This window comes from Schistosoma haematobium, chromosome 2 (genome assembly GCF_000699445.3).
Source record: "Schistosoma haematobium chromosome 2, whole genome shotgun sequence".
In the NCBI taxonomy this organism is placed as follows: Eukaryota; Metazoa; Platyhelminthes; class Trematoda; order Strigeidida; family Schistosomatidae; genus Schistosoma; species Schistosoma haematobium.
The window spans coordinates 25217654-25361832 of NC_067197.1; the positions used below are offsets into that span (position 1 = coordinate 25217654).

Below are 144179 nucleotides of genomic sequence, written 5' to 3' on the forward strand. Positions count from 1 at the left end.
AACAGTATGATTATTATATAATCAACTTTTACTTTTTAATATGAAAGTTAATTAACTTTTTTTTCTTTGTACTAATTTATGTTCATCATCAATGAAGCAATGAGTAAATGTTAATTTTACAATTAGATTATATAGGCGAAACATCTTAAGGCTATGAAAAATTAATGAATTTTATACATTATGAATAAAACATCTTAAAAATAATGATTTATAGTTCTGTGTTTCATGTATATCAGATTCTTCTTAAGGCAGATTGAATTCTGTCAAACAAGTTGCTATGTGACTAATAGTCTAGGTTGCTCAACATTACTTACACTCGGTTGAGATTTTAGATAGTGATTAGAGATAGCCAACCTAATACGTTATGCCTAGGTTTTATGGTACTTGCCACTGGTTAACACAAGACATTGGACGCTACGTATCGGTCGATTAATCGTAATTACATATCAGTCCTACAAAAGGTTAGTTGCGGCCCGAATAACTCAATGGTAGAGTCTCTGACTGTGAAACTGCTAGGCACAGCATTGAATTCACCAGTGTATCATCTCCCTTGAGATTACGGATACATTCTGTTAATTAGTGATAAATAGCACGAAAAATATGTCCAGAATTTCTTGTCGACCACTTCCAACCACCATCTTATTTCTGTGATATACATTTTATTGATTTAAAAGTGTAAAGAAAACGACAGGGAACTGTTGAAGTACAGTATATTTGTCTTTAGCAGTATTATATTGGTTTTAATCAATTAAACTTACTTCGATGTGTAAATATGTATGTATTTTTGTTTGTAAATTTAAATATCAGTTTTCAATAGTTAATAATATTATTGTTTAAAGCAATTAGTCCCTTTTAATAATGTAATAAGAAGACGAAGATTATCAGGACTATGTGTTCTCACCTATATGTTTTCACCTTAAACCGACCCTGATAATATTGGCTTATTATCCAGAGTGATTAGGTTTCAAATTGTGTTCACATTATTATTATTAACCTTGTCTCCTCTTACCCCATTTCCAGCCTAGTTGACCTTTTATTTTTAATGTATAAATGCTCTTACCAAGTATATGTGTGATCAGATTGTCCGAAATGTATTGCGCTAATATATCACATAGTTCTGATAGTCTTATTATTATTATACTATCGAAATATTATTGTTATTTGGATGTGTTCCTAAAATAAGTATGTCTGTGTATATATTTTCGGAGGATTTACATCTCTATTTTCCTTATCCATTAATCCATTATAATTACTCTCTCATCGTTTCCTCATAATTATTAATTAGCTATTGTTACGACAGTTAATTATTGTGTTCCTCATATTCACCGAATGAAAGAATATCTTTCCCATCCACATAATATCTTAATCATCATCGTTAGATCTTTACATAACCAAATTTTTTATAAATTGATAATTCTGAACAATTAATCAATGGGTTAGTTATATTCTATTCTAGTTGACAATTAGCGTCCATGTATAATCTATTCGACTTGCTGAATATTTTTTTCTGACACTTGGAAATATTCTCGATTAACGTTTATATGATCTGATAATCAACTTTTTTCATTTTGTATTTTTAATTTAACCTTCTCATTGATGTTTAGGACGGCAATTAATCAGTGTCTTATTGGTGATTACGCTTACTGTTCGGATTGCCTCGATATTTCCTTAAGTCACAAGCATTATAAGCAAAGATGGAGGGCGGCTAGCAGTGAAGTCCAAGACATGAGTTTCGTTTTATTTGGGACTTGCTAGATGGATGTATCTGCATCCACTACTAGCCACCATCCATCTTTGCTTATATACTCCAATTAACTATAAATATAGTTGTACAGCTTAAGTAAATAATGTTATTGAAACAAGAACTTTCTTCAATAAATTATTTACATTTTTTGTTCAATGACTTAAAGTGTTTCTCTTGTTATTAAAAATTTCGAAGTTGAAATTAGACAAGGAACAATACTAATGAGAGGTCAAAGCGGATAATTTTTTTAAAATGATATCACATATATCTATACGACTCTATTTATCATTACCGAACTCATATATTAATGACTGGAATCTAGATTGGTTTTATTTTATAAGCAGATTGTCTGATAAGTTTAAGCATTAAAAGGAAAACAATATGTATTGATTTATAAAGTATTTATTTATTTGAACACATAAATATTGGTACAAAGGAGCGCACAATACATATGCGCCACATAAATCATCCGATTTGTATGAGGGCTGTGATACTGCCCAGGTGCTCAGATAGAAGCAGGTGGTTTTCTTAGGGAGCCTTCAACCTAAAGGTCTGATCCACAACGCAGTGGAGCAACGTCAGGAGACGAAGTCCTATGGGTGCCAGTGACCAACAATAGGTTCATACCTGAAGCCCATGTGCACCATTAGTTTGGAATTAGTGTTTTCCAAATCCGTGTCCACTAACGCAGTTAGAGCGCTGGACGTTTGCTTTTCGTCTTCTCAATTTCGTAAACAACTGCTCACCCCTAGAAGGCAGTAAGTAGAATTTCCGTGGCGGTAGTTGTATGTACGTGGCCATGTAGAAGCATTTCGGGAAGGAGAGTGGACTCTTCTCACCCTCGGTCGTACCAGGGCATTTCTGGGTCAATTTATAAGGCATAGAAAATATTACCTTCTCTTAAAGACTAAAACTGTAGAAGGTAATCGACCCGTAACTGATATTCTTTAGTTTAAATCAGCAGTATTCCGTAATTGCAGAGTTTTATAAAAAACGACACAGATTCATGGCTATAGGTCTTTTGGTGTTTCAGGAAGAACATGTAATGAAAGTTTTAAATACATTCTCCTATAAAGTTTGACAAATATATTTTTCAGTATAGGGGTTGTGGAGATTATTAAGTTTTTGATTGAGATCATGAACCGATTGATGTTAGACCACCGTTGGAAACCTGGAAGCACTGGAAGGCCGTTTCATCCTATTGTGAGACTACTCAGCAGTGCGCATACACGATCCCGCTCGCGGAATTCGAACCCAGTGCCTTCAGTCTCGCGCGCGAACGCTTAACCTACTGGACCACTGAGCTGGTATCCAATGGTGTTAATATCTAACGTCAACCACTCCAAGAACTTGCGCGAACATCTTCCATTGTACTGAGGTAGATACCTGTCTCTACTTGACACGGATTAGCTTCAGGTTTCCAGCGGTGGTCTAACACCAAAAGGTTCATGGTCTCAATCAAAAAATTATATTTTTCATGTATTTAATGAAATTCACTAATTTCACTCACTAAATATGAAACTTTTTAAAAGAAATAGGTTTCTGCAATATAGACAATTTCTAATTCATGTAAACATTTTAATTAAAGGCAATGTATTATGAATCTTAAGTATTATAAAAGATAAATATCGAGGCAGTCCGCACAGGATGCACATATGCCAACAAGAGACTGATCAACTGCAGTACTAAATAACAATGAGAAGTTACAAGTAAACAACACCAAGTGAATATAAATATTGATCTGTTTAGAGTTGATCAAATTCGTAGAAATAGCATAATAATAAATGTTGAAATGAATGATAGTATTAGATATTATTTATACACCGTCAATAGTATAGCATTATTAGTAGTACATTATCATTATAATTGTTAAATAAAACTGACTACATAATAGAATGAAATGAAAATGCTGATGATAATAATAATAATAATGGGAAAAATAATAGCGATAAATGAACCAAGTAACTGTGACATTTACGTAGGTGATTTTAACCATTTGCAAACATAAGAAATAGGGAATATTTGTATGAGATATATTCAGGTGTTTGAACATATGTCGATAGATAAGATGAAATATAAAAATATAGAGAATAATATCTTAACATTGAATCAAAATACAGTTAAATAATTCATTCTATATTTTTATTACAAAAGTTGATAGAGTGTATATTATTCTGGTTAGCATTATCTTTTAATAAGGTTGTTTCCTAAGGGATGAGATTATTAACCCTATGCACAACCCAACTTTTCTTACCTAGGCATAAGACCGGCAGTAACACTAGAAGAACTACAGGTGGAGTATGCATATATATATATATATATAGTGGAAATGTATGACAAAAGATTGTATCGAGATAATTTATCAAAGATGCATATAGGGAAACAGAGAATAACCAACTTCAGTCCTCAAAATCAATAATGGAAATTTAAAAACCCTATTTTTATAGTCATCGAATAGGTTATTGGTCGCTTGAACTCAGTAGCTCTGTAGATAACATATTGGAGATTGAAATGAAAGGTATTTGATTCAATTGTCGATGTAAACATCAAGACATAGATACAAATATATCCGGTTGATGAACTCAAAATAGTGAGAAACATGTGTTCGGTAACTGGACGGATATGAAATATATGGAAAAATCTAAATTATCTTCAACATTGAATAACATGGAAAATTACCGAGTCCTTACGTTTACTTAATACATATCAAAGGGAAAACTATATCGAGATTTCATCTGTTTGACCTGTAGCCAGTTTACACCATATAAAATGGGTAAGTACGAATAGTAAACAACTTCGCTCTTGATAATCTGACATGTGAATTTGATTTCTGATACTTATATTAAGTATACAATATGTACATAAGTAAGGCTAAACAATAAACTATTCATCACTATTCAGTTTGAGCAGAAAGCATTCGAAAGTTATTACATCGATTAATTTTTTTTAGATTAGTGCCATAGTGTTACAGGGGAGTAGTTCTCATTAAAGTATCAAAGTTATCTGTTTTCCATGGAAAACTTGATAGTATTTAAAAGTCGTCAATACAAATTGATCACTATTGGATAGTCGATTGCAAGCGTTATCATATCTTCAATCAATGAATTTTAGCTAATTATCATTTCAGCAGTATAACAATAAAACAAATTGTGCTTGTCAGTTAAGTACTTCATGATACTTGTATTATATCTTCTACAATATTAATAATAAATTAAATAACGCTTTGAATTCATTGTTTCACATGAACGATAAACTACACAAATTCACATTTCTACAAATCTATAAAACTTAACAAAACAAGGTCAAACTTATGGTTAAAAGTGTTCCGTTTTGTAACTCATGTGACTATATCAGTTAAGTAATAGGTCACTTGTTATTTAGTGTAAAACATGAAAAATTTATTAAGAAAATTAAATAACTCATTAATAATTAGCTACTTGTTTATCACTTTCAATCGTACAGTAAATTCAATAATAATTGATCATTGATAAAATCGAGAATCCACTTTAGTTATACAACTATAATCAATGAAAATCAGCCATGTCCGATGTAAAGCAACTACTCAACAGCGGCAGTGAAAGAAAAATTGTTAAATGTTATATGCATACATAAACCATCTGATAGCTGCTTAGTGGTCAAAGTTTTCACGTTCTCTACAAGACTTAATTATCCTTAGTCCGATCGTATATGAATCAATAAATTAGCACTGGTTAGAAATCTCCTACTAGGATCAAATATTTTTCCAACCCTTTCTAGCTCTTAATGATTTTCTAATTAAACCCAGTTGTTGATGTAAATTCTGAAATTTAACAGTGTCCACAAACCTCTTACAATAATAACTAAGCAAAATGTGAACATATAATTAAGATGGAGTTTTGTTATCTAAGCTGGATGGTTTGGTTGTGGAGCTATCATCGTTCTTCTGAACGATATCATCAGCATAAACTTCAGATAGAACTAAGATTATACAAAATACCATGAAATGAAAGCGCAATAATCAGAGACGGGTTTTATGAAATTTATAGTAATTTAATAGTTGAATTCATGAGTCCATTGAAGCTAGACCACCATAAAGAACCTGAGAGCAATGGACGGCCATTTCCTAGTATGAGACTCCTCAGCAGTGTGCGTACATGATCCCGTCTCGCGAGATTCGATCCCAGGATTTATCAGCCCAATAATTACTCACTATGAATAATACAAACTAATTCAACATAAAATTAAATAATCACTGTTCAAGTTAGATGTTTTCATTTTTCTATCATTTAATCTTGACATTTCAGGTAATGTTTAACTAGATTCGTAAAAAAGAAAAGAAGGAATCTCTTGAATTTTAATATCGTATAATTAATGACGACATTTTTATAAAAGTAAATGTATAAACTATTTCGTTTGTATTTGAGAGAACCACAATAAATTTTTTTTAAAGAAAAAGTAGATTGACTTGTACACGAGTTTAGATTTATAATTTGAACTTATTGTGATGTAACATGGTAAAGAAGAATCTTACGTTTATAAGTCTTTGGTATTTCTTTCTTTTAAATCTTCATTTAGTATCAGCAAATGTACTGATCTTATTTAGTTAATTTTTCTTCTTTGTTATAATATACAACTAAATGGTTAAAATAAATGAATATTTCAATAGAATTACACATAAAATACTCACTTCTTTAATGTTGAATATATATCGTATTAGATATGGTGTGAAGTATTGTTTTAAATCCTGGATAGTAAATGAGACAAATCAAACTTAAAGGATGTGAATGATTGACTGTTACAAGCAGCAAATGTTTTAAAGAAAATAAGAACGAATGAATAAGATGTGCTGATCTTTTAGTGGCCTTCGGTATATTTGAATTCATTTGGATAGTACGAATGATTGTCATCGAGTTATTGGAAAATACATACTGACTACCTTCGTGTATATGTGACTCGTAAATGTGCTCCATTGTCTAGCTCGGATCACTATATAATTCGTGTTCTACCTAAAGTATATGGAAAGTATGGGAAGAGTACACTCCTACATTAAACCAAGAAAGTAAAATGTAGGAACTACTCAAAAGAAAATATCCGAAATCTAAAAAAACATGTTTCATACGAATAACTGGGAATTATTTACAGATGAATCACTGGAAATTACTACTGATGTTATCACTTATTACCTTAAATTCTGTTTTGATATTTGTTGTCCCACTGAAACCATCATTGTAAGTTTTGATTGACTTACATCTTCACAACTAAGACGACTACGGAGGGTGAAAGGAAGAATGTACAAGGAAAAGAACTCTAATAAAGTTCGTAAGCTAAATGGTCTGATAAACCTAGAGATTAGACGTCTCAACTCTATGTTTACTAAAAAAAACTCTTGTCTTGCAAAAACTCTTCAAGTATGTGGAAACTCTTTAAAGAACTTACAGGCGACAGACAGATTAGGAGCGATAACCAGCTGAATGTTCGTGATTTAAATAAGTCTTTTGTACGTCAGTCATTTGATGTAGTGCTCCCTATATCCAGAGGTTTAATGAGTAGCTGTGTTCCTAGTTTCACTGAAAGTGATGTCCGAAGATGTCTCCAGTCACTTAATTCATCCCGATGTTTAGGATCTGATGGTATCCTAAACCTCCTTTTTAAAAAATGTGCTGACGTCCTATGTTATCCATTCACGAATATCTTTAACAGATCCTTCTCATCTAATCTCATACCGAAAGTGTGGAGAAAGATGAAGATAATCCCTGTACCCAAGAAAGCATATAGTGATAAGAATGCAAAGTTTAGACCTATTGCAATAACTACACCCTTCCTCAAAACAATGGAAAAATTATCAATACTTCCACTTCAGCCTGCGATAAAAGAGCATATTGATCCGTATCAGTTTGCTTACAGATGCACAGGAAGCACCTTAGATGCTGTCGCTGTTCTGCATCACAATATAGTGTTCAACTTAGAAAAGGGTAAGAAGCATATTCGATGCGCTTTTCTGGACTATACTTCAGCTTTTGACTCTATGCCAAGACAACAGTTACTTAACAAGTTAATCAGCGTCAACAGTGACAGCTCGATAACCAACTGGCTATGTCCTACCTCTCTGGAAGGGAACAGTACACTGTGTTTGGAGGAAAGTGTTCAGAGTCTCTGCTGTCTCATGAAGGTGTACCACAAGGAGCTGTTCTTTCACCTCTTCTCTTCTCATTTTTTCTGCTTGATCTGCCATCTTCCACAGAAAACACTTTTTTGAAATATGCGGATGATCTCACTGTGTGTATGCCTATCTCTTCCTCTTTACATCCCATAGAAATGAATGAGTTTTTGTCTCGTATTGATTGTTGGTCTGTTGTCAATGGTCTCATACTTAATCCATCTAAATGTTAAGCATTTGATTGAGATCATGAACTGATTGATGTTAGACCATCACAATTGAAAACCTGGAAGCACTGGACGGCCGTTTCGTCCTATTGTGGGACTCCTCAACAGTGCTCATCCACGATCCCGCGAGCGGGATTCGAGCTGTTAACTTTAGCATGAGACATGAACAGAATCTAAACATCGCTTTGAAATCCCATAATGCTTGTGCTATTGGAGACTTTTTGATAAATACAATGTTGAAGGTCAATTATCTTGGTGTCACCTTTTCCTCTGATCTCTCTTGGTGTTCCCAAGTTAATTGTTATCGAAGATGGTTTTCTGTCTGACTTATTACATAAAGAGATTGCATGCTCTTGGGATTACTCGTCATTTACTCTTACAATTTGTCAATTCTTGCATATTACCTATTATTCTTTACTGTTCTCCATTATTCTTTCCCGTGCTTTTGAGAAAAAACCTTGCTGTATTGCGGAGAGTGCTGAAGGCAGTTAGCAGGTGTGTGGTGAATCTTTCGAGGTAATAATTAATATAGTTGTGGATAGACATCTAAAGTCATGCAGACTTCTGGCAGGTGTTATTTTATCAAATACTAACCATACCCTTCACTCTTATCTTTCTCCTTGTATATCTTCTAGTAGGACGAGACGTAATTACATTAAAATCCATGCACGCAAGCAAAAGTATAAAAGTTCTATCATACCTTATGTTGCAAATATGCTCTTTGACGAACAAGTTATTAGAGTTAACTTAGTTAATAACCTGCATTCTTAACATGTCTCTAATCTGGAAATTTGTTCAGTCTTTCAGATTTTTTTAACCTTCTTACTGTCTTTTTCGTCTTTGTTTTCTTTTAAAAAATAAACTTGTTGAAATACCTTGTGCTGAGAATTTTATATCGTACCAAAATGCAATATTGAATAAAGCCATTAAAAAAAATATTAATAATCGTCAACTTCAATCACGTTGGTGAATAACGGAATTAAATAAGTCAAATAACGAGAATAGATTTTTGAATACGTATATTTCATACAATAGTTGATCTGAAGGCGAAGCAAAACTAAATGGCACGCGAAGGAGAAGGCGACTGACTTAACTTGATTTAACTAGGTATTAATCGAAATTTACAGTCAGACAAAAATAAGTTACAGATATGTGATGAATAAGATAAAAAAATGTACACACGTGCCCTTAAATAAAAGCAGTCTATATTGATAAACGAATAATTGACGAGATAAAAATGTGGCTTGAGAAGAATGAATAGATTGATTGGTCCAGAGGCTAGAATAACCTATGTGAGCTTGACATTGTTTTAGCTCCTATACTTTTCTGTAGGATCTATGTTCACTTGTCATACTCATGATAACACTATGTTTAAATGATGTATATCTGTTTCATGGAGCACTACAGTCAAAGTCTTTCGTAGGTCATAATTACGATGATTTAACATGGCGTTTCCATGATGCTCCGTTCTCCAAGTTAATTTCTATTAAAAAACTGAAGAAGTCTTGGATCGTTCATGAGTAAACAATGCAGCATAAGGAATACAACAATAATGAAGTCAACTAAATATGATATTAAACTTCTCGTTTGTTTCTACCTACTGAATAAAAACTATCTAGTTTTAGCTTTGGTTGAACTGGATCATGTTAGGTTTGGTACTGTATAGACAACACAAGTTATTATATGTTAGACTGCTGTAAGAAATAAACAAGTAGTTTATAACCCTAAAAATAATCTTAGTTACTATGACATAATATGCAAAGTTTACCTTAAAATTTTTTAAAATTTCAAAACAGTAACTCAGAATTTTCCCTTTAAAATAGAATTCATTTCCTTCTGTTCATGAATGAATAAATCTTATAAATATGTACTTATAATATTAATATAAACTAAAACTGTTATAAATACTATTAATCTACCTATCCAGAACATCTGTCTACCAACACCAAAGTCACAATTTTCAATACAAATATCAACACTGTTCTACTGTATGGGACAGAAACTTGGAGAACTACAAAAGCCATCATCCAAATGATACAACTGTTTATTTACAACTGTCTACGCAAAATACTTCGGATCTGTTGGCCAGACACTATCAGCACCAACCTACTCTGGGAGAGAAGAAATCAGATCCCAGCAGAGGAGAAAAATCAGGAGGAAGTGCTGGAAGTGGATAGGACACATATTGAGGAATGCACCGAACTGTGTCACAAGGCAAGTCCTCACCTGAAACCCTCAAGGCGAAAGGAGATGTGGGAGACCAAAGAACACATTACGTCGAGAAATGGAGACAGACATGAGAAGAATGAGCAACAGTTGTATAGAAGTAGAAATGAAGGCCCATGATAGGATGTGTTGGAGAATGGTGGTCGGCGGCCCATGTCCCGCTGGAGGTAACAGAAGTAAGGCTAAGGCTAATCTTTCTATAAATAAATTAACAATTAAGCTAATATGAAACTTCAGTATAAAAATACATTATTAAGTAAATCCAAGTTTTCTTTTATACTTTATTTTAATAGAAAACCATGAATTAAATTTCCGAAATAAAATTTGAAAGAAACTCTATAAATTTTTAAAATTAAAAAAATTTCATTAGGGGTTAATTGTCCACTGAGTTTTATATCTAGAGTCCAATTGTGATACAAACTTATTTGTGTTTGAATCTTACAGAATAATTTATGTTCTTAAATGTATATAGTATACACCTTGCAGACAGATTCTTAGCTGGGTTAATAATTAGATCTAGGATTTCTTGCTTATCCTCTCTAATTAACTAGTTTCGTAAGTTTCATTAAATCGGTAGTTTCTGTTAGATTAGTAATATTTTAAAAAGCTATTTGTTAAGTACACACACTTGATAAAGAGAAGTAGTAAATCAGTTAACTAAACACGGAACGAAAATTCAGGCTAAGTAACTATTTTCATCAAATATTAATTTAATCATAACAAAACATACTGTGTCGTTAGAGAATTTCTATGCTAATCTTTTTATTGTTAATCACTCTATTTATATAACTGATTATGTACTTAATAATTTCTGTTTATCCTGTCCTTATTCTAAGCCTTTCAGTTATATTCGATCAACTAAAATGTTATCATACGTGAAGTGTTATCTATTTATGAATACGGCCTACACGTAATTTTTATTTTCCGGTTTTTATTCAGTTCATTGACTTAATTAAACCATTGAATCTGAGTCTCGTATTTTCTGCATTTATTATTTAGAGTAGTAAGTAGTAATTTCTGGCTGTTTTTGTTTCTAAATCCAACCATATCAAGTGAATTTTATTGAAAAATTTATTCCTTCCGGGTATAATTTAAATTTACTATGTAGATTCAACCAGAGAATACTGGTGAGCGGTTTATGTTCCTCTATGAGGGGTGACAGGCGTAAGTAAGTAACGTAGATTTGACAGTAATGTTTTCATAAAAAAGTTTACAAATGAACATTGAGTTCTTCTGTAAAAATATTCTGATTCGCTCGAATTGTTTTGTTAAAGTTTTTACTTAAAATAAAAATGTTATTGATGATGAGACCCTGATTTCCCACATATCACCTCAATCGTTGTCTCATTTTCAACAGTTCAAGTCGTTATTACTTTTTTTCCTACAAATAATAAAGGAAAGGATTGAAACCCTTAATAATACCATACAAAGTGACGCAGAATATATTTGAGATATTGGCAACCATCCTTGTATAGTAACAAATAATGAATAACAAAAAAATGTAGGTAATATTTATTCTAGGGAAATCTGGTTGATTTGGTACAGATAAAAATATAATTGTAATTCAAATGTTGAACAGAATATAGTGCTATTGTGATGGCTGGTAGTATGTCAAGTCATATGGACTATTCTAGTTTCTGGGCAGATCAATTTATTCATTCTTCTCAAGCCACATTTTGATCTTGTCAATTATTCACTTATTAACCATGACTGTTTTTATATGATCGTACGTGTATTAATTGCTTACCCTATTTATTACGTGTCTGTAAATTATTTTTGCTTAACTATAAATATTAAGTCACGTTTGATTAAAACGAGTCGACTCACTCACCTTCTTCACCGCGCGTCATTTCTCTTCGTTTCTCTGATCGTCTGTCCGGATCGACAATTGTACGTATTCCAAAATCTATTCTCTTATTTGACTTATTTAATCACATTATTCATCAACGCGATTTAAATCTGTTATTATATGCAAGGGTAGCCGGAATGTATATTTTGATAGCAATCATCATACCATCTAAGTAGAGTCAGATAGAGTATCACTAAACTAGTTCATTTTGTACTTGTTACTTGAGCAACAATGAAATGATCTTCATCTACATAACTCAAGTTCTACTCGTATACTTGAATAAATTCTTGAACATACTACCTAGCAGAAGGTACTTCAAATATTTACATTCAAATACGAATTTATGTCGAAAATGTTTATTACAATACAGCTTTTTTTAGGATACATATGAAGACCAGCTAAGTTGTATGTTTAAATTATCGCCAAAATGTTTACGTGATTTCACCATGGAGGTTAATGAGTTAAATTGTGAAGTTTTTCTATCAATTTTATATTGATCGAAAAGACTAATTTTATATTACAGACGTTCCTCATTGAAACTGTTTAATTAATAAATTAGTGTAGTAAATATTCTTCAATGGTTAGAAAGTAGTCAGATAACCTGACTGGATAAAAATCATGTCATCGTCTGGTAGAATTTTATTTTGTGTGATCAAGATTATTCGTATCAAATCAATAACCAGTGGTATAGGGTGAGAAAAACTGTAAAATTAAACAAGGATTTATTGTGTTAGTTCCAACCAAGATAGAGTTCTGGATAAGCACATGATGAGTCACAAACTTGGACTCATTGGTTTGAGATGGTTCTTCAATTGACGTAACTCCATGACAAATTACTATTTCTTTTCCACAAACTCAATATTAAGCGTAAATTCTATGTGTATTGTAAATCTAAGCTAGTTTAGATTCGTTTTTTATCAAGTGAATTCGTTAAACAATCAAAAACGTGTTATCGGGAATGGGAGATGATAATAAATTCGTCATTGAAGCTGTTATTTTTCTTTGTATAATCAATATATTGTACACAATCATGGTATTTCAGCATTACATCATTGTGCCACCTGAATTAGTTCTATTCATAAAGTATAGTTTTGTAACTAAGTTGTCAATCATACTAAACATGATAACCGAATTCTTAGTATTAATGTAAATAGTTGCACGAAATAACTTTTTGTGTTCTACAGTAAATGATGAAATATGTTAGAAGTATATGTACTATGTTACAAAAAACTCTTCTTATTGAAAAGTACAATAGAATGCTTTTCCTCTCCAATATTCATATCTTTTATTGATAGTTCCTAGTCTAAATTTTTGAATTATTCTTAAAGGCAAATACTAGGTGGTTGTTAATATAATCTTAGGAAATCAAATTAATCTCATTTAGTATTGTTTACTTATATCTTCCCATTGTCGCTTAGGGCAGTGATTGATCAGTCTCTTATTGACATATGTGCATCCCATGCAGATTGTCTCGATATTGCCTTATGCCACAAGTATTATAAACAAAGATAGTTAGTGGCTAGCAGTGGAATCCAGGACGTGCATTTCGTCCCATTTGAAACTCGTTAGCTGGATGTACCCAGAGTTGATGTCCTGAATTCCACTGCTAGCCATCATCCATCTTTGCTTAGACATCAAATTAAGCTTTAGATTCCCTATTACTTAAGGCAACTTAATCAAGGGCAGTAGAATTTATTAAGTTTTTATAAGAGTAATTTGTAAGACATTTGCCAAACACACTAAACAATTTATTAAAATGTCAAAATATATTATTTTCATAAATTTATATGTGAAAATGAATCCAAATATTATAATACTCCTAAACCTTATCCTCTGATTGTTTATAAATGTAATCTAAACAATAACATTATACATTTTCTGAAAATATGCACTGTGGTTCATAATAAAAAGGTTTAACAATCAGATTAGTACTTACACGCTTTCATTATACTTACTTACATACTTACTTACTTACGTATGTTATTCCCGATGGAGCATAGGCCGCCAACCACCATTCTCCAACACATCCTATCATGGGCCTTCATTTCTACTTCTATACAACTGTTGCTCATTCTTCTCATGTCTGTCTCCATTTCTCGACGTAATGTGTTCTTTGGTCTCCCACATCTCCTTTCGCCTTGAGGGTTTCAGGTGAGGACTTGCCTTGTGACACAGTTCGGTGCATTCCTCAATATGTGTCCTATCCACTTCCAGCACTTCCTCCTGATTTTTCTCCTCTGCTGGGATCTGATTTCTTCTCTCCCAGAGTAGGTTGGTGCTGATAGTGTCTGGCCAACAGATCCGAAGTATTTTGCGTAGACAGTTGTAAATAAACAGTTGTATCATTTGGATGATGGCTTTTGTAGTTCTCCAAGTTTCTGTCCCATACAGTAGAACAGTGTTGATATTTGTATTGAAAATTGTGACTTTGGTGTTGGTTGACAGTTGTTTTGAGTTCCAGATGTTCTCCTGTTTTATATATGCTACTCTTGCTTTGCCGGTCAGCGCTTTCATTATATAATGATGAAAATAAAATGAAAACACTTAGGTTCTTGTCAAGACCAAGATTTCGATAGTGTAACTTTAATTAGAATAGTAAATCATTTTCTGAATTCATATATTAATTTACTTATAAAGTTTGCACAATTAAAATTTCATGTTCCTTTAGTTAATATAAAGAGGAATTTGTATTTGTTTATTAGTTTCTAAATTCTATCAAGTATACAAGTTAATTTTGGTTAGATAATCTAATTCACATATTATTAATTGGATTCAGTTAAGGAAACGAATTCGAAAATTATAAAAATCGTAAGAAAATTTAACCTGGATGGTGGTTAGAGGTAGTCGATGGGAAACTCTGGATCCGGGTTTCGTGCTACTTGGTACTCGTCAGAAAGGAGTACCTGTAATCTTGTGGTAACTGGTGATCCCTGGCGGATTCGACCCCGTGTAACACAGCTTCACAGTCAGAGAGCTATCCGAGCCGCGACTGACCTGCTGTAGGACTGAGGTGTAATCACAATTGATTGATCACTGGATGGTGATCAATGTTATGTGTGTCAATTCCTTATTAGTGCAGATCAAATGCTATCGACTAAGTTGCAATGTGACCACTAGTCTATTTGACTCGACACTGCAACTACCTCTAACGACCATCTAATCTCAACATAGTGCACGCAGTGTTGAGTCACAAAGACTGGTGGCTACATTGCAACTTGGTCGATAGCATTCGATTAGCACTAATAAGGAATTGACACACATGACATTGATCACCACCCAGTTATCAATCAATTGTGAAAATTTAACCACATAACTATAAACAAAGTAAGTCATTTACTGCCTACAAAACTTTGATAAAAAAATTATCTTAAGAGTATTTTTCTATAAACAATCGCATGCTGTTCACTCTAGTGAATAATCAGGAAGTCTGTCATACTAGATCGAACTCACACAAACTTCCTTCATCATCAAAGTTCGAGAAGTTAAATTGTCACTTATGGTTGTTCCCAATTCCACTGAATAGAATACAAACTATGCTTATAAGAATAGTGCTTTCTTAGTATCTTTTTTGTTTGAAAAGAACAGTAACCTTTCGATGGTTAGATAAATTTCTTCGTTTCAATACGCCGATTGCTACCGGTATTTTGGCTTTGATTAAGTTCTACTTGGTTACAGTATCATAAAGAGTAAAAAACATTTTGTATTACTTTCATCTGCACTTTTTCGATTATTACAATCATATATATTTGCTGACTGTTTCTTTTCAGGTTAATAGTTTACCCACATTTTATTGCTTAATAAATTCCATACCAACTTTAAGGCAGAATCGGGACCCCTAGAAAATCATTATGCTGCAGAGAAAATATACACTGGGTCAATTGGTTGTTTGGATGATAAGTGCACGTTATTGATCGAAACATGGTTTTCATTTTTAACGTATGAGATATACACCAATAGGGGTTTAATTTTCCAAGGGACAAATATATATATATATATATATATATAAGTATACATACGGTTTATTCGGTACTCACTCACTATCGATCTTTACACTCGAGTAGCCAGTTGAGCTTGTGTGTAGATAGATTTTGTTTTAGTATCAATTCTTGGATGCCCCACATCTCAATATGAATAGCATATCGTACAATGGATTTAAATCTTGATCAGTAAGTTGATTTATACGAATTAGTTGGATGATTATAAAATAAAGATATGAAGATTAATTCCAAAAAGGATGAGGTAATATGTATCAATCACAGGAGTAGTTAACAATACATTACCTAGAAAACATTATTTCCAAGAATAAAAAGACAAAAGATTTGAAAGTAATTTTAAAATTTAGTTTGGAAACAATTACAAACTGTAATCTAGCAGCTGCTAAAGTTTTTAAAGTTATGGCCATTTCACAGAGCTTTGAAATACTTTGATAAACATTTATTTTGTTTACCGTTTCACTATAATACTGAGTTCATGGAAATAAATAGGATCTTGCAAAGAATTCTGGCTACTTGAACACGTGTGGGTAGCAAGTTATTGATAGGCTTCTTTAAACGCTTTCATAACGAGCTAATAAAACACTTGAAATTTTTCTTATCTTGATGATTGTATTCTTAAATTAACTAGTAATTTTGGTGTTGACAGGTCTTATGTTTTTTCCCTCCAAATCTAATTTTCTCCTAGGTCTTCACAAAAGATTCGAAAAATGCAACCGAATAAGCTCTTAATTGGATCATGTTTTTCCCATAGAATCGTTAAAGATCGTAACGTTCTATCCCGAACAATTTGAATCAGCCTCATTAATGAAAACTTTCAAGAGGAGGCTGGAACTTGAATGATACTATTGTGATTAATATGGGTCAACTGATCTACTATGTTTATTTTTTAAAACTATAGACCACCCAGTAATGATATAACTTACAAACGTAGCTAATGAGTATTTACAAGAGAACTTAAATCTATTCATTATATGATTTCTTATAATACACTGATTAATAAACATATTTTTAAAATCTCTTCAGTAATATTACCTGAATAAATAAACAAATTAATAATATTTTAAGCATTATATAACGATGAACGTACCCTTTGAAATGCTGGGATATAAGGTATAAACATAACCGTATGATTAAAGTTCGAGATAAAAAAATGTATTCCAAATATAAGGTTCATTATGAATTTGTTTATATTTAAACCCAATCAAAACACAGTTGAATTAAAATTAAAAGTACTCAGATTTCACTTCTTCATGAGAATCTGTTAATTCTTACCGACGTCCTGAATTAGTTATCGCTGGACTACAACTTAGAGACGCAATGAATGTATACTTGAGCAAACTTCATTTTTCTTGCTGAAAAGTAAGTAAAGTTGATAATCTATTCAGTTTGATCTTGTTTATTCGAAAGAAGAATTTTAAGAAATGGATGAACAGTTGCTGTATAAAAATGTTTATGAAACTGTTGCTAAAGAGAAATTCTCTCAAGTGATAATCGCAAGGCTTTTATGACTTAATAGTTACTATCCTGTCATCTTACTTACTTACGTTTGTTACCCCTCATGGATGAACATTGGCCGCCCACCAGCATCCTCCATCCAACACTGTCCTGGACAATCCTATCCAGTTGCTATTCATCATTTTCATATCTCCTTCTGATTCCCGGCGCAGTGTGTTCTTTGACCCCCTTCTTTTCCGTTTCACTTAAGAATTCCAAGTTAGGGTTTGCCTCGTGATGCAGTTTGATGACTCCTCAATACATATCCTATCCACTCCCAGCATCTTTTCTTAATTTTCTATCCAGCTGAAAGTTGGTTTGTTCTCTCCTACAGTATGTTGTTGTCGATAGTGTCCGATCAACGAATATTGAGTATTTCGCGTAGACAATTGTTTAGAATTTTCTTGACGTTCATATTGAAAATTCTGGCTTTGTTATTGATTGATAGTTGTTTTGAGCTTCACATGTTCTTCAGTGGTAGGAATGCTGTCTATACTTCGCCAATCCTTGCTTTTACGTTTGCATCCGACCCTCCTCCTTCATTAATGCTGCTACTCAGGTATGTGAAAGTCTCCACATCTTCCAGAGTTTCTCCATCAAGTGTGATTGAGCTAGTGTTCTCCCTGTTGTATTTGAGGGCCTTGCGTTTTCCCTAGTGTACGTTGAGGCCTACTGATGCAGAGACTGCTACTACACGGGTTGTTTTGACCTGCATTTGTTGCTGTATATAGGATAGGAGGGCGAAGTCATCTGCGAAGCCTCAATCGTCTAGTCGCATCCAACTTGTCCATTGTATTCTGTGCTTCCCGCCAGATATGGAAGTCTTCATAATTCAGTCAACCACTAGAAGTAAGAGGAAGGGGGAGAGTAATCAGCCTTGTCTGGCTCCAGTCCTTGCTTGGAATACGTACGTCAGCGGTGTAGTTCGTCGTATGAATTCTGTATGATATTGATGACTTTCTCATGTACACCATAGTGTCGAAGAAGATCTTATTTCATGTCATCTACCGTTCAAAAATAAAATTATTTGACTTTATAGATGATAATATGTTTAAAACTGAAACGTTCTTCAAAATTTACTCAGTACGTTTTACAGAATGGAGTAGGTCTCATACACATAGTTCCCTTTATTATCGTAAAGAGAGTAAGAACAAAGATTGGTGCAGAATAATATGAATTTATTTTATTTCTTTGGGTTCTCATCAGCTGCTTACAACCTAAAATATTTGAAAATCAACGTTATTACGGATATTGACATACTTATAGATAAGAGGGTGATTAAGGATGAATAAATGTATCATGGTGTAGCGAAGATTCCGATAGAGTTAATGAAGTCATAAAATTTTGTCTCGAATAAATAAAGTTTGGGAGGGAAAGTTCCAGAGCATTGAAATAGTGATTAGAACTCATGATAATAGATTGATGGTAATACAGAAAAATATGAATTGCAATCAGTCAGTTATGTATGATGTAATTTAAACTTCAGAAAGAGTTTTAATAATGACGCAATAAATAAATAAAAAGAGGGGTTATTGTTACCATGGTAAAGAAAAATTCATTACTTCATTAGGAGTAACAGGCGTAAGTAAGTAAGTAAGTAAGTCGTTGTCCTGCATTTAATTTGTATATCTACATGATCCCTGAATTGAAATAATCGACTAGCGGTGACTATTGACCTTGCATCTCGTTGTCACGACCAGAGATTTGGTCAGAGGGAAATACTTCATGGAATATCGAGTATGTCAAAACTAAATCACAGAGGTAGAGGATTTTCGTCGCTGATAATATAGTGAGGCATATAAATAAAGATTTCCTTACATAGGTCCAGACACTATATCCAAGCAACTATTGTAATATTCTTGTTCTTTCGCGAATAAATTTACATTTGTCACATCTCTACAACTTTGAATAATCCGTTCCCATTTTTTGGAATGATAAATTGTATTATGAAAAAATGTTGACAAAATCAACTGACGCCAGTTTGATCATAAAATCTAATGGTCAAACAAGGGACTTGTGTATGCAAATTTCCTATTCAGTTTCTTATCAATAACTACATATTTTAGCTTGTTTGTTGAACAATTTTTGTAAATTTCCATTTTGGCCACTTTCGGAACATAAAATAAATGGTTGAAAGAAAAGAAAATCAGGAGTGAAGAAAAGACCACTCGAAGTAAAATAACATCAAATACATAAGTGTTGAGTTTTTTTTGCAGAAATCGAATTATTAGAAAACTTTACAACGATTTCTTAATTTCACTAAAATGTTATAAACATTAAGATTTATGTTTTACCATCTTTGTTACCATGCAGATTGTATGTGAATAGAAGATCAAAAGTGACTAAACTTTCTAAAAACAAATTACCCTTGCGGTAGATTGATCATTGCTTTTCACTTTATAAAAAGTTTCTTAGTTTGCATTTGATTACTTGTAATTAAAAAACTGAAACAGCAACCGATCTCTTCAAGCAAATGTATGTATCGGTCAAAAGGATATTGACTAATTTAATTTAATAACAACTAACTAATTACTACGGAATCGAGCTATTGTTGGGACGGCTTTCAAGAACTAAAACGGAGCCTCTAGAGGCCCTTAAAGAGCCAAATAATTACCATTCAATCAGAGGAGCTTTCTGGAATATAAACGTGGCACGCTACTATTGGACAGTAGCATGACATGCCTCTTTGCGGATTGGCTGAATTATAATGTTGATATAACAAACGCTAATATCTATTAATACCCATGATTTTCTGTACATTTTGATTCTTACCCAACAAGCACTTTTCTAGTCATTTGTCTCCTGATTTGCAACTGTGAGGGTTCTATACATTTGAGTGCTATAATTGTATACCGTATTCTGCATTAATCATGTAGCAGAGTTAGCAGTCATCATCGATTGGAAAAAACAATTGATATATTTCCTGTGTAGGATAATCTGTAAATTATCACTAAAACTTTACTTGCAATAAGAAATATGCACTGTCAGTAAGCCATCAAAATTTGGATAGTTAACTACAGTTAGAAGGATCCAGCAACTTTTCTGGATGATTGGTGATAAAAATATTATTGTAACTGTATATATATACCTTGAGTTTCATAAAGTGAGATCAGATTTACTGGTGTTTCAATAAGGTCTAAATTTTCTGGATTTGGTATTTTGTGCTATTATGTTACTTGCTATTAAATGACAATAGTTCGTTTCACTTGAAGTTATCGATGATGAGATTCCTTCTAACTGTTTGTAATCTCGGTTATTTTAAAGTTAGATTCGTATAAAATATATAAACAATTTTCTAGCTTGCAAATATCAAGATGAATAAATTGTCACTATGGTGTGAATAAATTATGTTTAGTAGAATGTATAAAACGTTACCAAATAAACAGATAAATTTGGAGTTATGCTAATTTTGCAATTATATTGTTTAGGATTATCATCTTTCGAGAACAAAACTCATTCTTGGTCATAGATGAATAGTTAGAGTCACATAATAACTAAATGCAAATGATATGAAATGCATGATAATTGTTAGGAATACGCCTACACTAATTGACCTTTGAAACATCGCTGTAACTTCCTCCTACGCAAATAACCTCGAGTGCATTAACGCCTACATAAATTTTATCTGCTTATAGACCAAGAATTTCAATACTCGGAAACCAAATCAAGTACCTTGTAACATCTTACTGACCCATAATTTTTGTGTTATTCTAGCTTCATATATATAATTAGGACAACAGCCCACCATATCTAACATATCTTCATTGCTACAAAACTAGAACATCTATGATACCAACAGACTGATAGTGAACTGTAAGTTCTAAACTTCAAAAGATGTCTAAACGATTAATTAGTCAAATAAAAGCTTACAGTTATGATAATACGAAAGCATCATAAATCAACTTTTTAATAAATTCATATGAGAAATATACAAAGTGATTAACTAAAAATATAGCTTACAAAGTTATAAAATTCATTCCTTTATCCGTGAAGTCGTTTACATGTGATGTTCATGAGACTAATACCTACTTGTTAAACATGGAAAGGAGTATCTGTGAGTCAATTTAAAGCAAAGGAAATGTCCAGATATAATTCATCAGCCACAATGGCTAATGGACTGTTCTTTTGTGTTCTGATAAATTATCTAATGTGAGGTCATCTTTAATCCGAAATCGTTCGAGATTTATGACTACTTACCCAGATTAACAAAACGGTCGTTTCTAATAAACTTTCATACTATAATATCACGAGAATAAAATGTTATATCATGTGGGAGACCGAGAAGTGTCAATTGCTCAAATATCTCTGAAAACAAACGACAATCTTTCACTTTGAAATTTTAAATAAAGCAGATAGTTGTAGTCAATAGGTTTAATTTCAAGAAGGGGTCATCAACTACGACTAAATGATTTACTATTCCTAATTTGTTATGAATTGATTGCTGACAGTCATGATCACTTATAGCCCCTTTTGGTTTGTTCATACATAACTGTTATTTTTAATTTAATGATGCTATGTGATATGCATATATATAAATCACATCTGTTTGAAATAAAGATATCACAGAGGCTGGTTGTTACTTCTGAACCCAAAACACGGCATAGAGAGGACGCTGTGGACAAATTAGAAGCTTAGTGGTCATCTCGGGACCAATGGTCAGATTAGAGACATTATACTACAGAGTAAATAATAGACTAAATTAAAATCAGGATTCCGATTGGTGACTTTGCACATGATGTCGGTCAGCGGTCATTAAGACATAACACCAACAATAAAATGAAGAGATAAATTTTCACATAGAATATTATCGTATTTATTATGGAACACAACATGGTTTAATCATCATAATATAATATAAATGCACAAATAATCTAAAGTGCTTACAATGAGTGGAATAAAAGTCTAACTATTAAAATATTACGGTATCTTAGTGTATTTTGTACATCTATGAATTTATAATTATATTTGATAGTTTCTGTATTTATGATATATTGTGGTAAATATTTTATCCCATTACGTATGATTTAATAACTATAGCCAGTAAAATATATATTATAAACTCGGTTGCCATGGTAACAAAATATTTGTTGCTGAGTGTATCACATCATTAAAAGTAACAGTAATTAACTGTCAATCTAATTCTGAACAAAATACACCTCATTGTAAACTCACATATCTCTTTTTTTAAAACTTCGATATTATTTTTTCATAGTTATTTATTTTAAATTTTACAAAATTATTTCATGCATGAAAATGATGTTTACATTGAAGATATCAATAATCATTACCTGAAACTTTCTAACCCTATTTGCTTTAAAAAGTTTCCAGTTTTTACAGAACAATTCTAAGCTTCTTGAAAAAAGGCGAGAAATAATATTGTCGAGATAAAACAGTGGTTGAAGGTAATCAACGGGAAAGTTTGGACCTATGTTTCGTACTACTTGGCACTTGTCGGCAAGGTGTACCTGTGATCTCTAGGCAACTGATTCTCTCTGACGGATTCGACCCCATGTCACCCAGGTTCACAGTCAGCGTCATTACCGCTGGGCTATCCGAGCCGCGACGGACCTCCTGTAGAACTAAGATGTATTTACAATTGATTGATCACTGGGTGGTGATCAATGTCATAGTGCACGCAATGTCGAGTCACCAAGACTAGTGACCACATTGAAACTTGGTCTATAGGATTTGATTTGCGCTAAGAAGGACCTGACACACATGACATTGATCACCACCTAATGATCAACCAATTGTCTATAATAAAGTCATCATTCTAATCTTGATGATTTCATTTAAAATAAACTTCTGTGATCAATACGAATCTTGGTAATATTCTCTAAATGGTTTACATAAGCCATGGAGTATAAATGCAAACTGTACTATAATGCCTTATGGCAACTGAATAGTCCATAAAATATGAAGGATTTGATTGGAACTTAAATCAATAAATAGTTTTACTTCACTGTACATGTATAAATTAAATTATACAATTCTACATGAACTATTTGGCCTTAAATGAAATGGATTATTTTCAAACAATGTTAAAAAGTTAATCAAATGTTTTTTAAATATGGTGCATGAATATAAATATATAAGGGAAATGACTAAATAATTGGATGCCGGCTAAGTGGCCTAAAGGTTAAGCGTTCGCGCGCGAGACCGATAGGTCCCGGGTTCGAATCTCACGAGGCGGGATCGTGGACGCGCACTGCTGAGGAGTCCCACAATAGGACGAAATGGCCGCCCAGTGTTTCCAGATTTCTCACGGTGGTCTAGCTTCAATTGACTCATGATTTGTGTGTATTGAAATGGCTACCAATGTTTAAGAAAAAATATCTGTTATTTGTGAAACAACAAATTTCGGTGAACGTGAAAAATGCCACATTGTTAAATAAAGAAAGCAAAAATATAACAAAATACATAGATTATCATAGATTGTTAGTATGAACAGATTTATAAACAATGTGACATCCAAATTTACAGTGGTCTTTCATATAGCTTTGAAGTCAGTTAGTGATTATCGGTTTGACATTTGGTCGAACACATTACTAGGTGAAGTTAAATATTCAGGTTAAGTTACGTAGATGTGAATTCGAGTGATCCTTTGATAACTATATATATTTCTAACATCTCATAACCATAGTATAGAAACTAAGAATAACTAAAAGCACCAGTGGACACTGAATCCTAGTTCTATTTTTTCCACTTAACTATCTATTATCTTTTAAAATGTGTTTTGTTAAGTATCGAATATCATAAGCCGAATAACTTTGTTGACATGTTAACTACTTTTGTAGAATCAAACTTCAAGCCCAACCTTTCTGTGTTTTATAAATAGTCACATTTTGAAATAGTTAAATAAATGTTTCTATAATAAAAAAAGATTTAAAATACTACTCACAAAAATTTCCTTTGTATACTGAATTGTTCATTTTAGTTTTCTAAGCACTGTCTTATCTATTTTGGGTGTGTCACTTGGGAGAAAATCTTAAAAAAATCATTTCCTCTATTGAAGAGAAAAAGTTAAACAAAATTTGCCTAGTAAACTTATGTTTGAAACTGGTTATTATCTGTAAAACAAATAGCTTTTAATGAAAAAATAATAATCTTGGCATTCACATGGTAACAATCAATTTTCGCCACAGAAACGTATTATATTATAATTTTAAAAAAAAGAAAAGATCAATATGAGCCAATAAGAAAAGGATTTTACCGAGTTAATAATTCTTCGACAATTGTGATTGTAACATAAAATTTGAACAGTAATTAAAAAAAGTAAACTATTTGACAAAGATTCAATAACCAATTCTGGTTAATTCAATTAAGTTTATTTTATGAATTAGAAATATGAAATAACTGAAGTAAATAGAAATCTCTGGACCAAGATACAGCTTTTTTTATTTTATGTTAATAATGACTGAATAACTTATCGCAGCATTGAAAATGTAACATGAAGTACACTTAAACTAATTTTATAATGTTTTGAACAGGTCATTCTCACATTTATCAATGTAGGAATCCTTTGTGTTAGAGTAACCAACATTCTTTTGACGTGAATTATAGGATTTGTGACTTAGCGTGTACCAATTCATGACACTGCTAGTTACTAAGTAATCAATCAATATGAATATCTCAGCCACACACATAATTTGTTGTGGTCCAAATACTTTACTGATAACGGCTCAAATTGTCAAGCTGGTTGATACAAGTTCAAATCATATGATAAGCAAATGTCTTTCTGACGAATATAAAATTGATCGACACTAAGGCTAAGAGCTTTCTGTTGACTGCCTCTAAACATAAATATGATATCTAGTGAATTAGACCAGTGGACATATTGCAGCTTGGTCGATAGAATTTAACCAAAATTCGCGACTAGGCAATTATAAAATTGGTAACTGCTCAGCGACCAATCAGTATATGTTGTCATTTTATAGTCAGTGATATAGATAGAACAATCAATCCGAAAACAACTCGTCATATTCAAAATGTCTATAGATTAATAAAATATGGTTTTATTATGCTGATTTGTCATTCAAATTCAATTACATTTAGACGTATATATTGACTAATCAAATAAACAGCTACGTAATATACATGTACTGAAGTATAAGCATGTTAACCTAAGATGGATTATATTGTACGTGTACAAATGTAAAGACTAGTTATTGTAGTGATAAATATTGACTGATTTTATCACATATTGTAAAACGTACATGTAAGTATATTAGACAATGTGTACACCTTGAAAAGAAGAAATGAGATCGATAGTGGCATTAATTACTTTCAGTATTCACGCATATGCAAATTAAACAAATTGCTAATTATTCAACTATATTATTTAATATATGCATATTATGATAAGAAAATACATGTGAAAGGTCTCATTTCGTTGAATAGTTAATTTATTTTACTTAATAACGTAAAGATGGGACAAATTAAACTTTTTAGTGTGTGGTAAAAACGAGCATGAAATATTATGTAACCTCGGATGACGTAGAAAAATACAATCATATTTGCAACGAAGAACTACAGAAAACATCATATAATTTAACAATTGTCCCTAAAATACCATTCAAAACGTATTAAAACGAAGTCTGTGACTTTGAATAACATGGATTGATGCTGTAGTTTTACGTTACCGCCATAGTACATCGGGAAAAGTGTAACGAATCACGAAAGGTTACAAAATTAAAACTTTCTACAAAATAACAAATACTTCAAAACATCTTAATTCGAATAAAGTAAAAAACCGTTTTATATATTTACAGAATCGTGTTTAAAGGTTAAGTCCGACTAGAATGCCAGCAAATCCCAGCTCAGCAGTTTGGAAGTCAATTGTGACTGTAATCTCTGGGTTTTTCTTTTCCAATTTTAGGGTCGCTGATGTGCACTGCTGAGGAGTCCTACACTATAATAGAACACCTGTTCAGTGCTTTCAGATTTTCGTAGGTTGTTTTCTTTATATCCATTCGTCATTTCAATAGAATTAGGAAAAGACGATGGAAATGGATAGAACATACAATACGCAAATCATCAAACGAAATCATGAGGCGATCCCTAATTTGGAATCATAAAATGATAAAATAGGAAGACTAAAGAACATATTACGTCGGGAAATAGAAGCAGATATGAAGATAAACAACAACTGGAAAGGATTGCTGAGAACAGGGTTGGATGGAGTGCTGGTGGGCGGCCTATGCTCCCCCATGAGGAGTAACAGGCGTAAGTAATTTAAGTATTACAGATATATCAATATTTTGTTGAAATTATCAAGTCTCACCTTAATAATGATGCTTTTTAGACTAGATTTTTTTTTATAAGTGGTTAAAACATGCGATTAAGCTTGATTTGCAAATCTATGGTCGGAGACAGAGAAAGTGATCTTAGAAAACACCAAAATAATTCTACTTCTCATAATGATTCTTGCTTCATGATAACGTCAAAATATTTTTATAATTCATTTTAATATTATCTTTAAAATGGTGGAAAAAAAATTTACAACTCAGATGGATTTCTTTGGTGATTCCAAGTTCTTGGAGCAAGACGATCTATCTGTCATGATTTCATTATCGATATGGACAGCATGAAATTCATTTTGTAATTAAACATTATCTCAAAGACCTGAATAACACCAAACTAATGTAATATGTAAATTAAATGTACCCGTATATGAAGAAATATCTTTCTCATAAGTGTTAAATATACCACAAGATATATATTTATAATTTTGTTATAAACGATAGAATAATATAAACATCGTAAAACAGTGATTGTTAATACTAAAGAATGAACAGACGAAATCTATCCATTGCATTACATGGGTAATATTTAAAAAAGGTGTAAACGTTTTTGAATTTTAAGAAAAGAACAACTGTGTTTACAAATTTTTGTTAAACAAAAAAAAAGTAGAAAAGAAAATAAGACAAGAAAAACAAACAGAATTAATTATCATAGCGAATAGAAATGAAATCGAAGAAAAAAATAAACAAAATTTAACCTCATGATGATGCTGATGATGATTAGGAGGAGGAGGATGAGGAAGAAGAAGAAGAAGAAGAAGATGAACAAAAGCAATCGTTCAGTAACTGAGACAACTGTCAATTAAAATATAATAATTATGTACAAAGATCATATTGAATAAAAAAAGGAATATTGGTTTTAATGAATTATTTGCAACAATATTTATATTCGTAGAAAGAAAAAAACATACATACAAAATGATTGACAATTCAGAATGAACGATAAAAAACATTTTATAAATACAGAATACTGAATAGATCATTATCTGAGTATGATTTTTCTTTCCTTTTCTTTGGTTCTTTTTACTTTCTTTCCGAATTTTTTGAGATTCATTTTGATGATAAAATACTTCGTTTTGAACGTTGAAGAATAATAATTAATTGTTCTTTGGCTTTATCTAATGCTATGTCATTGAATTGATCTTCAAATCCATTAATTATACGATTAATTTGAGGATTATGTGGAAAGTGGTGAACGCTTATGATAGGAAAACAGAGAAAATACAAACAAAAAGGAATTTTATGGTGTAAATGCTTCTTTTAAAATGAAATCAATATTTTATCGAGGTATTATATATATATATATATATATATATATATATATATATATATATATATGTATATATGTATATATACTATTATATTGAATCAAAGCAAATAAATTAGAAACATACGCATAATTTGTACTCAAATTTAAGTAGACCAAGTTTTATTATTACAATTTATTTATATAATATATCCTTGTGGGCCAGGGTAATTTTACATTGGTTTTCAGGAGAACCAGACACCATCCGGACTTTCACGTAAAAACCCAAACAGTACAGTTCAATCCCGCTTCACATGAGAACCAGACATCGTATAGGCTTTAACGCTACAATCTGAATAGTACAGCTCAATCCTGTGGTGCAACCACACAGGTATCAAGCACTTTGGTGGCCCATTCACACCATTCATATACACATTCACATCACATGTATAATTATTCCGATCAATGATCGCGTGAATCAATTATGCACAGCACGAACAAGCCAAAGTTGACCTATTCCGCTTACACGACAGTCAAACTCGTTAATGTTAGCAATGGCGACATGCCTGACAATGTCCCAATGACAATGGCCCTCGGGAACACTGAAAAGCAACCACTAGTATGAATGAAATCAGTTAACCAGCAAACAAATTTTGTGCATGAACAGTCAGCAAAACTTGCCAAACCATCCACAATAACAATGGCGAACCTCCAGCCTCATATGAGACCTTCAGCTCTATATAGCCATATAGCTTATACTGCATACAACACATGTATAGGGTAGTAAGCGAAATAGCCCAGCCTGAAGCGTTAGGGCTTAAATAACGCTTAAAACCCACTTTCTGACGTCGGAATACTATAATTAAACCGCCAAGATCATTTTTATCGCATTTGCGAAATTTTCATTTTTCCGACTTTTCAAACCCTGGAGTTAGGGGTAGTATCCCTTTTATTATTATCAACTGCTTAATTTGAAGCATAACTTAGAAAGAACTGAGCTTAACTGATCAAATCACATGTTTACCAAATGTAAACTACCCTTTGTTTAGTCGGTGAAACTATTACTGAATTTATTACAACAAGTTACGCTGCTTTAAATTCACCTGGAGATGTTTTAGGGTAACTACCGGTACGAAGCCAAGGTTGAATATAGAGTTAGCAACCTTGTCCCGTAGACAAAAATCATACTAAAAAATGCCAACCGGAAAAAATCCTGTATAGGATTTAAACTCTGTTCAGGGATTTGAAAGATCTCGTATGAATGTGTTATGCTATCTTATGATGTAAGCAGAGATTTTCAGAAACCATAAGGTCGACAGCTCTCCTGGCAGCAAGATAAATAATTAACATAGGTAAGTGGAGTGTCCGCATATTGTGGAACACTGAGAGAGCCATTCAAGTAGCTGCAAGAATATGAAGATACAACCTGCGGATCCTTAAAAATAAATGAATCCCATTAAATCCAAACTGAATAGAAAAGATTGACTTAAAAAGCAATGCTGTAGTAAACCTTGTGACAAAGAAAAAACACAAGGAGTTGCACTAATAATCTCTAAAGAATCATGGAGCACACCTACAGAATTTTAATCTTGTGGCTTCAGTATTATCAAACGAACCTTCGAAACAAAGAAAGGGATTAAAATGAATACCCATCAATGACAGCTGTGGAGACGATAAAGATCGGTTTTATACGAGGCTGCAGTTGATTGTTAAGAGATGTCCTGAAAATGAACTGATTATCCTGTTGGGAGACCTAAACAACAAGACTGGAATGGAAAATACCGAGTATGAAGATATAACTGGATGCAGCAATGACAGCGGAAAAAGCGGCTAGAGAATGAGACAACCATGTGATGGAACACAGCAGCTCTCAGGAAAACATATTAAACCAGATTGACCCATCAAAGATATAGACCGGGACCAGGCAGCATACAAGCTGAAACACTGTAATCAGACATAGAGCTAACTGCAAAGATGCCTCACATTCTCTTCGGAAATATTTAGGAGGTAGAGCAAGTATCGGCAAACTAGAAAAAGGATACCTCATCAAGAAACCAGAGAAAGAAGATCCTATCTAGTGTCAGAATTACAAAGACATCGTACTAGTGTCATTAGTAGGCAAATTATTGCTGAATCATTTTGAACTTTTATTACCCAGTGTAAAATTCACTGAGCTATTCAAATATATAAATGATTTTCTGTTAAATAACGATATTTTCTGCTTTCAGTTCATGGTTAAATAATAATTTCTTCTGCATATTACGCCTTCTTTTAACCACCTGAAACTTATCTTCATGTCATTGACTTACTGTATCACGTCTCCACTAGTCGAAAAGAGTAGATCATTCAAATAACGTAGTATAAATTCTGCTTTATTTTGTATATTTTCATAAGCTACTTACAAAGTTTATCGAACTAATCAAATGTCTGGATTGGATCTGATAATCGTAACAATATATATTATAATGTTTTAAATCACAATATTATCCTTCAATACATTCAAAGAACATGATTAGTTCCTGTGATCTTGTAGGTATGTGATTTTCATTAACAGCTGCTATCTTTGTTTTTTTAATTTTTAAAGAGATTTTAATCCTAATATCCAATACTAATTCGGGATTTGTAATTGTTTCTGGTAGTGATTAGATTCAGTGTGATAACGTTTAGTTTTTACAGATCTGTTAAAATTATTTGTGCTGTGAAAGTTAACTCACCATTTAATCGTCATCTGATTAACAAATTAATTATTTTTCCCTATTGAACAACTAAATACGAGCACGAATTTTTATATTAAATGATTTACTATACTTTCCCTTCTAATATGAAAATCAGACACTTGTATGTGAAATATAAAAGTGAAACTTCTTTGAGAAGTTTTCATAGAAAAAAACTATTTCGTCATACGTATAAAAATTACTTTGAATGATAACTGTAATGTATGTTTTATATTCAAGAAAATACAGTTGAATTCTATCATATGAGAGTCTTTCGGATAATTACGCAACAATCAGTTTAATCGAATTAATCACTCTACATCAACTTCATTTACTACGAAAAGCATTTGATAGCGTAGACAGAACAACACTATGGAAGCTTCTTCGACAATACGGCGTGCCTCAGAAGATAGTCAATATCATACAGAATTCCTATGATGGGTTAAACTGCAAAATTGTGCATGGAGGACAATTGACAAACTCGTTCGAAGTAAAGATCGGTGTTAGGCAAGGTTGCTTACTCTCACCCTTTCTCTTTCTCCTGGTGATCGAATGGATCATGAAGACGAGATACAGTGGACATCTAGGATCCATTTGGACAATTTAGACTTCACAGATGATCTGGCCCTCCTATCGCAAACGCAACAACAAATGCAGGAGATGATCAGTGTAGCAGCAGCCTCAGCAGCAGTAGGTCTCAATATACACGAAGAGAAAAGCAAGATCCTCCTATACAACACAGCATGCACCAATCCAGTCACAATTGACAGAGAAAATTTCGAAGATGTAAAAGCCTTTACATATCTGGACAGCATCATCGACGGACAGGGTGGATCTGATGCAGATGTGAAAGCGCGGGTCGGCAAAGCAAGAGCAGCATATTTACAACTGAAGAACATCTGGAACTCAAAACAACTGTCAACCAACTCCAAAGTCACAATTTTCAATACAAATATCAACACAGTTCTACTGTATGGGACGGAAACTTGGAGAACTACGAAAGCCATCATCCAGATGATAGAGGTGTTTATTAACAGCTGTCTACACAAAATACTTCGGATCCATTGACGAGACGCTATCAGCAACAACCTTGAGGAAAGCACCTAACTGCCTTACAAGGCAGGCTGTCGTTTGAAATCCTCAAGGCCAGAGGAGAAGAGGGAGACCAAAGAACACATTACGTCGAGAAATGCAGACGGACATAAGAATGAACAACAATTGTATAGAAGTAGAAATGCAGGCCCATGACAGAGTGGGTTGGAGAATGCTGGTCGGCGGCATATGCTCCATCGGGAGTAACAGACGTAAGTAAGTAAGTAAACAACTATATGAGTCTTTGCATATTTAAATATCTCAGTTGAACATACGTTATTTTTCAAGAGAATGTTATTCTTGGGATATAGTCTTTCATCAGATGGTGCAATCATCCGGTTGCAAACAGCGAAATGAGTGCTTAGTGTTTTGAGTTATCAATTACATTAAATACTACCCTACTGTTACATTCAAATATATTCTGTGAAGGACACAAATTTCAGCTAACGAAAATATGCACTATCTACTACGAAAGAGTAAAATGATTAATTTTTCTTAAGAATTCGCTTACTTTTCAACAGATCCTTCTTTTCGTTTTATAAAATAACCAAGTACCATATAGTGTTTCCAACACCTCCAAACATTAATCATGTCAGTCGAATTTGCATTCAGTGATGTAGTTATCATTTTAAGTGGTTTAAACACTTGGTGGGAAGAATCATCATGTTCTCTGATAGATTCAATATCATGTTCTATTTTATCATTTTTAGACAAGGTTGTTGTTGGTGAAGTTGACAGGTGAATTGGATTGCCAATATGTAGATGAATTAGTTGTTGAAATATTAATCCTAAATAGGGCAAACACGGTAATGCAGATGTTTCTAAGTCTCGTCGATATTCACCGAAATTCGGAGGTTTCATATAGGATGAAAAACCAGCAACCAACTGAAAATTTTAGAGTTGAAGCAATATGGGGTATTTTTAAGTGAAATCAAAAGTACTACTCTAACCTAATAAGTAGCATGTAAATATAATTCATATATGTGTTTCTTATGCCACTGTAAAGTAATTCACTTTTCCAGATAGTTGAAACACAGTGGTTGGATAAATTCTACTAATTAAATTTGTCTATCAACGTTTCAACAGTACTTAATAAGTTATGGTACTTCATTGTTCGTTATCGCCATACAAATTTATGAGTCAACTATTGTCCCTTATTCAGATTCAAATAGGAACAACCACTTCATATTAGATCCTCTTTTATTTGAAGAGTGAATAATGGTGAAACCAATAGTCGGTTTACCGAGTTCCTAATTACATTTAACATACCATTAATGTTAATTTTTAATACGTTATACCCGGTTCAGGGTTTAAACAAACTCACATAATCTATCCAAGTATATTCGAAAAACAGCTACTGTATTTGCAGAGTTGGTTCATGAAATTATTGGTTGTGATGGTTTACACTACTTCATATTCTGCAAGATTTGAATTTGACTGTATTGTCTTCAAATGCTAAATGCTAATTGTTGTTAATTGATTTGCCTAATTACTATTTGTTAACTAATTATGTATAAAAGATAAATTTATGTCCAAAACTGTTTCTGCCTACGTGTTTAATCTCATGTTTAACAACGTTTACATTTTAAAAATCGGTGAGACCATAATTTATGGACGGACGTTTAGCAATGCTAAAATAACCTTGAGAATACTCACCTACTTACCAGAGTTAAATGATAGTTATAAAAAATTGCAGTTAGACATCAGGCTTAGAAATTGAATTCAATGTTTTGTTCACAAATTAACATCAGCCATAATGCTAAAATGCTATTTAGCCAAATGCATGAATACATTTTGCATTAAAATCTAAGACCTGTTATCTTAAATTTGATTGGTTCTTGCATAAATTTTAGTCTCGCTTAAAAGTCCATTGTAAATTTAAACTCACTTGTTTTGATTTCTTAGAAAGGAGACATTCAGGTAATTCTTGGATAGCCAACAATAATGCAAGGAATGAACTAAAATTGTGTAATTGCTTTAGATGCTAAAAAGTTTAAATAAATTTTAGAAAAAAATGAATTTAAGTGGTATAAGATACTATAGGAAAATCACTTAGTCCGAATTCGAAAAATAGTATCATTAGATATCTTGATGAATGTCTCATCCGATAATGATTGATTGAGGTCCATGATATAAAATGGACAATGATGTATACACTATCGACTGGGAATGCTATTTTCTGTATACAACTTTCAAACACAAGCTAGTTAACTGGTATTGCTTCCCTTATACACTTACAGTTCAGCATGAACTTTGTTTTGAAAATGCCTTATGTAGTTGGGTTGTCACATTTTGGTTAAAATTCATGACGATGATATACAAATAGTATATTCAAATATCGAATTGATAATTTGTTAGTTGGAAAAAACCATTCAAATAGTGTTCGTGATCAATAGCTCTATTAGTTTAATAAAACCATAGGCTTTCTTTAATAAACTGACTTTCACCAAAATTCAGTTAAAAGAAATTCTTTTCTCGATCTACTATTTAAGTAGATTTTGAGATTTTATTATCGTCATGTTAGAACAGTCAGATCATTAAACATTTCTCGGTTAATGATTGCTCGGTCTAATATTTTCCGATTATTCTTTCTGGCATTAAACACATTTATTCTTCAAGAAGTGTAGTGTTGATGAATGAAAAATAAATTATGTTAACAGTTAAATACCCTCTTGAAATACTTTCAGATTATACATAAAACTAGTTCCTTTCAGTAAAAATTAATAAGTGCCTTATTCTCTGTGAAAACACTTCAAACAGTTCATGATGATACATATTTTCGTATTGTCTAGAAACGACATTTCATATTATTCAAGATTTTCCAGCATGGTGTATCTGTTTATACAGGTATTTGAATTCACCACTTATCTCGTAAAATGCTATTAGGTTATCCACTATGATAAGTAGTCAGGATAGCCACCAAATTATTCAACAGTTCTTAGCTTTTCTAGAGGTTTTCATTCTACCACTTGTTAATATTCACTGTTGACAGTTACTAAAAAATATTATAAACTTCCAGTTACAATCTTTATCAAAACATCCACTAGAAAAGTCACTATATCAACAATGGATGACAGGATTCAGCCCTATATACCAACCATAAAAAATTACAAGCTCGGAACAATAATGATAAAGTTCCAACGATTATAGTAACAATCTAAGATGCATTCTGAAAAATAAATCAGTGATCGTAAACTATTGGGCTTTAGTTGCCAAGTGTTTACAATCAAAACTATAACTAACCTTTAAGATTTCGCATAGTTTCTGTAACATAATATTGACAGCAACAATTTTCTTTGTTAAAATACTTTTATGGTGTATTAATGAATTTGATTTTATAAAATCTTCATTTGTAGATTTGACATTGTTTGTTAATTCTACATCAGATTGTGAATCATATTCTCTATTGTTTAATTTGTTTTTATTTTTAATATTTGGAACAATTAGAGAACATGTATGACGACTACGTAAATTATCAAACAATGATTTACCACTTGCACTTTTTATTTGATGATTTGATAAATTTACTAAAGAATATTTTTCAACTATTTTTGGCGCTATGATAAGTAGCATTCCTTTAGCCCAACGTGTTATTTGATTGAAATGTTCAACACATCTACCTAAAGTTTGAGCTTCACCTTTTTCTAAATGTTGAATATCTAGTAGTTCATGAAACTGAAATGTTCAAAAAGAATGTACAAATTCAGTTTTCAGTAACCATGTTAACATTGAACTAAACAAGTTAATAAAAATTTTGAAATAACTCAAATATTTATCGCTTTATGCATGTAAATCAATAACAGAAAACAATACGTGAATACTGAGTAATTTGAAGTTAAAACTTCTTGACCAATATTAAGTTCACTAATGAATGAGATATTAAGCTAGTCTAGTAACTAGGTGTTTATTTCATTTCAGTAACAGATTGTTCGCATAATGTTACAAAACAGTATTGCTGTGGTGTGGATTACTTATATCCACATAAGTAGTATATAATTGTGGTCGGGCATAGAATGTATTTCAGTAGAAGGTCGATGAGGAAAGAACGGGAACGGAACGCAATAGGTATGAAAACACGTGAACAATGAAATCTGAGACAATGGGTTGATGCTTGCAACAGCAACAGTCAAGTTTGGGATGATGGATTGATATTTTGTTGTGGCTTTATGACCCACTAGTTATCACCACCAATATTAATACGACTTATTCGCCTTTGTACTGTACTAAATCTATGATGTTCGTTCGGTCTGATCAGCCTAGCTCCCTATTGGTCCGTTGCTCGTCTAGCCCGTCCAGCTGAGTTCAGAATGCCAACAACAGCCTCCACTATGCGAATCATTTATTTCAGACATACTGGGTTTATTTACCAAACAGATCGCGACGCAGCATAAAATAGGAAATAACACTAGTACAAAATATTAGCTAAAAGTGACTGTGAACGTGGGAGGCATTAATCAATAAACTGAACATAGCTTAGGAACAGTAAATCGTACAATACTAACATATAGGTCAAAATAAAGCTTCAGTCAGTCAGTAACAACGTAGAACTTCGTACGTAGGCACATCAGTTCGAGTTGCCACACCAGATTTGCACAGAGATGCAGTGGTAGAAGTTCAAACCCTGGAAATCTAGACTAGGAAAGTGTTATCTCTAAGAGTACGTCGACCACAAAGTTGAACAAGAATGGAGAGAGTGGACAGCCCTGACGAACACCACTTGAGGTAATCAATTCTGATGACAGTTCGCTATAAGCTCTCACTCTATCAGTTGTGTTCGAGTAGAGAGCCTTTATAAGGTTAATGTACTTCTTTGGTACTCCTTTCAGTGACAAACACTGCCATAGAACCTTAGGAGGAAGCCTGCTGTCCTATTTGGCACAGTGTTCGGACGTTAAACGTTCCTACGTGTAGTTTAGAGCGTGGTTTCAGGAGACCAGAAATAGCGTTCCGTGTACTCCAGTCGTTTGCCCTAGCGGTGCGAGGTGAGAAAAAGGACGTGAAAAGGGTTAGTCGTGGAGATAAGAGAGGTATTAGGTGTAGGGAGGGTTTGAATGTGACCAACTTGGTTTCGTGTGCTGTTACGGGTATGAGGGCTGGTGCCACTTCCGGCTGCCCATACCGTGGAAGGGTATTTCTTGAGGAACCTGAAAAGGAAATTGGATTAGTGTTGGTCTTAATGACCTGGGAGCGTGACCGCAGAGCCCAAAGGACAACTGCTTGAGGCCGGTCGCGCACGGCGTTTTTGTGGGAAGTTTCTGACGTGTTAGCTCCGTTCTTCAAAGGGCCTTACCGCCGGAGACGGAAATCCGTGAGGTGAGGTAAGGTGTGACATTTTTAGGGTCGACCTGTTCTAACCCCACCCCTCCTTGTGGGAAGGCAGAATCGCTGCAGATGCTGGTTGTCTGGAGGAAACACCTTACTGCTGTCACACCCCTCTACAGTCAGCAGTACGACTTCGCCCTCAGACCTTGAGTTGCTGCTTTTAGTATTACTGGTGTGGTTGAACCTACAGGAACATATGTTCCAGCCAATATAGCTTGGTTGGGTCATCACGATAGGCAAGCTTGACCACCACGTCAAGGTGACAGCTTCGGTCGGGCAAAATAAAGCTTATAACAAGGGGAATATAGATATACATATTCTAGTTACTGAATATGTATACCATAAGAATATATAAACAATATTAGTCCATTAATAGGTCTCAGACGTTAATCGTAATGTAATCTTCACTAGGATATAACACATATGGTTCTCAAATTTTATTGAGATGCTCTGTAATTCTGTGCTCAAATACATTCGATTGTCCCTACTGGTGTTCTTGTTCACTACATTACTACATCTCCATCCATTATTTCTATATTCATAATTATATTCGTAATTCATTCCTCAATACACCGATCTAGCTTCTGATTGCGTATAATTAACTCTTCAGTAATGTTTATAAGATTAATATGTACACTTTTCAGCAGATTAAGTTTAAACAAATAAACGGTACCGGTTACGATGAATAATACGATCTTATGAATTGAATGATATGATTATATTTATAAAATAAACGTTAAAAATCTCGTCTTATTATTTATAATTTGGTTTACTAATTATGGAAGACATAAATGATTCATTTTGTGCGTGTGTGTGTGTGTGGAATTAAGCTTAGCCTTGAAATATTTCATTATTTCAAGATATCATGGAGATTCTATCCCTTAAATATACTACTCACATCAATTTGAGCGAATTTTTCTTCTTCAATTTGAGTTATTTCTTCTGCAATTAATCGTGCATCACATTCAAGGAATTCGTTAGCTCTACAAGAATATTGCATAAAAATATTTAAAAAATGCACAACAATTAAAAGATATCAGATGGGGTTTGTGGATATTATAGTAATTTCAATGGCTAAGATCATGAGTCAGTTGAAGCCAGACCACCATAGAATATCTGGAAGTTAAACATTAACACCGTTGGATGTCAGCCGGCTCAGTGGTCTAGTGGTTAAGTGCGCGAAACCAGTAGGTACTGGGTTCGAATCTCGTAGGGTGAGAGGTCGTGGGTGAGCACTGCTGAGGAGTCCCACAATAGGACGGAACGGCCGTCCAGTGCTTCCAGGTTTTCCATGGTGGTCTAGCTTTAACTGACTCATGATATTAACCATTTAAATTAAAAGATACTTAAAAGAAACTTTTGGAGTGACTATAGAATACTTCTTAACACTGTGTTGCTTCATCAGAGGCATAACAAATTTAAACATTAGTTGATATAATGAAAAAAATAGAACAGAATGTCATTACTTCGTTTCATAGTCATTTTGTTAAAAATTCCTCTTCAATACAAGAGCAATTAATAATTTAAATCCAATATGTTGTTTACATGATAATATTGACATATCTGATGGAAAAAAACAATTAAGTACATATGGAATTGATAATTAATTCTGATCTGAACTTACCAAAGAAATGATACTGTAGTGGACATGGCTTGGTGGGGATAACTAATCTACCATCCAATCTAAAATTACAGATTTCCTTTGTAAAATGTGAAAAACTATACATCAAATACTTTATTTGCAAATATTCAGTCGATTGTCCTAAACTCCGTTGTTCCTTCATTGACATTACGATTAGTCTCTGTTAACATTCCCGTTCTCTGCAATTCGATCTTCTCAATCTCCTTTTGGTGTTAAATACTACTTATGTCGATAGACAATAAGTAGCATATACCACAATAAGTTTTGTAAAAACTAGTATACCTAAGGCATTTGAAGTTAAAGTCAATAACGAAACTGACATATGTGATCTGATTTTGAATCAATTGTATGTTATATATATTGTGCACACGAAGAATGTTTTGTCAAAGAATAATACATCGTTTTGTTAACTTTGTAGAACTTTCATGAGAAAGGTTCTCAAAGATTCTAAATATTCCAGTTTTGCATTATTTGGCATCAAATGAAATAATGAGTGTTTAAATTCATTTTATACCCGAATACATTACTTTGTGTTAAAAGAAGCATATAACAATACGTTCATCACAACATACCTAAATGTTCATCTGAATATGAAAAGCTATTTACTTTAATAGAGTTTCAGTAAATCACGCTAAACTCAAGTGAAGGGCTATCGTGAATCAAAGTTTATTTTAAACCAACTAATGTCTCTGTATTGCCTTACTTTCATTCCTTTTGCAATCTTAAGTTATCTTTTGTTTAACCCATTTTTTCTGTATCGATAGTCCTGACTCATCCAATGGGTTACCTGTCAATGAAATGTGTACGATGTAAATATTCTAAATGTTGCCAATTTCATTTTTTGTGAGTTAATGTAAATTGTAAGAACTAGATAGAAAATTTAGTCGTTAATATATTCTATATTTCAGAGACTGAACCTCGAGATCATCGTGACTGTGAATATGATATTAATTTGTTTATTCAGCGATTGTGCTCCACATTAGATCGTTAGATTAACTTAAGTCATTGATATTCAGCCTTTTTGATGTTTTAGTAAGCATTATAGACAAATCAGTACAAAATGACCCGATGACGTGAGTTAAAATGTTCATTTGGAACAAGAGTTAGTGAATATAGAAAATCCAATTTTACAATTTAATGGACGATACAGGTGTAGTCTACTGTCCGGGATGTCATCACACAGCTGGATGGAGATCTGAATGCATAGATTCAATGTCACTTATATTGTTTGTTCTTTTTCAACTGAATAATGGTGGTAAATTTTTATTGCTCTCATAGTCTAATTTTGTTCATTACAAGGAAATCATTCATATATATAACATACCTTACTATGGCATCTTCTTCAGGTTCACAAATGCACATTTTACTATCTGTATTTACCAAAGGTGAATAAAGTACAGAATCATGATTGTTTATTTCATCTAAATTTGTATTATTTTGTCCAGTTAATGAATTATTGATAACTAACGGCTGTTTTGACCATAAATTATTTGACTCAGTTTTATTTAGCGTTGGATTTCTTATCGTCGAAATGTAATCAACACTGTCATTATTTATATTGTTTAATTTGTTTGAATAATTTGTTAATTTATGTTTTGATGATAGAATTGGTAGTTTTTCTAGTAATCGATCAGCAAGAACACGATGTGGTTCATCTGAAATTTGATTATCGTTATGTATTTGTTCATTTGTAATTAGTTGATTATCATACATAAGAAGACGTGCAAATCGATTAAGCTTGAGAATTAATGAAGCAGTCAATTGTTTTGAATGAATATCTTTAGCCTACAATAAATAATCAAGGGAAAAATATGTTAACAGAAATCCAATAACATTTTAATGTGGTTATATCCTAGTTTTAATATTTGCATATGTCTTGAAACCATTGAAGTATTCTGATAATATGTATCATCATTTTTGTATGAACAAGAATGTGGTTTCCAGTATACTAGATCATTCAAAAATTTAACATGACTCGTATGTAAGTTCACAATATATTCATAAAATGTTTTGATTGCGATTTGCAGACCAGGATAAAAAACACAATACAGTAAGAGAAAAGCATAAAATAGGATGGAAAAGAAAGTTAATTGACTAAAACTGGTTACCCCTCAATGAGGGGTAACAGGCGTAAGTAAGTAAATGGGTAATGCAAATCATGTACCAATTATAAAAATTTCATAAAATAAAATGAGTTCATATTATTTAGTGAAATTGTTGTTTCAAGTTTTTGGTTCAGGTTGATGAAGTGAACTAAACGTTCAGTTTGAATCACGCTAAACATAGGGAGACTAATTTGGGATGTTTTAAAGAACATCCTTTCCCAATAGTTTTCTTCAACGAGTCTAACAATATCTTCATTATATTCCAGGTCAACTAGGTCACGTCAACCAAAGATTGGAAAACTTTCTATTAACGCCCTAATATGTTTGGTCCTACCTTTCCCCCTCCTTAGACATACATTTAATTTTGGTAGTTCAAATTACAAACGGGTCTTAGTTTAACTAACACTAAAAACTAGGAGTATCTCCTAATCGTTCGTTATTAAAAATCACCGTAGACGGTCCAAAATCACAGATTCCTAATCGATGAAACTAAACACAAGGTAACTGAAAACAATTAATGTCCCAAAGTTTCTTTATTCAGTGGTAGTTATATTCTAACTGCTCAACTGAGCGAACTTATTTAGAAAAACTATCATTACTTAAATATTACTAACTGACTTATAATTCGAAGCTACACTGTTGTTCAGATAATAAAACAACGTCATCTCTGAACTTCGAAGATCAATTGAAAGACGTGGTCTATCTAACGTCTCTTCATCATGATATGAAATATAAAAGCTGCTCAACATATACATATGATTGATAAAATTTATTAAAAATCAGGAATCATCGGATAACTGTATTTTTCTTTTCATTGGACTTAGCAGCACGTTTCAATGACTTATTCAGGGATCACAAATAAGACTCTCTGATTTCATAGTGTGTTAAAAAAATTTTATCTATAAATTCCAGTTCAATAATATATAGTATCAGGTGCATGTCTTAACAATTAAAAGTCTTGTATTCTATCCTTGAAGGGTTTATCAGTTAACACTTATAAATGATTGTCTAGTGTGTTGAAAAGGCTATTTAATGGAATCTCAATTTATGAAGAAAACCACTTATAAACTAGAAACCTCTCAATCAAAATATCATTAAATGTTCACATCATGTTTAGTTTGCCTAGATCAATTTATTGATTGTTAAATATTTTATTTAATACCATATGTTTTGTAGTAGGGATGAATTCACAGTTAAAACACACATTATGTTTCAATTAATTCTCCACTAATATTTATTTATCAGGTTAGTATCTAAATTGAATGTGAAAAAACATTGTTTTTTTCTGAAGTAGTTAGTTTCTATCTTCGTCAGCTAGGTCTATAAAACTGATCTTGGTTCTTTTTCACAATTTTTTTCATTACATAACATACTTAATGTACGAATACCAATGGAATTTTATTCCATTTCTCGAAAAAGTTCATGAAGAAGAAAATATGTAAAACAACTATGATGTCTCCGTTTGAATTGAACACTAATTATATTTATAAAAGCTCTACAGTTTATCAAGTGGTTTACAAGTGCAATTAATCAGTTAAAATAAATCTAAAACGAAAAAAAAAACTTGGAAAATTTTTGAACTTGAAAAAGCAATGCTCCAGGAATCTTAATAATCTGACTTATTTTATGTATTAGTGTGGCCCTTCATTTTGATGCTAATTAGATCGCACGATGATGTTATCGACGGGTTCATCACTTTTTAGTGGACCTTGTATCTGATTTCAATTGGATCGTATGAATCATTTTTGTTGAAATATATATCACGGCTACCCTCTTATATAGTCATCGACTGTAATTACGTTAGTGAATAACGGAATAAGTCAAATACGAGAATGAAATTTTGAATACGGATATTATGTGCATTTATTAATCTGAACAGATAATCAGGAAAACGAGGCAAATGAAGCGGAGAGGAGAGAGCGAAGAGAAAGAAAATTTCACACATTGAAGAAGGCGAGTGAGTCAACTCGATTTAACCAGGCGTGACTTGACATTTATAGTCAGAGAAGAATAGGTTACAGATGTTGTGAGTAGGGTAAAAGATTAACACATACGCTTATACAAAAACAGTCAAGGTTAATAAGTAAATAATTGACAAGCTCAAAATGTGACTCAAGAAGAATAAAAAACTGGACTATGTGGAAGCTAGAATAACTTATGTGGGCTTGATATAGTGTGGTGTGTGCTACTGATGTCGACAGATATAAGTATTATGTATCACCAATCGAAAGTGGGACGATTGGAAGCAGAAGATTGAGAAAGTCAAAGAGAAGAAAACGAGAATAGGGAGTGATTGGTATGGAAACGAAAGTACAACATAGTCTGAATATTTTGCAAATCAAGTATTTTGATATGGTTCTTAGATTTCACCAAGATATTCTGTAATGTTGTTGGTTGTCCCCATCTATGTTCTTGTTCACTACAATAGTATCAGCCACTACAATGTTATCGAAGTTAATTATTGACAATTCTTGAGATAGGCTAACAAAACGTTTACATTCAAACACCGAATACTATATATATATATACTTATGTATTTATTAAAATAAATCAAAATAAACTTACAATACTAACTAAATAATCTGCAGCAGCTAAAGCGTCAATCCAATCACTACTTTGACAACCCGGTTCAACAGGAGCATATGCAACATAGATTTGGATTAAACGTTCAATTATTTTATCAGGACTTGTAAATGTTGGATAAGTTAAACGAATCACATCAGGAAATAAATAATCTGGATGACTAGCTAAAAGTAAATCATAATTATGAATAATATTTAAATACATGAAAGTTAATATTACGTTTTAAACAATTTAATTATATTAGTTTAATAAATTAAATTGACTAAGAATATAAAGTACAAGGAAGTCTATATTACTGAATGACAATACATATGGCTTTTTAATTTAACTCTTATTTAAAACAATCAATCCTTTTGACAAGTTTCCTTAATACAATTCTGATAATCTTTATCTTTTCATTGCATTATGGAAATTAACCGTTATTAAAGAATGAACATACAATAGCTGAAGGATTTACTAGTAGTTCTGGCTTTAAAAGATAGTGTATGAATTTAGTGGATAGTTATTGACGGTAAATAATTAACACAATCTGTTCATGTGTATGATGAGGATCATGATGATTGTATGTGTGGTATTCACAGCTGAAATCTGAACCGTTCCTTAATTTTATAATATGTATGTTTTAATCTAATAAGTATGTTTTTTTTAAGAGTATTATGAATAAACTGTTTTTTAGGTAGCATACCTAGGGAAAACGGTCTAAATAATAAGCATTACATTTATCTGTTATTGAAGATGTCCGCCGACTTTTATTCCTGATGCCACGAGGAAACCTTGAACTAGACTTAGTACAAGCTGAAACTCATCGGAAAGCCGTACCTGCAGATTTAGGGTTCGAATCCCACATGAAGCTTTAGTTCCCTCAAAGTCACATATGACAGTTGCTGGCGAGTACTAACTAGCACGAAACCTAGGTCTGTAGTTTTCTCCTGACTAGTTAAAGCCACCTGAAATCTAAAAATAGTGTGGTCGATGTCGAGTCATGTAGATTAGAAGACACATTGAGACTTGATGCACAAACTTTGATCAGCACCAATGGACCAGAAAAGGATGACATTAGTCGCTAGTGTGTTGCCAACCAATTTTTTTGTCGATATTTGATTACTTAAATAATTTAATGGACCCAACTTGATTAGATCATAAATTGAAAAACGATTTCGCGAAGCATGTTTAAAATATGCAAGAGTAATTAATCGAACAATTCACCTCAGTGCTAATCAAAAATAGTGAAAATTTAATATTTCCCATGTAAACACTTGTTGGTAATGGTAGTCTTTCCTTAATTGCCACAATTTCATTTTCAGTTTGTAATTATCTATATTTTAAGACATTTATGAAGATCTCTGAATTCTCATACATTTTATCACGCACTGAGCTTGGTTCAGTAACCACTGAAGAATAAGAATCACTGGGAAGCTGTTTCTCCCTAGTTATCTACCGCAGACAATGGAAGATGGTTCAGACACGCACATGAATTTAAAGTATTTGAAAATGCATTTTCTTTCCATACACTGAAGACGCGCATCTATACAGAATTCTAGATACACGATAGATGGTAATGTGTTTAGTACTAATATTAGAGTCATAATGCATTAGTGGAAAACTACAAATCATGAAAAATCCTTTTTAGAAGATAAGTATACAGATTTTTTGGCCTAAAGGCAAGTCCTTAACTCCATATGTAGTTGTTTGATTTTATCTTGTCAATAAGTCTTTTTATTATCTGAACATAACATTCCCGGTCTTCGTCACTAGACGAAATGAAAACACTTGGAAATAGAAAACGACAGTGAATATTAAACTGTAGTTTTAAGTGACATTTTGACTTTTTGCGGAAAAACTAGGTTCTATTATTTTCAATTTTATTTGTTGATGTTCTTCTTTAACTGTGCAAACAAAATATTTATGTTGATTTAAATAACCGTTATTGGTACTTCCTTAAGACCTATATTGTTTATTTTATTTTGCTCACTTCGTTACTGATAGGAGAAAAAGTAGTAAAAACCAAAATGTAATCACGTTAACAGCTATTCGTTTAAACAACATATTACGATGATTCAGTACAATCATTAACTCCGCCTGTAGCTCTTATAGGGTTGCTGCCGGTCCCAAGCCCGGGTAAAGGAGGAGGGTTGGGCATGGGGTTAGCGTCCCCATCCCGTAGAAAACTAACTCGCTAAAAAAAACGCTTACCAGAAAAAATAATCCAAACCATTTTAACTCTGCTCTGGGAGTTAGAAGGTCTTCATTTAGAAGAATTATGACGCTTCATGGTGAAAGCCGAGTTCCTTCGGAAGCCACGAGGCCGATGCTCCTTCTAACAACCAGAACAAAAATTTTTATAGGTACATGGAACGTTCGAACAATGTGGGAAACCGGGAAGACCAGTCAAATATCAATGGAAATGAGGAGATACAACTTAGCAGTACTGGGAATCAGCGAAACCCACTGGACCCAAGCTGGACAGAAAAAGCTAGCTACGGGAGAGATGCTGCTATACTCCGGTCACGAAGAGGACAATGCTCCACACACTCAGGGAGTCGCTCCTATGCTGTCCAAAGTAGCACGAAATGCACTTGTAGGATGGGAATCTCACGGATCCAGAATCATCAAAGCATCATTCAAAACAAAGAAGGAGGGGATCTTAATGAATATTATCCAATGTTATGCACCCACCAATGATAGCAACGACGAAATTAAAGATCAGTTCTACGAGCGGCTGCAGTCAATCATTGAGAAATGCCCAAGAAAGGACCTAACTATTCTGCTGGGAGATCTAAATGCCAAAGTCGGAATAGACAACACTGGATATGAAGATATTATGGGACGACATGGACTGGGAGAAAGAAACGAAAATGGAGAAAGATTTGCAAATCTATGTGCATTCAACAAATTGGTCATAGGAGGCACAATATTTCCACACAAGCGTATACACAAGGCTACATGGATCTCACCGGACCACACTACAGAGAACCAAATAGATCATATTTGCATCAACAAAAAATTCCGAAGGACAATGGAAGATGTGAGAACCAGGAGAGGTGCTGACGTAGCTTCAGATCACCACCTAGTTGTAGCCAATTTGAAACTGAAGCTAAAAAAGAACTGGACAAGTGGACAAACAGCAATACAAAGGTTCAATACAGCCTTCCTTCGAGATACTGTCAAACTCAATGAATTCAAGATAGCTCTCAACAACAGATTCCAAGCCTTACAAGATCTACTGAAGGAAGAAGAAACTACTATGGAGGACAACTGGAAAAGCATCAAGGAAGCATTAACTTCAACGTGTCAAGAGGTTCTCGGTCTAAAGAAATACCATCATAAGGAATGGATCTCTACAGAAACACTGGACAAGATCAAAGAAAGGAAGAACAAGAAGGAAGCAGTAAACAACAGCCGAACACGAGCAGAGAAAGTCCAAGCACAAGCTGAATACATAGAAGCAAACAAACAAGTGGAGAGGAGCATTAGAGCCAACAAGAAGAAATACGTGGAAGAACTAGCAACGACGGCAGAAAAAGCTGCTAGAGAAGGAAATATGAAACAGCTTTACGATACAACGAAGAAACTATCAGGGAAATACAGTAAACCAGAGAGGCCGGTCAAAGACAAAGAAGGCAAGCCAATCACCGAAATTCAACAACAGCGGAACAGATGGGTAGAATACTTCGAGGAACTCCTGAATAGGCCAGCTCCAATGAATCCACCGGACATCGAAGCAGCACACATAGATCTTCCTATAGATGTCAATCCACCAACTACGGAAGAAATTAGAATGGCCGTCAGACAAATCAAAAACGGGAAAGCAACAGGACCCGACAACATACCAGCTGAAGCACTGAAATCAGACATCGAAGCAACCACAAGCATGCTTTATCTTCTATTCAAAAAGATTTGGGAGGAGGAACAAGTGCCGATGGACAGGGAAGAAGGACACCTCGTCAAGATTCCAAAGAAAGGAGATCTGAGCAAATGTGAAAACTACAGAGGCATAACACTACTGTCAATACCAGGGAAAGTCTTCAACAGATTGTTGCTGAACCGGATGAAGTTTGCAGTAGACGCCCAACTTCGAGATCAACAAGCTGGATTCCGTAAGGATCGGTCGTGCACAGACCAAATTGCAACACTACGGATCATCGTCGAACAATCAGTTGAGTGGAACTCATCACTATACATCAAATTCATTGATTATGGAAAGGCATTCGACAGTGTAGATAGGAAGACATTATGGAAACTTCTTCGACACCACGGAGTTCCTGAGAAGATTGTCAATATTATCCGGAACTCATACGACGGACTACAGTGCAAAGTAGTGCATGGAGGACAGCTGACAGATGCATTCCAAGTAAGGACCGGAGTCAGACAAGGCTGTTTACTCTCTCCCTTCCTCTTTCTTCTGGTGGTCGACTGGATTATGAAGACCTCAACATCTGAAGGAAAACACGGAATACAATGGACAGCTCAGAATCAATTAGACGATTTGGACTTCGCAGATGACCTAGCCCTCCTATCACGTACACACGAACAGATGCAGATGAAGACAGCCAGTGTAGCAGCAGTCTCTGCATCAGTAGGCCTCAGCATACACAAAGGGAAAACTAAGGTCCTCAAATTCAAAGCGGAGAACAGCAATCCAATCACACTTGATGGCGAAACTCTGGAAGATGTAGAGTCCTTCACATACCTGGGAAGCATCATCGATGAACAAGGAGGATCCGATGCAGACGTAAAGGCGAGGGTCGGCAAAGCAAGGGTCGCATTCCTACAATTGAAGAACATATGGAACTCAAAACAACTTTCAACCAATATCGAAGTAAGAATCTTCAATACGAACGTCAAGCCAGTTCTACTGTATGGAGCTGAAACTTGGAGAACTACAACAACCACAATCAAGAAAGTACAAGTATTTATAAATAACTGTCTACGCAAGATACTCAACATCCATTGGCCGGATACCATCAGCAATAGCCTTCTGTGGGAGAGAACAAACCAACTTCCAGCTGAAGAGGAAATCAGGAAAAGACGATGGAAATGGATAGGACATACATTATAAAAATCGTCAAACTGCATCACGAGGCAAGCCCTAACTTGGAATCCTGAAGGGAAGCGAAAAAGAGGAAGGCCAAAGAACACATTGCGTCGGATAATAGAAGCAGATATGAAAAGAATGAATTACAACTGGATGGAGCTAGAAAGGATTGCCCAGGACAGGGTTGGATGGAGAATGCTGGTGAGTGGCCTATGCTCCTTCACGAGGAGTAACAGGCGTAAGTAAGTAAGTAAGGTACAATCATTAGATAAAGATCGATTTCTACTGTACCTGGACCCATCTGTAGAGGTTCTGTACTCAGACGTTTGCTAATTTTTGTGGTCATTCTCAGGGGATCTTGGAAACAGATTTGTTAGTTATGCAGATAATAATTTTTTAGTTTGTGATATTACGTTGTTTGAAATAGGTAAATTTTTCGCACATGAGAGTCATAACTTAATCATCTAGTTATTTAGCGAAAACCAAATTAATGTTTCGTGTTGATGTAGCAATGGTACAAAATATGATATCTATTGATTTGCTCTACATTTCATGATAAACTGAAGGATCTATGTATCTAAATACCCCATAATTTGTGCTTAGACCACTCCTGAAACAACATTTTGCAAATAAAGCAACAAAAATGTGCTTTAATTTCTTCATAGATCGATGAAAGCGTTCATAATACTCTGCGTTTAGTGTCTTTATCAAACAGAGTTACATCTCCGGTATGTTTTTAACCGATGACGAAGTCTGAAGAATCATATGAAAGGGAAACTCAGGAAAATCTGTTTGACATGATGGTTTTCTGTGTATATGACAAACGGAATCATGCATACGAGCCTGGATTTTAACAACTCTAAATGATAACGAAGACAAATTCTTTTTTCTAGTATCATTGATATTGAAAATCCCTTTGATTACCCTATTCTTCTATAATTACAGTGAAAAACTGATTTTCTCTCATGAAACAGTCAGTATTACAGTAAACTACCGTGAACCACAGCGTTTTGTGTATGAGATGCAGCGACGATCAATTCTCATATTTCTTTGTACTATAATAATGATCACCATTTTGTCTGTGTAAACGTGTATGCTTGATCACATGACAGTCTATTCATATACCTCTCCAGCCTAAATATCGCTTGATGAATCATTCTCTTTCCCATGGTCTGTATGTACTTAAATCCTATTATTAGCCTTTGCCTTGTCTCGCTGCGCCTTATTCCATTTGACTTAAAATTTGCCTCTGTAACTGTTCGCATACACACACATCCGCCTCTGCTTCAAATTCGCTCGATATACTTATAAATTTGGTGTGTGTTATCGGCTAATAAACTCTAGATGCTACTTCTTGTTGCCTTCTTATTTCAAACACCATTGAGGTTTATATAATAAAGGTTACGAAGGTAATTAATTAAAGGAGCAAAGCCACTACAAAGTCACCAAGATGAATAAACCAATTCCTTTCTAACCTTTGACCTTTCTATTACGAGTATATTTTCGTATGTTAGAGATCATTATTTTATTTCGATTTGAATTAACTGTATCATTCGTGATTTTGAAATTGGAATAGAATCACATTATTTTTTTATTTTGCACGTCTATAAACTTGGAAGCGCTATCCATTAGAACAAATCATGGAAATATATTACTGAGCAGTCAGCTTTCCAATTACCACAATTTACTTTGCATTAATCGGCAATCTATGGATCAAATCTTTATCATTGAAGATTTTGGTAATAAGTTATGAGAACTATTTTTAGATATAAATTGATAATACTCCATTAAAATTTTCCACGCAAATAACAAAATTATTTTTACAGCGAGACTATAATTTATGGACGAACCAATCAGATATAAGATAACGCGTCTTGAGTTTTGGCGCGAAATTCATTTGCCAATTTGGCCAAGTAGCGTTTTGACATCAAAGCTGATGTCAATTCGTGATGAAAACCCTAAATCTAATTTCTAACCTTAATCATCAACTGTAAATCATAATTCTTATTCTACACACTGGTTTATAATCCTCATTTAGTCCTAGTTATTAGGTGGACACTTACATGGTCACTTTGGCGTCGTTCAAAGGCCATCCATAACTTATAGTCTCACCAAAATCTGAATGAAAAAATCCAAGTCTTCGTAAGTTTCAAATTCAATATTAATTCGATAAAAATATGAGCATAAAACACAGTCTAGAACAGTTTTATATCACCAAATCGTTTACATACTTAATTACCATTCGTTTGAAAGATCCCGACATGTAAATTAGTTTGTATAAGTATTCGATATTTTAAAAAAAATTGAATGTGAAACTCAGTAAATCATACATCATCTAAACATAATATAATACATGGTGTTGAATAACGTATCGTTGTCCTTGATAATAAAACCATTCAAGTGTTTTCAAAACAAAAGAAACTAGCCACATGAAAGACCATTAGGAACAGTACTGTTTAGATCGTTTTTTGATTAATGATATAAATTGGCCTCCTTGTTTGACATTGAATTAATTTATGCTGTCTTACGATTATTTTTTGGTTTTGAATAATAATTTTCACAATTAAGTTTTAGTAAAAGTTTTGTCAAATCTGTTTTTTTTGTTTTCCCTTTTTACAATTTAAGCATATGTATTCTGTTAAATAAGCATAGATTATGTGAAGACAAATTTTGTAAAACTAAAGTGTATTGAAACAAACAACAATTGGATAGAACTAGAAAGGTAGGTCCAAGACAGAGTGGGTTGGAGAATGCTGGTCAGTGGCTTATGCTCCATTGGGAGTAACAGGCATAAGTAAGTAATTTATTTAGTAAGTGAAATGTATTGATCCGAATTTATATTGTTTGTAGATATTATACACGATGGTTTATTAATAAGATAAAATACGCTACAATTAGGCAAGCCTATGTTAAGTTGATGACTAATCTTGTTGTAAAGATGGAAGAACTAAGGGAATTACAATAAACATTAAGATGCATTAAATCTACAGTCCTGAATAATATGAAACTGGATGTGATACATACTATTTAATCGTATTAGTATGTTCTTGCATTAGTATCATGGATATTAGAAAGATGTTTGAAGTCATTAACTGAAATGAAGCCTTAAATATCTGACAAAGTATTTATCTGTAATAAACAGTTTATAGCTTTAACATTTAAATGGCCACTAAGTACTTATCGGTACTTATAGTCGATGTTTATTATTTCGTTTACAAAGTATCAATGTTTACATATCATTTGGTACTAAATGCAATAAAATTTAGTAGAAGATTCATTTCTGATGTAAACTTTAGGCTAACGTAATAATCACCTATTCTTTCATATAATTTATTTCAACAGATAGAATAAATAAGCTTTCTAAATCATTATTTGTTGAAACAATGAATAATTTAGATTTGAGAACGTAAAACATACTTGGTATAGGCATCTGTAATAAATTCAATGCATATATAAGCAATCCATCAAGTGTTCCACCGCGTATCGTAGGTTCTGGTACGCTCACAGACTAAAAATATTATGAAAATAGTGAAAATATGTTATTTATTATGAGTTTAGTGTTCTGTTGACGGGAATTAAATCACTTTACACTCAGTGGTATTAGAAAACTATTGAAATTAAGTACATTATTTTAAAGCTTGAAAGTTAATAGAAATTGCGTTGAGTCTATCAAGTTGCGATTGAAACACCTATTTGCTGATAGTAATAGGCGTAAATTGTATTATATTTTATGCACTTTCTTTAACCTTTTAATTTCTATTTAACGATAGACGAATGAACATCGGGTTTTCATGGATTATTGAAACTTAAATATTTTAAGTACATGTTCAACTAAAATTAATTATTCATGTGAAATGTTTCTTCCTGTATGGGTTTTCACATACACAGATAAATTGATAAACATAATAGAAAACGATCTATGTGTCTTCATTCTGTTCGAATTTTTGGTGATGCGTGGATTTCGTTATTTCAAGTTTGATAAACACATAGATCTATATAAGAGGTTTAATCGATCAATTTAAGCTTTTATCTCAAATATATTTCAATCGACGTGGCCGATTCTATTTACTGCGTATTTAGTATTTCTTGTTTTTATTTAATTGGACAGAAATTGTGAAAACTGTGATACTGTTTTGTTCATACAAGCTTACTAGAACAAGAATATATGAACAAACCATTTTCTCTGATGATGATGATGATAAATATACCAAATAAAGAAGGCTGTCTAGTTTATCTGCTCTTCATCTTAAAAGCCTATGTGACTTCGAATTGTATTTCACTTCTTTTGATCTTATTTCCTGATTAATCGCATATTACAATGAAGTGATTCATTTTTCAAATACATTGAATAGAATATATGATTTGATAAGATTGAATTGGATTAATACGGTGCAATTATGCTACTTAAACAGACTATGAAAACTAATTACTTTGTTTAGTAACTACATTTCGTTTAAATACATATTTCATACTTTTGAAGAACTGTTATCCTTTTAGGATTGTTGAAATACTATTTATTATCAAAGTATCCTTAGTACAAAACACTGCGGCTTTGAGTAGAAAAGCAGTTTCATATATAGGTTACTCAACACTAGTCATCTGAACTCATCTATTATTTTGATGTGACTGATGTTCTATGTCATTCGAAACATTATCATTCAGTGTCATAACTAGAAACGTTACCATTAAGCTACAACAGGAAAGATTGACTGAGGTGTTTATAGTAATTAATCATTTAGCAGTTTCCATGATTTTACTATTTAGATCTTAGTGATAAATAAATCTTCATATTTTTCTATTATTAATAATATTATGTCCCAAAACCCTTCATCAACTTTGTATAACTTTGTATGGGTTTTCAGAAATTTAATCGATACTAAGGCTTGGAAAAAATAAGTTACTGATGAGTGCATAATTAATTTCGAAAGTGGTTCACCAATATGAAGATTGTGGATAAACCACCACATTTGCTTAAAAATACATTTCACTTACCGACGGTGAATGTTTTGGTGTATTTGTTTTTGTAGGAGTATTGCTATTATTATCCTTATAAATGGGATTGAATATTAACTGTGATTCAGGATCTTTTGTTCTCAATGACGCTGGGCACCATGAGTTTGCTGTTACCAGAACACGAGTATCATCAAGGTTATTAGATTTAGTCAAAATATTTTGTTTAACATCATCATTATCGTGTGGATCACGTATAGGTTTACCCAACAGAATTGTTGCAGCAGCCGCGGATGGACAAATCGATTGTAACAATTGTAGGCGATCATTTGAACACTGAATAAACTTTGCAGATGTTGACTGAATATTATCGTCTGGTTTCATTTCATATCTGGTAATATTTCATGACACATATATAATGAGTAAATACCATTTTTATGATCGTTAGAAAATGATAGAACAAGCAAAGAATTGTGTTAATTCGGTCAATATTCCACCATGACTGTATGGTAACTTTAAAGATTATTACGAGGTAACGATCAAGTATTGATAATGAGGTAACGAACAATACGTAGATGGTACTATAATTAGTAAATTTAATTTAATGTAGTAAAAAGTCATAAATCCATTTGAAAAATTTCAGCACAAAATCTGAAGTTTTATAACGGTATTGTTTAACAATACACACTTGCATTGCAAACGTTGAAAGATATATGAAAACAATTGTTGCCACAGCGATTATCTCTCACTAATCTGAATCAAAACTAATCTCGACCCATTGTATTATTTACAGAGGTTTTATTCACGAGGTGATCTATTCTGGTTAAGAGAGCCACGTGTACCTGAATTTCTCTTTACATACAAACATTCTAATATACTTGGGTTTTTTCGAACAAAATAGAATGATCGAAAGAAACGTTCCATTTTTGAAGTATACACTTTTAGGTTTCTCAGCGCTTTAAATCCTGATAGATTGTAAGTCTTAAGAATTGTCATGGGAATAAAAAAGCAAGTGATATGTATAGCTAGTCAGTTAATAGAAAACTTAAGTAAGAAACCAAACTGCAATATTTGAAAAGCTGAAAAATAGTCTATCCAGAGAAATAAACTGGTCACAGCATGCTGTAAAAGTCACAGAACACTCAGCAATTTAATATGACTGAACTAAAAAACATTGTTAAAACCACTGATCCTGATATACGTATATACTGCGTTTTGCACACACATACACATGATCAAAATGCTTCGAATTTTAACATAGACATTTCCAATTTTATTTTCACTCATGATTAATTTAGTTCAATCTAACCCGATATGAATAATGTAAAAAATAAAGGCTCTTGTAAACATAAGATGGTGGCTGGAGGTAGTCAACAGGAAACCCTGGATCCAGGTTTCTTGCTATTTGCCACTCGTCAGCTAGGTGTACCTGGAATCTTGAGGGAACTGGTGCTCTCTGATAGATTCGATCCCATGTCACCCAGCTTTACAGTCAGAGACGTTACCACTGGGCTTCTGTAGACAGTAATCTCGTAAACACTCACATAGAGATGAATTATATAATCGTGGACTAGATTTATTCCCAGCAGATAAGGTAAGAAAGTCAGGTAATATCTGTCACCTCAGAAATGAGAGGTTCAATCAACATATCAATACTAATATCGAGAGTATAAAAAGTTCTGGAGCATTAAAAAAAAGAAAATATTGTACCATAATTTTTCCTTTAGTTTCTAAAGAGAAACACTAACAACAAAATGGAATAAATCACCAGTAGGTCATCTAAATCTATAAAACATTTCTCCCCCTAACAACAAACAGGTCACAATAACCCCGTTTTATTTTACTAATTTGTATCATTCAAAAGTATTCAGTTAATGTAATCAATATTGAATTTCTTATATACCAATGTGAAACTGTCATTATTTCACAAAATAAACCCATATAAACAAAATCAATAATTTCGAGTATTATACTTCATGAATGATAAATGAGATATGTTTCTATTTTTAGCATGAAACAATCAATTCTAGTGGTTAATGTTTGTTTCAGTTCAATCGAGCATGTACTATGTTTTTTTTAGAAATTTCACTTGATAAAACCGTGAAGGTATTTGATTGAATTGGGTTGGTCCCTTTTTATTAAAACAATTGATTTTGTTTATTTTTTCAATGAGAATTGAATTTGAGATCATATCAATAATCAATTGTTAGTATCTCTTGAAAATCCTAATGTTTATTGAAGATTATATATTTGTAGTTGATTTAAATAATCCGTAAACCTATTGTCGTTTATTACCAAAAATCACAGTATATTAAAAAGGGTGTTGGAATACAGAACAAGTGTTTTGTTCTGTTTTAGACTCTTCATCTTGATGTTCTTTTTTGTCTTAATAACTAGTGTTCACTGAGGGGCTCGGACCCAGTACTTTGCGCTTCAAATGATAATACCTTGTTCACTTAACTACTGAATTCATATTGTTGATCACCCGTTGTTAGTTATATTTCGCACAGGATTCACATTTTTCAACTAAGATTAACCAAATTTCAACGGGATAATCTAAACCATTAAAAATAGATTAAAAGTCATAGTAGTTCTTGTAATCAGCTTGCTGAATTATCGAAAGATAATGACTTGATTAAATTAAGAGGATAATGTTGTAAAAAGTCATGTGAGTATATTCAAGAGAGTTAGGTTCATCAATAGAGTCTAAAATAAAAGTTTTTTAGTCATAACAACCTTTGACAACAACGTTAAGCGTGTAACATATGTCAGCTCAAAATGTCAAAAAATCGGTAAATTACTTGGTTAACTGTTCACTATCAAATAAAAATGGATCAGTAAGATGTATTGGAGTCGAGCTAAAGGTATGTTCCTCTTGTTCACACCCTTTACCTTGGAGATCTTGATCTAGTCCACTTAGAGTATCTCCTTTCTTCTTTTCGCCGCTTCGATTAAGCTGATTACAAAAAGGAAAGAAGAATATTTTTGATGAAAGTGACGAATAACGGTAATGTTAATATTATTTATTAACTACTATGTACTGTCATAATCTTTCTCACCAGTGACCATAAGAGAAAATTGAATATGATCCAACTGCTATTGAATACCATGGTAAAACAATTTCATTTGAAGAATCTTGGAGATATCAAGTGACAGAATTATTACATATTGACCAAATGGGATGTTATGAATACAGTAGACTAACATGTGGGTTGCTTACATATGATTTAAATCCCGATTTCCTTGAGAAAGACAGATATATTGTCCACTGACTGTTATAACTAATTACTGAATACTTTATATGAATACATATTTCTTATTTATAGTACTTAGATTAATTGCCAATATATAAAACGAATCACTTAATTTTTTATTCAATCCCTATACTATTTTAGTGGCTGTGCTTCGTTAATCAATCACCCTCGTAACCGTTACGATTTAATCCTCAACAGTGTTGGAAATCAGAAGGTAAAGATAAGCAGCGACTACAGTTTTTTAGCACATAACTCAGACCACAAAGCAGAGAGGCAAATGAGTGAGTCAGCGAACCGAGTATAGTGTTAAATGTACATGTATATATATATAGGGAAATGAATGGATCATCGAATCAATTAGGCAGCTAATAAAAAAGCTAGTAGAATGAATATATGCATAGGCGGTAAGCAATGTTCAAGCATACACATTTCATACAAGCACAACAATGATAAATGTACAATAAGTTGTTATAGTAAGGATGACTTTGTCCGCTAAATAAGTTTACAAAATGGCATGACTGAGTTGAATGAGAACAAACTCAATCGCACTTGAGTTGCTATAATAGCTCCACCCTGCAAACAAAGATATATGGTAAAAATGTCTGTGTTTGCACAAAGAATAGTAACCTGAATAGAGTAGTTACAGTCGTTTGAAGCAATGGGATTATACATAATTAGGATGAAGCTAGTGTGTGCTGTGCATTTGGTTCGTGCCTGTCCGTGAGGTTATGTAAAATAAAACTCAGGAACAGAAGGAATATGGTATCGTTTTTTTCTTAAAAAAATTATACATATAAGCGTAAAGGTTCATAAGATATGCTGAGTTTTATAGTGTATAACATGAGCTTAATAATCCATATGTATACAGCGAAGTGGAAGAGTTATGAATAATATTTAAAGTAGCAGAAAATTATCAATAGAAAGTTATAGCGACACAGCGTTGAGGCCATCTTACTCTGCGGCCAGATCTTGTTGTTACCGGCGTTTCGTTTTTTTGCTGCGTTAGCGTCGTTGATTCTTGAGACTCGTGTTTCGTTGGTGTGACCATCTTCGAGGAGTTTGTACTTGTTGATTGAATATCACTATCGATGAGAACTGCTTTCACTCAATCGATGCTGATTACATCTGAGTTCCCAGCTTTTTCTAAGGTAGGCGTTTTATCTGTCCTCGCTATCACTTCAAATGAGCCACCGTAACTCGGTTGTATAGGTAGTTGTACTTTATCTCTTCTAATGAATACGTGAGTGCTGTTATGTAGTCCCTGTGGTCTGGGAGGTGTTATTTTTAAATCGTTCATGTGTTTTCTCGGGCGTTGTACATAGTTGGTTACATCAGCCGGAACACATTTACTTGAAGTGAAGATTTCTCCGGGTAACCGTACAGTACTTCCGTATACCAACTCGGCTGGGCAACATCTCATGTCCTGTTTAATTGTTGCTCTTAGAGCTAACATTACTAGCGTAAGCTTATTGGTCCAATCGTTGTTAACAATGACGGATTTAAGGTACACTTTTAATTGCCTATGTAGGCGTTCGACCATTCCGTTTGACATTGGATGGTAAGACGTCGTACGAATTCGTTTAATACCGAGGAGTTCTGTAAGCTGTTCAGAGAGTCAACTTTCGAATTGTGCTCCTCTATCAGTTGTGATAATCGTTGATAAGCCGTAGTAAGAAATCCAATTTCAACTAGGGTTTTGGCTACCGATTCGGCTGAGGTGTCTTTTTTCAGTACTGCTACCGGCCATCGTGTAAACCTGTCGATGCATGTAAAGACATATTTGTATCCATTCGAAACAGGCAGTGGTCTTACAATATCGATGTGTTTATGTTCAAATCTAGTATCTGGGTGTGAAAATGGACCCACTGCGGAGCTAGTATGACGATGTACTTTGACTTCTTGACACTTCATGCATGCTTGCGTCCAATTACGCACATCGTGATTCATGTTTGTCCATACGAATCGTTCACTGATCAGCTTTATCGTGGCTTTTATTCCTGGATGCGACATGTTGTGCATACTCTCAAATATTTTGTGTCGCAGTGATTTCAGGATAAATGGTTGCGGTCGGCCTGTCGATATATCTCACATTACTTTCGTGTTACCGAACCGCACTTCTTCGAACACTAATGATGTCGTACCATCGGATCTGAGCTTATTTAATTCAATGTCTCTCTATTTAAACTTTGCCAGATCGTTATAATCAATTCCACTTGCAATAAGTGTGTTTATCGTTGCTCTTGACAGTGCGTCAGCCACGTCGTTTTCTTGTCCTTTAGTGTATCGTATATCGGAGGTGAACTGTGAAATGAACTCCAACTGTCGGATCTCCTTCGGGGAATAATTGTCGTGCTTTGCGCTTAATGCTTTCGTAAGTGGTTTGTGGTCTGTGTAAACGGTAAAATGTATGCCTCCCACCATATGACGAAAATGTTTTATTTCTAAGTAAATTGCTAGCAGTTCTCTTCCGAAAGTACTATATATTGTTTGTGTCGGATTCAGTCTTTTCGAAAAAAAATGAGAGCGGTTCCCATGTGCTCTATAGTAATTGTTGTAAAACGGCTCCTACCGCCACATACGATGCGTCCGTCACGATAGCTAATGGTGTTTCGCTCTTTTGTCTAGTAAGTGTCGTTTCTTTGTTTAGTGCTTTTTTGGCGTGCTCGAATGCTTGTATCGCCTCTGGTGACAAGTGGAATGTTCGTGCGTGTCCCCGTAACGCATCCGTTAATGGTTGCAGTATTGCCGCACAATGCGGAATAAATCGTCTGTAATAATTCACTAACCCGGGAAATCGTCGTAACTTCTTCCATGAGTCGGGTAGCGGATAATTTCTGATGGCGTCGACTTCTGTTGCTATTGATGTAATGCCTTGAGAAGTTACAATGTGACCTAGGAACTGTAAAGATTCTCTTCCAAATTCACACTTCTCAATGTTTATGGAAATGCCATGTTCTCGCAGTCGCATGAATCATTGTCGTAGCTGTTGTATATGCTCGTCCATAGTGGCGCTTGCTACTAGTAAATCATCGATATATGCGTATACTCCAGGTAAACCTCTGATGACCTGGTCGATAAACCGTTGAAAGGTTTGCGCTGCGTTTGTCAGCCCGAAAGGCATGCGCAGAAATTCATATAGCCCAAATGGGGTCGTTACCGCTGTCTTTGGTATGTCTTGTGGAGCAACAGGAATGTGATATTATGCTCTAATTAAGTCGATCTTCGAGAAGACAGTAGCTTCCTCTATACTGTAGGTAAAATCGTGGATATGCGGTACAGGATATCTATCAGCTACTGTTTTCTTGTTGAGTGCTCGGTAGTCTCCACATGGCCTAACTTCTCCATTCTTTTTCAGGGCCATACGTAATGGGGATGCCTTACAATGCCCAGCCTCATCAACTTGTCGAATTTTTGTTTTGCAATTGCTAGTCTTTTGGGGTCTAACCTTCTTGGCCTTGCATTAATTGGTGGCCCATTCGTTACGATGTGGTGCCGAATGGAGTGTTTGAGATTCGCCTTATTGTACATTACTTTCACAAGTTCGGGAAATTCCTTTGACATTAATTTATATGGATCACCGCGGCTTTTATCTATCATTAGATTCATGGAAACGGCTTCTGTAAGTGTTCCTCTTATCGAAGTGGTGTGACTACCATTTATAAGTCTGTGACGCCTCGAGTCTACTAGTAGATCGAAGTCACATAGGAAATCGATGCCTATTATGGGCACTGATACATCTTCTATGACAAAGTCCCAGCGGTACGAAGCGCCTCGTCCGAAATCTAAAGACAACTTTCGTTTGCCGTATTTTTTGATATCGGATTTGTTCGCTGCTCCGAGTACTAGTGATGCATTAACGTTTCTTCTCTCTTCGCTTACTGGAGGTACTACGCTGATTTTCGCTCCAGTATCAACTAAGAATTGCGCACCAGTGGTTCGGTCTTGTATATAAAACAGGCGACCATTTGCAGGCATTATGTTCGTTGATGCCGTCGCCATTGACAATCGTGGGTAACGCTTACCTGTTATGCTAAATCTACAAGGTTGTAAACACTTCCTAGCTCTATAGCCGTACATTTGATGATACCAGCATATCAAGGGAACTGTGAGCCGTCTAGAAGCTGATCGATTTCAGTCGCGCGAACGATCTCGTGATGATCTTCGTGGCCTTCCGCTCTGTGTTAATTCTGTGAGCTTGCGGCACAAAACATTTACCTCTTTCTGTAGAGTACTAATTCTATCATCTATCGTCACGCAGTGTAACGGAGGGCTTGTTTGCTTGGTTGTTTCGTATATTCTACCGGCTATTTTTGCTATGTCTGTATCGGCATCCGTATCCCCGAGGGCTAGGGTCTGCTGTACATTTGACGGAAGTCGGTGGAGCCATAGTTGATAAAACAAGTTATTGTCTATTTGCCTGTCGCCCAGCAGACTTTTCATATACGTTTTTAGCTGTTACGGAATTCTATCCCCTAGCTAGGCCTGACTAGGAAGCTGCTCAACAGCTTATTGGTCACTTAGAGAGAGAGAGTTTTAATTGCTGATTGCTTTAGCACGTCGTATGGCTTTTCAGTGTCTGGTTTCACTAACGCCTCTCGTACGCTCTCTGATACTTCATCTGGAAGGAGTTTGCTTGTGAGGCCGAATCTATCTCTTTGTAAGTTAATGCAGTTAGTCTGGAAATAACTTTCAAGTCTAATAAACCAAAGCTTTGGGTCGGTGACTTTAAAAGAGGGGACAGGAAGATTAAGAGACCTCACGGACGGAGCTCGCTGTAAACTTGACACAGTGTTTTCGGAAGACATGTTCATAAAAAATTTAAATAGTACATGAATATAATGTAACTGTCATAAAGAAAAATGGACGGACAAAAACAATGATAGTAACAAATGGTACAATTTATAACATAGAACAGACTTACTAAATTGCACCAATATATCAATTGTTTGTGAATAATCGTTACTTATTATGATTTTTATCGTTACGTTCAATAATGTTTGTGAAATAATGTACGTGTAATTAAAATAGTAATATAGTAAATCCACAGTTATGATTATAGTCTATGTGATAATCCAAATTGAGACGAAGTGCGGTGAATTTTCGGAATTTGACTATATCGTCGAAAGTCGTTTCCTGTTCGCACGTCGAGGTTACGAGTTCTGTAGTGGCTGTGCTTCGTTAATCAATCACCCTCGTAACCGTTACGATTTAATCCTCAACAGTGTTGGAAATCAGAAGGTAAAGATAAGCAGCGACTACAGTTTTTTAGCACATAACTCAGACCACAAAGCAGAGAGGCAAATGAGTGAGTCAGCGAACCGAGTATAGTGTTAAATGTACATGTATATATATATAGGGAAATGAATGGATCATCGAATCAATTAGGCAGCTAATAAAAAAGCTAGTAGAATGAATATATGCATAGGCGGTAAGCAATGTTCAAGCATACACATTTCATACAAGCACAACAATGATAAATGTACAATAAGTTGTTATAGTAAGGATGACTTTGTCCGCTAAATAAGTTTACAAAAAGGGCTTAACCGGGTTAAATGAGAGCAAACTAAGTAGATTATGAATAAGTCGTTTTTCTTCTTCAAGAGTGTGATTAGAACAGATAATTTCGGTTCTTTGGGCCAAGCATTTGAATAATTTTCTCTTATGTTTTAATGAGATAAAGCTCAAAATATGTGTGCATTGACTTTGTGTAGTTAGTTTCTCATTAACACTTTTTGATGTTCCACCAGGTCTTATCATCAATTCAAAATTCATTTATCTTGGTGGTGAAACAGACATCTAGGAAAAGACTAGATAATTTTCAAGCTATAACATGAAGTGGTTGGAGTTGGAAATACGAACTACTAAATTTCCAATCTGTGTTTTAGAGAAGATAATTGCTCTCCGTATGATCTGAAGGTTTAAGATCAGAAATCTGTTAGGTTTGACTTAAGGGACTAAACAACTGTCTATGGATTTCATAATTTTAAGTTCTCCAGATGAAGTTACTCCATGAAATGAATGAAAAATTAAATAAAGTACTAAATATTCCTCTAAAGAAGTTAAATTTTACACTGGAAAAACTAATAAAACTTAACGAATAGAATTAGAATATTTAGCTTACATAAAATATACATACCTGACGAACTAGTCTTGTTTGTTGTACATAAGTACTCCTATGCAATGCTTTACCACTAGCTGAACTATGTTGTGTAAATCTTTGCAAACAAGCAACTGTACGACCACGGACATAAGCTCCTTGAAATTTTTCTATATTTTCTAAACCAACTTCTTCATGATGCCATTCGGGTGCAGTAGGAACAACGGTACCATTTAAATTTGAATTATTCTCAATAGACGAATTCAAAAATACAGGTAAACGTGGATCTAAAACTGGCTGTTGATCATCCCAAACACCAAATTTATACATGTAACCCATTACTAAATTTAAAATATATTAGTATAAAGTAAAGAAAATTGATCATTCTATATTTACTGAGAAATTAGTTTAGTACTTAACGTTTAATTTAACCTATCACTGAATTATAAACTACAATATTACTTGAGTTAAGGTTAACTAATTAGATATGTTCCATTTGTACACTCTAAACTTTAAACATTACGACTACACGGTTACTGCTTCAGTGAACTTATGCTTTGTTTTATATTGGCAAAAAATAATTTGTTCTAAATTAAACTAATAACGTGAGTATATTATGCTTAGGTTAGACTAACCATTAATCGGTAGCTTTCATATATTATTATGTCATATGAGATGCCAAAAGTGTATTTATTTATGTTGTTCATGATCAACGGACATTTATTAGGAGTTACTTAATTTGGCAACTCGATTATTTGTTATTTCTATAATTAATAAGCTGTTATAATTTATATAAAATTGGACATAAGAATAATATACTGTGACCTTGTAGGAGACTTATCAGCCAATGAGGAAACACTCCATAGTTATAAACGAATTATCAATAAATAGTAATAAAATAACAGTGCAAAAACTCCTTTAATCTTAACGTTTACTACTCACATGCCAAGTTATTATTTTTAGTAAGGGTAAAAGGTCAAGTTTACATATCAGGAGTCGGGATAGTATTTTGAGTTAGAGTTATCACACCACTGAGTTCTCGTCACTAATTGACATCGGTTGTGGATTGGACTTACGAATTAGTACTGAGGTTTTCATCACGTACTGATATCAGTTATAATCCAATGTTTTACCATCCTTCTGTTTGCCAACTTAAAAAAAAACTTAGGGTCGAGATTTAGAGGAAGAGTTAGAAAGGAAGAATATTATCTAGCATCACTAAATATTCTTTATAACTCATTGAATCACATTAAGCACTATAACAAACAATTTGCCTTGTGAGCACATGCTTTTTTATTTTAGTTTGAGCACTATCTAAAATTCACGTTCTGGTTGACTGATTCCTACTACTCTAAAAATTAATTCTTGTCAATTTTCATCTAATTAATAATAGTATACAAGTTATCTATTATTACACTTAAAATTTTGCACAAAATGTACAAACGATTATCTTAATTCTGATTGGTTAACTCAAGGCCATCAGAATATCATACTTGTAAATTCATATATTTTGTGCAAGTAAATATTCGTTCAAAAATAAATTTGCTTGTTAATCTCATTTAATGTAAATCTAATTCATAAATTAATTTATATTATTCATGTTGTGAAATGTTCAAAATTTTAATTAAAATTCGTTGCCTACTGTGATATAGGATTACTTATACTAGTACATATACACAAAACATAATTCCAAATGATTGTGATCATTAAGCTAAACAATTTGATGTATGTCCAATAGAAAAAGAGGTGGAATTTAATAATTGAATTCATGAGTCAATTAAAACTAGACCACCATGAAAAACCTGGAAGCGCTAGATGGTTGTTTCGTTCTTGTATAGGACGGTTTATAAATTTAGGCATCAGTTAAAATATTGTTAAAATTTATTTTTAAGCTAATCTGTATGCTGTACTATTTATGTACAATTAACTCCACCTGTAGCTCTTCTAGACTTACTACCGGTCTCAAGCCCGGCTAAAAAAGGAGGGTTGGGCATGGGATTAGCGACCCCATCCCATAGAGAACTAACTCGCTAAAAATACGCCAACCAGGAAAAATAATTTGAACCATTTAAACTCTGACCTGGGAGTTAGAAGGTCTTCATTTAGAAGAACTATGACACCTACTGATGAATGCCAAGTTCCTTTGGAACTCACGAGTCCACCTCATCAAGATTCCAAAGAAAGGAGATCTGAGCAAATGTAAAAACTACAGAGGCATCACACTACTATCAGTAACAGGGAAAGTCTTTAACAGAGTGTCGCTGAACCGGATGAAAGATGCAGTAGACGCCCAACTTCGAGATCAACAAGCTGGATTCCGTAAGGATCGATCGTGCACAGACCAAATTGCAACACTACGGATCATCGTCGAACAATCAGTTGAGTGGAACTCGTCACTATACATCAAATTCATTGATTATGAAAGGGCATTTGACAGTGTGGATAAGAGGACGTTATGGAAACTTCTTCGACACTATGGAGTTCCTGAGAAGATTGTCAATATTATCCGGAACTCATACGACGGACTACAATGCAAAGTCGTGCATGGAGGACAGCTGCCAGATGCATTCCAAGTAAGGACCGGAGTCAGACAAGGCTGTCTACTCTCTCCCTTCCTCTTTCTTCTGGTGGTTGACTGGATTATGAGGACCTCGACATCTGAAGGAAAACAACCACCATCAAGAAGGTACAAGTGTTTATAAATAGCTGTCTACGCAAGATACTTAATATCCGTTGACTGGATACCATCAACAACAGCCTACTGTGGGAGAGAACAAACCAACTTCCAGCTGAAGAGGAAATTAGGAAAAGACGATGGAAATGGATAGGACATACATTACGCAAATCGTCAAACTGCATTACGAGACAAGCCTTAACTTAGAATGCTGAAGGGAAGCGGAAAAGAAGGAAGGCCAAAGAACACATTACGTCGGAAAATAGAAGCAGATATAAAAAGGATGAATAACAACTGGAAGGAGTTGGAAAGGATTGCCCAGGACAGGGTTGGATGGAGAATGCTGGTGAACGGCCTATGTTTCTTCACAAGGAATAACAGGTGTAAGTATGTAGGTAAGTAAGTAAAGTGTTTTCATAGTCAGTTTGTTTTTTTTATTATTGCCATCATATTACAAATTATATTTTATCATGTTATTAGAATAGTTGTAAACGATTTTTTCTATCGATTTCATTTCATACCTCTTTCCAATCTTAACTGCAATCACTTTTTTGCTATGATCCAGGTTTATACCTACCACTTATCGGAATTAATGTGACGACTGATGCAAGTTTTGTCTAAAAAGAAATTTAGATTTAAGCACTTTGGTTAGTTACCATAAACAACAAATTTTGTTTTTCAAAGCCTAAATATAAAATAAAATAAACAACTTCATGTTTGTAAACAAAATTTATTGCATGAAGAAATTTACTTTGCTGTGATTTTAGCTCAATGAGTTCGTGATTGTTTTTAATATCCTTGTCTTGTTTTGAAGTGTCTACTAATAAATCATTATTGATCGATGTACGTAATTTATTGAGTTGATTAGCTGATTCCGTTTCTTTAGACCTTCCTGGTATTGATTTAACCAAACTTCGTGTATTTTGAATGCCAGTAGATAGAGAACGTTTAAGTGAGTTGGATAGACTGCGGACTATTTTTCGTGCTCTGGAACTAGATCTATTTACTTCAGATAGATTTGCATTTAAATGTTCCATATTATCTGTTTGTTGAGTTAAAGCAATTGGATTAATAGTATCAATTAATTTGGATGAAACTTCAGTTGAAGTTGCACATTGTGAACAACTTGAATTTTCAGTGTGCTTATAATTAATCATACTACCATTAAGAGACCTTACAACAATTGCTGGTGAGAGGCATGGTTCATCATTTTGTGTTTTATTTTTTGTATGTAAGACTGTGAGATCTAGACCAGGTCGACTTATTACTTGTCCATTAGGTGAACTAGTTGACTTAGTTGTGGACTGTTCATTTGAAACCATACTTGATACTTGTTCGTCATAATGCGGAGATCTATACTCATATTGATTTTTACTTGGTAGTCGAATTTCTGTATCAGTACTACTTCCAGGAAGAAAAAACACCTACGGAAATAAATAGAGTAAAATCTCTTGGTTATAGGGTTAAATTACACATGAATGATTGAGAAATTTTGATTTTTAAAATCTGTCACATGTGCATAATAATGCTAATTTTCTATGATGCGTAACATTTTGTAATGGTTTGAGTTTTACACTTGATATTGAACACAAAAATTTATCGGTCTTCTTTTGTGTATGTGAATTCGTAGCTGATTGCCTCTATATTGTCGTTAAGTCACATTGTTTTAATGGTAACATAAAGACAGTCAGCTCAGAATGAGGATTCATCAAAAATTTATTGATGAAATGTAGTCCTTAATATCAACGGGAAGAGCTAATCCATTACAAAAATTAATTTATTTCAATCTCACAATGTAGGTGATGTCTGCAGTCAAGCAAAAGATAATGTGGTTTATGTTACTTAGGCTTGCAGATATAGGTCGTATGTAACATCAGCCGGAAGTGGGATGTTTGCGATCGAAATTAAGCGGAGAGAGAAGGAAACTGAAAGTAATCTAGATGAAAACACGAATGAAGGAGCAAGGAAACTTGTAAGAGACAACTTAAAGACGATGTGTAAATGATATATTTAATGTCTGATTTTCACAATTAACTATATCATTATGTGATTGTGCTTCCAGAAAAACTTGATATTCCGCACCTGTGTTCCCGTTCACTATGTACTAGGCTTTGGTGAGAATAAGAATGTAAGCACCAATCAGTAGATACATTTAGTTGATGACTACTATGTGGAACGAAATCAGTTTGCTGGATTTCACTGCCAGCTACAATCTAACTTAAAAAGCAATATTTATGAAAGTATTTGTCATGCAGAAAGGTAATTATAAGATCTGACTTTTTCATATTACAACTGATTTCATATGGATCAAAAATGATTCATTTTATCAAAATATTATTTCTAAAACTCAAAAGCCACCGTATTTGCTAACAATCTGGTGTTTACGGTCATTGTGCAACACAGACTTATTCGTGGTGAGTAAAGTTATTCTACTACATTCCAATTCCTAAGGTATCCCTTTGTCAGATTATCGTAGTAGTAAACTTGAAGCATGTAATAACAAAATGAACTGTATCATTATATCATATATCATTAATTGGTGACGTCATTTGTAAATCTAATTTCAATGTATTATGAGATTAAAATCAGAAAAATACTACTCTCCAGTAACGACAGATTCTCATAAATAAATAAAAAAGAAATTCGTTGTAGCTAAATAATCTGAAAGGTAAATCTAGATATACTGAATTGGTGAATTCGAATTGGAACAAAAAGATAATGTAGAAAATTTGTAGCTCAGGTGGATGATTCACGTAGAGTTTTATTCTGTGAGCTGTATGGTTTAGTTGTGGAGCTTTCTGATAATGTTGTTCAGAAGAACAATGACAACTCCATGACCAAACCATCCACCTCAGAGAATAAAACTCCACGTAAACAAAAAGATAACATTTGTGAATTGAAATCAATCATAAGTTCATGAGGTTAACGAATGTTTGTAAGACAAAAATTTATCATTAACAGAATCTAATCAGTGAAGAGTTAATAAAACTAATGAAAACTATATTACAAACACCATGAAATAAATACTTAGTCTTATCTGAGTCAATATATATTGGTCTCATGATGTGAACCTTTTTATTACTAACAAATTAGTTATGAAACTACGTATTAGTTTAAACAAATAATTCTCCTTTTTAACATCAAATAGTATAAGAGACTATTACAGACCAATACAAGCTGTTTAGTAATTACTGTCTTTCTATTTACTATCAATGAGAGATACAATTTTAATGTATAAAACTATATTAACGTAGATTATACGAAGCAATTAAATAAAGTAACGTAAACAACCCCGTATCCAACGACAAGTAATAACGATAACCATAATAAATAAATAACTCTATCAGTACTGTCAAAATCAAAAGTTAATTTTCCCTAATACAACTTACATCTCTTGTTGTTTTTCTTTCTAAGACAATACGCCTTTGATAAACCTGTCTGTAACGCTTTCCATTAATAATAAATTCTTCAGAAACTTGTTCTTCTCTTGGACAACTTAAACTACTATTAATTGATGGTGAAATAAATTTAGAAAGGGAATTTTCATTCATTTTTTTTCGGTCTATCAACATACTACCAAAACGATTTAATTTAAATTGATCAATTTTATCATTTCCATCAGTTTGTTCATCTATATTATCATCTTCATTATGATAATCATCATCAATGTTCAATGTCGACCATCTGGAGTCGGGTGAATTGTGTTGCTGATACTGATTGTCAGATGGAAGATTTATGCTACCGTATTTTGTATCATAGTTTCTTGTCTATTTTGATGAAAAGTTAGAAAAAAGACAAAATACAAGAACAATAAATATGCACTTTAAAAACTAAACTGAGATTTCTTTTATCTGAAAAGACATGGCTACTTAATAGCTTGATAATATTTAAATCTGATAAATAAATGCGCACAAAATAAACCATCAAGTTGGTAGTTATTACTTTAGACTAACAGTTTGTGTGATGCAAAAATTTGTCCCTCAACCTTTAGGTTAAAGTTAACATCCGCGAATAGAATTCAACATGATTTTAAGATTGTTTATATTAGTAGTCACCGTTCAAGTTCCAATATATGTCCATAAATAGTAAGATTTAAATTCTTGATGTTAGTCAATTATGAAAAGAACAGAAGTTCTTCACCGGATCTCACCAATAGCCATCGTGCAAAGATAATCACTCTGTAGATGCGGACAGTACTATATACTCTGTAAAGTAACTTTTATACCAACAAAGTTTTATCAAATGCTGTCCTGAATATCGGAAGCTTTCCACTCAAAAAGAAATAGATATCCCATTTGTAGATTACGTTTATCACAGATTGATCGCAATAAGGATACCACTGAAAACCAGAGAGTGCTAGACAGCTGTTTTGTCAAAACATAAGAATATTCATCAGCCCCTTATAGCCTATAAATTAAAAACCTACCATACTTCTTCATCTAAAAAGATATCCTATTTATTAGACAAGCGATGACTTTTGTATCAAGTAACTAGTAATAACTTGCTTATTGAACCAATGTTTGCTTTATTCGAATGTCAGTATACATATCACCAATGAACTGAATATATACTTAGCTGATGAACCCACAACAAGATGAAACACATTCCATTGCTAGTCACTACTGAAATATGATATAACAGGTGTATAATTTATTTTAAATCTGTAATCCAAAAATAAGTTTTAAATGTTTTAATCTTTAATAGTTTGTTTAACTTTCAAATTATTTTATTTTTTAAAAGTTAAGAAATTTTTATTCATTTATATAGGTAGATACAAAAAGGATCAAATTTCATAATGAAATTAATCTAATTTTATGATTTAATTTAACAATAGTGTATTTAGAATCATTTATTGATTCGATAACTTGATGAGAAACATATCGATTTTATTATTACTATTCTATTTTTAATGAAATATGATTGAATTAGTTACCATGTTAACAATGTAAATTATCGACTGCATAGAAGTAATAATTTGTTTATTAAAAAAAAGAAGGTAGATTACAAATCTATTCATAATTATAATGTATTAAATGAATTTCAATTTTGTGTAGAATTTGTTGTAATGAATCAATATATTTAATTGGCGCCATGTTAGCAATTAAATGATGATATTTGAAATGGTTGAAAAATGGTATATATAAATTTTGGTATATGATGAATCTTAGTATATAGATGTTGTTTGAACTATTAATGTGAATCATTTAAAGAATGGAATGAAATACATTTATTTGATTGTTTTATTCTATTTAAACAATGATTAACATACTAATAAGGCTTAGTTCTAGTAATAGAATCTTGTAGGATTATGCTAATCGAGAGTTGTTAATCAGTAGATTATAAGCAAAGATGGATAGTGGCTAGCAGTGGAATCTAGGACGCGTGTTTAGTCCTATTTTGGACTCGTCAACTGGATGTACCTGCATTTCAGTGTTGACGTTCACCCTGGGATTCGAACCCAGTACCATTCACTTCAAACGGCAATATCAAAAGGCGATATCGATGCAATACACATAGTATGCACATATGCCAATAAGAGACTGATCAATTTTAGTCCTAAACATCAATGGGAAGATTCAAGTAAACTATATCAAGTGAATTTAATCAGTTAGTTGTTTCTAATACTTAATCTAATTTATAAACTCTCATATCCTGTTTAAGTAATGAATAATACTGTATTTCGAGTCTACGAAATTTGAAATTTTAAAGTATACCAATCACGTTATCGACATGAACATCATATCTCTTATTTTACATGTTGCATTATATGAACAACACTATAATCTTTCATACGAAGTTACAATATGAAATCCATTTACATTTATATAGTTAAAACTACCAGGATTCAAGTGATTTTTAAAAACTAAACTTGTGTCATTTGGAATTGTTATGTCTTTGACTGATATATCATATTGTTAGGTCATGTTTATTAATCATTCAGTATTCTGTTTATAATTAGATGTATATATCATTAGACGTATCTCAAGGAATGAATTATATACAATATAACAGAGGTTAACTATACAAATTCTCATGGTAATAACTCTGCATATATACATCATCGTGTATGGTCGAGAAATTGTAAACAATTATTGTTTAACAAGGACTGTTATAATTGACAAATAGATATATAACTTATAATTGTACTTCATACAAAAGTGCTATCATTCATGGGAATAAAATGATTTACCTTAAAATTCATAGTTGATTTATCATTTACATTAGAATTAATTGAATTTATTTCAGTAGTTGTATTATTATCCAACTGGATTGTATGATAATTTATTGGATTGAAATTATTTACAACAGTAGTAGCAGCAGTAGTAGTAATGGTATCTTGTGATGCATTGGTTGTTGGCAATTCTGATGATGGTAACACAATTGAATTGTCAATATAAACTGATTGCATTTCACATGTAATATTAGCAACTTCACGTTTCATTTCTTCAACTGTTGGCATTTGTACAACTAAACAACATTTGTCAACAGGTACTGACTTTAAACACTCCATAATTTCAGTTTACTTTTTGTTAGCCAGTGAACGTTTAATACAATAAATATTCCTAATCAAATAAAAGAAGAGGAAATTTTAGTGAAAATTATAAGAAATAAGTTACTGTTTTATAAAGTTGGGTTTCTCAAGTAAACATATTTTAATTCACAACTTACCTTCTAATAGGTATGTTATTTGTATTTCCAAAAGGCTATGATAGTATATATTAAATACGCAGGAAAATCAAATGTCTTACATTTACATAATAGACAGCTAATTAGTGCATCATGAATGAAATATATTTAAGTAATTCTCAAAACGAGTAGTATCTTAGATAGTAACTGTTCACAATAATATCCGTTTCAGATTCTATTCATAAATGTTTAACCATAAAAATGTATATGGTACATAAGAGCACTGATAAATCTGTTAGTTTTACACATAATATTCAGTTGAATACGTCTGAAAATTATGAAACTGATATTCTTCATAATTTGAATACCTAAAAGAAAACAGACTATGTGATCATATAAGGTATCAGTGACAGTGTATCTGAATCAATATATATGAGTCATGTATACAAAAATCAACTTTATTGAGTCTTTGCTTTAGATTATGATGAAGATGAATTACATCTTGTATACATATATCACTGTGTAATATGCTTGGTTGTTCAAAGGAAACTATTTCAACATTTAAGAAATGCCATAGTTGATCAATTTTTAAAACCTGGTAGGGTTAAAAAGGGTGCATATAACTTAAATTATATATTGTTAATGGCTTTAGATTCCAGATGTAAATTAATTAGAAACAACTAGATAAATGTTATATGAGACAAAAACATTAAGAGAATGATGGTCAATAAGGATGTATAACTAATGTAAAATAGTGAAAACACCTAGAACAGTGTGAAATTCAACTCTAGTCCCTTTTATACAAACGACACTTATCATATGGAATTTCTATTAATTTTATATATCAGAAGGCTTTTTGCGGATATTATAGAAATTTCAATGTGTCGCTAAATGTAGTGGATTAGTTGAAGTTAGACAATAACACTGTTGGATACCGGCCGGCTCAGTGGTATAATGGTTAACCGCTCACGCGCGAGATTGGTAGGTCCTGGGTTCAAATCTCGTGAGGTGGGGTCGTGGACGTGCACTGCTGAGGAGTCCCGCGATAGGACGAAACGGCCGTCTAGTGCTTCCACGTTTCATATGACGGTCTATCTTCAACTGACTCATGATCTCAACTATTGAAATTTTATATATGTTTAACATATTAAATTATTTAAAGTCCTAATTTCTTCAGTTTATCAAAATCGTCTCAATTTCAGATTAGAGCAAAATTTCTGTATAGTTTATTATGATTATTTGTAATAGAAATTTGGATAATTACCAAATGTACTTCATTTAACACATTATAGGTGAATGTATTGAAAGAAAATGGACCAGTCAATTGACTTAAAATTTGAAATTTTTAGGGGTAACATTTAAATAATTTCTCGGTATATCATGTAACAATATGGTTTTTATTGTGATTTAATTTATGTCTGTGTGTGAATGATAATGACTGGTTGTCTGCTTAGTCAAACTTGTAGATAGTCTGACAGATGTCAGACGAGTTATATATTCCCATATCCTTAATATTATTATTATATATATATATTCTTCGTTTATATAATTATGTTTTAATATAATGAGAATTTGTCAGTGATTACTAGATAAGTATATACGGTGAGACTATAATTTATGGACGACTTTTGAGGGACTCTAAACTCACCTTGAGAGTGTCCACTTAATAGCTAGAACCAAATGTGGGTTATAAACTTGTATGAGGAATACGAATTATCATTTACAGTTGGTGGTTAAGGTTAGGAATTAGATTTCGGGTTTTCATCACAAACTGATATTAGCTATAATGCCAAAACCCTATTTAACCAAATAGATAAGTGAATTTCGCGCCAAAAACCGACACCTGTTATCTTATACCTGATTGGTTCGTCCCTAAATTATAGTCTCGCCGTATCTATCTACATATGTCGCTAATGTATGTAAGCATCTAGTTCGAAGTTATTTATTTAATAAAAATCTGTTATAGTATATTCTATGAATTTATAAGTATATTCATTTTGGATCAGTGTACACTATAGAATTGTCAAATGAGTGGATGCCTGAAATACACATGCAGTATGTATGTATTAATTTTTCTGTTTGAGACACTAGAAATCAATTATGTAATTAAGAGCTAGTTTAGAAGATTCAATTTAAAGTAAAAGAATCATTGTTAAATGATATTATTTTTCTGTTGAATTGAAATAATCAATAATTTCTTAAGATTAAGTTTTTCTTTCAATATCTGTTACCTGTACTATGAGGTATTCAATTAATGTAAGAGATTTCATGAATGTGAATTGATACGGTACAGAATGAAATGTTAATATATCATAAGAGCTATCAATTATACATTTATTTAAAGTAACCAACTATAATGATTACTTGCAAACTATTCTATACAAATATATAATTGTCGTCAAAGTATGATAACGTTTAACAGCTATTTGGTATTATTAATTATTACCTAACTAGATTGCCGACTATAGTAACAATCAATGGTCGAACTGTGACGCTGACAGTCTCTCCCCCAATATATCACGTTGAATAGTTCAAGTTTAAACAGAACCATGATTTGATGAACCAAAGTATAGCATTCAGTAAACGTCTTCATATTGATTTTATTGTTTATATCTATCCATTACAAAAACTTAAAATACACCATAACAGTTTGATATTTTTCTATCCCCAGTAAGATATATACATCGGTTGTCAAACGATGTTTATGAAGCTCTGAATAATACATGTTTTGCGTTCGACCGACGAGATAGATTCCAAGTGTTATGAAGTCATAAATAATCTCGAAATGTTTTCTACTCAACCCAGTAACTGGATTTCTAGCTGACTTCAGTAAGGGGATTAAATTTAATTTTGTGAAGTATTTACTTATCAGAAACTAAAACAAATAAAACATAATAAATCTTTTCATTGTGCTGAGTTTAAATAGCTTAATTGGAGCTACTTGAACTATAAGTCTTGATTGTATTATTATTACTCACAATCGGTTTTTTGGTGAAATATGATGGTTTATAAAGACGAACTGTTAATAAAAGTGATTTTCATGTCGAGTAATATATATACTTAGAATACGACTGGAACAAAATTAGTAATTTTAGTAGTAACAGTTATAATGTATAATTGGTGAACTTACAATATAAAACTTTGAGCAGCTTTTCAATTTCAATCGAACAACTAATAGATCATTTAGCAGGCTTCGGATAACCAAATAGTTTATTGAAAATTTTATGAATTTTCAGGATTACGATTAGCTGAGGAGTGTAAAACTGGCTTTCTATCTTATTCGAATTATTGATTGAGATCATCAGGTTAGACATGAGCACCGTTGGGCGCCAGCTCAGTGATTAAGTAAGTTAAACGTTTGAGCGCGAGACTGAAGACTCTGGGTTCGAATCCCGCGAGCGGGATTGTGGATGCGCACTGCTGAGGAGTCCCATACTAGGTTGAAACGGCCGTTCAGTGTTTTCAGGTTTTCAACGGTGGTCTAACATTCATCTATTCATGATCTCAGTCAAAAGTCAACAATCTCCACAACCCTGTACTGATTATTCTAATTAGTCAACTGAGTATATCTGTATTACAGTTATGTTCATAATGATATGAGAATTTGATATCTATCACTTCAAACACCTAGACTTTGTTCACCAGACCAATCAGTTCAGACAGACAATAATCAGTTTAACGATTATGATATTGTTACCAAGGTTTTACGTTTTCTTGTTGCTGGAGTTCTAGTGAATCCAAGCTGCTCTGAAATATTACTTTTTATATTTTAATCATCATGGGCTGAAAAATGCTTACTGAACTATGAGTTAAATTGGTACATAGACAGGAATCATTTTACTGACTTATTTTCTTACCCTAGTCACTATTGATTATTAGTGTGTTATTTCTGCTCACCGAATACCTGAACTATTTGATGATGAATAATGGGGAAACAAGTAACAGTTACTATTTTTTGTGAAATATTTTATTACCAAATATCAAGTAAACAAAGAAGATTCTGATTATCTGACATCATTCACAGAACCATTAATCTCGTAGCGAAATTTCCACAACAAATTTTAATTATTCTTAAAGTTCATGCTTAATTTTATTAAATTCTCTTGACAATTCAGATGATTTCGATAAATACAATTGATGTTTTCTTTTAATTATATCAATAATTATGGATATGCCAAAATAAATATACTCAATGTCAATATCTTTAAGTGTCTGCTACATTTAATATGTTAGATGTTAAAAGTAACTGAAGTAATTTATAGTTTATATTCAACACAGATAAATCTCATTTATTTGAAAATTTGAAATAAAAAAAGCACTGAAAATCTGTCATCTCATAACATCGAACACCTTAGAAATAGATATCCAAGATCTCTTCAGGTGTCATACCCAATATCTCAAGGTTTCCCATAGAACAATCAACCACTAAAACTACTGACTAAGCGTAATACAAAATGAACTTTGGTCATTTTGAATAAACTTCAATTGATGTCCTAAATTAACATAGACAACCATTCCAAAGAACGGAACATTGGATAAATTTTTGTTCCAGTTCACGACTTCATGAAAGCGCACACTATGAACTAAAGTTAGGATCCAATATAAACCACATAAATCCAATTATTTTAAAGGGTTAACCATGTATGTGTAACAGGAATCATTTGTAAATACCTTTGTTTTATAGTATTTTTAGCGACATTGAGCATTTAATTAATTGATGAAGGCATATAAACTGAAAAAAAACATTGGACACCACTGAAACATAGCACAGGACTTTGTTTCTTGGGGTGATGAAAGATGTTAATTATGAGTGTCATCAAGGAGTTATCACTGATGGCTTGATATTTAATCGAAACATATCTAAGAAAGCGTTATGTTTAGTTACGGCGATGGAAAATTACTAATCGATTGAAGATACTAATATACATTCAAATGATCATTAAGAGTTAAGAAATAAGTAGTTCAGCAAACTACGTTAGTCTCATTTATAGGCTTTAAATATTATTCTGGTTGTATGTTAGTACCTATATCCAGACTAATTTCAAATTCTTTAGCAGATATGATGAAAAATGAACAACCGTTTACCTAATAACTATTAGTGTGTTTTTCAAGTGAATAATTTGATGTTTCTTTCAGGTATACATTCTGGTAACATCAGGATAACATAAAATATGTCACAGTGGAAACGAATATGTAGACTGAAGAAAAACTTTATCACGAACTCATAATAGGCTTCCAAAAATATCTTTCACTTCAATAGTCGCTTTCATTTATTTATTTATTTTTTATTGGTTTTCTTCACGAGTTTAAACGAAGCACAGAGGATACTATCTGTAGAACATAATGATACTGTTTTTCGTTGCTTTCTCTTCAGCTACATAAAAGGTATTTAGTTTAGTTACCACACATAATTGACAAGATTTGAAGATTTTTAATCATGAATTGTCCATCAATGATGAATAAGTTGTTTGGAATGTAAAGTATTCAAGTTTTAACGATGTACTTTGCTAACTCAATTCCTATTTCAAACAGTAAGCAGTTATTATAAGTTTCAAATTATGTTAATAATTTGAAATAATAAGGTACTTAACTTACATGTACCTGAATAGATAGCAATAGAATACAACGAACTCATTGTGTTGTGTTATTAATATTTTGTTTAAACATTAATAATTGTATTTTATGGTGTTCGTTTGCATGATTTTGTGATTTACATATATTTAAGAGCTGTTAACATCAATTGTTATCGTAGTTAACAATATAGGCAGATTTTAATAAGGTATTCTTTTTTAAACCAGAAAACATCGGACATCTGTTTTGTCGCATTGTGACTCTTCATTAGCAGGGTTCCCAAACTGCGACACAGAACAAACACAGGACCTTCCGTCTAGTGGCAAGCGCCTAACCTCATGTCAACTAAATCCTTGCTTCTTGATTTTTAATGACTACTTAAATAAGCTCTGAAAACGATGAAAAATCAAGAATCTCCTCAAAGGTCATATACTAACTAAAGTTTTTATTGAAATTAATACAACATCAAGTTTTGTGAAAAACGATAAATTTCACTACATTTGAATTGCAATATCGAAGGAAAAAATACATTTAATTAATATATTAACTGGGATCATTGAATAACGGATGTGAAATACATATACAGAGAATTCGATATACAGCAAAACAATTGTAACAAACATTGAACACTGATTTTAGTTGTTGGTGTAACATTTATAATTAAAACGAGACAACATACAGCTGTCCTGTTCAAAACAAATACGATAGCTATACTAGCTAAATAGTTAAAATAACCGATTTATTAATTTCTTGTGAACGTCTTAATATATTTTTTAATATATAAATATATAGCAAAAGTTTATAAAAGTCTTGAAATTTGATGAATCAAACATTTATGAGTGTTCATAGACAATCTCAAGATAAAAATTTTGGAGTACCAAGGTGTTCTGAAGATGGTTTCTATATTGTACCAAAATATAACATTGAATAAAGCCATTAATAATAATATACGACGGTTACGCTGTTAAAACTGTGGATGATTCGATATCGACCTACAAGCCTAAGAATAATGTTTTCGTCTTATTCCCTAAAGGATATTGACAAATTTCAGTACATCCTAACAACAGTAACCACAGATAATTTTTGGGCTCAATCATCATGAAATGTATACTTCGTATTGTTTCGTAATAAATTAAACCGAAGTATAGTTACCAACATAACGGCTACTTTCTATTTTAATGTCAGGAATCAACAGTGGTGATATTGCTGTGAATGTCAGAGACAGCTCCAGTCATCTAGGTTGTGAGTGAAGCAGTTACATTAAATGACAATCACTGATTGTCACAAATTGAATGAATTTAAAAAAAAGTACTAAATTTAGATTATAGGGCTCGGTGGTATCTTATCCACAAGTAGATAGGAAGATCTTGGTTCAGTCGTACATGTGATGATACTTGAGGAAGGTTAAACAGTCTGAAACTATTATAAAACAGCTATCTACTGAGTTCTGATTTTTCTATGGTTCTTCAATCATTATGTGAACATTTTGTTTCTTTAGATATATCGTAGTGAACGAGAACACAAGCGTGAACAGTCGAATAAGAATACAAAGATTCAGAACATCTTATTAAAATCCAAGAACCATACTGTGAATACTTCACTTGCAAAATATCAAACAATCGTCTCAGATTTCGTTGTTCTTTCTGCTTCCAAGCATTTCACTTTCGATTGGTGATACTTACTACTTATATCTGTCAACATCAATAGCACACACCACAATATGTCTTCAAATCAACAATGGAAGATTTATGGAGTCCAAAAACACTAGAATAATACCTTCGATAAAGAAATACTCTATAATGTTTATTAAATAGCATTGTTTAAATATACACATATATTTTCCCTGTAAAGTGGGGATTGGAGGTAGTCTATAGGAAGGCCTAGACGTAAGTTTCTTCCATTTTAGCATTCACTAACAACCTGTATCTGTTTTCTCGAGGCGATTAATGCTCTTTGGCTGATTTGATCTAGTGTCATAGTCAGAGATGTTACCACAGAGCGACTGACCTCCATTAGGAATGTGATGTATTTATAATCTATAGATCTGTGATTAATGAGTAGTGTCATGCATGTCAAGTTTTTCTTAATACTGACCAGATTTCTCAAGTCAAGTTGGGTAGAGAAAGTACTTGACATACATAATTTTAGTCACGGCTCAGCAACCAACTAGTTGTACATGTGTATGTACTTTTAAAATAAACATAATTAAACACTATAAAGCATTTATTAATGATTAATCACATAAGAAATCTACGTGCTTTTGCTACCAGTATGGTGTATGTTTAATTTGACATGAATACATTCAAATGCAAACAGTTATTTAGTTTCGAATGAGAGAATAGTGGTTTTTATTACATATCAACTATAGACCAGTTTACATTTCTTAATAATTCAGTAATGATTTGTTCATATTCTTCCTCAAATAATTGACGATTTTGACGAAATACAATATTGTTATTACCATTGTGATTGTACGTATTATTATTATCGTTATTATCATTATTATTGTAAACATTTTCAACTGTAAACGTATTGTAGGAAGCTTAGTTAGTTTTCCCCTAATAAACTGAATTTACTGGAATAATGAAGTGATAAGTACAACAGTGATGACCAACAAGTTTTGAATATAGCTTGAACTTACAGGTAAATCAGTCTCCATTTAAAACTTCACATGTGTGTACATCTACTGAAGTTACTACAACTTATGTCAACAGAGAAAGAGAGAAAATTAATAATGTGGAAACCAAATGATACCGGCTAAGTGGTCTTGTGGTCAAGCGCTCGGGCGCGAAACTGTCAGGTCTTGGGTTCGAACCCCGCAAGGCGGGGCCGTGGGTGCGCACTGCTGAGGAGTCCCACAATAGAACGAAACGGCCATTCAGTGCTTCCAGGTTTTTTATGATGATCTAGCTTTAATCGACTCATGATCTCAACTATTGAAATTACTACTTCCCTTCCGATACTAAAATAAAATCATTTCTAAAGGAAATTTTGAGTTATCTCAAAGACGTTAAGGATACTAGTTAACTAAGCATTTACAAGAAGTTTGAGAATAAATGCACTTATGCTACGGGGATCATTTAACCACAATGTGACTTAACTTCCAAAATAATCTAGTCTAAATAGATGTATATATAAGGATAAATCTTACAGTGAATTCCAGCACAATGTTTACAACGTATCCGACTGTAAATGGATAAATAATAAATCTATTATATGTAGAAGAGAATGATACCGGTAATGTTTACTAAACTATTTTTTACCTACTCATGAATACCATAGATTAGGAAGGAAGAGGCCAATAACATGTAGATAAATATGATTTTCTTTCAACATTAATTATATATCACTTTAATAAGTATTACCATACAACTGGTTAACATGAGATAAGATAACATTACAATATTCGAAATCTTGTAACTTTCAGATTATTAAAATATAAACAATTAAAAAAACACTTTTATAAATGAATGTTGAAATGATCACTTTAAACAATGTGCTTAAGTGGAATTTAAAAACACCCATTATACTTAATTTAGCAACTACATGCTCTAGAATTTTTTTTCACTTAATAGATATATCATTAGTTTATTACTTTTTCTTATTATCCTACTGAATAAAGGGTATATGACTTCCAACTAAAAAAACAATAATGAAAGTTGGTTTAAATTAAAAATAAAAATGTAATATTGATTTAAATTACATTCTAATTAAATGATTAGTTAATGAACCTATAATAATATTTTATTGAGTTTTGTATGTTCACTCTTGAATATTGTACTGTTTTTTATTGAGATCATGAATCGATTGATATTAGATCACCATTGAAATACCTGGAAGCACTGGATGGCCATCTTGTCCTAGTATGGGACTGCAATGCAACCAGGTTTCCAATGTTGATCGATTCATGATCGTGTAGTGTCAGTTATTATGTTAAGCCCATATACCTTATTCTAGCTTTCGGACAGACCATTCTATTCATTCTACTTAAGTCATATTTTGACCTTGTTAATTATTCGCTTATCAGTCTTGACTGTTTTCATATGAGCGTATATGTGTGTACACTTCATATCCCATGTCTCATCACATGTCTGTAGTTTATTTTGTCAGCCTATAAATATTGAATAACGTCTGGCTAGAAATGAGTTGGCTTACCAGCCACCTCCACTGCGCGTTGTTTTGCTTTGCTCTATTTCATTCGCTCCATATGTAAAATATTTGTATTCACAAGTCCATTCTCGTTATTCGACTTATGTAATTCCATTATTGACTAACGCTATTAAAGTCGATGATTATATACGAGGATAGGTGACATATATATTTCAACAACAATCATCATTACGATCTACATGGAGTCAGATCCACGGGCCACTAAATTGGTAAGCCCTCTCGACGAAATCATCCGATCTAAATGATGACAAAATTACGGGCCCCAATAAAATCTCACTTAAAAACTTAACAGTCTCTACAATTCCATACTGATAATAATGTATCTTTAACATGTTTATTTAAAATGATGTGTTGTGTACCCACAGTGACATTGTATTAGTAATAAATATTTTTTTTCAGATTAACATCATTGAACATGGAAACTGAATGTCTATATTTATAAGATTCATAACATGAGTATAAGAAATTCATAATAAATTCTTTAATCTATAGTTAAAAACATTTAAGGGAATGTTAGATAAAACGAACAAAAAATAAGGGGGGGGGAGGGAGGGAGGTAAATAAATATAGTTCTTGAAATGATTGTAAAGTAACTGATGTTATCATGTTTGAATGTTTTGTTTTCCTTTTATAAATTCTAATTCATAGTTTAACTCATAAAAATATCGAATAGTAATAAACACTTAAAAGTAAATGTAGCAAAATATAAAACTCTATCTTGACTAATTACTAATTACTTTATGATAAGTACGTTAAAATGTAAAATTTCATGCCTAAAATTGAAGAATTTTATTACTTCAAGTGAATTCATAATTATATTCATTAATGTTTTCCTTTCAAAATGAATCTATATACATATATAATGATAAATGTCTACAGTTTGCTTAGGTTTGTAATTATATCTGTTGTGAAATATCCTATATCTTGATAATTGTAACTGATATTTACCTATTTATTTTGACAAATAAAACAATATACAGTTAGTGTGAAAACATTTAAAGATATAACCTAGATCTATAAACAAGGTTGGTTCATGGCTAGCAGTGGAATCCAAGACGCGCGTTTCGTTTTATTTGGGACTCTTCTGTTGGATGTACCTGCATCTCAGAGTTGATGTTAACTCCGGGAGTCGAACCTAGTACCTGTTGTGGATGCGGAGGAATAGACCAATAATTATCATGTTAAGTCCAATGGTTTCCTTGGACTTTAAATGGACATTTCCTATTGGTCGATATCTGTTCATTTGTTGGATATTGTACAAAATGTTGTTTTCTATTTTATGGTACGATGTGGTATGCTTGATTGGTATATAAACAAAGTATGTTTGAAATATAATGATTCATATCTCAGAGGTTGTGACTTGTGTTCTGGACTCAACAGGCTGGGCTAGACAGGGAAGTGAGACCAATCGAGACTCTAGGCCGTCCATACATGTTTACGTGTCACTGCAATCGATCGATAAGTACGCTGCTCTAATTTTCCAGTCAAGGACACAACAATTAGCACAGGGTAAAAATCGACCGCAAGTTTAAAGCCATAACAGTACCGTTTACTTAATGACTACTGATTCGTTTCTATAGTCTGATAAGCTTGAAAAAGTCATGCGAAAAATATCAATCAGGTAATTTTATGTGAAAATATTATTTTCCATTGGCATATAAGAAAAGTGATAATAGAAATAATATTTTGTGGACATATTTAGCATTATGATTACTGCCCACTGGATGTATGAAAAAAGCATGTAGTTAATCAACTTTGTGGGATTATTTTGTAATCATTGACTGTAAACAATATCCTAACATTACAATCGCAAGGGATACTACAAATATTGATCATAATCAAACTAAATCATTTTTATTATTAAAATCACATTCAAATGTAATTTTACAGACCTTATCAGTCCGCTAAATTTGAGGTGGAGATAAGATATCGATTAAATAAGAAAGGTTGTCTCAATGTCCCAATGGGTGTATTCCGTTTACTTAGATATCGATTCACAAAATCGTAGACTATTTCTCTTAGCTATTGTGGTAAATGAAAAATACCTAGTTGGGATCCATGTGAATATCTTCATCTGTAGTTTCAAGTGTTAAGTGGTATGGATCTAAATCAGTCATTATGAAGCAGAGTCAATTTATCTTTATCTTTCTATTGATCATGAGTTCCAATATTCTAACATATGTATTTTTTCATTCTGTTTTTCCTAACCATTTTCTCAAAGTTTAGTTATTTTACAATATGAATCTTACTAAAATTATTCTTATTCTTTTGATATTTCCTAAGCTATTTTTAACTTGTTTAGCTGACCCCCTATGACAACTTTAACTACTGGAAATCTATGCCAGGAATTATATTAACTATGATCAAATCACTTGTAACAACTCAGATTTTTCTTAGTTAAAGCAATCATTCAGATATTTTGGTTGACATTCTGCTCAGGTTACCGAATAGTTTTAGTAACAAGATACATTCTACACTCAGTTTTGTAAACAATAAAAATTACAAATCCAAATGTTTCAAACGATTATTTAAAGTGTACTTTTCTCCGCTTTTATGTAGTTGGCATCATACGTCTAATGCGACCATATTTCGAATTATGTAAAAAACGCGATGCAATGTATATAGACATTTTGCCTTTAGCAAATTACATCAATATCTCAAATCTTATGACCAAATCTAAATCTAGAATAAAAAATTTTTTCACTCTGTAATCTATATTGTCATCTATAACAATATTGTTGACGATTTGAAATATACGATAGACCTTAAAGCATGGATTATGTCACAAATCTGTTAGAAATAAACAATTCATTCATTTGAATTTAATAGTTAAGATCATGAGTCAGTTGAAGCTAGACCACCGTAGAAAGCCTGGACGCATTAGATGGCAGTTAGTTTTACCAGGAGATCTGTAGGTGTGACGTGTGCTACATATGGGGAGAGGTATACGTAGTATGTATATAGGATCAAAAGTAGGATTCTTGCTGACCTAAGAAGAAAATGAGAAGAGAAGGAAGAACACATGTGGTTGGGGTAGCGACAGGAATATAAAAAAGATGAAGTTTGTGAAAGACAATTCAAGGAAGTGGTGCAAATGGTGTATTTAATGTATTGTTTGACATTTTACAAATACAGCATATGATTAGTTTACCGAACCTAATTCTTTGATTAGTATAAAGATATTTCAGTTAGCTAATGGATAGAATTGATTCCCACTCAAATTATGTAAACATTTAAATTCTCATTATATAATAATCTAACAATTGCAGTTGTTATGACTTTGCGGCATTTCACACAACTCGTTGACTAATGTACGTTATTTACAAAGCTTGCTTTGACAAATAACATGATTGACTTTGTTTTTAATCAATATGTGAATAGTATTGGATGAAAAATACGATGGATTATAGTATTAATTTTAATGTAAAAAGCATGTGGTATAAATAAAAGATACGATGAACAAACAATATAGATTTAGTGTGTATTCACAGTAATGCTTAGGTAATTACTCAACCTTCTTAAAGTGTACAGGATAATTCATTATTTCAATAACTAATAAGCATATAAATGTTCGCTTAAAGCATGCTGAAAGACTTTTCGGTCTATCAATTTCGACAGTAATATATATGTTGCACATTTGTGATATTATTGAACATCCTGACTAGTAATAACTATGAAATATGATCATAATCACATTAAAGAATTATCTAGTTATGGCATATTCAATTGGTAAAATGCATTAACCGTTGAAAACAAATCATTAACATGTCGTTACAGATTAAAAGATGAAATGGTATCTGTCAAAATTAACTTCTCATCTAATCTTATATATGCCATTTATTAGCCAGTATAGCTACATTTATTACATAATATTATACTAAGTTTGTTTACAATGTTAGAATAAAATAACTGAAATTCCTAATGAAGAAAATAGGATATTTTGTTCCAAGATATATAGTTATCGATTTCAAATAACATTCCATTGTATTACAACAAACGTTATTAGTAATAAACAGAGAAAAAAGTAACAAACTGTTGCAATCATCAATTCGGGTTTATAAGCTATTTCCACTTTTACTTCACAGTTCAAATACATGTAATTATAAGGGCTTGTTGATAAAAAATAAAGTTTCAGAGAGTATCTGGATAGATTTTTTTGTGTTTCATATAAAAAGGGTTCAGTGTTTTTGAAAAATGTTAGTGGGCTATTTAAACCTGGATTCCATTTTGTTTACACTTTGAAATTTTCGGTTCTAGTTAAATAAACAATTTGCAACACCAACAACAACAATTAACAAGTATGCGATGTGAATGCTAGTGTCTATTGATGTGATTATGATTCAGCTACGTATGTATGTATGTAGGTAGGTATGTGTGAAGTATGCATTCGACTGTAGTTCTTTTTGTGTGTGCACACCGCATTTTGTATTTAGAACTGACTCATTTAAACTACTGAATATATATACATATATTCAAGGAAATGTAAGTTTTGGCAAGAACAATTCAAACCGTGATGTGTATAATCCATACTGATTTGCATATTTAAAGGTTTTTTTAGTATTGCACTAGGCTAGACAATTTGGAAACATAAAAATCTCAAGTGAAATGAAATTATAATTTGATACTTTTATGTGATAGTTGTACTGTACTCTGAAATATACACATGATGAAAATTGGTCCGATCATGGTTTATATAAAATAGGACAGTGGTCAAGCTGTGATTAAAATCTGGAATTTCATACAATAAATCTAGTAGTCTGTTGAGATAAGTCAAATGTTTCAGTGAATTAAATATTCACTTCATAATAAACTAAGTGATATGCAACACACTTCATAGGATAACCTAACTATTCCAAGTACTTAACCATAATTATAAATTTATTTATGATATTAATTGATACTTTAAAAGCAAGAAAATGATTCTACATGCGAAATCGTATGATCCACAAGGCAGTGGAGCATCGTAAGGATGTGCAGTCCCATGGTAGCTGATGATCAACAATTGGTTCATACGCCATTTGTTCCTTGAAGATACTGGAGCCCATGTGCACCACTGCTTTGGAATCAGGATTTTCCAACTCTCCTAGGTGGACCCTCCGTTTCCACCAACCCGATTAAAGCGCCGGACATTCGCTTTTCGTCCTCTCAATTTCACAAACAACAGCCTACAACGAGAAGGCAGTGAGTAGGACTTCCCTGGCAGTGGCTGTGTCCCCGTGGCCATGTGAGAGCATTTCGAGAGGGATAGCGGAATCTCCCCACTCTCGGTTGTACCAGGGCATTTGAGGCTGTTGAATTGTAGTCTTAAACATCAATAGGAAGATTCAAACAAACAATACTAAGTGAATTTAGCTCTAAAATACTTTCAGTGAATCGTGTAGATCAAATTTGACCGATAATATAGACAAACATGTGAAATAGTAGTTTAAATAAGATAATTTTATGATTTACTATTCAATAATAAACACAATAAATAACGACTGAGTTCACTTTAATTAGTTGTTTGCATTATCATAATATTTAATTACTTTTCCATACGTTAAACATATAAGAAGACTATTTTTTAAAATCAAATATATATATATCAGTAATTATTATCAATACCTGTTTGTATAATCAAGTTAGAACAAACTTTATAGAAAACTAAAAAAAGAATAGACGAATATAGAGAAAAGTAAGTTTTACATAAAAATAAATGTAAACGAAAAACAAACCCAAATGATGCAATCACTTATCGTATTTTACTTTTAGTACATTGAAAAGATTGTTCATCTTGTCTTACTAATTGATAGACAACTTTTTCGGGTGGTTTCTAGCGATAAAAAAATATTTGACAAAAATAATTATGAAAACAAACTTTATTAGTGATCACATATTAATGAACAAGTAACGACATCTGTAACTCCATCTGGAGCCCCGTTGGGGTTATTGCCGGCCCGAAGCCCAGATAAAGAAGGAGGATCGGTCATGGAATTAGAGACTCCATCCCGTAGAAAACTAACTCGCTAAACAAACGCTAAAAAACGCTAACGACATTTGTATTTAAATCTTTTCCAAGTATTGATATTAGAATATTTCATCAAACGATTCTTATCTTAGAGAAAATAGTTCTTAACATAACAACTCATTTAAAGATGTTACGAATTATCTAAACAAATAAATTAAATAACTAATAAATGAGATGGGTGTTTAACACGAAAATAGTCAAACATGAATTTGGAACGTTTTGTGAATAAAATACAGAAATTTATTGATAATGTACAATATAGTTATGAATTATTCAGAAATTCTTATTGGTATTGAAGCTTAATCAACATAAATTCTGTAGTTAAACGATGATTCCATAATTGGATTATTCTATGATTTATAACACTCAAATAGAGCCAAGATTTGTACTTTCAAATAAGAATATTAGTGTTAGGGATGCTGAGGAATATACCAATCATTATCATGTTAAGTCTAATGATGTTCTTGGACTCTAAATGGGCATTCCCTATTGACCATTATTTATTTCACTCGTTAAATATTGTACAGATGTTGTTTTCTATTTTTATGGCACGATGTGGTCTGTTTGGTTAGTATATAAACAGAGTATGTTTGAAATATAACGATTCATAACTTAGAGGCTGTGAATTGCGTTCTGGACTCGACTGGCTGGGCTAGACAGGGAAGTGGGACCAATCGGGAATCTAGGTCGTCCTTACATGTTTTACGTGTCACTGATTCGATCGAAAAAATACGCTGCGCATCTAACCTGCAGTCCACCGTTACAACAATTAGTCGCCTTTTATATGACAACTAAATTTCATAGATATAATTGTATTTCAAACTAGAAAATACTTTATTTATATAATAAGTTGTAAATGTGGAGATTTCCATGTGTTTTGTATGTCTTCAAACCTAATGATAAGATGTATTGAACTTGTATGTGAATAGATCACCTATTTTGTTATTAATTCGATCTGATGACGAGCAGTAAAGTCCAGGACATGCGTTTCGTCCCGTTTGGGACGTGAACCCAGTAGTATTTGCTTCACACGCCATCGCATTATCACGGAGTAAACATCAACTCTGAGTTTCAGGTACATTCAGCTAACGAGTCCCAAATAAGATGAATCGCGCTTCCTGGATTCCACTGCTAGGCACTAACCATCTTAGATTTATAATGCTTGTAACTTAAAGCAATATCGAAGTAATCTGTATAGGATGCACATATGCCAATAAGTGACTGATCAATTGCAATCCTAATCATCAATGGGAAAATCCAAACAAACACAGCAAAATGAATTTAATGTTCATATTGTTGTATATATGTGATGATGAATAGAATTAGGAATATCGTTTAAATCAACTCATTGGTCAGATATTTTTTTGTGATTCAACGGTCAAGGGATTCATTCGTAAAACATTTTATGTCACGACTAGATTCATAACCTTTATCCTAATTGTATTAAAATAGTATCAATATAAAATATTGTTTATATTAATTTCTGTTTGTTTCAACCAATTAACCTGATTCAAATGTCTTATCTACATTTCAAATGTTTCATTTAGATAAAAAAATATTTTTTTCATTTGTAATGTAGAACAGCTAGTAAACAATTGAGTGAAATATATTACCAAAGAATTATTTTCACTGTATGATACAACAAAAAACTTTTTTCTACAGTTTTTTTCGTCTTTTGTTTCTAATTGGTAGAAAACTTTCAAAATCTTTAGAGTAACTTATATACACTCATATCAGATGGGTTTTGTGGATATTATAGTAATTTCAATGGTAAAGATCATGAGTCAGCTGAAGCTAGACCACCATGGAAAACCTGGAATCACTGGACGGCCGCTTCTTCCTATTGTGGGATTCCTCAGCAGTGCACATCCACGACCTCACCCCCTGCGAGATTCGAACCCAGGACCTACTGGTTTCGCGCGCGAGCACTTAACCATTAGACCACTGAGCCGGCTGGCATCCAGTGGTGTTAATGTCTAACTTCAACTAATCCACGAAGTTGAGCGACACATCCACCATTGTCTTCAGTGAGTTACTATCTCACAACAGACCTGGTTGAACTCCACTGGTCAATACTTCTCACTAGAACTCCAGGATATACGTCTTCAAGCCAGTCACTAGTGAGCATCTGTTGATTAATATCAGGTGGGTTTTGTGGATATTATAGTAATTTCAATGGTTAAGATCATGAGTTAGCTGAAGCTAGACCACCATGGAAAACCTGGAAGCACATTCATCATTTTCCAGGTAATACTCAAAGTGTTATAATGAAGCTCTGAATTATAAGACACAATCAGTGTTGATATAAACTATCATAAATGTTCATTTTGTAAAGACCGTTAATCATTTTGGGAATAAAGGTAATTAGTTTCTCATTAGAATAACTGAAATTTGAAATCATTAAAGTATTAAATAATTGATCTGTAAATATAATTATTTCCATATTATGATTAATATTATCCTACGAATTTATGATCCAATAGTCAATATATTCAGGTAACCAGTTAATTTAAACAGATTTCCAAAGTATTATTCTTTTAATTGGACATTTATTAAACATAAATAAGTAATCAAATAATGATAATATAAAAAGAAAATGCATAAATGATTGTAGGATAGTAACCATACTTGTCATTAACTGGCCTGCTGTGTTGAATTTCTTCACTCCACTCAGTATACACTTAATGACTGTGTTCGAATCCCGCGAGGCGGGGTCGTAGATGCGCGCTGCTGAGGAGTCCCACAATAGGACGAAACGGCCGTCCAGTGCTTCCAGGTTTTCCATGGTGGTCTAGCTTTGAATGACTCATGATCTCAACTGTTTAAATTACTTAATGGCATCTTGAAATGTGAGCAGTAACTATATATACAGAAATATTCATTTGATAATTTACCTAGAGTTGAAAATTCAACTCTGGGTTTTTTTCCTTCAGTACTGTAACCAAATTATTTTGAATTAAGATAGACATTGTTAGCAAACTGTGCTTCAATAAACTATCTCAAGAAACTAATCGTACCCATTATAATTCTGTTTGAGAAAGGTTAGTCAAAATATTGACCGGTATATTTTCTTTGAAAGCTGCCGAGACTTCATCTCGAGAAAGAAAATCTGTCAGTAATATGGGTAACTAAATTAGTGACATAAAAATGAATTCAGCAACATAATTGGTTTAATGGTTATTTATCCAATATGTTGATGACTTTTAACTTACTTTTATTAAGCTGATTTTGCCTAAACCGAAAAGCTAATTTCAAATAATTAATTCAGATAAAGATTTCCTTGAATCAATAGTTCTATCCCCAAGGCTTTTCATCAGGATAATATTGCATAATTGTAGAAACTCCAACTGGTTGATGAATTCTAAACAAATATTCTAACCAAGTATATCTATAGAAATCAAAGTACTTATGGGATGTCACATTGAATAAATGTCTTAACAATAAACAGACGGCGATAAAATGCCGTTAATTTACTTTCAGTAAAATGTTTTACCACAAAACCATGGTTACATAAATAATTACATGATACTGATCTTACCTATTCAACCGATAAATTATGACCTAATTATTTGGTTTCATTCCCCTTCACTAGATCGGTGATAATAATAATATTATTATTGTTATTTCTTTACGTTCGTTTACTCAATTAGATCGGATGAAAGACATTAGTTTATCTAATTTATTATGATACGAACTGTAAAGTTTTACATATGAACAGTTAAAAAAATTATTCACACTACTTATAACCTGGATTCAATAATATACAATTATCATTAAAGTATACAATTATTTATTGTCAGAAGTGGTTTTGTGGAGATTGTAGAAATTTCACCAGTTGAAATCATGAGTCGATTGAAGCTAGACCACTGTGGAAAACCTGAAAGCATTGAACGGCTGTTTCGTCCTAGTATGAAACTCCTCAGCAGTGTGCATCCATGATCTAGCTTCAACTGATTCATTATTTCAACTAGTGAAATTATTTATTGTACGATTATTTTATATCTGAATATAGTTAAAAGTAGAATACTTGTGTTTATCAAAATAATGTTTGGGAATAAAGTGTAATTGTTTCATATGTGTAACATATTATTATATAACATATTTTGTCAGATATTTTTAATATACAAATAAATCTAATGCAAACCAATTTAACTTAGTGACAGTTTCCATTTCCAACAAAAAAACCTCTTATTGTCTAAAATTTATCAATTTTTTTTGTGTAATACACATTGAACAGAATTTTTGGTTTACTATCACTATGTAAATGTTAAAAAAAAGAACAGTAACTGGTATGTGCTTAATAGTAAAAATTTCTCAACCATATGACAGATGGTTGAAATGTCTATGATGGAAGTTTTTGTTGTTGTTGTTATTATAGAAAGTACTTTTCTGTTTACGAGATTTAATTTTATCAAACTATGAAAAAAATTAAATGAAGTTCAATAGTTTTGACAAATTTCATATAATAATAAGCATTAATCAAGCTTTTTAAGCAAAGATGGACAGTGACTAGTAGTGAAATACAGGACGCATGTTTAGTCCTATTCGACACTTGTCAGCTGGATTTATCTGAACTCCAGAGTTGATGTTCAATTCGAGACTCGAACACAGTACCACTCGCTTTAAACACCATTGCGTTATACACTTAGATACTGAGTCCTGATAGCCACCTGCTCGTGCAATGGGGTGGAGTATAAATTTACTTGGTATTGTTTTACTTGTGTCTTCCCACTGTTTTTTAGGGCTCCACTGCTAGCCACTATCCATCTTTGCTAGAAAGCTAGTGATTTAAGGCTATGTCGAGGCAATCCTCCCAGGATGCATATATGCCAATAAGAGACTGATCAATTGCAGTCCTAAATAACAATGAGAAGATACAAGTAAAACAACACCATGTGCAATAATTAAGCCGTTTTTCTGTTACAATTCATAGTATGAGATTTTTTAAAATTTTACACTCAATCTATTGAACGCAGCCTCTTGGAAGATACTAAAAAAATGACATCAAAATTAAGATTATTAAATTTCCACAACTTATTTTAATTAATTAAGATTTTTGATTAATCTACAAGAAAATCTTCAAAATTAAAGTTCTCTAAGCTGATCGATTGGCTACTTGATTAAAACTACTCCAGCCTTATTCTATTTATTACAGAGTTACAATATTTTTCTTTATCAGAGAAATATTGGCTTGAATTAATCTGAGCTTAATCACTCTATCAGATCTAGTTTTTGAATTGTAACTACTGTAATAACGGCTTGTCTCCATTGTCGATTGAATATCAATAATAAATAGTGATCAGTTTAACCACGTGCCTATTATGCCTTATTATCCAATACATGCGCGAAAACCTTATACTACTGTTATTTATTTCATGCTTATACAAAAAAGACTACGTTTTTCGCATTTCACACTCTTTACACTAAATCCATAAAATACCACTTTTGTTTTCATTATTATTCTGTGCGTTTCTTAAAACGTTTTTCAAGGATCTTTCATTTCGGCTGCACAGGCTGTATGAAGTTGGAATAATTTGATTCATCTAATTTTATGCTGACTTAATGAATAAAGTTATATGGAGAAGGATGAATAAAAAGGGATGTGATATAATACGCCCATGTGAGTTACTCATTTATTGTAAATCACTGTTTATATTTAAAGAATAAATAATTAAGAAGTAACAAATGTAAACATATTTTTCAGTGCTAAATCGTCATTGTTATTAAAGTTGTCCAAACACTTTTACAGACCATTAAATAAACTGTTTATTGTCTTTAGAGTTATATTTTTACTCCATGATCTAATCATATCAAATGGTGAACCATTTTTTTTACGAGGACCTAAACATCTGTTAAGTTGCAGTTATGAACTCTTCATTAGTTATTATGTATGAAATCAGTTAGCGTAAAACTCAAGATGCGATATACTGTGGGAAATTTTAATCAGGTTTGGTATTTCACATCTTAAAATTTGGTGAATTTGTGATACTGTACGACCATCATCCAATATCATCAGTTAAAAAATTATGCACAGTTGATTCGTCTGGCTCCAACAATCATTGATTTTGCCAGAACACTATGAAATCTATCTGATGATTAGACGTTAAATACTACCCAGTCATTCTTTATTTATTTGGTTTTTTGATATTTATAAAGTATCAAGATGGTTTTCTTGATAAAATTGTATTGACTGGTAAACTGCTGAGGTATTTCAGTGAATTATGTCTTTTAAATAAAAAATCATATTAAGAAAAGTTGGCGAGACTCTAATTTCTAGACAAGCCAATCAGAAGAGTTTTAGAGATTTCAAGGTTACGGTGCCAACTTCAGTGCTTAATGCTAACGTACGATCGGTTCACAGGGACTATTGTACAAAACGTGGTAATTGAGCGGCTATAACAAATAAAACGGCGAGACTATAATTTGTGGACGAATGAATCAGGTATAAGATAATAGATGTTGGGTTTTAACGCGAAATCCTTTCATCCATTTAGCTAAATAAATTTCTGGCATTATAGCTGATGTCAGTTCATGATGAAAACCCCATATACAATGCCTAACTAAGGCAAATTACGACAATCATTGCGAGCTGGATAATAAAAGCACCAGTAACACTGGCTGCAGCCAGGTGCTACAATATATACAGACTCCTACATAGGCTTGGTTATGTGCATCGTATCGTTATCCACAAGTAGCATTTTGTGCACGCAACAACCAGTGTGCATATTAACAATATTGAAGCTATGTGGTCGAGGCTGAAAGAGTATTTGAGACTTTATCATGACTCCAGAGGCCGACTATTCTGTAGCCGTATGGATGATTTCCTCTACTGTATGCATTACGATTTTAGAACCCCTGAACCTCTTTCTAACCTTGACAAGTTTTTGAACCATGTATAAGAAGTGTATCCACTTTATTTCCTTGGTTTTGTATAACATTTTTACTCTGTACTGACTGTTTGCTGATTAGCTAATATTTCTCAAGGTCACTTACGATTCGTTCAAAGGTCGTCCATAAATTAGAGTCTTGCGGGAAAGTTATTAGAGTTTATCAACCAATGTCTAAATATTGGAGGAATTACGTGTGAGGTCAGTTCATGGTTTGAAGTTAGTATGTTTTTGTATAAAAGCATATCTTCAAAAAAAATTTCAACATTCATTCATAGTTGATAACACACTTTGTACTGAAAAAAGAATATTGTTACGTACACAATACAACATAATAACAAAATGGCTCATTATCTAAGTTGCATATAATTTAAAAATGAAAACCAGTTTTTGGAGAATGGTACTCTTTTTGTAGAATTTCTCAAGAACACAATCTATATTCAAATCTATTAAATTAATGAACAAGATAAATCTATTACAGATTATGTAATACTGAAAAAAAAACACAACATTAATAGATATATGATAGTCTCAAGAGATAAATATTTATTCAGGAATAGTTTTTAACCAGGCTTATGAGATTATTAATGTCTTTTAACTGGATGAAACTTTCCATTTTTGAAACAAAAACACATAAATACTTCCTAACTGAGAATCCAAAATGAGAAACATAGTAACTGTGTTTATTTATGTTTCCGAAATGGGATAAAATGAATGAATAAAGTGAATGAATATGACATTGCTGCCCAAATGACGTGCAAAAATTTTTTTCCTTGTATCAAAATGAAAACCAAAAGAAAAATAATATGAATTGTTGTAGGAAACTTGTTGTTAAAAAATATATGTAACTAAGGAAATTATAAATGAAATGAAAGTATGAAAACAAATAATTAACCAGTTACAACTTTTAAAATAGATAAGATAGTGAAAGGTCAATTTATATAACTATACCATGTTAATATCAACTAATCTATCAAATAATTAACTAAACATAAATGTTGAACTCTGACTAGAACAATTACACATATAGACAAGGTTCTGAACACTATTCTATACTTTTACAGATATGTACCATGTTTTGGTCTGACCATTATTGGTGTTTTCACTGATCGAAATCATGAGTCAATTGAAGCTAGACCACCATGGAAAACCTGGAAGCACTGGACGGCCGTTTCGTCCTAGTACAGGACTCCTCAGGAGTGCGCATCCACGATCTCGTGCCCCGCGAAATTCGAACACAGGACCTATCAGTCTCGCGCCAGGCGCTTAACCAACTAGACCATTGAGCCGGCATCCAACGGTGTTAATGTCTAACTTCTACCAATCCACGAAATCGCGCCACCGTATACGATTGTCTTCAGTGAACTGATATCTCACAACAGACCTGGTTCAACTCCACTGGTCACGGCTTCTCACTAGAACTCCAGGAGTATTTTTTGAAGTTAGTCACTAGTGAGCAGATGATTATTAAGCGCCAGTGTTTGTTTAATTTACTCTTTTAATGATCAACAGTAGAAGTTTAGATAGATAAATGGTATGAATGATGTGATTCATACAAAGTGGTGTTTACAAAATATTAAGATATCTATGAAGTTGTGAAGTATTTAGCACACTAGAAAAATGTGACAGCATGATATTTCAGAAGAAATTCTGGTGAGACTATAATTTATGGACGACCTTTGAGCGACGCTAAAGTGGCCTTGAGGATGTGCACCTAATGACTAGGGCTAAATGAGGGTTTGAAGTCTGTGTGGAGGATGAGAATTGTGATTTACAATTGATGGTTAGGGATAGGGATCCGATTTAGAGACTTGATCACGAACTGACATCAGCTTAAATGCCAAGACGCTATTTATACAAGTGGATGAGTGAAATTCGCGCCAAAACTAAAGACCTGTTATCGTAAATCTGATTGGTTCGCCCATAAATTCTCATTAATTTATTTAAAATCATAAAACGATTCGATTGCTTAGCGAAATATGATATTCCATACTTAAACTTTTACCATAAGTACAAAACACCTATATAAATAAATTAGTTAATTATTTATATACAAATTCCTAGACTTTGTTCAGCTCGTTTCTTAAGAATTTGAAATTTAATAGATAAGTGAGCTTTACATATAAAAAACATAAAATGGAACCCGGTTTCTGGTTAAAGGTCTTCGTTTTTTCGAATTAAATATTTTTTAAAACAATAATATGGCAAACGATCTGCAAAAAATTTTCACCACAAATTATCAAGAACCAGCAAAGCATAGGAATATGAGTATTAAATCAGTTCTTGTCTTAGGTTAGAGAGACTTAGTCATGTTTACGCACTATTCATAACCGTAATGAACCAATGCCATGGGTGATTTCTATTTAGCTCTTGAATCTCGTGAGTTCTGTCGTGTACTCTGAAAAAGATGTACCTGTTAATACAAATTATTTTTGTTGAAATTGAAATTTGCTTTCAAAAAGAAAACTTTTTGAGGATCAGTCTTTGATAGTAAAGAACCAACATATTAGTGTGAACTTAGTCAAATAAAGATGTAGCTAAATAAATTGTCAAACTACTGACTGGCTTCAAGAGGTATTTCCTGCATTTCTAGTGAGAAACAGTGACCAGTTGAGTTCAACCATGTCTTGTAAAATAGTAACTCCCTGAAGACAATGGTGGATGTGTCGCTCAATTTCGTGATTTAGTTGAAGTTAGACATTAATACCGTCAGTGGTCTAGTGGTTATGCGCCTGGCGCGAGACTGATAGGTCCTGGGTTCGAATCTCGTGGGGGCGGAATCGTGGATGCGCACTACTAAAAAGTCTCATACTATGACGAAATGGCCGTCCAGCGCTTCCAGGTTTTCACTGGTGATCTAGACTCAATTTACTTATGAATTCAACTATAAAATTACTAAAATCTCCAAAAGCTCCCTTCTGATAATTCGTCTTCATTCATATCGAGTTATACTATTGCTAATATGTAATTATTATCTCTTGAAAGTACGTGAGAACATATCACTGGCCACTAGGAAAACAATAATGGAATTAGCAAATCTGGTTAAATAAATTTTAGTTTCGTGTTCTTATACTTTTACATTTATTAAAATTAACTCTTAGGGGTTAAGATAAGTAAAGATTAAACCATAGTTACATGTGTTTACTCACGTTCTCAAAACGTTTCGTTAGTCAAAATTTATATGTTAGCAATATTTGCAGAAACATTCGGTATTGCACGCAAGTATTTGTAGTTCATTCTTCTGTTTTATAGTCAGATTAAATTTCGTTCAAATGTAGTTAATTCCGTAAACAAAAAAGTACTTTACAACAAAACGTTCGAGTAATATGTATTTAAGGTTGTAAAGTTAGATTTTCGAGGCTGATATGTTTTATTTGTATAAAAAATTCAAAGCAGACTGTAACCACAAGACTTTTGAATTGAACCAACAAATAGCAAATTTGTCGTAATATTTTATATATTAAAATATTATGCCCTCAAATGCCCTGGTACGGCCGAGAGTGGGGAGATTCCGCTATCCCTCTCGAAATGCTCTCACATGGCCACGGGGACACAGCCACTGCCAGGGAAGTCCTACTCACTGCCTTCTCGTTGTAGGCTGTTGTTTGTGAAATTGAGAGGACGAAAAGCGAATGTCCGGCGCTTTAATCGGGTTGGTGGAAACGGAGGGTCCACCTAGGAGAGTTGGAAAATCCTGATTCCAAAGCAGTGGTGCACATGGGCTTCAGGATCCTGAATGAACAAATGGCATACGAACCTACTCTTGGTGACCAGCTACCATGAGACTACATTTTCTAAAGTTGCTATACTGCCTTGCGGATTAAACCTTTAGGTTGAAAGCTCTGTGTGTGTCCTCCTAAGCAAATCACCTGTTTCGACTTGGGCGCCCGAGTAGTACCCCACTCCTCACACAAATCGAATGATTTATATAGCGCATATGTATTCGGTGCTCCTTCGTACCAATATTTATGCGTTCAAATAAAGAAATAAAATAAAAGTTAGGTAATTATGATCCATTTTCAATCATTAAAATAAATTAATTATTTTCGTTGTTATCATAAGTAAATTCATCTATTGGATTTCTACACTTAATCAAATCAAACTATGATGTCTGTTACCTTAAAGTGCATGTATGAACGTATCTTCATTTATCTATCTTAAGTTTACTAAAGCATTTTCAATGATTTTTCATAGGGTGAGCAACTTAAATTTATTAGTTAATGAAATATTAAGATTGTCATTGTGAAAGTTAGAACAACCAATATAAGCTAGCAATATTAAGTTAATTCGTCATCAGGCTTTACTCTAATATACATGAACATTGATATGAAAATATTAAACCATGTATGTTTGAGCAAAGCCTCATGACGATTTAAATAAAAACAATATTAAATTCACTTGGTATTGTTAATTTGAATCTTCTCATTGATATTTAGGACTGCAACTGATCAGTCTGTTATCGGCATATGTGCATACTATGCGTATTACCTCAATATAGCCCTTATTCACAAGTATTATATGCAAAGATGGACAGTGATTAGTAGTGGAATCCAGGATTCGTATTTCGTCCTATTCGCAGTCTTAAGCACCAATGGGAAGATTCAAACAAACAATACAAAATGAATTCAAACTTCCCCCATTTCACGAGCTAATAATTGTCAGTACTCAGTAGCTAAGTGAATAATGCGATTTCGTTTGAAGCGAATGGTTTTGAGTTTGAGACCCAGAGTGAACATCAACTCTAGGATACAGGTGCATCCAGCTGACGAGTCCCAAATAGGGCGAAACGTGCTTCCTGGATTTCACTACTAGCCACTATCCACCGTACATGTAAAAACAATATTGTTTACCGACCTGTATTGTTCTAACTAATGAATAACGAAACGATGGAAAATACTTCTATTTTTATTTAGTCGAATGTCCTCTGAAATTGTCTTTCATGTGACCTCAAAATAATTGTTATAACTGAAGTTGTCACCAGACCGGAATCGTAGAGTCTTATTCAGTAATCAATATGAAAATTATTCAAAACCTTGTGATGACAAACACAATAGACATCTGATTAAGGAATCTGGTTGAATACCTTAAACAAACAAGAAAGTAAACTTCATAATTTTATCAAAAATGTTAATTTTGATCATAAAAGCTGTTCACACTTTCTAATATAAATAATACATGGTTTTAATATAACGATCTATCTAACTTAAAACAATAATAATTTGAAGTCTTCATAAGTGATTGTCACAAAGTCCATCAAATAATAAACACCACATATTCAAGTGGAAATGATTCTTTGAAACGTTAGACTAAATTACTACTATAATTTACTTATTACCAGAGAACAGAATTTGTTTTGCTACTAGTATACTATTTCTAAACATGGTTTCTTTTATTAATAGTCAATTGATAGAGGTTAAAACAGTAATAAATGATACTAATTAACATTACATAAGATCTGATACCTTAAATATTTTTTTTTCTAAAATCTAGTCACCAATTCCCATTAATTTGTAAAGCTTGAATAGGATTATTTTCCAAGTATATATCACATGAATTTATTTTTTAATTTCATTCTACCCCCCCCCATTTAACTTATGTTTGATATTTTTTACAAAGAAATAAAAACAAGAATTATGATTAGTTACCGCATTTCATTAACAAATACAAGTTTAGTATGTAAGTAACTTTAATATTCAAATTCTATAGTTTATTATAAATTATTTTACGTTTTACATGTTTGTTTTCTAAAGATTTACCATTCAAGGAATTACTAATAAAAGTAGTATTGTGGTGTTAGTTAATTATATCCACAGGTACCAGTGGTGGTGATTAGATTCGGATAGTTGGCGTCGAGTGGAGTGCTCTGGCGGGGTGGCGTTTGTTGTAGCGGATGCTGTCGACAAAGGAGAGCAATGGGACGCAAGGATGCTGGGCGGACATCGGATGTAGATGGCTCAGCAGGCCGCTGGAGCGCAGGCGTTGAACATCCCAGGTGCCGGGAGGATGTCAGATTTTGATGCCCCGGCGGGTCGACGGAGCTATAGAGGTCGGCGCGCCAGAGACTTGACATTTTGACGGAAAGCGTGGCACAGACTTCAGAAAAAATGAAAGTGGAACGGCGATTAGAACCACCGGTAGAACAAAAGCTTTAAAAGGGGGACGAGTGTGGTGTGGGTTACTTATATCCACATAAGTAGTATATAACAGTGGTCAGGCATAGAGTGTATTTCAGTAGAAGATCGATAATGAAAGAACGGAGACGGAGCGCAGTTGGTATGAAAATGCATAAACAATGAAATCTGAGACAATGGACTGATATTTGCAAAAAGAACAGTGAAGTTTGAGATGATGGATTGATATTTTGCAAATTAACTATTTACTATATGGTTACCAGATTTTAGTGAGATGCTCTGTAATTTCGTATCGCATACATTCGATTGTTCCCACTAGTGTTCTGTTCACTACAGTACAATAAGGAGCAATTAATGAAGTAGGCTTAAAAATAATATGAGTAAACAATAGGTTTGTGATCTTTTTTAATCATAGTGGATAATTATATAATGTGCTTTATTCAAAAAACAAATTGTTATGTCATAACGTATATCACATGCATGACAACGTGAGAACCTTCCATAGTTTTTATCAAAATTGACTTTTTCACCATCAGATATATTTTTAATTAATGTTAAGTGAAGTAATCGAAAGTATAAAATTAATTAAATAGATGAATATATTAAGAGAAATTCTTGAAATGTCATTGACCTACTTATTTATTATTATGAATATAAGATTAACTCATAGAATTATTTACCTGGAAGTGAAACGTTCCATAGCTTATCATTAAATTTAAGCGATCTGAAGTTTATACAATAATAATTAATTGTGTTATAAGTTAAGATCATTACTAGTATCTGAGTTGGAATAAATTCATTAATGACAATACAATGATAGGGATTTGTTTTATTTTACCTGAAAATTAACTTGGCAATGATCGAACTCATTCATTTTAGTTCTAATGACACAATAGTTTATTAGTTGTCGAAATAGGGTTTTGTGGAGATTTTAGTAATGTTATAGTTAAATGCATGAGTCAATTGAAGCTAGATCACCATGGGAAAACTGGAAGTACTGGATGGCCTTTTCGTCCTACTAGGGGACTCTTCAGCAGTGTGCACTCGAGAGACAGTTTAGTCCTGGGTTTGAGTCACACGGGGTGGGATCGTGGATGCGCCTTGCTGAGGAGTCCCATACTATGACGAAATGGCCGTCCAGTTCTTCTAGGTTTCCCATTGTGGTCTAGCTTTAATTAACTCATGTATTCAACTATTAAAAAGAAATTTGTTTGGTACGAATGCTTTAACTCCGCCTGTCGTGGAGTTCTATACTGGGACAAAACGTATTTCCAGTACTTCCGGATTTTCAATGGTCGTCTGAGTATGATTAGTTTGTTATTTCAATGAAATTCAACAATCTCCATAATCTAATATTGGCAAATACTTGGTTTTTAAAAAGTCACGATATATTTTAATGTTGAATACGTAATGATCAACCAAGATGTATTAGCATAGCTTAGTTTTGCTTCATGTTTTGAAAAATTGACTTCGATGACTCGACATGTTCTACTAATGTTGTCCCAGAGAATTCCACGCCGTGCATTATTCATCGACACTGGGACTGGTTGAAAAAGCGGAGAGGTAATCAGTGTATGACATGGTCAAAGCCAGCGGTGATCCTACTGTAACTTCCCTTTACTTTCTTGATAAAAAATGGACGTAGCTTCTTTAACTGGAGGAATTCTTTCTGTCTGTACTTTCGCTAACTGAACTACACCTCCCATTATTATTTCACTCTCATACACTAATTTCCGCTCGTTATTATTCTCCACTTTCCTATACGCACTTTACATTCAATATCTCATCAAATTCTCATTGTTATTGTGTGATGCATGTGCTTCAAAATATATTTCTAGTTTTCAATAGGGAGAATTTGTGGGAATAAAACTTGTCAGTCAAACTCACAACAATGAAGAATCACATTCGGTTTAGTGACAAGGGTGTTTCGCTACAACAGCAACTTTATTTTAGGAAACACTAAAAGTATAATATTTATCAAACGAAATATGTCTAGATGCAGATAAATTAAAAATTCACATGTTTCTAGCTATGGTGTATAACTAAGAAAATAATATTCAGATCGTCTGGTTTACTCTTATAACAGGATAGTAACATTTAAATTTACCCTGACGATCCAAGTATTTTATGATAATCTGAAAGTTTCTACATATTCATACGGTTGTGTATCATTATATGTAAATTGATTTAAGTCTATTAACATTCCAAAAGGACTGAATAATTGGCAAAATTGTTTTTTCTACAACTGTACTGGATTTACTGTAGGTGTTATATGTGAAAATTGTAATGAACATTGAATTTGGCTTTTCATTGATCTAATTCAGTCTAAACAAGGAAACAACTGTCAGAAGTAAATAAAATATTTGACAACAGAAAATAACATCACTTTAGGAAATATATAGTTGTAAACTAATACATTATAGGCCTTTTACGATTATTCCTATTACATCACATGTTCAGAAGTGTAATTTATGACATTAAGAATTTTATCATGTGAGACTATATTGATATTTTTTTAACTAGTCTAAACATTACAAACTTATCTGCCTGGTATCAACAGTAGATTACATCATGATAGAAAACAACTATATGTGTCGAGTAATTACAGATGAATATTATAAGGTGTTTTGTGGAAATTATAGTAATTTTAATAGTTGAGATCATGAATCAGTTGAAGCTAGACCGCCATGGAGAACTTGGAAGCACTGGACGGCCTTTTCGTCCTAGTATGGGACTTCTCAGTAGTGCGCATCCAAGATGCCGCGTGAGGAACTCGAACCGAATACCTTAGATATTGCGTGCGGATGCTTAACATCTAAACCACTGAACCGGCAACCAACGATGTTAATGTCTAACTTCGAACAATCCATGAAATTGAGCCATCGTTCACCATTGTCTTCAGTGAGTTACTATCTCATAACAGACCCGGTTGAACTCCATTGGTCATTGATTCTCACTGGAACTCTAGGAAATACCTCTTGAAGCCAATCCCGCAATAGGACGAAACGGTCGTCCAGTGCTTCCGGATTCTTCATGGTAGTCTAGCTTCAATTGACTCATGATCTCAACTATTAAAATTACTATAAATGAATATGTTTATAACAGCTATTTTTCTCAGTTCTCTCTTTTATTCCATTCAACTGCAAAGGAAAAAATAACTATTGAATGTTTCATGTATATTTCAAATATAATAACGAAACTATTTAACATAAATATTAGAAATTCACTTACAAGTAATTATGTTACTTCATTCATGAAATAATAATACAACTAAGAATTTTTAAAATGTCTACTATTATTCAGTAATTCAAATCACATTAACCATTAGTGTATTATTTCTGTTCAATCATATAATCCACCGTTTAATAATACATATTTGTAAAATTATTAGTAATAATATTGATATTAATGAAATTTTTATGTCACAAATGAATCAACCGAAGATTATATTAGTATAATCATTGTTTTAACCAGTTAGTTAGTTCAGATATTTTGATTGGTTTATTGAATACTTTACATCTGATTGGTTATAGTTCCATAACAAATCGGTCCATTACATATATATTACTGATTAATCGAAATACCTTAGATTAACTAATTGACTAAAAATTATTAATACAAATTAGTTTCCATGATTGTTTTTTTTAATCATTAAAATGAAATGAAATATTATTTCAAACAGATGTGGTATAAGTTCACTTGTTATTCATTCAATTAGGTATGTTAAAACAATAATGTATACATTTCAAAGTATGTTCCCTAGTAAACTTACTCAATATACTCACTGTTCGTTGAAGTGTATTGTACTGTCGTTACACTTTTTTTTCAGGCTAAACAATAATTTATTCAACTATACATAATGCAACTACATTTCAATTTAGCCACACAAAAAACAGACGATATTTTAAATTATTGCGAGAACTATGAATTTTTAATAGTTGAATTCATGAGTTGATCAATCTAGACCACCATTGAGAATCTGGAAGCACTGGACGACCGTTTCATCCTAGTATGGAACTTCTCAGCAGTGCGCATCCATGATCCCGGGTGCGAAGCTCGAAACTAGGACATTCGGTCTAATGTGTGAACGCTTAACCTCTAAACCACTGAACTGGCATCCAACGGTGTTGATGTCTAATTTCAATTGATCAGTGATTTTGCGCAACCATACATCCATTGTCTAAGATAGATACCTTTCTTTAACCGACAGTGATTGTAGTCCAATGGTCACCGGTGAGCACATGATGATTATTATCAGAAATTGGATCCGGCTTCAAGATGTATTTCCTAGAGTTCTAGTGGAAAGCCATGACCAGCGGAGTTCATTCAGTGTCGTTTATAGACTGGTATCTACCATCTAGTACTTCCAGATTCTCAATGCTCGTCTGAATTGATGGACTCATGAATTCAATTATTAAAATTGCTACAATCTCCACAAACCCTATTCTGATAACTAGATTTCACATTTATTTCATTGAACATACTGCTCTATTCACTTTTGCATTGGTCAGTAAATTTAACATGAATACTTTGAAACGATCATTTTATTCCATAATTTTAACTACCAATATGACAATCACTAGAAATACTGTATACAAAACCGATTTTTAGATGTTAATACTAATTAAGTATAAAAGTGTAAAATAACTTTGATTAAAGCATTATATCTGAAATACATTTATAACCATAAATTTTATGTAATGGTTCTTAAGTTCCCCAATGTGAAACTTTTTCATCCCATTTTTTAAAACAAACAAATTATCAAATTAAACTACAGAATATCATTTTCAACTTTTAATGAACAATTTTATTGATTTTGCTATAGATACACTAAACTAAAACCATTATATGTACAGTCTCCATAAAGTTTTGATTCCAATGGGTTGAAGTTTGATTAAGTTTTGTAATAACCCTTATGTTTATCACTAAGATTCTACATCCACGACTAATACATGTATTTGAGATCTTGTGTTGTTAAGCAACAATACTTACCTCAGCACGTGGTTGAGGCTCCATCTGTCGACTTTTTCAAAAGAAAGTTGGATCAACTGAGAGACCATCAGTGCCAGGACTAACACAGGCCATCAAGTCTCCTGTCCTTTCCAAACTGAAACAGAATCTTCTTCACTCAAATTACAAGTATAATAAACATCGACTAATTCCAAGTTATGATGTTCAAGTAGGTTAAAAAACATTTTCATTAGAAGAAAATATAACCATCTGTTAACTTAAGAATGAACCTAATAAATAATTTGGTTTGCAAGTTTACTATCACTGTAATAAAATAATTAATACATTTAAACAAGGAGACATACTTATAAAAGTAACAAAATTGAAACATCGTAATTCAGTGTTCTGTTTTTTTTGTGGTTATCGTGTAAAATGGTTGGTAAAAGTAACTATTGGATATATTTACTATTAATTTATTGCTTATTCTGGCTACTATGATGTAAACAAAAAAAGAGAGATAAAATGCAGAACACACTAATTGTAGCAGAGTATCAATGTTGTTATACTTTATTAGTTTAATTGGAGACAACATAGATTTTATTGTATATTTAATCTCTAACTTTATATCACACTGTAAATGTATTTTATCATAATAATTCTAGGAAATTTATTATTATTTATACTAAAACATGGAATTTTACATACTACTGATTTATACTACTATTGAGGACAACAAGCACTTCAAAGAATATAAACTGGGAATTTGTCTAGTGTAATCAGTTACTTCCACAAGAACTATCTCAAATATCTTGTTACTAAAACATAATCTTGAATAAAATCTGTTAATAAGAATTTCGTGAATTGATTCATTAAACTAATTGAAAAAACGACCACTCAAATGGGTTCTACAATCAACTTTAATTATTTTTGTCCTGACAAGTCTTTAATGGAAGAAATGATGCATTATGACATTCCAATCGGTGAAAAAATACACAAGCAATCCATTTTGTAATAGTAATTAGTACACAATGGATAAGCTTGTTCATGAAGAGATTCATTTCCCAGTTGACACAGTTTAATAAATTTAAAACAGAACACTGATTATCGTCTTCGTTGGAATAATTATAATATCAATAGTCAGAATATGATTTATCCTTTGCTGATAAGAGGTGTCAAATAAGGTAATGGACAGACCTATAAAATACTGAGGACAGATATAAGAAACAACAACAATATGAGACCTGGACAGCAACTGTTTGGTGAAAGAACTTGTAAATACACATATATTCACTGTGTATATTTTAAACCGGGTCAGTTGTGAGATAGTAACTCACTAAAGACAATGGTGGATGTGTTGCTCAATTTTGTTGATTAGTTGGAGCTAAACATTAACACCGTTGGATACCAGCTCAGTGGTAGACTGTTTAAACGCCCGCACACGAGACTGATAGGTCCTGAGACCGAATCTCGCTAGGCAGGGTCGTGGATGCGCACTGCTGAGGAGTCCCACAATAGGACGAAACGGACGTCCAGTGCTTCCAGATTTTCTATGGTCGTCTACCTTCAATTAACTCGTGATCTCAACTACTGAAATATTTCTCAAAGTGTTAGCATATTATTGTTCTTTTGTATATTTTTAATTATAGACTAATTTTCCGTTTCCTTAATTAATGTTACTTTGTTTATAAGTACTAAAATTACGATTATTTGCCTATAAAAATGTCACTTGGCTGTGTATTGAAATCACTCTGTTTATGTATCCAAATAACTGATGCATTTTGTAGACGATCTTCAAATGGCAAAATTAATGTGCTCAACATGAGATCAGGATCATTTTACATTGATTCTGTCATAGATGGAGAATTTAAGATAATTGAGCATAAAGGTTATTTTCTTAATAATTTCATTTGCTGTAGCTTTACAATCGTATTCGCGATGAATTAACAAATGTAAAGAAAGGATTATGTAATAAATGGTTCCGGAATCTCTACTAACAGAATGGAAGTTAAAAACATTAATAAGACAGAAGCATAAGTATGAAACATAATTGCCTATTTGAAAAAAAACTAAGGAAGTTAAAGAATAAATATAAAAGGTGGCTGCGATAATAGAAAAGAACACAATTGAAATTCAAAACTTAAGGAGAAAGCATTAACATCTACTTTATTGAGTATAAAAGTCATATGTTAGAGTAATGGTAGAATGATAGCTTGAACGTGTGACCTTTGCAACCAGAGTTCTCGTTTAAAATATCAATTTACAATTGCCTCTACAATCTATAAGTTATTGATTTTTATTCCCTTTGTAACATAACTGTTTGATTTATGTAGTTGATTTTTGAAGGAGTTTATGATGAAGCATGGTGACCAGAATTGACTAGATGTTCTAAAGCTGAACTATCTATTGCTTTATATTCTAATTTTAAAAAGTCATTAAGAGTGATGTTGACAGATGTATTTAAATGATGCGCTCGATTTGTGTAATCAATGTAACTTACTTTATGAGAGCAAGTAGATTTATAGATGCCCATCAGCACTGCTCAAAGTATAAGTTTATTTTCAAAACATTTGCAAAAGATAGGGTGACGAGAGACAACGATACGATGCTGAAAGGATTAAAATATATTTCCTAAATGACTTTCAAGTTATTTTTTGAGTCCCGGACGAAGTATCCACCTTAAACTCAATATTTATTGAAATAATTTTCCTCTGAATTATGGTTAGTCCTTCAGTCCGTAGTTTTCGTTTCATATTTCTCTCATGGAACCTGGAATGATAGTCATTTTTGAAGTGTATTCATCAAACCTTTAGCGATTTTTCGTTTATTGTGTCGTTAAAACTTTAACCTGGCCTTTGTGGAGAAACAGCAAGCCAAGTTTCTATTTATAATCAACAGGAATAAACTTTAAAAATTCATGTACTGTCAGTTCCAAGTTGGTGTTTTTGTATATACTTCGTTGCAATCCTTACTATTATCTTTTTCAGTTATGAGTCTGAAGTCTCTTATTTTACTTCCAAATCATCATTTACTTTGTTACAATGTTCAATTTCTTCCTAATACTTTTATTTGAAATGTTCAATTACATTTACTGAAATTTTGTCATTTGATTTTCAACAGCTTATTATTGCACTATACCGTCAACATGGTAACAAGAAGTTGAAAATTCTAAAAAATATCTATTTCCAGTCTGACTTTTAATATTCTACATAATTTTGTAGATAGTAAGAGCTTAGTTTTAAGAAATATCTAAAACTATTTTATATATTTCAAATACATTTATCAACAATGAAGTTTAATACATAATTTTGTTTTTCTATTATGTCATACAATTTTTCAATTGGTGGTCTCATAAACATCATCATACAATAACTTCACATACTTTGTGTTATTCAGTCCTATTAACTAATCCATAGAAGTGTACATTAAGTTGAATTTCATTATAGACTACATTCATTATCATTATTACATTTTTGTCGAACATCTAACCTGGATATTTTCTAACAGTTCATTCATAGTATTTTAGATAGAAGAAAAGGTTTACATATTTGTTTATTTATTAAATAATATGGGCTTCTTTCATTCATATCATATTCTGACAAGTTACAACTAAACTTCAGTATATAGACATCAGGAATGAAATTATACACCTTTTTTTAAAAAGTATGTCAGTAATCTTATCCACAAATTGAGTTTCTGTGTCGATTCTGTCAGCATGTATTCTGGGGATATATCCCTAAAATGCAAAAAGCTTTATGGTTCACTTTATTGAATACATATAACGTATATTTATATACAAGTCAATTAAGTGGGTTCAAATAAATCGATACATTTTTCAATTACACCTCTAATATATTTGCTATTATTGAGTACAGAAAAAAACACAATAACAAATATACATTGGTCATTCACAGTTCTCTTTACAGTCCGACGTCATTTTTATTACTTTTATGCAGATCTATCATTTATTCTACTCATTCTCTTCAGACTTTTGATCATAAAATGAAGTGTATTTACGGATTCTATTTATATGATAACATATAATAAGTTAATTAATTCAATACTTCCTTCATTGAAATCATGATTCATTTGAAGCTAGACCACCATGGAATACCTGAAAGCACTGGAGGGCCGTTTCGTCCTAGTATGGGACTCTTCAGCAGTGCGCTTCCACGATCCGGCACCCCGTGGGATTCGAACCCAGGACCTGTCAGTCTCGCACCAGGTGCTTAACCAACTAGACCGCTGAGCCGGCCGGCATCCAACGGTGTTAATGTCTAACCTCAACCAATCAATTGACTCATGATCAAAAACTTAACAATCTTCACAGCGCCTGAACGTTTACGTCCTTCATTATTAATACATGGTGATAATGTTGTATAGTTTTTACCGTTAAATTATATGGAATATTATGGTTGTGATCATTTTTTGTTGTTGTCTTGATTATTTGACCTTCATAAACTTGCTTTCTCATTTATTTTATTGCTACAAACGTAAATATTTCGTTTTGATAAAATGTATTTAATACAGAGTAGTAAAATTGTGATAATTATCACTAATAAAAGGATTCCATATGGTTACATGTACTTTTAAATATAGATAAATAGGCATTAGCAGGAAATTATTTTTTGTTATCTTAAATTTAAAATCATAGAAAACAATAAAATACTCATACCATCTAGTTTAATTAAATAAGCTACTGTTTCATTATATTTCACAAGTCAGTGATTTAAATTATCAAACTCTCACTTTAAAACTTTATTACTATTAAGCAAAGATAGATGGTGACTAGCCATAGAATCCACGAGGCTCTTTCCGTCCTATTTGTAATTCGTCAGCTTGGTGAACTAGCATCTCAAAGTTGATGTTCACTTCGAGACCGTGAGATGCAGATACATCCAGCTGACGAGTGCCAAATAGAACGAAACGCACGTCCTGGATTCCATTGCCAGCCGCTATCCGTTTTTGCTTATAATGCTTATAATTTGACTTTAGGTAATATCGAGTCAACCCGCACAGGATAAACAGATATCAATAAGAAACTGCTCAATCGCAGTTCTAAACATCAGTGGGAAGATTCAAATAAACCATACAAAAATGAATTATATTACTATTATTTATCTTTAGATAAATATATTTCAAACACAATTAGTTTATGAAATGAAAAATACAAGTTATATAATGGTATAGTGAATAATCTAGGCCTTAGTAGAATTTAAACTAATCAGTGTTTTCAGTAAAGTTACATGACGGAATTGTGACGAGCATTAAAAATATTGACATAAATGATTTTACTTGATCGTATTCTTATCAGATTCTGTTAACCTTTATTGTACAAATTAGAAAATGTTGTAATAACATTCAATGTATAGTAATACAATCGGTTAAGTCATGAACTTATGTTTGGTATAGTGTAGAAAATATTACTCAAATCTGAATAAAGTCAAGAAGTTTGAATTCGGTGGTACACAGAAAATTCATTTTAAGTCAATAATTAGATGAGTGACAAAAGATCCTTGCGCTTGAAATAAGCAATTATCTTATTGAATAAATAAATCCTGTCGTGTGAATATGATGTTTAAATATGGAAGTCTGAGGCAATGGCAGGCCAGGTCCTTCTGTAGGAGTCTCAGAAACTGCAGAGTGCTTGTCTAATACGTAAACATACTTAAGATAATCAATTTGCATCTTGTTATGTGTTCTGTAATACAAATTGTCTTCTCATCTGATCATCAAGTGTTCTGACTACTTTGTGTTTTTGACACAATATCATTCCGTTTGACGACTGTTACACTTTTGACGCCACGTTCGCCCATGTACTACTTACAAACAACCTAGTGAGTAGCATCCACCAAGACATTTCTATGCTACACTTATTGTCAGATATATATGGAAATGATATGTAAGTTTAATACTCAAAATGTTAACCACTTTAAACTGTTAATAGATTTGAGATATATGACAAAGAGGAATTGAGATTACGCTTAATTATTTTTTATGCGATTACGAAACAACGATAACTGAGAAACATGGGTTATTTTATATTAAGAATGAAAGCTATTTATAAAAAAGTAACAGCTTCTTAAATAAGAAGCAATCAGGTTGTTTCCGGTTCATTTTAATGAAAAATGATTATTCGTATCAAATTTTGTTTCCTATTCAATTCATCATATGTTGGTCAATTCATGTTTGAAAAGATTAATAATATAAATATGTTGAAGATAATATCTAAATCATAACTTTAACCAGTTATACAAAAATTCCCAAGATTAATCCATTAGTAGAGAAACTGATCCTGATCTCTACTGTGTAGATAAGTTACCACTATATTATATGAAATTAATTAGATCAATTTTATGTTTGTCATTCTGTGTTTCTTGATTTTCTATTGATTTTTCTAAAAACAGACATCAGAAAGCCTATAAACTATGCTTTATGTTAGATATCACGTGATTATCATACAAATAACTCAAGTACTAGGACACTAGAATAACAAATATTCTGTAAGATTCAAGGTCTTTATGTGAGCACCTGGTTCTCACAATATCCATACTAATAAACGTTCCTCGAAACTACCTGTTTAAGCATCAACTCCGTCTGTTAAGGTTGTTTACTGATTTGAATTAAAATATTATTTCATCAGTGGTAATGCTATTTGTTCTCTTTTTTTGGAAATATCAAAGACTAGACAGATTATATAATCTTCGTATGGAAGATTCTTAAACATTTACATAAATTTATCTTAAACTTATAGTATTTTGACTATAAAATGTAACCAACATGAATAGAATTATTTTCTGGTTAGCGTTTCTTAGCGAGTTAGTTTTCTACGGGATGGGGTTGCTAAACCCATCCCCAACCCTCCTCCTTTATCCGGGGTTGGAATCGGCAGTAACTCTAGAGAAGCTACAGGCGGAAGGTACAACTATTTATAAATAGCTGTCTACGCAAGATACTCAACATCCATTGACTGGATACCATCATCAGCAGCCTTCTGTGGGAGCGAACAAACCAGTTGAGGAACGAAATTAGGAAAAGACAACGGAAATGGATAAGACATACATTACGAAAATCATCAAACTGCCATAACTTGGAATCCTGAAGAGAAGCGGAAAAGAGAAAGGCCAACTAACACATTAAGTCGAGAAATAGAAGCAAATATGAACAGGATACATGACAACTGGAAAGGATTGCCTAGAATAGGGTTGGATGAAGAATGCTGGTGGGCGGCTTACGCTCCTCCACGAGCAGTAACAGGCGTAAGTAAGTAAGTAAATATGACTAGAATTTATTCGAATCTACTTAGGTGTCAAACACTGATGTCCTAACAGAATGTTAACAAAACTTTTACTACCATACTGAAAAATCATCTTATAAATAAACTGAATTAGTTAAAGTGTATACAATATTCTGTTGGTAAATTCTAATTAAAATGAGTAGGTACATCATTTTCTGTATGTAATCGATGTTTTGTGTGATAATTTAGTCTCGTCTAACTAAACTATCATTTTCGTTTACTAGGAATACATAGTTACGTATGAAAATCAATACATTTATTAACTGAATACTTGTTTTATTCCATCAAACTAAAACTCATATTAAACATTATAACACAACCTTTATTTATTATACTAAATAGTAATCCATTAAGGTGATTACTATAGTTACATATATTGATGAATCAAATTTTATTTTACAGATATTTTAAATTAAAAAAAGCACAATTTGTGATATCCACTTAATCCTTATCTAGAAAAGACAGTTATATGTTACTAAGTTGTATAAAGCCAACATTGTTCATACTTAAAACATTACATCACCACCTTATAACAAGTGACATAGGGACTGAAATTTTTCAAAAATTAGATATCATGAATTTTCATACTAAAATGAAAATTATTCAGTTTACTGGTAATTGAGATTAAAATTACAAATAAAATTAACGTATCATTTATTAAAACGAATGTCTTGAATTTAAGTTTGATGAATAGGTGAAGATATGAACCACTGTCATGCTTATCACTATAAATATTAGATAAATGTTCATGCAACATATTTTCTACGAAAAACAGATTACGTCCCATGGATATATATAATAAATGATTGGACGGTTGTATGTGCATTATAAAAGCAAACAGTTATCATTTTAGTTTATTGACGAGTAATAGAATTTACAAAATAAATAGTCATTACTAGCCACTACCTCTAAGAATTGTGTATCTGTTGAGCTTTTGAATAAAGTATACGAGTATGGATGGAGAAGATTTATAGTTCAGGAGGATGATTTTGGTGGATTTCCATTTACGGAATCGGATAGTTTAATTGTGAAGATTTAATTGACCTTCTAGACAACAATATCAACGTGAAGTACAGAATCCTTATTGAAAATTTTTTTTCAAAAGATTGTTTCGAAAGACAATGCGAGCTACAAGATTAAACTTCGAGTCTCGGAGTAGAGAAATGCACTAACAAACACTTTAGATCTCATAATGATCATCAATTAACATATAGTATTACGCTAAGTTGCATTACATCAGTTTCATCATCTCTTGTAACACGAGCATTTACTACGAGAATTTGATATTCATAATAGACTCCTAATCTTTACATATAACTGTACTCATTAATATATCTTTAATTGCTTTGTGTGTTTAGTGTATTGTAATTACGAATTCTAAAAGCATATGATTTCTTATAACATTGACTAGACAGGTTTGATTTAACTTTAAAACAATATCAATACTGTTATTATTCTGATAATAACTACGATTATTTCAACAGATATTTCAGTAATTACTAGGAATTTCACCATGTCACTGACTACGTCATATGCTACATGTTTAATTCAGTTTGACTTAATGTTCTGGCAAATAAAAAGAGTTTACTTCATTTGACATTATTTTAGGTAAAATCTTTCATTTAAACAAAATATGATATATCAAATAAGCACCCTTCAACGTATTATGATATTCTTTTGAATCTGCTTACTGATGAAGTTGATATACGGTTGTGAAAAACCAAAAATAACTTTATTTTTTTTACCACTCACGTTTTTGAGGATAGCGCTAAAACAAGTTATTCACAAAACAATTAAAGAACATTGGATTCAAAAAAATCGTCTGAATTATCATTTGTTAGGGAATGAGTTTTTCAGACTACATAACCATTGTGATATTAAAAAAAAATTAAGAAAATTGTTTTTTTGTGTTATTTACCCATTTTCGTGTTGAGAATTCATTTACTGAAATTGTACACTAAATTTCGCTGACTATGTATATTATCAGTTTAGGGGTTGTGGAGATTGTTAAGTTTTTGATTGAGATCACGAACCGATTGATGTTAGACCATCATTAAAAACCTAGAAGCACTGAACGGCCACTTCGTACTATTGTGGGACTCCTCAGCAGTGCGCATCCACGATCCAGCTCTCGGGATCTGGTCGCGCAACTTCGTGGATTGGTTGAGTTTAGACATTAACACCATAGGATGCCGGCTCAGTTGTCAAGTAGGTTAAGCGTTCGCGTGCGAGACTGAGGGCCCTGGGTTCGAATCCGCGAGCGGGATGGTGGATACGCACTGCTGAGTAGTCCCACAATAGGACGAAACAGCCGTCCAGCGCTATCAGGTTCGCAATGGTTATCGAACATCAATCGGTACATGATCTCGATAAAAAGATTATATATATATTAAGGTACAAGGAAATCTTTCGTTCAAAACCAAAATACATAGCCTTAATAAACGACAGTTGTTCAGGTTCTTACAGACCAAATATGTGAGTATATTTGAATCATCATCTCAACTAATTTACCTATTATATAACTAGTGCTACTGAGAGAAGCTGACGACAAAAAAGGACTGAAACTTGATATTTTTAGTCAACAGAAAATACATAAATTTGTAGTCTTCTGAATTATTATTAACTTAATAAATATAACTGAAAAGAATATTCATCTAAGCATATCACTTTTCATTTGTAGTCATTCTTTGGAAATAAGTTTTACTTTTATGATATACTGTTGATTGGTAACGATATTAGAACATTGTTGTCCGCGTAATGGGATTTAAAACGAATGCATCATATAGGTTTAGGTGTTTGTGAATACGCTTCAATGAAGTGAATGTTCTATACCGAATAGATCTAACGAAATAAAGTTGAATAGGTTTATGTATTGATCTAGCTTCTATATCAAAATGATAACCAGTATAGAAATGGATTCAATAAATGAATCTGTCGTTTTGATGAAAAACCATGTCAAGTGGAGTTTAGTCATATCGGATGAGGTAAGTGTCCGTTTCGACCAACTGAAAATGATCTACTAATATAAAAAATCGATTACGTTTATGTAGATAAACCATTGGATACAGCCTTGATGGCCTAGAAAATAAGTGCTTGCCGCAAGACCAAATGTACAAGGTTCAAACTCCTGTAGTGATGTTATACATGCACACTGATAAGGATTCGCGCAACGTTATTAAATAGCTTTCAATGATCGTTCAGCATCAAATTGTGGTGTAAACTATGAAAATTTAATAATCTCGACGACAACTCTATATTAATAATAAATGGTAATGTTTTATGATAGATAATAGTTGTAAATTTTCTTTTTCATTGTCTCTGTTCTCCAGTCCATTTGATTGATTTATTCAGTCAATTGCATCATTTATTTGCTATGAGATTTCTTGTTTTCAAAAAATCATATCAATACAGTAATGACTTCAATATACGTATACATTTATTTTTGTGATACTGATTACCTGTCGAGTCAGCAACTTTCGCAATCACCACAAGAATCCTGAATTTCATAGTGTTTTTATCGCAGCTTCAAATAGTTTATAAAAAATTTCTAAATTAACATACACCTAAAAGCTGATGCAGCCACGTATAATTATAGTTTATTAACCATCAGTTCTATAAGTGATCGAGTAAACTGTCATTTTTACATTACAAGTTCAGTGCTAAGGTTATCACATTTCCAGTCTAATCAATCGCATTTCATATATTTTAACGCCTTTATTAATTAATTTTAGAGACCTATTGGAAATGGTACAAATAATTGATATGATATTGTGGGAAACCGGATGTTATGCTGGGGCAATATTAGGACAAACAGTCAAACCATTTGACCGAAATATGTAGTTCATTCAATTAAACCAGTCACCAATGCCTTGTTGCCATATTTTAAAATCTAACTGAGTCCTATTGATCAATCCGTAATGTTATCGCAACCTGAAAAAACAAAGTGTCACGTAGTACTTCCTCTGTATAAATTAGTGACGGTATCTCCAAATCCGGGTCGGCTTGACGCGGCTTTATATCACACGCGAAACATAAACTTCCATGTAAATGCAGTTCATAAGTGCTGATGAAGGTCAGTTCGCTCGAAACATTTGTTCAAAGCTTTGTAATGATGACTTACAAAAAATAATATCACACTATTAGTATAACTATTCTATGAAAAATTGTAAGCAGTAGAGCTGCATGATCTAAAAATACATAACTATAAGACGATCATTTCCACGTGCCATAAACATTCTGACAGTGAATAAGCTCATCAGTATAGGTATTGTGGGGATTATTAAGTTTTTGATTGTGATCATGGACCGATTGATGTTAGACCACTCTTGAAAACCTGGGTGCACTGAACGGCCGTTTCGTCCTATTGTCGGGTAGACAGGTATGTACCTCAGTACAATGGAAGGTGGTTGCGCAATTTCGTGAATTGGTCGAGGTTAGACATTAACACCATAGGATGCCGGCTCAGTGGTCATGTAGGTTAAGCGTTCGCATGCGAGACTGAGGGCCCTGGGTTCAAATCCGCGACCGGGATAGTGGATACGCACTACCGAGTAGTCCCACAATAGGACGAAACAGCCGTCCAGTGCTTCCAGGTTTTCAACAGTGGTCTAAAATCAATCGGTTCATAACCGCAATCAGTAAATAAGCTTGTCGGAAAGCTGATATTCTCCGGCTTTACTAAGAATAATACAAGAAAATAAAACAATACCTATAAAACAAGTAATGAAGTTATCTATTTACCTTTACATCATGTCACTTGAGTACGTTGACGCCAAACCATTTAACTTAAGGCCCAGTCAAAAAATATGCATACAAAATCTCATCAATATAAAGTTCTTATCAAAAAATCATATACGGCATCTGAAAACTTAAATTTAGAATAGGTATCCTTCTGATGTGAATATAATAATAAATATTTTATGATTTATACAAATTAATGCGTTCAATCGGTAAGATGATAGGTGTAACCTGTTAGCAGTTTAATATTCTTTAATAGCAAAATTTTTAATTTGTTCATTTAAGCGTTCTCATAAATGAATATGCTTTAACCTATAAAATATAGTTAAAGGATTCAATTCATTCAACTAGAAAATTAAATTGGCAATCTAACGCTATGAATCAATTAATTTAAATCTGGTTGTTGTTGTTTAGTACGAAAAGCCCGTTTATGTACTAAATTGTTTTAAATACTTTGAATTGATAGTTTGATTTCTATAATTAAAGAGAAAAGTGAAAACTAAGTGACTTGTCTTATAAGCAAAGATAGATAGTGGCTAGCAGTGGAATACAGGACATGTGTGTCGTCCTACTTGAGACTCTTCAGCTGGATGTACCTGAATCTCAGACTTGATGTTTAATCGGGGACTCGAACGTGGTACCACTCGCTTCAGACGCCATCGCGTTGTCCTTTTAGCTACTGGGTCCTGATATCAACTTGCTTGTGCAATGGGGTGAAGTTTAAGTTCGCTTTTCATTATTTACTTGAATCGTCCCATCAATGTTTAGGACGGCAGTTGATCAGTCTCTTATTGGCATATGCACATACTGTGTTTATAATGCTTTTGAATTATGGCAATATCAAGGCAATACGCACAGGATGCACGCATACCAATAAGAGACTGATCGATTGCAGTCCTAAACATCAATGGTAAGATTCAAGTAAGCAATACCAAGTGAATTTAATTAACTTCTAAATTACAACTGTATTAGTTTATATCTAATATGGAATCGAGTTTACTCTGTCAATTGGAAGAAATATGTTAAAGATTACTGTTTAAGCTGACTGTTTTAACGATAATTATTTTTCAATCTCTCTCTCTCTCTCTCTCTCTATATATATATATAGAGAGAGAGAGAGAGAGAGACTGCTTGTTTTTACATTCTTCTATGTATTCCTGATGAGATTAAGAATGTCAAGCTAGATTTTAATTAGTAAAAGGGTACAAGTGGAGAAAATAATAAACTCTTTCACGCATAGATGCATCACATGACATTCCAGCTTCAATTACACTAAATCTAACCATGATATATCGATCGTTCGATCATTCATACACAAAGAAACTTCATTGACGATAATTAAAGCAGTTGAATAATTATAAGATACTGGTTCATCTTTAATTGCATTATTGAATATTCGGAATTTGTAACAAAAACTAGAATTTTGACTTTGGAACTACTTATCAGCAAAATACTATTTAAAGTTATAAAATACCTAGTAATCATCTGAGTAGTAGATGTTATTAGTTAGCTACCCTGGTCACAATTGACCTTAAAATATGCTGTACAATTTTAATGATAAGAGGTCATTATGTGTACATTATGCTTAAACTTCTATGAGCAAAGATGGTCAGTGGCTAGCAGTGGAATACGGGACGCGTGTCTCATCCTGTGTGGGACTCGTCAGCCGGATTTGCCTGCATCCCAAAGTTAGTGTTCATTTCAGAACTCAAACCCAGTACCGTTTAGGACGCGCGTCCTGGATTCCACTGCCAGCCACCAGCCATTTCCGCTTATAATGCTCGTGACTTAAGGCAGTATTGAGGCTATCTGCACAGGATGAACAGATGCCCATAAGAGACTGATCAATTGCAGTCCTAAACACCAATCAGAAGATTCAAACGAAGAATAAAGAATGTATTTATTCTACTAAGGTAGATGAAGTAGGTGGGATTGGCTTATTTTTGTATAGTTATAACAGAATAAAACGATCGGTTCACTGTTTTGATCATTACCAAGGTTTGATTTAATAATTTCGAATAAATTGAGCATTGGGTAGATTGTTATAGATAAACAATATATTTGTAATATCCCAATGAGTAGAAAACTAGATTTTCTGACGTTTCGTGACTTAGTGTAAGTCACTTCTTCAAAGAATAAATAACCGACGTCAAAAAATCTCATTTTCTACTCATTCAGATATTACAAATATATTATTTATTTATATACTTACTGGTTTCCTCAACTTAATTGTTGGCAAATGAAGTAGCAGAAATCTAATTATTTACTCCCATATTATAGCATCAGTTTCAAGATATCGTTTTGTCAGATGCTTAGTGTGTAGATTTTACAATAACCAAAGAAATCATCATTACCATTTACAAATAAGTTCACTCGTATCACTGGTTATCTATAGATTAAGAAATTTTAGACCATCACGTTTTATAATGTAAAACGTCTGATTACGAAGCTTAATTTGTCATTGTAGATAACAAAAGCTCCTACTGGATGTATGGGTGAACTAATTTACAATTATAAAAATAATCAGTCAATTCATTCTGAAAAATTTACTAAGCAGTTGTCTTTGCAGGGTCAGTGCTTTTATGTTCATGTAGACTTTCTTGTTTATCTGACCTCATACCATCTTATGGATTCGAATTTTAGTGAAGGTTTATTAAATTGCATCTGCGTCACTTTTCCCATAACTGTGGATACACATGAATGCAACGCTTCTGAAAATTATGTAGCACTCTTCAAATGTCTCCAATCCAGCTTGTTTACGTTTATCCAGTAAAATTTAAATCAGTGGTTGTCCTCAAGCATTGATATGAATTAGAACATCCCATGTCATTTAATCACTCGCAATTATACTCAGATGGCAAGGTTCACTCTTTCTGATGAAGCACTCGGTTCTATAAATGCAGTTTATGCTGCAATCTATGTCATATTTACCTTCTTTCGCTACAGTTTGTAATGGAACAAAATGTGGTTGTACTTATATGCAAATAACACTAGATCCGAAAATCTTGAAAATATTTGTGGCTGTTTCTGAGAGAAGTGTTTGCATATAGTAAACAGCAAACTGGTTTCTGGATTCCAATGGTGTTTAAAAATAAGAATAATTACGTAGTTTACTATCAAACAGAAACCTTGACCTTATACATTATCAGATATCTTTGATGGTGTTGGGTTTGGGATATATTTATGATAATTATTCTTGGAATATTGTCAAGTTAATTAGATTGACAGAACTAGCAGTGCTCATTGATGAGACGGTTGTTTAAAGTGAAAAGTCTAATTTCAAGGAAGCTATTGTAATGTGAGTTCATGACTTACTTAAGTAACTATTTTGATAAGTAATAATATAATATTGTGTTCTATTATTCATGTATTCAAATCAAAACATAAAATGAAATTCTATTCTGTAACGATCCTTTTATGATTATTCACTTTAAAGTCTATAGAAAATGTATATATTGAGTTTAAGATATCTAAAGACTGGATGGATACATTGTTTAAAGAAAAAAATAGTATAATCTTATATGGATATCAGGGTGTTTAAATTCAACGTGGTTGTTCTGTTCATCAATCATTTTCTATCAAGAACACCACTTATATATGTCAATCAGCAATTTTCAAATTCTTCGCTGTTGTCTCTTTAATTGAAAAAAAAACCCAACTCTAGTCCTCTATAAATCAGTGTCCTCAATGAAGCATCTTTTTATATTACGAACAGTAAATTACAAAGTATTGAATATAGACGGTGATTGATTATATTTAACTTAGAGAATAATATCTACTTTGATAGGTAAATGAATGTGATTAATATATCACTTGAAATAAAAACAAACTTCAATTTCTTCTATTCATGCAGCTTTGTGAAGTTTATTTATGATTATCGCATTCGGAAACTATGGACAAAAATTACAGCTTAACCAAAACCAATTTTTACAATAGTACCATACTGTTGCTTTTTTATCGGCTAAATGGTTAAATGTGGTATATTAAGTTTACAAGATGGTTTTCTGTTTGTTTCGATTGCTTTGCAAAGATTTTTGCTCATTATTAATTTATTGTGTATCCAACAAGTTAACTTCAATCAGAGATGTTCGATAGGCAAATGATGTGAGATTATATCTAACTTGGGTATTTCCATTTCTTTTAAATGGCTTTACATATTTGTTTCCCATATATCAACAAAGTGTTTACAATTGATTGATCACTGTATGGTGATCAATGTCATGTATTTCAGATCCTGCTTAGTGCAATGTGACCACTAGTCTAGGTGACTCGACATTGCGTGCACTATATTGAGATAAGATGATGGTTGGAGGTAGTCGACACCACCCAGTGACCAATCAATTGTAAATACATCTCCTTCCTATAGGAGGTCTTTCATCGCCCGGATAGTCCCATGGTAACGTCTCTGACTATAGAGCTGGGTGACATGGGATCGAATCTGCCGGGGAACACCAGTTCTCCCAAGATTACAGGTACAACTTGCTGACGTTCGTCGAGTAACACGAAACCTATGTCCAAAGTTTTCTGTCGACTACCTCCAATCACTGTCTTGTCAACAGAGTGTATTTTGATAGACAATTAAATCCACAACAAAATCAATATTATAATACTTTATTTTGTAGACTAATTCAATAGTAACTTTTTCAAAAAAAACTTTATTTGTTTGAAATAGAAAACTTAAATACATTTTTTACTACATTTAAATGACCTTGAGTTTAAAATAATAAGTTGTTAACATCATTATAAAAACTAATCATGTGAAATATATTGAATGTTTATATTGTTGATACACTCGAACAAATTCAAATGTCAAGGTTGAATGTACAATTTTCTATGGAAATACACACTATTCGAATTAAAATGACTATAGAAATTGATTGGATATTTCGACATAATTAATAAACATATTGATTCACTGTAACAAAAAACAAAAACAAAACACAATCATTTATACACACACTCAGATGATGTACCAAATGCTTATATTAGACTAGACAGAATTCATTGTTTGTCTACAAGCCACAGAAAGATTTCTGTTCATTTTATTAAGTAAACATTATGAAAAGAGGCAACAGTTGTTGAGGTAATGTTTAAGAATGTGCTGAATATTTAAGGAACATTTATAGTGTTAGATGAGTCACAGAGAATTATAATAGAAATAATAAACCGTTAATTAAACTGTTACATAGATGAAATTAGAGGACGTAACGTTTGTTGATAATGTAATGACATTAAAAACGACAAATGTTGTTAATAGCAAAATTAGAATTATGAGCACTCAGGTGTTTTAAAGATAGGGTGGTGGCTAGCAATGAGATTTAAGACACGTGTGCCGTCCTACTTGAGACTCTTCGGCTGGATGTACCTGCATCTCAGACTTCATGGTTAATCTGGGACTCGAGCCCAGTACCATTCGCCTCGAACGACATCGCGTTATCCGCTTAGCTACTGAGTCTTGATAGCAACGGTATGAAGTTTAAATTCACTTGATGTTGTTTTGCTTGTATCTTCCTAATGTTACTGTGTCCGAGTCCCGGAGTGAACATCAACTCTGGGATGCAGGTACATCCAGCCGACGAGTCCCAAATAGGACGAAACGTGCGTCCTGTATTCTACTGCTAGCCACTATCCATCTTTGATTAGAAAGCTTGTGACTTAAGGCTATATCGAGGCGATCCACCCAGGATGCACTTATGCCAACATGAGACTGATTAATTGCAGTCCTAAATAATAATGGGAAGGTATATGTAAAACAACACCAAGTGAATTCAGGTATTTTATTGATATGGATAGTTTTCTATCACATTAATGCAATACCTATCTCGTAGATATGTTTAAGACAATTATATCATTTTAATTCATATTTTTAAACTAAGAAAATGCTGACTATACATACAGTTAACGAATCTGTACATTGTAAAATGTAGGGGGGGTTGCAATTAGTCATCAAGAACCCGTGGACCTGAGCTTAGAACTGGTTGGGACTGATCAGTAAAGCGTACCTTTAGTGTTGATGGAAAATGATATTTTCAACCAAAATAAAACATAAACCCATGTTAATTTTTTAATTACCTAAAAACGCCAAACCTCGCAACATAGTGCACGCGTTTACGAGTCCCTTGAGCTTATGTCAACATTGCGACTCGATCGACAGAATTCTTCCAACCATGATAAGAACCAAGTAAACATGACATCGACCACTAATCAATAACCAACCAGCCGTATGATAAAATATGTATTAAAAAAATACATGAAAGTATGTTTATTGATGGGTATGTTTCTAGCAAGTAGCGATCACAGTGACAATCCAATTACTTTTGAATACCAGATAAGATGAAACTTAAAAAACTTAAGGTTAAATTAGGATATACATAATATTAAATGAGGCCAACAATGTAGGTTGTTCAGGTTATTTTTTAAAAGTCATTATGGTATCAAATTCTATAAAATTTATAATACAGAAAACTTTTGAGATCCAATGAAAATCAACATGACTTTCATGAAAAATGTAGGTCAAATTTTATCAATATTAAGTTTGTATAACTCCAATTGTACTAATAATTGATTTTACGTCAGTTATTAATGGTCTAACTGATAAACTTGTTCAATTTTGTTCTGTTCCCTGAGATCATTTCCAAAAAAATATATAAAATTGTGTACACAAGAAACAACAGTAAAATAATGCATAAAAGGTAATTATACATTGAGGATTAGTTTACTTTGTTGAAATTAATGAAACTTTGAGTAAACATATTTAAAGAGACTATTTGCTTGTGACAGTTATTTGCGTTTTTTTTTAAAATCTATTTCATTTTGATTCTAAAGTAAGTATCATTTTTAAATATACGTTGTTGATGGCTGTTTCATTTTTTTTCATTTTAAGAATAGAAGGTTTGAGCATTGACTAATTTCATATGAAAACAATTGGAAGTTAGTCAACTCTTGTAAAATAGCTCGTTACAGGTTATGTCAGTAGTGTCATTAACCTAAATGTTTATCTTTATTCTTGGTGTTAGTGATTAAAGACAATCGAAAAGAAGACTAGTAAATCAGTTTCCTGTTTTTAGATGCTCATCAGTGAGATATATCTGATATCAGTTCAAGATCTGGATGATCATCATTATCGGTATACATAACACTGGCCATTTATTGTCTTCAAACATCATACATATAATGTTAAATTGAGATTTAAAAATCATGCCTATAATTCAGATCCGTTCATCAAGCAACATATGATTATTTTTAAAATGCTATTTACAGATCACGAATATGATGATCTATCCGGTAGCATCCTTAAAACTGTATAAAATATGAAAAACAGTAGTGAATACTTATAGGTTGCATATGACCATTCATATTTTTGATTTGTCATTTAATTTTCAATGAATCATACTTTCCTAATTCAGTATTATTTTATATGTAAATGAATGTCATAATTTCATGACTAGCAGTTCTCTGTTCTGAAAATTAACTGGTTAGAATTTTGACATTAGTTTTATAGACAAAATGTTAAGTTTGGCGGCTTTTATTTATTGATTAACCAACTATATCATCATAACACTGTTCAATCGAGAATGAATATCTGTTATTTATAAACTAGAGATATTGAATACAAAAAAGTTATTATTTACTTTGTTCATTAAATAAATACTAATTCAATGGAATAAATGAAAAGCATTAGATTTTCATAATGAAACATGACTGTCAGGTAAACAAGAATAATTTGGTAAATAATAAATGAGAATGGGTTTGTGGAGATTTTAGAAATTTCACAGATTGAAATCACGAGTCAATTAAAGCTAGGCCACCATGGAAAACCTGGAAGCACTGGACGGCCGTTTCGTCCTAGTATGGGACTCCTCAGCAGTGCGCATCCATGATCCCGCACCTCGCGAGATTCGAACCCAGGACCTATCAGTCTCTCGCCAAGCGCTTAAACAACTAGACCACTGAGCCGGCACCCAATGGTGTTAATGTCTAACTTCTGAGGAGTCCCATACTAGGACGAAGCGGCCGTCCAGTGCCTCCAGGTTTTCCATGGTGGTCTAGCTTCAATTGACTCATGATTTAAATAATAAATGAACTTATTACTAAGCAACCAAATCTTCCTCTTAATAAATGATCTATGAAATTTGAATCCATGAATCATTCGTGTTTTAATTAAAAATCAATTGAATGTATTCTATTTCTAAATATTTTGTTTGAAAATCTATCATTTAGTTACCTAGAATGAATAAAACTATGATCACTGGTTATTCTATTCTGTCTTATACATTTACTAAAATGTTTTCGGGTGAGACTATAATTTATGAACGACCTTTGAGAGACGCTAAACTGACCTTGAGTGTCCACTTAACAATTAGAACAAAATAAGGGTTATAAACCTGTGTGAGGAATTAGAATTGTGATTTATAGTTGATAGTTAAGGTTAGGAATTAGATTTCGGGTTTTCATCACGAACTGACATCAGCTATAATGCCAAAACTCTATTTAGCTAAGTGGATGAGTGATTTTCGCGCTAAATTCCGAGACCTGTTATTTTATACCTGATTGGTTCATTCATAAATTATAGTCTCTCTATGTCATCACAAGTTTAAAAAAAAATGCTGATAGAAGCAAAACTGTTTGACATGTTTACTAATTAGTACCCTAACTTATGTATGGTGAGCCTTATCGTATAAGTTAGGTAACTAAGAAATGATAAGTCAATATTCAGCGATATATTACGTGACTATTTATTATTATTACTATTATAACATATAACTATGAATATCGTTTTGAGGTAATCACTCATTTAGATTGTTTCACAGAACGACCACAAATTTTGCTTGTTATTCAATGTTTGTTCACTGATTAGCGAAATAATAGTCAACTACTATCAATTGCTTCTACGCGAAATAATTTCTTGATATTTCTTGGAAAAAAACACATTTTATCAACAATTGATAATCACTGAAAATACAGATAGCAAAACAATTGTTTTATTCGAGTTTGACAATACCCAACAGTACATACTCATAGTGATAAAAAAAGATTAATCGTAGGAATTTCTAGTCCAATGATAAAAATAATGCTTTTTTGTTGAGGTTTCTCATTTTTAACCTTGATCACTTTATGAAACATAATAAATTCAATATTTATGAAAGTTCCTCAGTTATTCTGTAATTGATTTAATAGTCGATATTCATTTAATGAAGATTTTGTATCATCGTTGTTTAACACTAATTCGATCTACTCATTGGCAATCTGTTTAATAATGTCAGCAATCGGACTATTTACAAAACTATTATCAACTTAACAATAGTCTTATAAGATAAAACTTTAATTAAATAGTTACTTCGAATTACGAAATCTAAATGGTATTTGATATTTAACATTGGGCTGTCATGTACTAGATACTTAGGTATCTTGCTTATTTATTTGAATGAATGAATTATTGGATTCATTAATTTGTAACTTTATCAGTTAACTATTCTACATATTCCATTTTGACATAACACTTCATTTATATTTGATTTTTGTGACATAAAAAAAATGTTTAAAATCTTTTTATAAAACAAGAATGGATTCATCTATCTTAATTACTATTATATATTGGACAATTCACCATTTAAATAGATGTCTATCTATTGGACAATGAAATATAAGTTAAACACTTTTATAGAAATGAAATTTACCTGTAACGACTTCCATTAGGGCGTTATATATACATATATGTAAATCTTTTTTTAGATTTTAATGAATATTCTTATATAGCCCAATAATGTTGTAGTGAACATAAACACAAATTGGGGACAATCGGATGTATTTGAACACAAAATTACAGGACATCTTACTAAAATCTGAGCTGTGACCAGTGGAGCAAATCCGTGTAGGGTATAGACAGGTATCTACCTCAGTACAATGAAAGATGGTCGTGCAATTTTGTGGATTGGTTGAGGTTAGACATTAACACCATTGGATGTCGACTCTGTAGGCCAGTAGGTTAGGTGATCGCCCGCGAGACTGAAGGCCCTGGGTTCGAATCTCGCGAGCGGGACCACTGATGCGCTCTGCTGAGTAGTTCCACAATAGGACGAAAAAGCCGTCCAGTGCCATCAGGTTCGCAATGGTGATCTAACATCAATCATTTCAAGATCTCAATCAATAAAATCTGAGAACTATACGTAAGTACTTAATTTGCCAAATGTCAACCAATTGTCTCAGACTTCGTTGTTTCTTTTGCAGACATTAGTCAATCATCTCAGATTGCATTGTTCCTGCATTTTTAAACCGATTGCTTTGTGTCCCCGTTCTTTCCTTCTCAACCTTCGACTGTCAAACATTCTAATCCTGACTTTCGTTATGTACTACTCATGTTGATATAAGTAGCACACACCACAATGTCACTACTTAAGTGGTATCGGTAACACTTGGATAGATATTATCATACAAATCTGGTAATTTTAATCAAAAAAAGAACACTTTAATTATCTTTAGAATTTGCAAATTATTTTTTATCGGCAATACTTTATACCTTGTCCAATTTAATTGCTGAACGAAATTATTGAAACGTTATTTTTTGTTGTTGGTATTTTGCATCATTATTGCAATGATTTTAACTTCGTAATAGGGAATTATACGAAATATCAACAACAAGAAAGGAAAACAGATTTAGACAAACAATCATTCACAATTCAAATAAGTTTCATTGTATTATATCTTTTAATAAAATTTTAACTTAGCTTCGTGATTCTTAAAAATTCATCATCAGAAGTTGGGATATTATTATATTGAGAAGTATTACATAATATGGACAATATCATGTTCATTTCGAGGTATGTATGTATATGTGTATCAAGCTTGATTGAAGGCAAATATAATTTCTAATTGAATCGCTGTTTGTTGAGTATTTTTACTTGATTTAATGATATTTAATTAAGTTAACCTGATACTGTGGTGTGTACTGTTGATGTCGACAGATATAAGTAGTATATGTCATCAATCAAAAGTGAAATGTCTGGCGACAAACGATTGAGAAGATAGAAGAAAAGAGAACGAGAACAGAGAATGGTTGTTATGGGAAAGAAAGAACAATCAAGTATGAGACGATTGCTTGACATTTTACAAATGAAGTGTTTACTTTATAGTTCTCAGATTTTACTGAGATGTTCCGTAATTTTGTAATCAAATATATTCGATTGTCTCCATTTGTATCCTTGTTCACTGTAGTAAGTCTACCATAAAATATAATACTAGTTTTTGGTGAAACTTAACCAATATCATCAATTCAGCAGAATCACACTAATACACTTTAAGTAATTCGAAGAAGAAAGTTACTCATTGTACAGTTGGTAATATCTGTAGTTTATATAGTGAGATGGCATAAGTTCAAATTTGAAAATAAACAGCGAATACTGCATTTAGATTGAGAGCTAGTAGTATTAAGCTTGGAATTAAAACTGTCATTGAAGTTGACAGTACTGATAAATCAGCGGGCTAAGCGATCACATTATGGGTCAGTTGGATAATATTTGGATAAAAATTTTATGTCATTCAATACTCTAAACTCTTATTTGTTCATCACCTGACTGACATAGTAAGACAGTCACAACATTTAGAATGCTTTATAACTGTGGGCAAGAAATTTTAATATTTAAAATAAATTCAACTCATTTTGATTGTATGACAATCCTGCACAATAAGTCTGCGTTATTGTTTATTTAATAACAGAAAAGAAAATGGTTAATCATAAAGACTATTATTCTTATTTCATAATTTATACAAGCACTGATCAAACGGTAGTCAACTAAATTCGAGTCAGATGCTGAAGCTGAGTTTAATATTCATCCATACAATATATCTACGATGTTGATCATTAAGAAACTCTTTATCTAGAGGTAATTATACTGTTCAATTCGCAAAAACGGCGAATATAATATGTTTATTTTGATGATTCAGAAGTAGTCAATGTCACGACTGTTTAATCCTTCGAGACACTATAAACAACAGTCTAAGTGAATCAACATCGCATCTGTTTTCTCAAGATTGCAGATACATCTTGCTGACGATCCTCGAGTAGTGCGAAACCTAGGTTTACGATTTTCCAATGACTTCCTCCAACCACATAACAAAACGAAACATGATACCAGTCTACAAATTCAGGGATTGCTAGTTTCGGTTGTTCGTTATGTATGGATTACTAGTGACGATACAATTCAATGGTCGAAAATCAACATGGCTAACAACTATATAAGATTGTTCCCATTTATAAATACATTCTTAACCATGTTAAATACCTTCTCATGCGAGAAATTCCAATATTTAGAGTGTTTTCTTGTACAATGTCGTAGAGATCGATTCTATGTGTTTTAGCTTTAAATTATCTATTTACTTGTCTTCCTGTCATGATTGTAACACACATATTATTGAATTACTTCCAAGACAATAGATACGATTATAATTAATGTAAATATTACTAACCAATATCTGTCAATACTACAACTAATTTCATGCAACTTTATGAGAACATTTTCATAAACAAAAAGCCCTTCCATATAACCACATACAAAAAATATTAAAGAGTAGGATATATTTGGGTTAGTTGGTGTGAAAATAATTCATTTATCAATTGGCTATTGCTTAACTACAACATATATCTTTGAAACATTATAAAAAAGAAAATACATTTTCGCTCGTTGCGTTGTGTTATTTGAAACCATTCAGACATTGGTTTTTACTGAAAAATGAATTCAATTTAAATTAATCTTAGGATGAAACTATCATGTTTCATCAGTAATGTTTTATTATGCTTTTATAATTTACATCACAGAATGATTTTAGTTAAACAATGACTGAAAATCGAGAACTATTAGACAATCGTTTCATTTGACCATATGACTCCATAGTAATTCATATCTACATACATAACTTCGAGTCTCTCGGCGTATACCTAAATTTTAATAAATGCTATGAGCATGTTGCCTTTCATGGCTTTAACTATACAAAAAATTGTTATATTTTTAAATTGCAGGAACATTTATTCGGTGTTCCGAATGTTCTAAGAATTAGAGAATATCAATTGATTAGTTTCACAATTCTTACACTACTGACCATTTTTACTATAATATTCTTCAGGTCATATTAGAATAGAATATTATCATGTACTTGTGATACTTGACACTGACATCCCTCTTGATTAATGACATTTATTGTTAGATTTATTAATTTCAATAGTTGTAACCATGAGTCATTTGAAGTTAGGCCACAATGGAAAAAATGGAAGCACTGGACGGCTGTTTCGTCCTAGTATGGGACCTGTCATAGTGCGCATCCACAATCCAGGACCTATCAGTCTTGCGCGCCAGCGCTTAACCATTAAACCACTGAGCCGGCATCCAACGGTGGTCTAGTTTCAATTGACTCATGATTTCAACTATTGTACTTTTTATAATCTCCGCGAAACCCCTTCTGACAAATTTAGTTATGTCAATTGTGTTATATGAATGTTAGGTTATGTCATTTGTAGAAAAATGATGGTGAAAAAAATAGCACAATTCATCAATATAGTACATCTTTACATTGATTTACAACAAACTTGTAGTCGAAACGTTTGATACTTATAAAATAAGCTATTCACTACTTGAAACTTTCTATCAACTTATAAAGTAACCAAAATACAACATGCAAATATAGAATTGGTACTAGTAGAGATACAAAGAGTGATGATGAAAATGTCAAGAGTAAACATTTATTTATTATCAGAAGGGGTTTGTGGAGATTTTAGAAATTTCACAGATTGAAATCATGAGTCAATTGAAGCGAGACCACCATGGAAAACCTGGAAGCACTGGACGGCCGTTTCGTCCTAATGTGGGACTCCTCAGCAGTGCGCATCCACAATTTATTTATTTTTAGATAGAAAAACAATTTCTCAAACATATTAGAATGAAAAATAAACTTTTAGAGATGATTATCAATATTCAGATTTTCTCGAACCATTGCATATTATTCTTCATTAAGATGGTTTAATTACCATTCTTTATGATTAATTTCAGTTTGATTTATAAAGTAATAAAACTCTTACGTTAACAAATCTCATTTCATCACGAAATATCATTAACTGATGAATAAACAAGACGTGATATGAATAGCCTATTTGTTTATCTTATTTCCCTATTCGTCAAAAAATAGTCATAAATTATTGTGTATAGAATCAAAACTTAAAATATTCACATATTGAAAAGACTACATAACTGTTCAACCTTATTAATCCGGATCTAAATATTAAACTGTATTCAGTTTGAAATTTGGTACATCAGTAGTTTTATACCATCGATGATATCTGTCACATTCATTATAGAGATATTTCAGAATGCATCTAGTGGATAGTCAGTTTTTCATCTTACTCGTGAAGTTAATTTAGCTGAAAGACTGCATATTTCAATTTCTTAAACAATTTCTTTTATGAAATCATTTTATCCAAAGGATCACTGAAAACTGGAGACAAGAAAACGACTGTCATAAATGAAGATAAATCGTGAATATAGTGTTTTATTATGAACGTTTGTTTTACCCCGTTAGTGATTATCAGAACGAAATTTTGATTGACTCTTGTTAGAAGGCATTTACAAGCAAGTATATATACTTAGTGAATATACTAGTGACTATTTGGTCTTAAAAGTTCAATGGGTAACCCATCAATCCCTAAAACAACAGATACTGGATTCGAGTTTCACTATAAAAATATGCACTGCGATGGCGGTATATTTAGTTAAAGAATACTAAATAGGTTGAGACGTACACCTTGAATGTCAATCCTATTCATAATCTACATTTCCAAAAATAATCACTGTCGTATATTGTTTATCATTCAATACTCTAATTTATTTATGATTATTTAAAGTTTACTATAATTCATCAATTTCGTACCTTATGTACACAGAAATCCAATACAATTTCAAGTTTGTTTTCCATTACAAATCAATGCAATATGTAATGGCATTATAGTGTTCACAATATTCAGATTTACTACATTTATTCAATGATTCAAATCGGTTACACAACTTCATCTTTAAATTGATTAGCAATTAGAATTTTAATTGAACAAACAATAGAAACATTAAAATAAACCATTAAATTGTAAACATTTAAATTCATATATAGTAATAGCTATCACAAACTATATATCACTCGATATATACGTGAGAATTAATCCACATGTTCTTTTTCAAGTATCATATAATCAATATTATTTTAACCAGTATGTTTTACACTGTATTAATATATATATATATATATATATATATATATATATAGGTACATTTAACTAAATCAAGGAATATACTGAACATTGACTCTCATTAGTATCAACATAGTTTTATTATCCCAGTCGAATTATTTGTGTTGTTGACAAGTAAATTTGGAACCTATCTCTTGTTTAAACCTGTTTTTTTAATATCACATGCATCGTTATTATTACTTTTGAAAGAACTCAATGAGTTTTTTAAACAATACAATTTATGTTTTGACATGTACATCGATGTTTCATTATTAATTCTTTATCCTTGAACTTGAACTTTATTTATTCCTTCATATCAATCTCTCACGCATACATACAAACCTATACACTCACACACATACGATTTGTTACTCAGTTAAGTATTTCCATGTAGTTGAATTCTTCACATGATTTGTAGTTAACTGACTCATTTTATCCTATTTTACAAAAAATCAACATCCAAATATGATTGGTTTAACACAGTATAATCCTGATTGTTAAAAGCTATATATTTCTTTGATAATTTTGGTTTTGATTATTACCCTGAAGAAGTCCAGACAAGTTAGCTGGACGAAACGTTGGAATTAGTTAAATTTCAATCGCTGAGAATATTTCGAATATAATTTTCACATATAATGACTTCTCTATACTCGGAGCTCAATTACTGTCAAACTATTCGTTCTAATCTTGACGAATATTCGTATAAATTATTTGTGTTGTTGTGTTTTCTTTTAATTTAGACAGAAAACATAAAGTACATTTTCGTACAAATTACATTGATAGTAAAACTTGTCACTATTATATTAAATAGTTAAAAAGAATGTTACTGTGCTCAGACCGATTTTTATTACTCATAAGCTTTAGTTTGTCTAGATATGAATCATTAATCTTTACTAATGACTGGTCTATTTGGATTTATTAAATAAAAAGATTCAACCATCTTAGTACATCGTAATTTATTCATTTGAAAGTAAATAACTGTATATGATTAGGCCTAGAAACTATATTGTATAAAAACGTAATATAATCGAGATAACCCTTATTTGTTGTTACTTTATAAAACCATTATACAACATAAAATGCTGGTAATCAACTCTTAAACAGAATTGACAGATAATGACTAGAGATATGTGTACCTATGTTAATGTTTTCTTTACAGTTTTAATAACATTTAATGTATTCTCTCAATAGTTTAAAACTAAAAAGGATATTACTTAAATAACTTTTTTTTAAAAATGAAATGGAAATTAAATAATTTGCATAGAAATGTCTTATAACACTTTTAAGTCAATAAATAAATTTGGATATATGTGTAAGGTCAGTGAAATGTCACTGAGGCTTAGTCAAATCATCCGGCAGTTGAATCACTGGATATCGAACAGTTCATCGATCCTCGTCAAGGTCAAGGACAACCAACGTGCATCAGTTAATCGTATGCCATGGACTGGTTCAAGCGGTGGTGGTCTCACTATCTTCTCTGTACTCGTTCTTACTAATATATTGTAGTGTCGGTTACTATGTTAAACTCATATAACGTATTCTAGCTTCTGGACAGTTCAGTTTATCCATTCTTGTTGAGTCACGTTTTGACCTTGGTAATTATTCACTTATAAACCCTGATTTTTTATATGAGCGTACGTGTGTGTTCATCTTATCCTACTCATCATGTACCTGTAGCTTATTTTTATGTGATTATAAATATCGATTATTCCTTGATTAAAACGAGTAGGCTTACATCCCTTCTTTAGTGCACGTCATTTCGCTTCAATCTCTTTTTTGCTCCCTTCGCTTCGTCCCTCTGATTACCTGCCCAGATCAATGAGTGTACAAAATATAAATATCCGAAAATCCATTTTCGTATTTGACTTATTTAATTCCGTTATTCACTAACGCGTTCCAAGTCGATAATTATATACGAGGATTGACGATATGTATATTTCGACATCATTCATTCATACGATCCCGTTGGAGTCAGACATAGGTCCACTAATATATTTCCGTAATAATGTTCTCTGTGTTATAAGGTCTTCAAAGCAGCGATAGTACCTTGATACGTCGAAGAGATAATCCACGTTAGGTGCTGACTATGAGGTGTGACTTCAAAGCTAGCTTTTGGTCAAACCATTTCCGTCTAACTCGAGTAGGCCTTTAATCATTCGACACAGATCATATACGTTAATGATTTACATGAGTATTTTACTGATCTGTCTATCATAACAGTATTAACGGTTAGTATTGAGGCTCATACCCTATCCTTATGTTTCTTGAACTAATTTTCCTTAACAAAATGCAAGTGATGCAACGTGATGTTTTTCATTAAGATCATGAACAATAATGATAGTGTTGATCAAAGATTGATCAAAATTCAGTCCTGAATATCAAAAACGGAGTGTATAAAATCTCTAAAAATAATAATATAAACCCCCTCATAGTTGAATAAACTAGTGACTACCTGGACTTAGTAGTTTATTATATAATACGATAGAGTTTTGGAGCAAAATTTATTGGATTCAATTCCCAATGGGAATACTAACAAACGGATGTAGTAAAATCATCTGAAGATCCTGAAACGAAACAATGTAAGCGATTCGAACTACGCTGTTAATCATGTTCTAACTATTTTAAATAACTTGTTATCTAGAGCTTGAAGTCTTAGTTATTAGTATTCATAAATCCCTTCACTTAGTTATTACTCATCTGTTAATTCTCCATATACTTGTCTACTTAATTATGATGTTGTGACACATAAGGAGATTTTAAATAAACATTAATTAACAGGTTTGTGTCCTATAAATTAATAAAACATACTAGAAAGATAGTTGGCTACTTATTTACGAGATTCATAACTATATAAAATTGATAGTGATTTAATATATAAGTTAAACTGGAAACGATAATATTACGACTGTACAATATTATTTCTTCATTGATTCTTAGGAAATGATTGGTTGTAATACATTTTCTACATTTTCAATTACGAAGCTATCACTGTCATTCTGAAAGACAAAATCAGTCCCAGTTTGAAATAGAGGTAATGATTTTAAAATTAATTCACAAATGCTAATAGCATCCACTTCAGTCACTCATTCTTAAATGAGTCAAGTTCAATAAAAAAAGTTTTGTCCTATCTCAGTACATGTGAATAAATCAGAAATAATTCTTTGTAAGTATTAGTGACATAGTAGTATGTTTGATCAATAATTTTTTTCTAATTCCCTCACTACAAAAAAGTGAAAGATCATCTATTGTGTATCTATTTTTATTCGTCAATTGATCGGTGTTTCAATATGGTTTATATGTCTAGAAAATTAGTTGTATTCCCTAATATGATTGTAACTAGAGTAAATATTAAGCTTTAATTAATACTTCAATAATACTTTCATATATATTTCTTTGTTTAGTCTATATTCTATTTCAACTGAATTCACTCTATAAAATTGACAATATTCTAGTATTTCATTTCTCATTATTATTTGGTTGTTCATCGGTTTAATATAAAGAAACGACAGGATTTAGAAACTGAAAAGAAAAACAACTGTAGAATATATGACTTCATAATGCATAAAATAACATTTCATGATCAGTATGCAAATGAAGAAAATATCGGAAAATTATTCTTTCAAAATCAGAGAAATGTATATAAGATGATAAGTTTTTTAACAGTTGCATTCACAAGTCGATTTAAGCTAGAATATTATTGAAAAGCTGAAAACAGTGAATGGTCAGTTCGTTCTCGAACTTCTCAGTAGTGCAAATCCTCCACGCAGAACTCAAACCGAGAACTTTCGGTTTCACGTGCGAAAGCCTAACTTTTAGACCACTGAGCAAAATATTAATGTGTTTGTTGGGATACTGCCCAGAATCATAGATAGAATTGGGTAGTTTTCTTAGATTTGCACCTCCATGCTTTTTACCTCGATGTCTAATCTACATGTCATTAGTGTATCGTCAGGAGCTGTCATCTCGTAGTAAGCGATAACCAAAAATAAGTTTATATCGTACTCAGTTCATCAGGAACCTGGAGATCATCTGAGTTAATGGTTTAAAACGGGATTTTACAATTTCCCTTGGTAAACCCATTATATATACCAACTTGGTATAATATTCGAATATACTGTTTTTGTAAAAACGTTCCCTCGCTGCATGAGAGAAGTGAATAGGCATTTCCTGATAAACTATGGGCATACGGATACGTAAAAGAGTCTCGAGACAGAGACGAAATTCACTCTGACTGTATTCGTCAGTACGGAGTTGATAATTTGAAATAAAGCTGTATACTATAATACACCGCATAATTTATAGGCTTTTACCAATAAGTTTAAGGGAAGGAACAGTTATTATTCACATGAAATCAAACTTTTGATGAAACTTTGATTTTGGCTCTTTGACATGTGACCAGATCATTTAAATATCATCAGAGTTCATTAGATACATCATTTGAACTCTGCATCGAAAACAGTTACTATACAATTGAATTTTACTAGCTTTTAGATATATTGGTTAAACATGTGTATATGAACTAGTTTGTACGTTTGTTGAGTTCACTATGCGTTGTCGATAGGTACTGCAAGGAAATAAATTTTAATTATTCTAGTATGGTTTTTCGCTTCTTTCCTGACCATAAAGAGAAATTGTTTGGATAAAACAATGAAATGTATTACATATTGATTTCTTATAACCGTGAGAAATTATATTGTATAATAAATTAACTTTACTGAAATACTTCAGAAAGAAGATGATATCAGAATACAAAGTTTAATCAAAGGATCTTTTTGAATAATCTCACATCAAATTATATTTTTGTATCTCTAGTTATGATAATTCAGTATACTGTAAACCAAATCATTGAGTTCGTTATACGTTTACTTTCTATTCATATACTTCTTCATTATAGGAATGATATAAATTAAAGTTCACTCCTTATTTCAAAGTGTAATAACTTAATATAAAACTAAACTAACCATTTTATTGTTACTAGTTTTTCATTTATGCAGCTAATGACAAATTTGCTCAAATTGTACATTTTTGAAAATGAATTTTGAAATGAATTCAAAGTTTCTTTTTGAACCAAAAAAAAACAAAAAAAATTGGTGTCATGACAACTATTTTAAATAAACTGTATTCAAAATAGTTATTCGTTTTGACTGTAACGATCATAATCCACATCATTTAGTTTTTAAAAAAATTTATATGAAAGTTTAGTAAAAATCTATAACACAATAAAACCAAAATATTGAACATAATCGGTAGTTTGTTTAAAATTATGTTGCTTATCCGTTACTCTTTTTTACTCACTTGACTCAGTTAAATGTAAGTGTTTACATGAAATTTAAATTGAATGTAATGAACAGGTTTATGATTCTGTATAATCTTAAATAACAAAAGTATTTCATTCAATATTCATCATTTTCAACAGTTGAGATCATCAGTCAATTGAAGCTAGAACACCATGGAAAACCTGAAAGCACTAGATGACCGTTTCGTACGAGTATGGGACTCCCCAGAAATGCGCATCCACGACCACAGCTCGCGGGATTCGAACACAGTACCTATCAGCCCCGCGCGCGAGCACTTAACCACTAGACCACTGAGCTAGCATCCAACGGTGTTAATGTCTAACTTCAAATAATCCACGAAATTGAGCGACAAATCCACCATTGTCATCAGCGAGTTACTATCTCACAACTGACCCGGTTGAATACCGGCTCAGTAGTCTAGTTGGTTAAGCTCCTGGCGCGAGACTGATAGGTCCCGAGTTCGAATCCAGTGAGATGGGGTCGTGGATGCGCACTGCTGAGTCTCATATTAGGGCAAAACGGCTCTCCAGTGCTTCCAGGTTTTTCATGGTGGTCTAGCTTCAATTGACTCATGATCCCAACTGTTGAAATAACTACAATCTCCACAAAACCCCTTCTGATACTACTCATCATTTTGTTTATTCCTTACACTAAAAAAGAGAATAAAGCGTAACTTGTTTATGAAAATGAAAATTCGGAAAACAAAAATTTTTATTTATAACAGAAAAACAGAATCCGATTCAAAATACGTTATTATTTAACGTGTAGCATTGTACATCATTTTAAAACTGGGTGAATTGATAATATGTTAAAAATAGCTCCAATAGATCCTAAACGCCCTGGTACATTCGAGGGTGGGGGTGTACCCTCTCCTTCTCGAAATGACCTCACATGGTCATGCGTATACAACCCACTGCGGGAAAGTCCTACTCACTGCCTTCTCTCAGTGGGGGTGTTGTTTACGAAATTCGGAGGACAAAGAGCGAATATCCAGTGACTTAACCAGATTAGTGGATGCGGAGTATCCACCTAAGGAAATTGAAAAACCTTGACTCTAAACCAATGGTGTACATGGGCTACAGGATTCTGAGGAAACAAATGGCGTATGAACTGATTTTTGGTCACCGGCTTCCATGGGACTGCATCTCCTGACGTTACTCCACTGCCTTGAGGATTAGACCTTTACGTCGAATGCTCGGGATGTTGCTTCCTAAGAAAACCACTTGCTTTGATTTTAGCACCCGGGCAATGTCACACATAATTTAAGCGGCTTGTGTGGCGCATATGTATTCGGTGCCTCTTTGCACCAATATTTATGTGTTCGAATAAATAAATAACTAAAAATACCACTGTATCTATTCTGGGCATTGACTTTACAACGGTATAAACAATGAAAATAAAGGGAAATAAAAAGTCGTACATGCCGTGAAATGTATAATGTATAGCTTACTGCTCAAAACTCACAAGGAAATTCAAAAACACGTACATTCCATGATGTTACAAGCTGGATTGCTGTAGGTAAATAGGTATTCTTTCTAGATTAATGCCCACCATATCTCGTTACATTTAAACCATCATTTGAAGTACAAAATATGAATTCACTTAACGTTTTGTAATTATTTGCACTTCGTATCATCTCGAGGAATATTAAAGATATATATATATATATATATATATATATATATATATATATATATATATATATATATATATATATATATATATATATATATAATTACTCGACTCTCATCATTTATGAACAAATCATGCAGTTTATTTGACTGACACTTTCTTCAACTTTTCTGTTTGACGAAAACTATTCTAGAAGTACTTTACATTACAAACAAATATCAATTAAATGGGTACTTGAAACTAAGAATCTTGAGATAACTAATTCATTTTAATTTAATACTCTTCAGTAATCCACATTTATAAGTGTCATCATTAGACCACTGAATTATAACTCAATAATTAATGTAACTAAAAAGTCTTAAACATAAACGAAACAGCTATAAAATATGGGGTATTTGTTATTATTGTAAACTACTTTCATATTATACTAACAATCCACAGTCCCATCTGAATCTGAACTTATCACTTTTCAATAGTATTAATAGCTTAAATACAATAACCTAACCTAAACATTTAGTGAATTATGACAATTTAGTTAGTAATCATGGATTTATTTAATCTTATCTCATTATTACTTAAGAAAACATTAGCCTCTTCTAGTAGCCTATCATATTTTTTGCCACAAAGTAAATAAAATAAGAAAAGGTATGGTAGAAATGAGCGATTATTCCGTCCTCCAAATAGTTACTAAGACTATATAACTGCATAATAATAACTAAAACTTTAGAATCGTAAATAACATCAATCAATTAGTTTGGGTATATGCTAAATTCAATCATATTTCCAGTCTAACTTCCACATTTATGACTGAGGTGATTATAAAGCTTAATAAGATATAAGACATTTTATAGTAAAGGTGGACTGAAGCTAGCATTGGTGTTTAGGATGCACCCTTTTCCCTAGTTGGGATTCTTCAGGTGGGCATACTTCCATATAAATGTTGATATTCATACTGTTCAGAATAAAGACTGGTTGAAATTCATTTTTAAATATCAATAACGTCAAAATCCAAACAAATAAAAATGTAGTATTGGAAATCAAATGTTAGTTCTAATAAACAAATAACTGACTTCCTTAGTCTGCTGGTTATAGATATAAATTGAATTTTGGTGTAGTTCCCCTCATGAACTAACTTTGAATGGAAAACGGATGAATATTCTGGGTTTGGTCCTTAACAAAATTACAAGTCTCTAATACTTTAGATTTCTGATGATAATAATAATAATTCCGTTCACTACTGTTGTAGAGGATCGCATTCAAAAGATTGTTTGCAAGTAGTGTGGAGTGAAACGTGATGCCAAAGCTGAAGCAGTTGTCAGAAGGAATGAAGAGCTCCAGTGCATCGAAAGCACAGTCCCGGCATAAAACGTGGAGACTAGACGAGAAGACGGTTCAGAATGAAAAACATAGCGAAAGATGCAAATGAACCATTGAAGGCTACGTAAATGCATTATGTAAATACTATGTAATGTGCATTCCCCCAGCTTATTGTCGTGTTTTGCACTGAAGATTTTTGTTACTCAACTGGATGCTCAACACAAAGTGCATTATTACAGTAAGTTTTAATTTATTACCCACTGAGATTGTAATTTTGGAAAGATTATATTTTATAAATGTTATTTTCGTGATCAGTATCTTTCACTCATCTTTAATAATGAAACTTTACTTTCAAATTAATTGTTACAAATACATTTTCCCTCCATAAGATATTGAGTAGATGAATTTCATTATTTTTGTCGTTTATTTTTCACGATGAGTAGATATGTAGAAGAATATGCCAACATGTGCAATGTTTCAGTTTAAGATTAGTTGTAAACACTTCATTAAGTATAAACAGTTTGGTTTCATGATTTCGCGATCCAAACACATCTGAAACAAAGATGTACATTCTAGTATTTGGATTAGTTGGAAAATAATTAATTCAAATGCTTGAACAGTCAATAGCCTGTAAAGTGCCACAATATAATGTAATGACTAGTCGTTTGTTTTTTTTATACAGGTTTTCAATTCAAACTATGTAAACAAAAACTGTCTAATACATATCAGAACTATAGCAGAAACAACGCGATGATGCTTTCTTAAAATGTCAGCTTTCATGGACGAATGAAAATTCTTGTATCACCATTTTGTACAGAAATAATTGAGAATTATCATGTGTCAGACTTCTATCATAGTCCACTTTGTTATCACGAATTCTAATCTTTTTCAGGGAAAAATAATATTCGAAATTATTTTATGTAGGGGAAAAATTGAATGAAATTCAACGTAATTTTATATCCAGGTGAAAAATCCTCAATCAAACAAGTAAATTTATTCATTAAACGTTTTAAAATTTCATCTGTAATTATCTCAGTGAATCTATGTCGAATTTATGTAATTATCTCATTGTATCTACGCAGAAAACAAGATCACATTAGCTATTATTTACAAAATGAAATTGCATGTTATAAGTTAGTTGTATGAATAAAAAGTTGAGTAGAAATGATATACAACAATCTTCACATTTGTAATTCATTCAATAAAACGATGCCAGAGTTCTTACGTTTTTAAAAATTGTTTCAACCTACAGAATTGATACGAAAAACAGGTTATTAAATAAGCACGAATACAACAAATTTCGTATAGTTTTGCGTAGGTTAGTATATCATACAATAGACCATATAGTATATATATAATATTATATTATATATAATATAATATATCATCTATAGACAGATAGATATAGTGAAATTTTATTTATTTAGTCGCTTGTAATTCTAATAGAATCAGATAGCATTTAATGAGCTCACAGTAATGAATCATGTAAAATAACTATTCTTGTAAAATATATAATCTATTATCTAAACTTGTGAGACTATCATTTATGGACGACCTTTGAGAAACGCTAAAATGACTTTGAAAATGCCCATCTACATACTTACTTACTTACGCCTGTTGCTCCTAATGGAGCATAGGCTACCGACCAGCATTCTCCAACCCACTCTGTCATGAGCCATCCTTTCTAGTTCTGGTTCATTTTTCTCATGTCTATCTCCATTTTCCGGCGTAATGTGTTCTTTGGTCTTTCTCTCCTCCTTCGGCCTTGAGGATTTCATGTGGGGGCGTGTCTTGTGACGCAGTTTGGTGCATTCCTCAGTGTTTGTCCTATCCATTTCCAGCGCTTCTTCCTCGGCTGGAATCTGGTTTGTTCTCTCCCACAGTAGGTTGTTGCTGATAGTGTCCGGTCAACGGATCTGAAGTATTTTGCGTAGACAATTGTTAATAAACACTTGTATCATTTGGATGATGGCTTTCGTAGTTCTCCAGGTTTCTGCCCCATACAGTAGAACTGTGTTGACATTTGTATTGAAAATCCTGACCTTGGTGTTGGTTGACAGTTGCTTTGAGTTCCAGATGTTCCTCAGTTGTAAATATGCTGCTCTTGCTTTGCCGATCCGCGCCTTCACATCTGCATCAGATCCACCATGTTCATCGATGATGCTGCCCAAATATGTAAAGGTTTTAACACCTTCCAAATCTTCTCCGTCAATTTCGGTTGGATTGGTTCATGCTGTGTCGTTTTGCTTTTCCCTTTGTGTATATTGAGACCTACTGCTGCTGGGGCTGCCGCCACACTGTTCGTCTTCTCCTGTATTTGTTGCTGCGAGTGCGATAGAAGAGCCAGATCATCTGCCAAGCCTAGATCGTCCATTATAGATGTCCACTGTATCCCGTGTTTCCCTTCAGATATTGACGTCTTCGTGATCCGGTCGATCACCAGGAGAAAGAGAAAGGGTGAGAGTAAGAAACCTTGCCTGACACCGGTCTTTACTTCGAACGAGTCTGTCAATTTTCCTACCTGCACAATTTTGCAGTTTAATCCACCATAGGAATTTCGTATGATATTGACTATCTTCGGAGGCACGCCGTAGTATCGAAGAAGCTTCCATA

General features: G+C 32.5%; 1 protein-coding gene across 1 annotated transcript; it reads right to left on the reverse strand.

Moving 5' to 3' along the window:
- Positions 1 to 27442: 27442 nt before the first annotated feature.
- RASGRP2 (RAS guanyl-releasing protein 2) lies at positions 27443 to 104499 on the reverse strand. The gene is made up of 15 exons (XM_051214715.1): positions 104312 to 104499; positions 71878 to 72250; positions 69077 to 69454; positions 66439 to 67111; positions 63053 to 63354; positions 56464 to 56618; positions 53705 to 54053; positions 52130 to 52220; positions 43660 to 43841; positions 40314 to 40774; positions 38246 to 38330; positions 35269 to 35700; positions 33914 to 34009; positions 32537 to 32910; positions 27443 to 28171 (listed from the first exon to the last, which is right to left on the reverse strand). The coding sequence occupies exons 2-15, from the start codon at positions 72196 to 72198 to the stop codon at positions 28024 to 28026; spliced, it is 4047 nt and encodes a 1348-aa protein (XP_051067903.1). The 5' UTR covers positions 72199 to 72250; positions 104312 to 104499; the 3' UTR covers positions 27443 to 28023.
- Positions 104500 to 144179: the final 39680 nt, after the last annotated feature.

What these genes read in the sequence shown, in the direction of transcription:
- RASGRP2 (XM_051214715.1), bottom strand. Translation starts at nt 72,198, where the DNA reads ATGGAGTGTTTAAAGTCAGTACCTGTTGACAAATGTTGTTTAGTTGTA. An exon ending in GATAGTGAACAGTTAACCAA is followed by an intron (nt 54,054 to 56,463) that starts GTAATTTACCGA and finishes AAATATTACCAG; the next exon opens with ATATGAAATGAAACCAGACG. An exon ending in CAGATTATTTAGTTAGTATT is followed by an intron (nt 40,775 to 43,659) that starts GTAAGTTTATTT and finishes TATTTATTGTAG; the next exon opens with GCTAAAGATATTCATTCAAA.